The following is a 144,179-nucleotide window of genomic DNA, read 5'->3' on the forward strand; positions in this document are numbered from 1 at the left end:
ACTTTTCAAGCCTTTAAAAGAACATAGTCTCAGATATCAAGACATATGGAAATGAATCACAAATTAAATAAAACATAAATAATATAAAATGTTTCTTATATTTTCAATTATTTTCTTGTGTAATAACCTTCAGCAAGTTCAAAGAGGATGAGGAGGAAGAGGCTGCCTCTCTAGAGCCTTGTGAGTTTAACCTTTAATTTAAATTGAATACTTCCCTGACAGTGGAAACCTTAGCATGTGATGGGATATAAGTCGGGTCTCAGGAGTCACAGGTAAATACACCCTTTGATCCACAAACTCGGCCTCCACACTCTGACTTTGCATTTTGCAATTTCACCGTCAGACCTGTGAGTGTGAGGACTGCTGCCTGCTTCATGTACATGTTTTATGTCATGGAAACACATTCCTCTCATTTGTCATGCATTCAGTACTTTCCGTCCGCTTTGCAGCTCCTCACCTCCCGTTTTGTTAGTTTTAAAGCTTACTGGAGAGGTGGCCATTTTTTAAACTCTTTTGCAACCCGTACTGTTGCTAAATCCCATCACAGTCTGCCTGTTGCCCATGGACAGCCTTACACGTACATCATTAAAGTTAGGAATATTCAACTTTTAGACGGAATTTAAAGAAAATGAAAAAGATTCATGCTATACTGACATATGAATGTAGGGCATTTAACCCGTTAAAGCCCGACCCATGAAAAAATGGTAAGAAAAGTCCAATTTTTTAAATAAAAAAATTCTTTGGCCCTTTGACCGTGTGTTTTCAGTCACTGGCTACCTATGAATGTTAGCGAGGCCGAGTCACTTCCTGTTTTTAAGTCCCATCATTTCTCATTGGCTTTTAACTCAACCTGAGATGTTGGCTTTTATTTTTACCTATAATTTATTTTTTATAATTATTGGCGTTATTAGTTTTTACCTTGTGTTTATTTGCAGTCTTTTACATTTGCTGTTTGCTTTGGTCGACAGTGTTGTTTTTAAAGTGCTTTACAAATAAAATTGGATTGGATATCAGTAATTCCTTCATCTCAAACCATTTATTGAAACAAAAGCTAACACTGGTGAGGATAACGCAGCATAAAATGTCTGTCTCTTTAACTAATGTGTCGTCATGGTCAGAGGGTGTGAACAGTATGATGAAAAGAACTGTTTACATACAAGCTGTCACTAAAGTTTAGAGAAAGTCTAATTAAGTCCACATGTACAGTAAAGGTTATAGTGTATTTTAGGGTCATTCTGACATCATACAACAAGCTAAATATCTCTTTCTAAGCTTGTTAATTTCCCTTTTAAATTGAGAAACATATGTGAGCTAAATGCATTTGGAGGATGAGCAGCAGAGTTGAATCATCTTCTGTGTTAATGCCAAACAGCTTATTCTGCTTTTGATTCTTGTTTTGAGCCATGGTACCCCAAGTGTTGACAATCAGAGGCCAATCACCAGTGAGCATGGACCCCACTACGGCTGCCAGTTGGGGTCAAAGCGAAGAGGATGTGGAGAACGCTATGATGATTGCTGCAACAACAGGGTACCAGCTTCTGGTGGAGGCAGTGTGATAGTGTGGGACAGCATCTCCCTCAGGAAAAACTATACCTGCTCACATAGTGCGTGATTTATCAGGAACTACCTTGAGAATTTATATTTTCTATTATTGTTTATTTGTCAGGGACCATGTACAGTAAAAACATTAGACTCAGACCAGATTAAGAAGAGATGTACTCGCTAGTTCCTATCTGCTGTCCCTGTGGCAAGAAAGAGAAGACATTAAAAATGGTTTCTGTAAAGGCTGACACAGGGACGGCTGGACACAAGCGCAGGTTGCAGGTAAGATGATTTAATGAAGTCAGTCAGCGGATAGGATGCACAAGCAAAAGCAAGACTAGACACTGAATGAGGGTAAACAGAAGATATATATAGGGCTGTGTCCAGGTGAAGACTATTAGTCTGATGAGGGCCTGCAGGTGATCCTGATAATCAAACTACTGGTGCGTTGTGGATAGTGTAGTCCAGTCCTAGTACTCGGGAGATGACGAGCGGGCCGGAGGACGAGGTGCAGCCCTGACAGTTTGGTAGAAAAGATAAAAAGAAATTAAAATAAAAACATAATTTAAAAAAGGATTACAAGCAGATGCATAAAATACATTACAAATGTATGTTTGGCAAAGTGCTACTCAGAGTGTCAAAGTGCATGTCGTCTAGAACAAAGGATGTAGAGCAAAGATGTAAATTACTGGTAGCAAAAATATATAAAAACTCATACTGTCCAAGAAACACATTTGAGAGTGGCGAGGATGGACACGCCTGCCAGCAGTCTCTGCCCCGTTGAACTGTTGTGGGATCAGCTTGGGTGTACTGTTCATGCCAGAGTGACCAGTATCACCATGCTGGTTAATTTCCAACAACTCCTGGTTGAGAAATAGGGTGGCATACCACAACAAAATGCGACCAGCATGAGGAGGAGGTGTTAGGCTGATGTGGCTGTGAATGGTTCGTCCACATGCTACTAAAGTCCCTGTATGTCTTGTTTTTATTGACTTCAATCCAGTAAACAACAAACAAGAGTCAATAGCAGAATAAGCTGTTTCATGGGCATTTACACAACTCTGCCACTCATCCCACAAATGTATTTTCCTCACAAATCTGACACCATTTAAAAGGGAAATAAACAGGTTTTCCAATTATATAAGATTTAAAACCAAGAAGCATTGTTACAACTAATAAATAATCCACCAAACACTAATGTCCTTACTTTTTGTACTAAGTTTATATCAGTGGCATGTACTGCAAACAAGTGGAGATCCTTTGAAAAGTCTGGAAACTTTCAAGACTTTGGCACAAAATTTGGACAAACATTTAGACACGAGAGGAACTTTTTTTTTAATGTTGGTCTGAAATGGGACTAAACTGGCTGAATAAAGTTTCATCTGTGCAGCAGAGATTATAACAGCAAGGGTCTTGTGTTTTAACCTCTGATATATAACATATAACGGATGAACATGCTTCTGCTGTAATGTTATTTTTAACCATGATACAGAGAACTAGAGAAAATGTCTGGAGTATTTTGATACAGGACTCAAACACAGCTTCATCAGCAACTTTACCAACAGAGCCAACAAAGCAAATGTGACACAGAGCCAGAAAGGTAATGGTTTATTACTTACCAATAGCAGCAAACACTCCAGCAGCAGTAAAATCCAAGCTGATCTTTGGTCTTATCTTGTCTGCTTGTACTCTTTTCCCTCATTCCCCTTATTGTCTTGGTTGTCTTTGCTGTATCTGCCACTGTTTTTCTGCTTTTTCCCTCCCTGAAACTTTATTTGTGTGTTGTTATCTAGCTGCTGCTGTGTGACCTGGTGCTGCAAAACAAAACTGTGTCGTACCGGGCTGCAAACCAGTTATTAACTGCGGTATTTCAGACCCTGGATGCTACAGAGAAGCTCACAAAATAGATCCACTTCAAAAAGAATCAGCAGCTCATAGTTTTAAGTTTTAAGTCTTTTTTAGTGTTACTTTAAGATTTAAACTTAATCATATATTACGCTGCAGCTCTTTTTATCACTGACATTATGACTATTTTATACAAGCAATAAAAGAAGCAGTAATCCACTTGACAGCTGGCTTTGGTCTGATGTTAAATAAGCTAACAGGATTTTAAAAAGACAAAAGCTTCTCCTTTTAAATCACTGTGGCCTCTTGTGGCTTATTCTTTAATTTTCTGCTCCTCCAGCTTCTGCTTTCCGCACTCCCTTTTTTTCTGCCCCCATACATTCCCTCTCGCTCTCCTCCTCGGCTTCATGTTTTGATGTAATTGAGGAGGAGGTGATGCGCAGTCCTTCCCCCCACAGCTAAGAGTCCAGCCAGTGAAACCTCTAATCTGTGATGGCAACAGACAGCACTTTGCAGCGCTGCATCACATGCGGTGAAAAGAAGACTGACTTTGTGGAGTCGAGGTAATGACTGTTTGAGCTCCCGACACTCAGATCACATTCATTTTTAGTAAATCAACAAAAGGCAGAAACTGTAAAAATTCATCTCTCATCCAATCCCCAATGCTAATACATCTCTCCTCTTACTGTTGATGTGATGCGGCTGAGCTGGAGATGTGAAGGTTCACCCCTGCATCCGTTATTTCTGTAACAAGTGAATCCCTCCTCAAAGCTCCAGTCAGGGACGCGAACAGGGATCTTCTTTTGGTGCATTAACATTTAAATTAACATTTATGCGGTCACAGGTGTTCATTTATTGGGTGTTTAACAATGGCTTTGGCTCAGCCTATCAGAGCGTAGGACAAGAAGTATCCATTTTATTAGTCATCATTAACATCTCAGAGCGACACAGATGTCACACTCACTGATGTTTCTGGGGAGCACGAGCTGCGTTCGCAATTTTATTTTCAGCTCTCTGAGATCTCATCTCACTTACTCTTTTTTAACAGTTTATAACAAGCGGAGCTGCGAGTTTGACATCACCTCTCCATCTTTTAATGTTGTGGCGGCCTGGACAGGAGTTTAATGAGAGGCCGAGCTGAGCGCCGCCGTCTGTAAAGCTTTAGCTCGGATGTCACAGTTCAGTCACTGTGGATTATGGCTTTAAGAGGGGCTGACTACCAAAATAGCCTCTGTCTGGATTTCTGTATTTGTGTGTGTCTTGTATACATTTTCTATATATAAAAACGGGGTTTGTGTCTGTTTTCATATATATAATTTTAATTATTAAACCTTCTTACCATTATCTGATGATCAGGAAAATATACAGATCACATGTCTACATTTCTTATAGGATGCAGGAATTACAGTTATATTTATAAAGCTAAATTTTTTGTGAAAAGACTTGAAGACTTCTTCATGGATGACTGACCCGTAAATATGTTTTGGAAGGTTTTAACCCCTCAATACCTGAACTTTACATTAAATGCAGGCCATCAGGGAAAAAAAAGAAAATACAAATGAAATAAAATTATTAACAATTATTAAATAACAGTTAATAAAGATTAATAATATAAAGATGGTGGTGGTGGATGTCTTCTACACTTCTGGTGTTACATTTAATATTAAAACAGAACACTTTAACAACACTGTCTAAAAATGAACATAACAGCCTGTAAAGCACATTACTCAAACTTAGAGTAGCAATAACAAGCAATTCATTTCAATTAGTTCAACAATTCTTCAGCTCAACTGAATCATCAAAAGTAAAGTATCACTAACCAAAAGAATTAAGTGGAATTCATATGAAAATGTCCTTTAGATCAACTGAATTCTAAAAATGTTGCCGTAATGGTAATTGTGTGTTTCAGCCCACTCCAATATAATCCTTTTCTTTTTTACAGTTTCAGTGAAACTCACCCAAGAAGTTTTACAAATATCTACAAATGTGTGTTGAATTTTAATCTCAACCATGATTGTTTTATTTTTGTAACCCTAACCAAGGATTTTTTGGTTCTGTCCAATCAGGAAGTGCTAAAATCTTTTAGTAAAGGGGTGTGCTGTTAAATGAATGTAACTCAGAGGTGAAAACAAATAGCCGTTGTGCTTTGGTCTTGAAAACACATCGTGGACCTTGCTCATTTTCTAAGACGTACATGCAGAGAAATGTACATCACATCATGCAGTCACAGACTCTGATGGGTCACAGATTTTGGTGTAACACTGGCACTGTCTCCTAACGGTTAAATAAACGTATCATATTGAGCACTTTTCCCAGCTTAGTTAGTAAATACTAAAAGATGTAAATACATTTGTCCATCATCCCCGTTTAAAAAGAAATGAAAAAAATACATTTTTTTTCCAAACTTTTTGTGTAATCTTTCTCATGCTTATTTCCCTACTGAATGTGTGACTAACTGAAGCCACATTTCCCAAATTCCAGCAACAAAATGAGTAACAAAAATATTGTAAGCTGCCAAAGTTCCTGATAAAAGTTCACGGTAGGAAATTACTTCCAGCAGCTGCCACAACAACAGCTGCAGTATTAGTGGTGGCAACCATTTTCTTTAATTCATGAAAGTTCTACAGAAAAATTGGATGTTTCCACCTTCCTGTGATGCATTTTAATGCTGCATCAGATTAAATGTCTGAAGCAAAGTTTTTCTGTTCATGGTCTTTGTGGTAGGTCTGAAATCCCAAATCCATGACCAAGTAAGATCCCATGCATGAGGCAAGTTAAGTGTCCACCCCTTTACTGACACGTTATAAAGAAACCTAAAATTACACTGCTCCTGATGGGTCGTGGTTGAGCGCCTTGCATGGCAGCTTCCGCCATCAGTGTGTGAATGTGTGTGTGAATGGGTGAATGTGATGTATGATGTAAAGCGCTTTGGGTATCATCCCAGGTACAGTAAAGCGCTATATAAATATGGACCATTTACACATTAACTTTGGACTAGCAGCTAGTTAGCTAACTGTTCTGCTTACCTTCCCATTAATTCTTCGTCCCTGTTAAGTTGAACTTGGCTCATTAATGTCGTTCATTTTAGCTGATTTAAGAGCTATTTAGGCCGGCGGTTGTGCTGACTCTCCCCCCATCATATAAGACCTAATAACTCGCCTCACTTAACTGTGATTGTTACCTAATTTTATTTACTTGATGACTTTGTAATCCTTCATGTTTGGCTGGGTGGTTAAAAGGAGGATTCTTTAACCCTTAAAATTTTGCATTCCTATTCCTATTGCTTATATTGTCAACAGTTTCTCAGGAATGGTAGTGTGGGATAAATTGTGACGGATAGCTTACCCTTTAGGTGATATGCAGACGTTTCACAGACATTTAAATCCCATGGAAGAAGTTTACCTTCCAGCCACAAAATATCTTATTTATTTGGAAACTGTATAGTAAATCCACAATGAGTGATCCATGATAACATGATTATTTCACATTTTCATAATAATAAAAATAAAAGATCACTATCACTAATATGTTGCTATGAGACCTCTGTTGACTAAGTGACAAGCATCTCTGTCGTAGCTTGTTCATCCACTCAGCTTCTGAACCGTAATGACTCCACTTCTGCTGCTGCTGGCCGGTGTGATTGCCACCTGTGCCCACAGCGTTGGCAGCAGCATCAGCAACGGTAGCCAGGAAACGCTTCAGCTATTCATCACAAAACTCTGATTGAAACAAACTCTTTAGTGTAATCTGTGAGATCTTCATTCACGAGACAAAAAGATAAAGAAAGGCAGCGTGAGACAAAATACATATCCAGCAAGACTGAAAAGAAACCGCCCTGGGACCAGATACAGTATGACATGGTATGACCATAAAGTCAATCACTTCTAAGTCGGACAATCCTGCAAACAAGCATAAAAACAACCAACCATAAAATCCTTTTGGCAGAGGTAACAATAGAGGAAACGTTTTGCAGGTTAGGTATAAAAGAATGAATTTTGGCAGATCCAAACTGAACAATGTTTTAAACTTTTCAAAAGCAACGTGAGGGTGAATACTTAAACCATGTCTGGATGGAAAGAATCTCTAATCAAGATAGTGATAGATTCCGATGTCTAGGATGAGGTGCAGCCCATAAGGTCCATTTGCACCTTTTTGACTTTACTATAAAAATCCTTGATATCTACTCAACATTTATTTACTAGCATGATCCTTCATGACAGTTCTTGTGATTTTTAGATGTAGACGACAGAGTTATGCTCATGATAGGAGTATCTGTGCAGCCATCAGGCCTCTTTGAATACTTTTTGAGACGCAGTTAAGGGAACACCTAAGAGATTTAAGTTGTGTTGTCACTACATGTCTTCTGGTACAGAAAAGATGAAGATGGCACAGAACACAAATGAAAAATGTTTGTGTTTTAAAAGCATTTTTAAGGATGAATATAAATATCCCTTTGGAAGGAAACAGCTATAGCTCTAAAACTCTATTAACCCCTTATCAAGCGGGGTCATTTTGGCAAAAACGCCTGTAATATGACCTCTCCAAATTAGAATTGCTGCTGTTATTGAACCCTCTGGATTGTAAATACTGGGCTCTTTGTAAAGGTAACACTCTCTAGTTTCACCCACAGCAATCAGAATCACTGTAAGTATTACTGATAAAAAGTTATACACTTTAGAATACACAGAAAAAAATATTTTTTTTGTCCTCGTGTAACCTGTACCGACAGAATGAGACCAATCTTGATGGGAAATATTGATGTTTGACCTGTAGAGAGCCCTCAAAGGTAAGGAAAGTCAACATTTAAACTTTCTGCTTTTCTGTAAAAAAGGCTTTAGTGTTAGCGCTTTGGTTTTTGCTTGTCAAAATGGTTTATATCATCGAAAAGACAAGACTTTAAGCTTTCATTTGATGTGTATATTGTGGGCATTCATGGCGGAGGGGCTTGCACACATGGCTGCAATGTTGTTGATTAGTAGTCATGTACCGGGACTGGTACGTCTGCATCGTAAGGGGTTAAATCATAGTACAGTATGTAAAAGCAGATCCACACTTCAGCCAGTAGATTCCAGCATAAGAACAGCTGAATCTTGATTGGTTGATCATTGTTTTTTCTGTGTTTACCATAAAAACAATGAAGTCTTTCTTTCCTTCCTTTTTCCACATTTAATCTGCCAATTAGAAATTTTTCAAAGTTCATATCTTGTGTAATATTTGTTAAAACCTGTTAACAGAATTTTGTTTTTTACATTTTTAAATTGCTCAAAGCTGGTTTTTAAGGTTTCTAGATACCACAAAATCCCTGTATTTCACACTTTACCACACAACCTGATGGATGCTGCTCATTTCCTCCACCTGTATTTGCAATTTCATTCTTACGGTCACTACACACAGCTCATGGCCGTCGAGAGTTGGAATGTACCAGAAAATTTTCAGCTTCACCTTACAGCTCAGCTTTCTCTTCACCAAGAGAAGACCAGTCCTGCTTCTGCATCACTGCAGCCTGTCAATCTCCCACTCGGTTCTACCCTTACTAATAAACAGGACCCACAGATCCTTCCAACTCCTCCTCTTGAAGCTGAAACTCATTCTGAGCTTGGAGTGGGCCATCCAGCTTTATCTGATTTAGAACTTTAGATTTTGAAGTGCTTATTTTAATCTTGGCTGCTTCACACTTGATTGAAATTACCCCCATACATGCTGGAGGTCTCTGCTAGATGAGGCTAACAACACTACCCGCAATAAGCAAAGATGCAATCCTGATCCGATTCGCCTGGAAACCTCCAACTTTTCAGCTGTAAATCCTGTCTAAAGGTTATGAAGACAATCTTTTAAATATTTGATTTCCATCTTTCTTTGGTTTAACTGTATGTGTGTTTTTCTCACAAACAAAGCTCTTCTTAAATGCCAAAAAACAGTCGTTTCTAAAAAGAAGACAAAATTCTCCTTAGAATAAATTTCCACAGTGCAAAATGCTCTAGAATATTTAGATTGGTCAAATGCAGAGTCAAATCTCCCAATCAGAATTAAAATGGTAAAAATTATTATTATTATTATTATTATTATTATTATTATTATTATCCAAAACTCTGGGGGCACTTTGCAGACATAATCAATTTAAGCCATTTATTGTGATGCAATCAGTATTCATACAAGCCAATTCATAAATAAATAAAAGCTTAGCTAAGGAATAGGAATCACTATTTAGCAGCATCCATCAGGATTTTTGTAACTGTGGTAAAGTGTGAAATACAAGGATTTTGTGGTATCTAGAAACCCTTAAACAACAGCTTTGAGCAATTTGCAATTTCAAAAACAAAACTCTGTTAACAGGTTTTAAAGAATATTACACAAGATATAAAGTTTGAAAAATAACTAATTAGCACAACAAATGGAAAACAAAAAAGAAAGAAAGAAATACTTCATTGTTTTTCAGGGTAAACACAAAAAAATCAATGATCAACCAATCAAAGTTCAGCTGTTCTTATGCTGGAATCTACTGGCTGAAGTGGATCTGCTTTTAAAGGGGCTCTGTTATGCTCATTTCAGGCTCATTTATTTTAATATGTGAGTCCACAAGGGCAGGAATCAATCCAGCATTTTTCACAAACTCCTTTATTAATTCTACAGTATATTGATCCTCTCAGATCAGCCTCTGCTAGAAACAAGCAGAATGAGACTCTTCTGCCCTGAGCCCCGCCTCTCCCTGATGCGGGCTGCCTCTGATTGGTCAACTGCCGGGAGTATTTGTTGGGACATGCACATTGTTTTTGTCATAGAAACACCGGCAGAACTCATAAACAAACCAAAGTAATATAAATACTCAGTACACAATGTCAACACAATACATACAGCTTTACATGTTCGAGCCCGAATCAGACCACGAAAACGAGAGTGAACGACTCAGCAACCTGCAGCAATGAATGCAGCAGGATGTATCTGTTTGGTATAGTCCGATATAACGTTGACTGTCCTTCACTCACCTTATATATGTGTAGATACCCTTGTTAATTAGTGTACATGTGGCAAATGTACCACAATGCCAGCAGAGGTGAAAAACATCTGCTGCCAAGATATAAGGTGAAGATGCTATTTGCTAACACTTTCATGCATTGTTACACTAGAGTTAGCTGTATTTCTAGACACTCCATGTACATATTGTTTTACGTGGCTAATCAGCTGGGTGTTTTTAGTCTGGCTGTAACGTATTTAGCTTTTCCATCTACAGTGTTGATCACTAACCCTCTGGTCATCATTACATGTGTGTTACCTGCTGGTAGTGATCAGGTAAAGCAAGTGTGGGTTCATTCTTTTAGTTTGATCGTTGCTCACACACTATCAAAACAAAACGGACAACTTATTTGGTTTTACTTGTGGCTCAGGATTGGGAACGCTGTCCTTGATTGTAGGAACGGACCCTTCTTTCAGCTAAAGCCTGGTCGCAAATCCTTTGTTGTACCGATGTCGTGCCAAAAAAAGCACCTCTGCCGTGAAAAGCACCCCCAAACAGCATCTAGCATTACCAAAAGCCTGAACTAACCTGCTGATAAAAAGAAAAAAAATATATATTACACAGAAAAAGTAATGATGCTTAGATGGTCTGTATATGGTCACACAGACATAATAGAACTAACAGGTACCGATTTACTGGGGGGTGCATATCCAGAATATGTACCCCCCAGTAAATCGGTCCCTGTTAGTCTCAGCACTTTGATCTTTTTAGAGTATGCTCAGACCATGATCATCAATAACTGTTGTGAATTTGGGGACTGCAAGTGATTTGGAGTCAGATATAGAAGCCAGGTCTGCCAGAATATGCCCACAAATACAATTGCTGTCTAACCGTTGTTTTAACAAATGCAGCTTTTCCTCACAGCCGCAAAAGCATTTCTTGTGCCACACGTTGACACTGAAAACGTTGCGGTGTCCACCACGGTGGCTTCCATCTTACACTGAGCAGTGAAGGTGGATGTGCCCTTTTTCTCGTGAATGTGCACAATTCAAAGAAGATGACCAATAACTGAGTTAATAAACAAATAAATAAATCAGTAAAACCTATTGCTTTCAGTGCCATGAAAACTGAATGTAGAGACATTGGAACACTCAAACATGCATTTATGTCAATAAACAAAACAAAACAAAAAAAAAAGGAACAAAAAAACTAAAAAAACCAGCACCACTCACTTGTCTGAGTCTTTAACACTATAAAACTATATAATGCTCAGAAAAGTAGAACTAGCATAATAGGGTCCCTTTAAGACTTATGGGGATACCCACCAAACCCTGAAACCCTACCTCACTCGTCTGATTTCCACCAGATAACCACTTGTATAGCATTTGCTGTCATCTTCTTTATTAATTTAAAAGAACATAGGTTTATATTTTAAGACTAAATTTAACTTTATTTATATGACGTGTTAAGAAATGCATGAGCAACCCAAAGTGATCAAGCAAAAATTAATGTGAAAAAACACAAAAATTAACAAAATGATAAAAAAAAAAGGTCAAATTCAAAATAGACGATATAAAGAAGTTGAAATAATATTAAAAAATATAGCCAGTGATAAAAGCAACAAGACAGACATTTCCTTAAGTTCCCGTGTAAATAAACTAGGCAAGCTACCAGTTAGTTGGGGTGGCCAATGAAATAAAAATCATCTTGAACTGAGAATTACAGTTTTTCACACAATGATTAAAAAACTTTTCAAGAGGTAAAGTTGTTTTAAATATTCATATCTGTTTATGCCCATATTGTGTAGCAAACCAGACCACCTAAACTAACTCAACTCATAATAAACAACTCCTGGACAGGTTAGTAAGAACATAGTTATAGTTATGAATTTCTTCCATTAATTTATTCTGAATGTTACAAACTGGACCTCTGAATGACTTTAAGCATTTGTTCACATGTAGCCTATTTAAAGAAATGGCACATGAAATCCATTTTCATGTGTTTGCAAAGTTTTTTAATAGTGGGAAGTTTCAGAACTGAACAGAACATGAAATCAAAGTTCTTTTTTTTCAACCTTTACTTATACAGGTACTCCCACTGAGTCATGCAGCCTCATTTAAAAGCGAGACCTGTTTACCTAACCTAACATTATCATCTGGTGGAGTCAGTAACAAATACAGTTAAGTTTCTTCCAGACACTTCAAATGATTTGTCTTTTTTGTTAGTCTGCAGCTCAATGCTAAATCAGCAGTGATTCACACATTATTGACCCAAATACATCACTTAAAAGAACAAGTATGTTTTAAAGACTTTTTGAAGACAAAGGAACACTTTGTCAGACTGGTTCTTTTGGGAAGGTTTCTCTGCACGAGGCAGCTTTTTCTCTCCTAAAAGTGAAATGTAATAACGGAACATAAATCCCATAGTGATGAAGTTTGTCAGTAACTCCTGCTTGCTTTGTTTTTTTTGAAGCGGACAAAATTTTTTCGCTTCTCAGATATTTTTTTCCTTTTGTAGTAAAAGTAAAAGTGCTATTTGTTTTTTATTTTGACAGATGATTTAGTCCCTGGTTTGTTTCTGTACTACAGAATATTAAAAAGTGGTTCTGACTTATTTTCAACCCACGGAGGAATTTATTTTTTTTATTGGCAACAAAAGCAGATTATCTAAGCAGTCAAAGAAGTCAAGGTTAACTTTCCCATTAGCATTAAACAACCCTTAAATTTCATGCACAAAATTCAAAATATCTTCAGAAATAAATGCAAGTAGACTGATTTTTGAATAATCAGAATATTTACTATACTGCCAAATAAATAAAGAACAGAAATGAAGCCGAGCTTGGTTCGGTATTCGGTGTAGGTCTGTGCCGAAATTATTTCTCCAGATTGCTCCAGGTCAGCCTGCAGCTCTTTTATTATCGCATAAGGTTGCTTTTTTTAATCTTCAAACTTCTGACATTGTGTTTATCATTAGCAGCTTGCCTTAGACACATCTTAGCTGTTTTATGGCTGCTAAACATCTTCAAATTAAATTACTAATAAATGTCACAGCTTTTAGAATTATACTTCCCTCCAAAACATCTGCATTGTAAAATATAATCAGGAAATAAATTTTCCCTTCACTGGTTATTTCAGATCACAGGAGCAGAAATAAGTTATGAAAATTGACCCAGTTAATTAACTTACTTTTACAATATTGAAAAAACTTTCAAGACTTTTAAATTTTCTTTTTGTGCTTAGAATTTAAGGATGCTAATAATTCTGTAGCCTACTTTTACTAAAAAAAAAAAGATGGCTGTAGATGAGCATTCTAAGTTGCTGTTAATACTGTTTCATAGTTCTTTAAAATGCATTTGCACTGATGGCTGCTGCAATATTGATTGGGGGTTTCCATATCGGGACATAATAAATAAAATGGGTAATTTCTTACAGTTCGGTAGATGGAACCTCAGATACACAACACAAGCTAAAATGCAGAAGCATTGTATAAAAAAATAGTCCAACCTTATTGCTTCAATAAGAATTAAGAGCATCAGTAGCAGCCAGGTGCTGCTAATCAGTTTCAGTTGATTAACTGATGTGTGAGAAAATAGTTGCTTAGTCAGCACAGTTTAGGTTTGCATAGTTACAGCTCTTGCATAAGAAAAAATCTTGAAATAACTTTGTGTAAGATGATTACCAAAAATATGAATATTAAACTTTAAAATTAAATTAGTATTTATTTGGATCCTATACTTAGAATAAATATTACTTGCATTACCAAAGCAGCAACAGCGGTACTGAGGAGGTCTTTGCTAACATAGATGCTAACATTAAGATGTCCTATTACAGAGGCTAACCTCTTCAGCTCTGTTTAAAGGTGGTGGTTGAGGTTGGATGTGGTGGATCCTGCATCCTGTATTTTTATGCTGCAGACTAGGGCAGCACTGTTCTGAAAAAAATGTGAATCATGATTTTTATTTATTTATTTATTTATTTTTACTTAGAATTAAGATAACAATTCTCGGACACGATTTTTTTACAAAATGTTTTTTGCACTGAACTTGAACTTGAACAAAACAAAGAAGACGTTTTAATGGTTGTTTAGGCTGCGCAGGGGTGTCAAACTCAATTACACAGTGGGCCAAAACAAAAAAAAACTAGAAGAAGTTGAGAAGTTGGTCCGAACTGTTTGAATATTTATTAAAAACCTTTTTAAAATGAACTTATTGCACACATTGTACCTGGAACTAACAGAGTCTGTTAACAGAGTCTGTTAGTTCTGTTAGAGCCTATAAACAACATTAATCATCAAATAAATAAAAGTTTGTTCAAATCTGTTGCATTTATTTCGTATGGCTCTATATTTTTCCCAGAGTAATTTCAATTGAAAACATTTCATTCATTCATTCTCTGTACAGCTTGGTCCATTATGGGTCGTGGGTTAGCTGGAGCCTATCCCAGCATTAACAGGTGAAAACATTTTCCTTATGCAAATCAGCCAAAAAAAAAAAAAAAAAAGCCTTAGAATCGCTGTGTGTAGAAATGAGATCACGTGCATGTGTGAACCAAGATTGTGATTTTTTTTTTTTTCTTTTAAGGATTGTCCTTCAGCCCTACTGCAGACATTACTGCACTTCTATTTCTCCTTCTATGATGTTTTTATACCCAAAAATTACAACAGTACTGCAGTAACAGGTGCATTCGCCAGGCGACCGTTGTTTATATTAATTGCATGTGCAGATGCATCTGCGTTTATGTGATATTAGTCTTAGATCTCTGGAGGAGATCAGGAAGAAAACATTAGAGATAAGAGATTATTCACGAGTATTAAATCATGGGTCCGTCTTTTGAGAGCGAGTCATGAAGGCCCTGGAAACACAATATAGTGTGACTCGAGTCCAAGTCCCAGACGTGAGTCCCCATCTCTGGTACTCGTCTTTAAAAGCAAGTATATTTTTGACCTAAAGCGCTTCTAAATGGCTGTGCATAAAACCTGTGAGGGAAGTTACTCCCACTTTTTATATCCAGCATATGTTGTCTACCTCCATCATAAGAAGCGGTTCTTATTTTGAAGTCTGCTTGATTACACATTAAAGACTTGCAGTAACAATTTTTCCCCTTCATGTTCTCTTGTGTGGTTGCAGATGTGAACACCAACACCCATGATGAAATCCTCTAGTGGGTTAGATCTCATTTGTGCCCTCCTAATCAGAAAGAAACATCTTAAAGAGCAGCGTCTAGTTCTTCATTATGACTCTTTGGACAAATACTTCTTTACAAATGCAAATTATCTCTCTGTTTTTCATTTGTCTTTGGTTTTATCCCTGAGGTCATCTTCCTAAAAGGAAACCCATCACCTCAACAAAGAAAAAGAAACCCTGACAGCCACACTGTCTGTTTCAGGCACTTCCTCGCTGAGATGGTATCGGTCGATCATGGCCTAATCAAGGCCCTGCTAGTGATTCCTGTCTTTATTTGGACATCAGTTCAATGTCAAATCAATCGCATCCCCAGAATGTCTGAATATAAATCTCTGCTAGACTTTGTGTAACTGTGTTTTCGACTTCTTATGGAGAAGAAAATGAGGGTCGGGGAAGATTGAATACAATTACTTATTGAGCACAAGCGTTTGCTTCCTCTACCCTCTGTTGTATTTTCTGCACACAATTGGTTGTATTTTCCAGGATGGATCAGTGAGGTTGTTTATGCGCACACACACAGTGCAAGTGTTGGGTTTGATTACAGATAATGAATCACTTTACATAGCAAGTGTTGGAAGTGCGTTGGAGAGCTGTTCAATCTGAGGGAATCTCTTGTTTCACCTAAACATGAATAACAACAAAAAAGGGAATACCAGGCAAGAAGTGATGTGCAATCAGTCCTCCATAAATGAGCACAAAAGTGGAAAGACTCCAAACTTCTTTGCTCTTCAGCACTAAAACATCTTCAGCTTTGAAACCGGAGAGCAGCGTTGACAGCGTGGTGAAAAAGGCCCATCAGAGATTCCACTGACTCAGACGACTATATGATATGTGAAGCGTCTCTGGCAGCCATGACCCATTTCTGCACAGAAGCAGGAGTGATCAAAAATATTAGAACAAATGTTATCGCTTTCTGTTGCCTCCCTGTGGGTTTCAGGCTTTCTGAGTCTTGACTTCCTGTAAGAGGAAATGTTGGCCCATCCATTGCAGCCATTACACACTGACCAGCATGTTTGGTGCACTGCACGCAGGCACAGTAATGCCTTGAGGATCCAATCGATCCAGCTCTTCCTCAGAGTTGATGGTGAAATACCACAATGATGTAAAGCTTGCACCTTTCTAGGCATGTTTGCTTGATAAATCATAAGAAATAACTACATTTAGGTGTCTAAATTGAGTCTATTAGTTTTAAATCCTAAAAACTGCAAAAATTAAAAATAAAAATCCCCCCAAAGTGATGAAGAAATGTTTAAAACCAGCAGAAAAATGATTCTAACTAATGCAGAGATGCATAGATTCTCTAAATTATCCAAATAAGTCCTACAAAACAATCACGACGTTTCATGTTCCCTGAAGCTACTCAGCCCTTCACTTCAGCCAAACTAAAACATACATCAGCTTTATCTCTGAGTGTTTTCCCCTCATCATATCTCACCATCACCATTTGCTCTAAATTCTTTGCTCTAATGGAAAAACATAAACAGCTCTGGGATCTTGTTCAAATATTGTTAAACATGTTTGATTTAATGTGTGGAAATGTCTGTGTTTTAGTTTCTCAGCTGCTGTGTCAGGTTACATCATGCAGCACACAGAGCAGCATTAAATACTCAGAGCTACAGTCTGTGATTAAACGGATGAATAATGAGGAAAAATGGTGTTTGTTTCTCTGATGGAAATCTCATTCTGTATTTGCAGGAGCCAGGGTGCATCACATTGTATCTTCAGTACTGTATGCAGACAAGCAGAATTATTTGTTCAGTGACCAGCTTCCAGACGGCATATTTGTAAACTTTCATCTGAACATAGAGCTAATTCGAATAGTAGATGTAGCCTGGAGGCGTTAGCTTGAAGCAGAGATGAGACAGGCTACATAGATCTGATAAGCACATATCTAGCTCCACACCGATATTTTGCTGTCCTTATACCCACAAAATGTTTTATTTATCTCTTTTAATACATGAAACCTTACCAAAAGCACCTGGATACAGAGAAGATGGGAGACCACAGGGGTATCATCTCAAGAGGGACCATCTTGCTTTTGGGTGAAATTGCCTACAGGGCATTCTGGCAGGAAGACTTAGGGAAGTCAGGTTACAGTAGGTAGTAAATAATGCAGCAAATTTTATGCAGTGACCAGGTTGTTGTGGTTAAAAGGATACATCAGGGGATTTGCTGCTGGAATGCATGGCTTCAAATCCTGTTTCCTACAGTTTCCTCCACACTAATCCTTTCTTTCTTTTTCTTCATATTCCATCTTTTTTTTAGTTATATAAAAGTGTAAATAAGCTATAGATGATTGGAAAATCCTGTGAGATACTGATAATAACTGTCATGGCATAGTCCCATGCCTTCTTATAAGTAGGTTGCCAACACCTTCATGCAAACACCTGGTCAGTTGTTTAAACCCAAGTGGAGAGTGTCCAAATGTTTTTATTCAGCAGGTACCACAGCATGGTGGTGATACGCTTCATGCAGCAGAAATGCTCTTTTATAAGACCTGTATATAAGTAATTTGAATGTTTAGTGCCATGATTAGTTTTATTTATAATTTGATGTTCATATATTTGTGTTGCTTATAAATTTTGCATATGTTGGTAAAGCGAATGACAGTTAACAGCTTGTCTTATCACAGTGGCTTTTAAAAAGAAGCCTGAAGTCGCGGTTTAGCAGCTGCTTGGAGAAGCAGCAAATACTAGAACCCCATATCTAGGACCTAGTATTGGTCATGTTGTCCATAAGGATTTTTCAAATATTTTATGATTTAGTTTTCCATTTTTGCTGTTTACACCTGTAACTTCACTTTACTGGATAACACCAGGTACCTTAAATGTTGAATACATGTCACTATGTTTCTGTTATGAGAGTACATCTCTGTAATGATTTCTTAAAAGCATTTTAAAAAGACAATTATTATATATTTTTCTTAATAATAATAGTAAAATTGTTCTTTACACTGATGCCTGCAACATCTCTAGAGGTCATAAAACTGACTTTGGTTTAAATTGTTTACTTATTTTTCTTGTAAAATACTTGTGTGTGTTCATCTTTTTTCTGTTAAAAGGGGCAGGCGTTACATAAGCTTATGCTTCTGCCTATACCTGTTTTGGTTTATTTGGTTTATCCAGTTTATTTTTTATTTGTTATATTTTGTGTTTGCCTCCATTGGAGGAACTAATTAACAAACCAACAAAGAACTAATGCTTTTTTATTATTATTATTATTTAAATAAAGATCTGAGTCTACATCTCCTCCTTCCACCTCTCAGCCAAATCCTATGACCCTCTTTTAACTGTCAAAAATTTAAAAGCTATTGTTTATGTTTGGGATGAAATTAACACAGTAGTTAAAATGTAAAGAAATGTTTAATTTGGAGAGTTACCCAGATGAACTCCCCATAACTGGTCAAGTGACACAGAATCAGAATCTTAACTTTTATTTTATATTAATTGCGTTAGTGCTCTTTCCCAGTTCCCTTGGTGACCTCAGGACCAGTTTTGCCCTTACAAATGCTGCATTTCAATGGCAATCTGAAAAATGGGTTATTTCCTGTAAGCTCCATACTGGAGATTTGAGATAATGGTGGTAAAGTTTTTTTTACATTAATAATATTAATATTTTGTGATTTCACTGCAGGAGCTGCAGCCAACTGTTATTCAAAGAACCACTTTTTTCAGTTTTTCTTGCACCATCTATGTTGCAGCTGTAAGGTGATAAGTTAAAACTATACAACTTTCTGGTGATATAAATACATGCTGATTGGTTGAGCAGATAAGCTCGATACAGCAAGCTGCCATTAAAAGAAAACTTAGAAAAATATTTAATTAAAAAGTTGGTAGTTTAATCATAAGCCCTTAAAGACGGCCTCTTTAAACCTTAGATGTAACACAGGAATGGAACAACACTGAAATCCAAAGCTCATCCATCCATCCATCCATCCATCCATCCATCCATCCATCCCCCCCCAAGCCAGCCGAGAGACATAGCCCCCCCTCCTCCGCATGTCCTGGGCCTCTTTCCAGTGGGACATGCCTGAAATACCTTAGCAGGGAGGCATCCAGGAGGCATTTTAAGCAGATATTCAGGTTTTTTTATCTGGCTTCTCTTGATGCGAAGGATCAGCGACTCTACTTTGAACCCCTCCTGGATGACTGAGCTTCTGACCTTGTCTCTAAGGGAGAGCTCAGCCATCTTGCGGAGGAAACTTATTTTAGCTGCTTGTATCCGTAATCTCATTCTCCATCGCTGTGGACGTGAAACCAATCCACCAGTTATTTTCCTGCTCCATTCTTCCCACACTCGTGAACAAAGACTTTTAGATAATTAAATCCATAATTTATCCACATGGGGATGGAGCACATTTCCAACCTGAAGAGGACACGCCAATCTTTTCTGACTGCTGACCTTCCTTTGGATTTGGATCCTCATCCAACAGGACCATCACCAAAAAGCAGATACCCAGTCCTGAGTCTACCAAATGGGACACCCTCAACACCTTAGCAGCACCGAGAAGTTCTGTTCATTAGAGTTATGAACAGAATCTGTGACAAAGGGCGGCCCTGACTGAGTCCAACCCTCACAGATCTGACCTCCAGCCGGCAATGTGGACCAAATCACCCCCCACAGGACTGACCGAGGACTACGTCAAAATCCCGTGTTGGAAAAATTACATCATACTCTCTCTCTTCTCCATCCATTTTAGAGTTCATGTCTTGGCTGTGCAGCAACTGTGTGATGCTGTCATGTCAATGTGGAGCAAAATCTCAGGAATGATTCCAACACCTTGTTGAATCTATGACACCAACAATTAAAGGTTTAGCATTTAACAAAATCAAAGGTCAATGACAGAAAATGTTTTTTTGTTTTCTTTTATATAATTACTAAAATAATTATAGTTTTATTCTTTTATAATATACATGCAGTGGGTCCACACAGCAAGCAGCTGTCTTATTTGTGCCACCATTTTTACTACGGTGTCTCTTAATAGACAAATAACTCTGTGTGAAGTGAGAACTCTGAGCTTTAAAACTGCTGCACTGGCTTTTTTTGATAGGTCCTAGAGCACCGTTTGGGGAAGTTACACCTTAAAAGACACATAAAAGAAGACATGACAAATGTATACAGTGCTGAAGTAGTTACCTGTATCGCATTCACAGATTAAAGCATGCATGTCTGGAAGAATTTTGACCTCTGATGGCCACCATCCATTCACAACCGTAATTGGCATTTGAAGTAATTTCTATGCTAATATCCCGCTAGATGTCAGTAATTCTTACATATTGTATATTTGAGACAGTTTTTGTGGTTCAAACCAGTATTAGTAGACCCAATAAAGTGGCTGGTGAGTCTATCTACAGGTTTTGGATCAGCATGCTCCCATTCAGATGACAACTTTGGGTTATGTTTAAAAAAAACATTACACCCCGATAACCAAACTGCAAGAACTCAGAATATACCCACAGAGGATAACAGAAGCATAATTGGAGACACAAAAATAGTGGATGAGTTTGGTTAGGGCTGAGGAGAGCCTCATTATAGCAGTCTCTCCCGAAGAGCTCTGGTGTAGACGATTGCATGATTTTGCATCACTGGTGTTGTCAGTGTGATGAAGTTGCCTTCCTAATTTGCAGCTCTGTTGTTTGTAAGTTTTCTCAAGTTACAGTACACTGGGTTCACTCAGAGCAGCACGTTTGAACAGTTTGGTTCTCTTCAAAAAAAAAAAAAAAAAGCTTGGGGTATTAAACTCTGCAAAAGTTTAACTATCCCTCATTTGTTTTTATATTGCCAGGAAAGCAGAAAAGACTTGCAGTGATTTATTAGACCACACGACAAATACAGTCGGCCAAACAAAATACTGGGAATAAAAAAAAACAAAAAACAATTCAGCTGAAAAAAGGATTAAAACAAAATAAATTAGATAAATAAAATTAAATAAGTAAAATAAGATAAATAGGAAGTGGTAAATAAGTAACTAGTAAATAAATTGGTAAAACACAATCACAAAATGATAGTAAAACATTTGATAGAAATAAATGTAAAGAAAATACCAATTATCAATAATAAAGATATTCAGTTAAAAGCTTTGATAAAATAGGTTTCAAGCTTTCTTTTAAAAAGTACCTACACACTCAGCTATAAACATTTTCTCGGTTTCAAGACATTTCCGTCATCTTCTAGATCGTAAAGATGATTCTCCGCCTATATTTAAGTGCTTCTTATACAAACATTAAGATGTATGTTACAATATGACAGTATATGAATTATTAACTCATTTTTCTCTCTGGTGAAACTTGAGGAGAGTAACAGCAGCCACAATGACTCATAAATGGACCTGTTTCTAAAGTGCTTTGTCTCTCTTCTCCCGGTGACGTTCACAATCGGCCATGCTGAGGTTTTCTTAACAAGTTGCTGAGTGAATTTCTGCGGTTTGAAGCAAAGGAAGCAGACAATTACACTCTGCAGCTGATGCACTGATATGTTTATGCACTCATTTACCATAAAGTGACTTCCTGAGCTGAGGCATCCATCAACCTTTCTGAAAGTGTGGATAAAAGTCAAATTAAAAAAAGAAAAAATCAAGCAAACACTTTCTGAAACTAATTTCCAAACCTTCAAGCTTTAATGTTAGTAGGTTGTTTTTTTTTTGTTGGTTTTTAAAGGTCACTGAAGAAAATTGCTGAGAACTGTTGATTCTGTAATGAAGTGCGCTTGAGTCGTCACACTGGCTGCGTTTGCTGCTTCTATGTTTCAAACACACACACACAGATGGAAATATTACTCATATGTAACTAGCAGATGCTCTCTCAGCCGCAGGTGTTGAACATGTTGAATTTTGACGCTATTTTAGTCATTAAACATGATGGTCCCAGCTGTTTGAGTTCCCTCTAGGCACGCGCATACACACACACACACACACACACACACACACAAGGTCAGTCCCTATAAGCATCTGATCAGCCAAGAGAACTCTTCAAGTTTGGCAGCATCCTTTTTTGCCTTTTTTGTCCAGCTGAAAACCGATTGAAATATCTTCTGGCTGAGCTCTGTGCTCTTTTGTCTTTTGCTTCTCTAACTCTGTTATTTCACACGCAGGGGAAATTAAAGGAAAGGTATCGATTCACAGATTTGTTTGCTCATAATAGACTTTTTATGAAAGAAAGACGAAAGAAAAACAAGACAATGATATAAAGTCTACAGATTTATTTTTTATTTTCAGAACAATTTGCCTTTCTTAGACCCTTCATCTATTAGCAGAGATAGCCAGTGCATATGAGTTTCTGAGATTGGATTACACAAAGGGAAAAAAAATCGGGATATTAATTTTATCAGATCTCAAGACATTTCTAGTACAATCCATTTAAACCCAGTACTTAATGAACTGTAAAGAACGTATGTACAACATTGTAACAAGAGGACAAATGAAGTAGGCGTGGGGTTCATTTACTGGCTAAAATAGCATTAGAGTACATGATACAAAAACAGCCTCATTAAACTGAGGGCTTTCTACAAAAATACATCTAATAACAGCTTTTTTTCTTATCTAATGTACACAGTTTTAACACAGTAATAAGTAAGACTTATGTTCATAGAGAACATCAGGTTTCAAACAGGAGGAGAATTTGCCATCACACCAGAGATTCTGCAGTCAGGGATGCAAGCAGATGTTTTGTGATGCTACAGTTCCTAAACTGGTCTGTGGGGAGATGCCCAGCCCTCTGAGATTATCTGAGAGGAGGCAGCGTTTACTTACTGATGACCTCTGAGAGACTCAGCAGAGCTAGTGACAGCTGTAATGATCGAACAGTGTGAGCTTTAGTTTTGCCAGAATATACAGTGTTTCACCCTCAGCAACTTCTGCTGGCTAAAACAAATTAATGCATATTATTATTTGTTCTTGTTTGTCTATCACGGCTGCCAGGCACAAGCATAATGTATAGCTGCTGGATGGGCCCTACTACTGATGCCTCAAAGCAATCATTGCCAGATGTTCGGATTCAGAGGAGCAATAAAAGAAAGCTCTGTGGAAAACAAGGTGAGAATAAATGTGGGAGTAACTCTGCTCTTCTACTAATCTTACTACTGCCATTTCGCTCATTCTGCTCAGGCACAAAGTGTAGATAATCAACATTTAAATGAGAGTGATATCTGAGGGGAAAAAAGGGTGGATACACACTTTTTTACCCATGGGAAGAACACTGAACTTCCAGCATTTGATTGACAGCATGCGACTGCACTTGTGTTGCTTTGTCGCAGAGCACAGAGTGGAAAATTGCTTGGCAACAGAAGGACGGGAGCTGCAATCAATAAATGGCTGTTTTATGATTACCTGACAATCAAATCCTCACATTTTCCTGCATTTCATTGCTGCTCCCAGCCTCTCTGGGATCCTGTGTTAAAGTCAAGTGGTGAGCTGAATCAATTACTCTGCGTTTCAGCCTAAACAGCTGGCCACTAAATGTAAAGTTGTCCATCACATGATATTTCTACTCCTGCTACATCTGAGCGAGATGGCAGAAAATCAACCGTGTAAATGTTGAGTGTAAAGGTCAGACGTTGAGGTCAGTTTATCAATAAAGGCCTCTTTCTAAACTTCACATTTTGCTCAACAGCCATGCAGTGCAGACAGCATCATCAAGCTAGTATGAAAGTACTACAAACAGAACGCAGTAACAAGAATTTCTATACTATGGTAGGTTTTCTGTTAGCTAAGAAATCTAAGATCTTCAGAAATAACACTATTATACTAGTTTGTTTTTTTCACTTCTGAGCAGCCTCTGCCTTTATTTATGCAGGAAAAACTGCATCATTATTAATTTGAAAGGAATTAGGACATAAATATCGTGTAGTCGGGTCAGACTCCTAAAAGGCTGCTATTCAGTGATGTTTGTGTTTCTTTTGCACCAGTATGAATTTTAAATTTCTATTTGGTTTCCAAACGGCCTCACAACATGTGGTAGATCACCTAATAAGCTCACTTAAAACTCAGGGGCCTTATTTATTAGGGTTTTTATTTATTTTTTTATTTTATCTTGATCCTACGTAGTATTTCAACCAACTGGCCTTCATGTTGACTTCTGATATTCTTAGATTTTAATCTTACTTGTTGCGGAGTATAGATAGTCATTGTAATTGTTGAACAGGATCAAATATAGTCTTTAATTTAATTTTCAAATCTGCTTTTCATATGACGTACAGCATTAAGTGAACAATTTACAGTATTGTTTCAACTCTGACCATTTTTATTGACTAATTTAGGATTTTTCTAATTAAGAAGAAAAAAAACTTTTTTTCATTTTTTTCACTTAGGGGATTAATGAAGTATATTTTTTATCTAATTAATTACCTTTTAAATCTACTGCACTTGATTACACATCATGTGTGAAGAAATTATTATAGGAGGTATCTATCAGAGAGGGCTGGAACCAAATTTCAGGAATCAGTTTAATTATTATTTTCTTTAATGCCACCTGAGTGCAGCCACCTGAGCTTCACTCCTACACAGGCTGATCATCTTATTTACAGAGCAGCTGCATGCTCTAAAATAGACTTCTAGTAAACTGGAAAGCCCTTAGCAGCGCTAGGACAGCTTATGATAAAGGTTTTTTTTAAGCACTGTAGCCAGGCAGGCCAAGAGTCCGAGCTCTATTAAGCCATGTATTCTTCTAATTCTCAGGGTTGATGACCTAATGAGTTTCATCATAAATAAAATGGTTTCTCTTAGAATAAAAACTGTATGGGAATCTGTAGAACGTTATTTCTTTTTATTATGCTTCTGTCCCACTAAGATCTCTGAGCTAACAAGCATAATGGCATCATCATGAACTTCATCCCGAGCAGGCTGTTCATGGAGGCTTTTTTGTTGACAAACCCTTGTAAATTGGATGTTACTGAAATTTAACTCTTACTTATAAAAACTAATCATAGTCCAATGCTATATATCCCCTATATTCTTAGAATTTTTGAAAAACAATTTTTCTCAACTATGGGCCCATTTACCCTAAAATAGTCTGTTTTTAGAGTTTCATCCAGGTTTGAGAGCATGTCATAACACAGAAAAAGTAAAAACGACCTATGATCTCCTCATGGCCTCAGATAACAGACAAGTATCTATACTTCTCCTGTTGGGTCTCAATGTTTCATTTGATACGCTCGATCATAGCATTCTGTTACAGAGGCTTCAACATGATATTGAGTATTAAAAGAACCACATTAGGGTTTGTTTAGAGTAGGTCATATATATCTGATAGATCCCAGTTTGTTCATGTAAACAGTGACTCTTCCTTACACACCAGAGTTCCTCAAAGTTTGTCTTTGGGCCAATAGTTTTTCCTACGCTTTTAAATACATTATTTTCTATGCAGATGATGCTCAGCTAAACTTTATTCATGAAGACTAATGAAGCCCTCAGTTTGTCAGATTACAAAGATGTCTCAATTATATTTACGTTTAAGGTACAGTTCCTGGCAAAAATAATGTAGTCATCACTCTTATTTTGTGAAAACTGCAACAGTTTTATTTAAAAGCTGAACATTCTGACTTAGTAAAATATAATTTAATAAAGCTATTATGTAAATATTATGTAATTAATTCATTTTTTTCTTTATATCATGTATAATTTTTAATTTGAATTTTAAAAAAACCCAAATAGTGTTGCACCTGGCTTACTGGCAGAAAACATGACCCCAACAAAACAAATTAATGTGGAAACAGTGAAAAAGATTTTTAAAACTGCTTCAGTAAGGTAATTTAATTCAGTGTGGGGCAAAATATGTTAGTTGTTCCAAATCAGCTGTTACTAAAGTTACTAAGATCATGTGCAAAGAAAATGGGAAGGTTGTAAATGGAAAACATACAGGTGTACCAAGAAAGATGTTACTGCTTCTAATAGGAAGACTGAAACTAACATGTTTATCAATAGAAAATACACAATAAAATAAATTAATAAAATAAGTCTGACGAAAAGGGAGATAACAGAAGTCAATCCAAAAAAGCCATCACACCTGAACAGGAGAAAACAAGGTAACAGAGGGTGAAACGAAGCAGACATGGACTATGCATGATTGGATAAAAGTGAACCATCAATTTTCATTTGGCAAAGATGTCGTGCCACATTTTTTGTTTGATTTAGGGTCCAGTGAAACTTCTCCTCTGACTCCTGAAGAAACACATTTCTCAGGTGGTGTATATGGAACTGCATGTCAGCTAGATGTCAGTCTTTACTTCAGTAAATGCACAGGTGTACCTTCCACTTTAGACACTTTTCTCATTCTTAAATTAAAAGTAGGTTTGGTCATGGTGAAAATGTTTTTATTTTACAGTAAGTCGTCTTGCTACAAAATCAGAACTTTTCTTATCACGAGCAAACAAATTAGAGCTAAAGACTTTTGAAAGGGTTTCATCCTGCAAAGCTGATCCAGTAACTGTGAGTTTCTACTTTCTATACAAGAAAGATGGAACCTGATTGTATGGTTTTTTTTATTTATAAAGAATCCAAGCTGTCAGAAAAACCAGAGGAGGTGCAACAAGCTTTTCCTTTTTCATTATTCCACAATACTTTTTTTTTCTTGATGTGAGTAAAATGCCATTAATTCTTTCTTTTGAAGTGTGCATTACAGAATATCCAGCTGTTAAATAAAATGGTTTTGTTCAGGAATATCACCTTCTTTTGTTCCAGACACCAATTTCAGTAAAATGTAGATTTAGTCTTTGCTGATACTGTGTCATTATTAAAATCAGTGGCATTCATTTACTTTACATCTCAGGTGTACTGCAGTGCAGTAAGAAAAAAAAACAACCTTTTTTCATGCTCTTCCATAAGTTGTGTTTTATTATAAAGATGGTTGATAAATAAATGCAACACAGATTTTGTTTTTTAGAATAACAAACCATAATTTTTTTTATTAATAAAAATGTCCTGAAAAGCTCTACACAGTACTACAAAGAGCAGCATGTTTTTTTCTATTTTCAAACAAAACTATTTTGACAAAAAAAAAAGATAAAAATAAAAAACAGTGTTTATTTGACCATCCTTCTAACACTTAATGTAATGTTGTAGAAAACAAACACACACACACACACACAAACTAAAACAAAAAACTTGAAACAAGCATATAATCTCAGACAGGGACTGTTAAAGTAATGACCATAACGCAGCTTTTTCTTCTGTAATAACCCTGAACGCATCATGCTCTTTTCCTACTTAAACATGCTGTTAGCCTATGTCATTATTACTCAGTTAACCACTGATTTTGTAATGTTTGTAAGTTGGATTTGTTTCATTCATGCAGTGAGAATACTGTTGCGTGTATACTGGATGACTTGTTGATATGTACGTTGAGAAACTTGGTAATGCCCATCTGTATTAATATGCTAATTAGCTATGTGCTAATTATCTTACACTGCTGAAATAAACAGCTCTGAATTGAAGTCTGATTAAACAGATACTGATAACTGAAAATTCTTTAATTGTGACCCCAATCTGATCATTGAAACATCATTTTGTATCATACCTGTGATTTATATTTTTCTTTCACTAAAAATTAATAACTGAAGTAGCACTGCCAATAGTGGAGATTCTTTGTTTGCCAGGGTTGTAAAATAATTTCCAAAACTCACACTATTTTACTTGATTTGTACTAAAGATCAAAGCTTGTTTATAAATGAGGCCCCAGGTTTGGTTTGCTGACATGTCAGATGTATATTTTTCTAGGTGGCTCTGAATAATTACTTTTCACTGTCCTTCCTGATCATCCTGACTGGCTAGCATTCATATTATATCTTCTTATTGCTATCCTAACTGTGTGCTTCACTGATTTAACATGTTTAACTTTGAACCATAGTGGACAATTTTGAGAAACCTTTGCAGTGGATCCAGAAATATCATCTTTTATATCTAATGATTTTACTTCCTTGTTGGACTTTGTTACCAACATCCCCTACAGAGCAATGTGGCTGCAGATGGACCTAGCAGATATTTGGGTATGCTGTGGCAGTAGTGGCTAATTTACCCTCAAGCTTTTAGCTTTCAGCAGAGATGAGGAGCAGCCTACATTTGCATGGTAAGTTCCTTATTTTTTTAACCTCACACAACCAGATTTTACTCAGTTTTAAACTTGTGGTCTTTGCTTCAAACAAGCCAATTAAAGCATGACTTGTCATGATCTGTGAAAGTGTGAAACATTAATGTGTTCAATTAGCTAAGTTTCTTCTTAACATTATTTTTTATTCACCTCTAACTTTCAAATGCTGTAAAGAGGCTTTGCTGCTCAGATTTCTTGTGATATTTGCACATCTGGCTCTGTTGCAGTTGTGTGACCGGATAATCACCAACTGAAGTTGAAGCTCTCAAGGGAAAAATGTAAATTTCTGCAAGACAAACAGCCTCTGTTTATTATCACAGAGTCAAGATATTTGAAAGTGTACAAGGGCGATTTCTTTTCTTTTCTTTTTTTTTCCTTTTAACGTCACACAAATTTCGAACATGGCTTGCAAGCAAATCACTGGTTTAAAATGCAAAACGGAGGCTTTGACTGATTTCTGCCGAGGGAAACGAGCGCAGCTGTGTATCCCCAGCACGATCCCGCTGGCGGCACACCTGAGGCTCATTTAGAGCGGGATTGTGGCTGATGAGGATAATTAGTGCTCATTTATTTATTTTTTTCCTTCTCAAATGTGTGAATTTGTACTTGAGTGTTTGGACGGCGTGCTGAGGTTGCTGTTGGTTCAGCTTAAAGAAGGATCCGTTTCGTTCTCCTTTTTAAATGCTTCCAAAATTGGTATAATTTGCTTGTCATCCTGGCTGTGATATGCAGGCACTGACACATAGTTTTCCTTTGAAAGTGGGAGATTTTACCTTTGTTGAGAACTTATTTTTTAAAGTCTTCAGAACAACACCTGTAAAGGCACAACTGCTGGATGTGGAGGAGGGTACAAAGATGGATGGTGACTCTGTACGGGATGAAATGCTGCTGCTAAGGGATAAGGACCAGGGGTGTCCAGGAATGAGATGGGGGAGGTGTAGAAAGAGGGAGGAAGAGGTAGTGGAGGAGCAGGAGGTGGATTGAGAGCAAGAGGAGAGAGATGAGGGGAGAAAGAAGGAAGGAAGTGAGGGTAGGAGGGGACAGGTAGGTGCGATGGAGGAGGGAGAAGAGAGAGGTTATGTTGGATGATGGTGTGGTGGAGGGAGAAAGAGGAGGAGGAGGTTGAAGAGAGTGGTGGCTGGAGGAGGAGAGGAGCAGGGAGAGGGATACACTGTGGGGGGAGGTGACGAGGAAAGCACTGCCTCTTCTCTGGAAAAAAATGCTCAAATTCCATCTCCTTCCTTCTTTCTCTTTCCCTCTCCTTTTCCTTCCTCCTCACCCACTCCTTCTCCCACTCCTCCTGCTTCTCCTTTATACTTTTCCACTCTAGCTGTTTCTCCACATCCCCATTTGTCTGTTTCTCCATGATCATTCCATCCCCCCGCTCCCTTGAAAGCGCAACATGCTCTCCTTCATTTCTGGTGTCATTAACAGCGTTACCACAGCGATTACAATCAAGATTACTGTTAAAACCATCACACTGACCGGCATCGGTGCCATCACCACTGCTTCTGTCACGCTGTACACCCCTGCAGGTTTTATAATCAATTCCTGAATCAGAGACTGTGTTTTTCTGTTGAATGTGGCACTGTGGGGTGTTTTTACCCTCCACAATATGATCATTTTTGTTACTTCTATCGTTAAAATCAGAAATGTAATTTAACATGTTAATGGCTTTGCAGGTTAAGTCATTATTTTGAGATGTTGTAGATTTAGAGTTGTTTGTGTCCTTGTTTGTACACATAGATTGGTCAGCATTTGGGTCATTAGTAGAGTGTAAATCTACTGGTGTGTCTGTAGACTTCCAGAGAGGTTTATTTCTCTGATCAGTCATGTGCACACAACAATCCTTGTCAAAGTTTGTGTTGCAAGGATTGTCACACAAATCTCTGCAGATGGTAGAATCATTATGCTCATCTTCATTCCACGTTTCGTTGTCTTGACTGCTCTCAGTTTGTTTGTCACAGGTGTGACAGTCGCTGAAATGTTTCACCTTTTCCAAGCTTCCAGAGGGATCAAAGCGGCACCGACTGCAGCCTTCACTGTCGTCACAACAGCAGTCATCATGGAGTTTGTCAGCGGTGTTACAGCTGAATGTTTCCACCCTGTTGTTTGAGATATGGCACACAGGGTGTTTTGTTCTGCAAAAAGAACGACAGTCAGCTGTTGGAGCGTGGCAGTTATCCACACGCGTGTCATCGTGGTTGCTGCTCAGTTCCTGAATGCAACTGGGCTGATCTGTGCTGGGGTCAGAGGTCAAGCCAGCATGATTTCTTTGCATTACGCTGATGGCTCTCCTCGTCCGTCTCCTTCCTCTTCTCCGTCTCTTCCTCGGTGTTGCTGCCTCCAGCAATGCCGCCTTCCTCTTGTTGGCTGTTGCTGCTCTCTGCGGCGTCTTTGAAAGCACATCGCCAGAGAGGGTCTCGTCTGTGCAAGCTGATCTAATTCTCTGCTCTGTTTCTGTCTGTCGTGCAGACCAGTGTGAGGTCTGGCCTATCATAGCGTTGCCGTGTCCTGCAGGTATTGTTTGTTTTTGACTACACGCTGTTTCTCTAAAGAGACCAGGGACTGGGCTAATCTCTGGATCGCACGCTGTTTCCTTGTGAGGTTTAGGACCAAGACAAATTTCTTCCTCGCTTGCTGTGTCTCGACAGGGAAAAGTAACACCGCTAATCGCCAGATTACAAATGTTGTCTTCAGCATTCTGAGCAGCTCTTATCTCAGCCTTCCTCAGATTCCTTTGCTCCTCATCTCCCTTCTCTTCCTCCTTCCCTGCCTGCGTATTTTTGTGTATCTCCCCCATCCCTCTGCCACTCTCAGCAGGGTTGGGTGTAATTGCAGGACAGCATGGCATCTCTATAACAGACTCTGGGACGGGGCTAATCACGGAGTTGAATGCTGCACTCCTGCAGAGGAGCTTTCTGAGCCCCTGGCCCCACCCAGAGGCTGATTGCTGGGATTGATGCTGACTGGCCTCCCTTTTCACCTGCAGACACAGCTGGTTACACCGATTACACCGATTCACAGGAAGATTACTTAATAGTTCTCCCCCCTTCTCATCATTTCTACCTCCCCTCTCTCGCTCTGCCTGATCTCCTCTTATCCTTTTCACCTCTCCCTTCATCCTCTTTTCTCTCCCTCCCACCAGCCGATTTGCAGCAAGATTACTTAATAGCTGTTTTTCTATTCTCTCCTCTTTTGTAGCGCCCTCTCTTTTCAACCTCTCTTCTCTCCCTTCAAACATCTGATTCAAACAAAGAGTACTTATTATCCTCCTTCCCCTTTCTGTTCTTTTTCTCTTCCCTCTCTTTCTTATTCCTTTCCTCAACCCTCCCCTTCTCCTTCTCCTCCTCCGCCTCCCCCCTGTTTTTTGAAGGCCCAGCTTTGGTGCATGGTGGCATCCTGCCGAAACAGGAACAAATTTTGAAGCGCTTTCATCGTGGCAGCCGGAGCGATCCAGAACTGCATCGCTGCCGCTACAACGGTCTGAAACGTCCACAGGATTTCCTGCCTGTCCTCCTTCATCCTCTTCTTCCCTTTCATCTATCCTAACCTCCCTTCCTCCCTCCATATCTTTCTGCCTCTGTTGGCAGTTGGGTTGTTTGATCACAGATGGCTTTATTCTCTCCCTCCCTTCCTCCAGCCCTCCTTTCTTTTCTGCACCGCCTTCCTTGGCCTTATGGGCTCTGAAGTCGTACAGTAAAGGATTGACGCTGAAGGAGATGGAGGGGGAAGTCTTGGTGTAGTTGACCATCTCCGTTGGCCAGAGAAGAACTCTGCTTCCATCTCTGCTCAGGACACGACAGAAAGGCTCTTTGGGACGATTTAGAGAGACGGAAGTTGGTGTTTTACCCCAGTTTGGAGAGGAGATTGATTCTGTGGGCGTTGTTTCACTTGAAGACTCTTTGGGCTCATTTAAAACACTGGAAACAGACTTGACAACGTCATCTATAGCCGGACACTGAAGATCTTTTGCTTCTAGGGACAGGCTAAAGTCTTTCTGATTGTCTACAACATCACAGACTTCAGCCGCACCGCCTCGGTGTTCTGAATCTGTGCTCAAGCTGTCAGAAATCTGTCCTGCCATGACACTGTTTAAATAAAGATGAGATCCAGTCCCACTTTCACCACCACCTCCAGTCCCATTGTCCTTACATAAGGACAGCTGGGCTCCACTCCAACTGATGATCGAGTTCTCGGCTCTAATCACGTTGGAACTACATGAAGAAGTCTGGGCTTCAGTCCCAGAGAGTCCCGCAGGTCCTTTCTCAGCAGATTCAGAGTGCTGGATTGCAGATTTACTTTCCATGTTGTGCTGGTTTCCAGTATCCCAGTGATCTACATGTACTTCATCCATGTCTGCAGATTTTAGCCGCTGAGCAGCGAGTCTCTCTCCCAGGTTTTTGGCTCTTTCTTGTACCGTAATGCCTTCTTGCTTTCTTGACAAGTCGGAGCCATGACCGGCTTGGATGAAGACGGCAGCTGATTGGTGTAGGAGGACACAGCTCCTTTTAGGCAGCGAGAAGGAGACAGGTCGGACTCTGCTGGGGACATAGTGGATATCTGAGACTGTAGACGCCGCTTTACTGCTATTAATGTTGATGTTGTTGGTATTGGTGGTGGTAGAGGGGCTCTTGCAGGAGCTTGCCATTACTGAACCATTAGAGGTGGAGCTAGTTGCAGTTGTCAGGATGTCACTGGGAGTTATGGGGTTACTTAAATAATTATGACCCCAAGTTTTCTCAGGGATGTGGATGCTTTCATTATCAGGATTCTTCATGTGGTTGGCTGTAAGGGGATTGCAGTCCAGATGGGTCCTGTCGAGGATGCAGGACTCAGCCGCAACATTTGCAGTGTTGTTGGCTTCCATTTGGTCGTATGCCCACTGAGTACTGCTCAGGAGTCTTGTTTCCAGTGCAGGGTCCAGGGGAAGACAGGGCTGGATCAGCTGGGTTTGAGACTCTAAATGAAGGCGAGAGCAGAAAAGATTAGTACAGCTGACAGTATTCACATTTACATGCAGAATATAACAGGATTATCTGCCTAACCTGACAGTAAAGAACACAGTGGGAAGAGATGCATGTAGAAGAATAGCATTCATCTGTAAGACTTCCTATACAATAAGCCCCTTATATTTTTATTCAGTTTTGACTCTTTTGTTGCTTTTAATACATGTGAATGTGATTTATGGGTGTAGGATGGACTTAAGAAAAACACAAATGAAAAATAAAAGATGAAAGGTTTCATTTTAACATGTATGCAGTTTTGTTGCCATTTTGGAGCACAAAATTCTGTCAGACGCCCATCTGTCTGTACATCACTTTAATGAATGATTCAGACATTTATTTCCTGAGTTAAGGTTTTAAAATGTCTGAATCTCTCAAAGCGATTTGTAAAGTGCCGTCTTCTCAAACCACATTTGTTAAATATTTGAATTTTTAGAGCGGAAGCCTTAAAAAGTGTTATTACTCCTCCTGTTCTCAACGTGAAAATGCATTTAGTACTCAGACACGGGTGAATTTCAATGGAGTTGTCGAACTTTTCCATCGGTTTGAACTTTTAAATGAGAAAACTTTCGAGAAAGAGGGAGTGACATGTTTTCAGCACACACAGGGTGACAATTGATTGTTTCTTTGAAACCATGAGACCTCTGCTGCCAAATTTCATGTTCTGCTTTCTTAGCTTTTAAAAAATGCATCTGTCTTGCACTCAAATCCACAAGAGATGGACCAAAGTGATCTAATATCAACTTTTGTTTCAGAAAAAAATCAGTGTGAATGACAGATTTAACTGAAAATAACTCAGTCATACCACTCTTTATCCACAGAAAGGCGTACTTTTATAGACATATATTATTTATACTGCATTTCAGTGCCACAGTCCTGCAAAATTCCTGTCACATTGGAGGTTTTAACATTTTAGAGAGCTGTCTGTTCAACCATCAAATTAATTTTGGAGAATCCTGAGTGTTTCTAATATATAGACTACTATTGCTGATGATCATCGATCGGCCACAGAACAGCTCTGACCCGTCAGGTCAGGAACACAGAATGTCCTGTAATGTCTGACACCAGGACTTGGTAGAAGATCCTTTTGATCCTTTTTGATAATAAATAAATAAACCATAATACTGACTTTACACATGTGGACAAAAGAAAAACTGTGCATCTGGTACAGGGTGCCTTGAATCTGTGCAGGTACAACGAAATCTCAAGACTATCAAGGGATTCTAGAGAGAAATGTGCTGGCCAGTGTCAGAAAGCTTGGTCTCAGTCGCAGGTCATGGGTCTTGCAACAGGACAATGACCCAAAACACAGCTAAAAACACCCAAGAATGGCTAAGAGGAAAACACTATTCTAAAGTGGCCTTCTATGATCCCTGACCTAAATCCTATTGAGCATCTTTAGAAGGAGCTGAAACATGCCGTCTGGAAAAGGCTCCCTTCAAACCTGAGACAACTGGAGCAGTTTGCTTATGAGGAGTGGGCCAAAATACCTGCTGAGAGGTGCAGAAGTCTCACTGACAGTTACAGGAATCGTTTGATTGCAGTGGTTGCCTCAAAAGGTTTGCAACAAAATATTAAGTGAAGAGTACCATTATTTTTGTCCAGGCCTGTTTCATTTGTTTATTTTTTTAAATAATTCTTTTAAAGCATGGTTAAAAAGCAACGTCTGACTTTTATTGGTTAAATTTAATAGAATTTTTATTTATTACTACTTTTGTCAGATTTAAGTTATTTCTGTGACCATTGTGGGTTTTTCTTTCGATAACCGAAGGGTACCAACAATTTTGTCCACGTGTGTAGGTGTCACTGATTTCAATGCTTTGTATAAGTGAATAGATGCCGATCAACAATCAAATTTAGCTGTCTTTGAGATATTTAAGTTTCAAGGGTAATAAATAAAAATAAACGTTAAACTATTAGAAAAAAACAAAGAAACTCCAGGATACCGTTCCTCTCAGCTCCTCCTGCGTGGTAAGTCCAGGCCAGTCAGTTTGTGAATGAATGAACCTTTTCCCACAAATTTGCAACAAACCTCTTCTGGCCTCTTTTATTTCTTTTTATCAAACTCCAGGAGGAGTTTCCTAAAACAGATCTGCTGCGTTTAATTCAACAGTCTGTTTATTAAGGAACATCAATGACTTTGTGAATTCCTCATCTGTATTACATATAATATTACATATTATTTCACAATGACACAAACCTGTTTTTATTTATTTATTTATTTTTTGCCAACAAGAATCCAAATGAACCTGAACAGATCACAAATAGTGAGCTTGTGAACAGACACATTGTTTTGGTGCAACAGACTTTCTGTCAATGTCAGAAAAACTAAATATATTGTTTTTCATTATTCTTTTTTTTATGCAAAAATGATCTGATGTAAAAATAAATTGGCCCTAAAATAAATGGAGAAGAAATAACAAGAATCCACTCTACAAAGTTCCCGCTGGTCCTTATTGATGAATTCCATAATTTTAAATGTCATATTGATGATCTGATAAAATAAAAAATGTAAATATGCAGCTTTGTTTTTTGAGTTGCGATATCTTCTTCCACTCTCTGCACTTCACACCTTTGTTTAAAACTTTATTTGACTCTCATTTTTACGTTACTGTAATGTTATCTGGTCTAACACATTTCCACCCTATCTCAAAAAATTCTTCAAAAGAAAGTCATATGTGCCTTATCATGGTCTAACTCTCCCACAAGACCTCTTTCCATCATTACAATCTTCTAAGGCTTGCTGAGTACAATTACCTACAGAATGCTTTTGTAATGTATAAAGTGTTCCATAAATTTAACCCTAACCCTAACCCTTACTCACCGAGAATAAAAACCAAATTACCAGGAAAAAAAAGGGCTAAAATGTACCAGCTTTAGTATTTTGTGCAGATCTGAAATGAGCTTAATGAGAAATTGACAGTGTTGCACACGAACGCGTTCATTGAACACAATCATTTTTCTGTGAACACCTAACAGAACAAAACATATTTCCAAATAAAGAACTTGAACATGAACTTGTTCAGATTATAGCCCTGTTCCTACCAGCAGGTCCAGGTCGATATGGGACGGTTTGGTGTGATTTGGTTTTGGTAAATCCGGATCTCTGTTGCGTTTCTATGGCCAACCATATTTCTCTCTTTGTATGTCTGTGTGAATAAACTAAGAGAAACTAAATCTAGTGTTTTTCTAAGGTCACACATCACACCTTTTTAAATTTATGTTTAACAGTTCAAACTGCAACAAATCATAATATTGTATAAAATGTGCAAGATTATTGTTTATTTTACCGTGTTCCTATGACATTACAGTCATTTAGCTGACTCTTTTATCCACAGCGACTTACAGTGGTTAGGCAGTAGCATTAGGGTCTCACTTAATGACCCAACTGGGGGAATCAAACTCTGGTCCCCCACATGGGAGACGGATGCTCTGCTAACTGAGCTAACCAGCCATGTTTCCATCTTTTAGTTTCTACAAAACTCAGAGATGGTTTGTATTTGGTCAGCCGCTGAAATTTATGCCAAATCACCACATTTATTTATCACAGCAACTTCTGTTTTTGGCTTGAAATGCTGCTGTGAGAAAACTGCTCTCACTGACTCATACAGCATTATTTCATTCAGAGTAAATGTGCCCAGGACAGTACTGCGTAGTACTACTTCCACATGTTCTTTTCTTCCTCAGCGTCTGCAGAGATATTCCAGCAGACCACTCCGTTTAATCTCTCAGAATCAAGAGTGATATCCTCATCACCAAAACCAAACACTCACTCATAAACTATTTAAGCCGCCCAGCACATGCCTTTTAAGTGGATAAGAGCTCTTACTTGTTCCCAGTGAGGCGCTGCTCGGGTGGATTTCATCCCACTTCCGCTCAAAGTCTGGTCGGGATTGATCGGCTGGGTCGACCGCCACGGTGGTGGAACGGAACATGGGACCAGAACCCGGAGCACTGGGGAAAGGCGGGGCGGATGAAAAAGATAAAAAGTTAAAATACCTATAGAGGAAGAAATGAAGGAGAAAGAGGAAGGACAATAAAATGACAAAGAAATTCATGAAAGCAGTTGGAGAAGGGCAAATAGGAGAGAAGAAAAGATGAAGACAAAATGGAGAAAAACACAGAGGATAAAACCTCTAAAAGCCACAAGGAGACACATAAAAGGATGAGTTAAAAGAAAGTCATTACAAGAGAAAATGAGGGTGAATAAGTAAAAATAAGAGGACAAAAGAAATCGAAGTAGAGTTGAGTGGAGGAAACAAATTCAGAGGAAACAAGGAGACGAGTGTTGGGGAGGACAAGAGAAGAGTGGAGCTGAAATCCAGCTGAAAATCAATTTGGACACGCTTCTCCTCTCTCTCACTTTGTGCCGGCAGCCAAACTGCATTGTTGCAAATCTGAAAATGGCAATGACAGCCGGTACTGATAAAAGACTTTGTGTGCAGAGAGTGGATTCAGCCCACAGCGTGGTTGGTCAGAAATTCTTCATAGACATGCTGAAAATCCCCATTAAGTACAAGATACTTTTTACGGGTTGCTGTGCCAACGCTCAGCATCTCCAAGGAGCTAGTTAGTGATCTCAGTTTATTTTTACTCATGAACAATACTGTGAAACAAACATGTCAGTCAATGGATGAAGTGGTTTTAATTATTCACACAACAACAAAATGTAAAATATTAGGAGTAATTTAAAACAGGTTAATAAAAAATTAGACCTAATCTCTCTACAGAACCTTAACTGTTGCACTGATGCTTTTTCCAACACTGAGGTTTGGACAAATTTAAAACTAACATATGAATATCTCCTATAGATTGCTACAATACTCTGAGCTCATGTAGCTTGAGGTGACAGCTACTACTTCACAGAAGTAGATAATTCACCCAGTGTCGATGCTCTCTGCAACATGGACAGCTGTGCAGCCTCCTCTCAGCTCCTTATTACACGAGTTGTAACTGTCAAGTTCCCATGAATCTGACTGACACATTATAACATGTGACCAGTCATGTCCATCTGTCTGTAGATAAAGCTGCTGATCATTTAGTATTGTCTTAATATTTTCCACTGTAGTGTCATACAGCTGTATTATAGCTTGGAATTTATATTGTGGCTCTAATTCCACCATAAGTTCCCTCTATTGATCCACTCTCTGCACTCTATTGTTGCCCCTTGGTATGGGCAACATAGCTTTGCATGTAAATCTTATTGCTGGTTAATCTATATTGTTGGTTATAATTATGAGTCTCTGACGCAGCCTGCTTAACACCCGACATTTATTTGCATAAGTGGAGCCTTTGCGGCCTCTCTTAGATAGCAAGCTAGCAAGGGCGTTTGCCCATTTGATGTCGTTGTAGGGTAGGACAATCCAATATACTTCCAAAGACCACTTCTCAGATTATTTGGTGTCTTGGTTGTCCTCTTATGACAGCTTTGCTCCCTCATTTCTTTTATGTAAGTTGTAAAAAGGTTTGCATGAGGTTCTGATACAGGCTGACAACATACTTGCTTTTAACCTTATGTTTGCATATGCAACCAGCTCAATTGTGAGTGTAATTGTTCACATACTTGCTTGTGTACTTTGTTTATTACCTGACGATTCCACTGAGGGACACTTTTGAGAACTTAGAGCAGACTCAGTGGCTGAATTTATGAACAAAAGAATAAACACAGCAACAATAGCGGAGGCTAATATTTGATTAAAAAACAGTAGCAGCATCATAGATGGTATACTGTATAAGGTCCTTAAAACAAGCATGTTGTGTCTTGTATTTAAAACTTTCCATCATTTTTACTGCTGTCGATCCTCAGGCCTTACTTCCAGTCAAACTGGTGTGGACACTGCCCCTAGTGGTTACAAATGATGCTTCAAACAAACGCAAAATATGTAAAGCAGCCATGATAATCATGTCAAGTATATTTTTTATTTAAGTTGGTTAATGAAATTCAAAGTTTCCACAAATTCAAACTTATTTCTATCTTTATTTTATTTCTACTTCTATTCCACTTTACTTATATTGTATATTTTACTTCTATTTTTTATTCATAGTTTATGCCACGTATGACACTGGACTACTGTAACAAAGCAATTTCCCTTCGGGGATAAATAAAGTTGTCTGTCTGTCTGTCTGTCTGTCTGTCTGTCTAAAAGAAAACACCATTTAGGTTTTACTACCTGATAACATGGACTTCTAACATTTCGCGATCTCTGACTTTGTGATGACGTTGATGTTTGATATCTTATACATCCACAAACGACATCTCGCTGCATGATGGTGAGGATGTTTGACATGGTTGGTGTAACTAGAAATGCTTAAAATAAAGTTTGAAGGGTTGGACAAAAGCTTTAGACTTCACAGAACACACCAAAATTTAAGTCCACTTTTCTCTCACTCCCAAATGATTAGGAACTGGAGTTAAAAATACTGGGTTATGAAGTTTTACAAGCTTAGGAGTTACATATTTTATTATTCATGGGTTGTGGCTCCTTTCAGGTCACATCGAGGCTACAAAAAATAACAGGTTAAGAATCTATTACTACACCACATTGCTAAAAGTATTGACCCCGCCCCCTACAAATCAATGAATTTTGTTTTTCCAGGCAAGGACAATGACATTAAATGGAGTTTGGAGCGGAGAAACTGACTGAGCAGAGGTTCTGAGCCAGGCCTTCTTGTCCAACATCATTGCATGACCTAACAAATGTGAGTTGAAGCTGATATATCTGCAAAAGTTTGGCCAACTCTATAATGAACCCTTACTAAGAATGGGATGTCTTAGACATGGTGGTGTGGTGGTTAGCACCGCAACCTCTCAGCACGAATGTTAATGGTTCGAGCCACGGCTGGGGGAAGGTTCAAACTTTTGGTCCCCCAAAGGCAATTTCATAACCCGGAACTTTTAACTCCAACCCAAAAGCCACCCAAATCCCCCCCTCAGGTTGGGGGAGGTTCGCACAGTTACGTTTCTGTGTGGAGTTTGCATATTCTCCCCGTGTATGCATGGATTCTGTCCAGGTACTCCAGCTTCCTTCCACCATCCGAAGACATGCATGTTAGGTTAATTGGTTACTCTAAATCCTCCCTAGGAGTGAGTGTGTGCGTGACTGGTTGTTTGTCTCTGTGTTGTCCCTGCGATGGACAGGTCACCAGTCCATCGCAGGTTTTTACAAGCCTAAATAGTAGTTATGCAAAATCTTTGAGATTTGAGCTTGAGATCAGTTGAGATATTTGAGATTTTCAAGTATTCGTGTTATATCACTAATCCAATATCAGTGAGCGCAATTCCACAACAAATGTTAAATTTATCATGCAATGATAAAAGATCCCACAGTTAAAGATGGGGTAGGGTATCGGCAGACATGGTGTGGGTAAACAAGCCTCCTGCTCCCAACTGTTGAGGAACTAAAAGCCTTTATCAGGCAAACACAGGAAATCATGTCACATTCAAAACCACAACAGTCGTTCTCCAAAGTTCCCAAACACATAGAAAGATGTTAAAAATAGGAAGTGATGCTACAGAGAGGTAAGTATGCCCCTGTCTTAACTTTTTTTAAATGTGACTTACATCAAATCCAAAATGAGCAGATATTTTTCAAACAATAGCAAAATATAAGTTGTTTTTAATAATAATTAAAAAAAAAAAAAACATTGCATTTACTTTTTATTTACGTGTCACAATGTCCCAAACTTTTTTGAAGAAGTACTTAAAAAACTTTAAAATCTGTGGATGTTTATCGTGCCTTCAGGGACTATTTTCTGGCAGAGATCTACGCTCTCTTGGTGTGGGCGTTATCTGGTTGTGACTTGCAGCTTTGGGCTGAGATAGTTCTTTTACATGGCATCGTTTACATTTACAGAGGCTAATTTCTCTGTGTGGCAGCTTAACAGATTAATCCCCCTCTTCGTAACAAGTTTTCAGGAGGAGCAGCCAAATCCACGTCAAGTGTTCCCGGACATCTCTGTTTGTTTATCATTTGTCTTACTGGATTTGTTTTTCTTTTTAATAGAAACAGCACGTGAGCGCGACACTGCTTGGCAGCCCACTCAACAGTCCCAGATGTCAGAGCTTCCCACCAGCACATAAACACACACGCTTAGATATGTAGATTTTTCCACCAGCATAAATACACAGCGGTAAAGTAGTACTGAAAAACATAAACATAGCAGCGTTTTCCCTCTAAGGGATCTTTATCATTTCTGCAATCTGATGATCACATGTACTGCAGCTTGACAAAAAGGACAGGAAATATTTGGTGATTTAGGTGTTGTTTTAACAGATTTTGACATGTGGGGGGAAAAACATAGATTAAATGGATGAATGAATGATGAGGCAACAGAGCTCTCAATGCTGGGATGTGAACAGCTCTTTTCATAAAAAATAGGACATGCCACTTCTCGTTTTGGTCTTTTTGAATGACTGCTTTTTTTAGGCTGTTTTGGGTATTTATGTGGCTCAAGTTGTATCTTGAGGATGTTTTAAATCTTTTAAACGAAAAATCTCTCGCTTTTTGTTAAGAGTAAATCACATTGGTGTGAACTAGTATGAAGCGGTGGAGCTAGAAGGCTGGTGCTGTCCACCTCTGGTGTCTGGTTGGACACCCCAGGTGCCACCTCAGTTGATTGACAGGTCACGATAGGAGGTTTGAAAGTGTTTCCAGACTAATGTGGATCACCAGCATCACTATACACTAGTCTGAAGTAAATTTTTAAGTAGTTTCCCAATTATGTGTGGATGTGTCAGTGTCTGTATATCAGGAAGTGGAACGTTAACTTGATGCTCTGGTTGCTATAGCATGCATGTTGAGCACAGTTCTGTGCATCTCCACATTTACAGCTTAGCTGATTTTTAAGTAGTTTTTTAAAGTGAAATGACCTAGAAGTGTTTTGGTGTAGTTTCTCAGTCGTCCAGGTCATGGTTATCCCAGGAGATTGAAGGCAATGTCTAACAATAACAAGAAAAAGAAGTGCAAATGTCTTTTTACTCGAGCTCCTAGGACCCAGAAGTTTCTAATAAGCAGACAAAAAGCAGATGACCTGCTCATATCCAGTAATTGCTAGAGGAGGAGTTCAATGTTTCTTTTATTATCTTCTATAGCATAGGAAACACAGGCTCATCTTTGCTGAAACAAAAACAGAGCATGGTTTCTGCAGCATTCGCTCAGTTCTTTTCATGCAGTCATGACTGGTTATTACATACGAGGACAGAGGGGGTGAGTGGAAACAGCCTGTCAGAGCAATATCTTTCACTTTGTTTTTTTTTTTTTTGTATTACCAGCAATGATTATGATGTATTATCTTTTTTCTTTCCATTTGAATATCTTTTGTCTAATTATTTTTTCTTCATTAACTGCAGTGTCATTTCTAACAATGGAAATGTGGTTGCATTCTTGTTGCAGTGTGACTGTCTTTTACTAAGTCTGTTTGCATTTCTCCATCTTTTAGTGGGTGGAAGTCTCCAGGAACCTCACAATTTGATTTGATTGCATTCAGTGGGATGACTGACAGGAAAAGCGTGGCAGTGTACTTGCAGTAAATAACATTCAGCCATATTTTCCGCACTAACAGACTGTCCAGGTGCTTTTCTAAGTTCTATATTCATTCATTCATTCTCTTGACCGTTTATTCCATTACGGGTCGCGGGTGAGCTGGAGCCTATCCCAGCATTTTAACAGTTGAGAGGCAGGGTACACCATGGACAGGTCACCAGTCTGTTGCAGGGCCAACACAGATAGACAAACAACTATTCACACACACTCTCTCTCCTAGGGAGAATTTAGAATAACCAATTAACCTATCATGCATGTCTTTGGACGGTGGGAGGAAGCCATGCAAGCTCTACACAGAAAGTCCACCACCCCCCAGGTTCGAACCTCCCCCCAGCCGAGGCTCGAACCGGCGACCTTCTTGCTGTGAGGCTGCGGTGCTAACCACCACACCACCTAATTTCTATATTTTGTGTAAAATCAACATCACCCTATTAATTAACATTTAGAAAAGCATTTTTTGACCTTTCTGAATCAATTCAGAATTTTCTATGTCCGTATCTTGGTGCATCTAAGATTTGATTATTTCACCCACCTCTACTTTCTTAACTAACAAGGATGGTATTTTTCATTACTCTCAAATCCCAAATTTACGATATATATATAGAAAACGAGGAAAGAAGGCAAACATCTGCTGCTTTCGTCAGGAGCTTTAACAGGTTGTTTAGGTAGAAAACTGTAAAAACAAACACCAGTGTGCTGTTGGTGTGATATACAATACGATTTGAGGAGAAAACCTGATTATTTAACAAACCACAAACTTTATACATAAAACAAAGCTAAACAAAAGCAGAAGAACTGGAATAATCACTCTGCCAGGAGGATTTTAAAGGCAAGAAACAACTAAAGCCTCATTTATGCTCCCTTTATGTGTGTCATTTATTGCACCGAAAAATAGCAAAAGTATAAATATGTAAATAGTTTGTTGTTTGTTTGTTTCAATGCCAATATTTTCTCCTAAAAGCCAAGACTTGAGAGAATGATATGCAGATGAGAACATGCTTGGTCTGTGTTGATCTGTTACTGTCAGTAATAAATTCTGTTTAGTTTTTTTGGTTGGCCTTTATGTTGCTATATGTGTTGATAAATTAATTTTATAATGTTTTAGCCACATTATCTGAAAACCGAGGCTGTCCTGAAAAGGTAATGTCTGTATGTTAACCGGGATTAAAAGGGTTGACGGTCTATAAACATTTTACATTAAAAAAAAATAAAAATAAGTGGATCAAAATTAACAAAAAAATGTCTCTGAGTTTTAATGGTTAATGGCAAAAGCTTTGGTAATAAAGAAATACTAATAATAAAGTAACTTTTTTTAACATGACTTTTTTTGTGAGCTATCTATTTACAGGGTTTACCTGAAATTTCCAGGTGGGAGAGTGAAAAACTTACCTTGGTGCTCTGATTTTGACCCTAAAGGCCCCCTGAATCAGTGGCCATCTGGTTTGTTATTAATACAGATAATAATGTCTGAATTCCGTTTATCTGTCTCAGTTTCAGGCTCCTGTGTTTGAGCGTGTAACTCTGGCATGGTTTTACTAGGACCTGAATGGCATAAAACCATCATTAATGACACTAATCCTGCTCATCTCCTGCTGGGACATGTCAAAATGTCTTCAGTAGAGGGGGGGGACTCCAGCTGTTTTAATTGATTTGCAAACACTTGCTTATGCCTAAATACGCCCCTATCACATACAAAACAGTGTCAGCATGGACGGAGGGATGATGGAAGCTAATCTAACTCTCACCTGCTTTTTTTTAACTTCACCTCCTCCTGGTTTTAAAACCAAACATTGACTGTGAACATTTAGTCTCCTAACCTTTTCTGTCTGCTGCTTCATGCTGAGCAGGCTGCGTTTTAAGGGCTTATCAGATGTTTTTAACAGTTCCCTGCTGATGCTGATGCTGCTGCTGAAAATGGCTTTGAGTGAAAAAGAGAAAATGCAGCCAAATGATAAATTTTGCAGGCCTTATATTTGAATTAATGTACTAAAAGTGGTTAGAGCTACACAGTCGGGTAACAAGCGTCTAAATGTATTATCACAAGATTAAACACATGAATTTGCAAAGTAAAAGATCAGTAAATAAGTTTTTAAAAAGCTAGATTTGCAAGTTGTGTAAAATATTTTCAAAACTAATAGCTAGTGTCCGTGGTTGTGCACAAGGGTTAAGGCATAAAAACAGAAGTGATGGATGTTACCCACCATTGTCCTGTCCTCCTCTCGTCATGCTGACGGACTCTCCTCAGCACTCTCTCTTCTTTCTTCTCCTCCCTGCGCCTCCTCTGCCTCCTGCAGGCCAGCGCTCTGTAAAACTCCCTCTGCTTCAGTTCCTTTAGGCGCTGGAGGACAAGCAGAACTATTACTGTTAACGATAAAATAAATATTATTGGTATCATTTTAAGAAGATGCAGGTCATGTGAGTGAAACCCTAAACTGGTTTGTATGATTAGCTGGCTTGTGTGTGTGTGGGGGGGGTTGAAGGGTAGTTTACTGTAACTGTTTGTTCTGCAGTTCTTTATCTGCCCTGTGTCTATGAAAGTTGTGTGTCTGTGTTTATATGTACTTATAAGTCAGTAGTTTCAGCTTTAGTACAGTCCAGAGCAGCTTAATTCACTTACTGAGCTCTGGCTGCAACCCGGAGATTCTGTGTGTCACAAATAATATTAGCAAACCAGTTTGTTTACATCACAGATGGATGGATAACCAAGACAAACAGACAGCAAAATGGACGAATGGACAATCTACTAAAATAGACAGGCGGATATAATGCAGACAAGCTGGAAGTTAGATACAGTGAAGATAGTTAAGAACTTGCCACTGGATGAAGCCTCTGTATTTCACAGAGGGTGTGTGTACGCTTAGAGTGGGCAAAATGACAGACAGTCTCATTTAGGGATGAGCATTTTAAGCAAAATGCTATTTGAAATTGAGACTAGTTTGTTCTTTGAACACTAACGTCTGGCAGGTGTTGGGTGTTGGCTTAGCCACGATGCTGTTATGTTCCATTTAGTCTCCAGTTTTCAGTAATAGTGGAGAGCTCATTCACTGCGCTGACATGGCTTTAGTCAGCTGAGCAGCTCTGTGCATTTTCCAGATGAATGCGTAATGATGTGATGGTTACATACAACTCCACCGTAAGTGATGGTGACAGATTAACCACTGGCTGCTTTTTTGTGGATACCTTCTGTTAGATGCTTTGCTCCCAAATGTCTATTGGCGTATCAATACTGTAGAATTGTTTTGTTAGCATTTTTAGCAGCTAATGTTAAGTACCTATTTTTAACTAAAGTTTGTGTTAGTAAAGAAAGGTTTGTACAAATTAGAAATTAGAATTTCCAACTCTTACCTGGAAACAAAATGAAGAAAGTTGATTTTAATTATTTCCAGGCCAAGATATGAAACATTAAGCACACTTCTGTTAAAGAATTAACTAATTCCTTAAGTAAACTACTGATGAGAATTTACCTTTAACAGTAAAGCAAAACTAACCTGAAACCTTTATATTTTCAGAACAAGCAGCCCCAAGCATGTTTTGCATTTATTCTTATTTTAATGTTTTTGTCTTCTCTTTTCTTATTTAATATTGACACAAAAAGAGTTTATTTTTTGTTCTTTTCTATGTCCCATTTAAATTAATCTAGAGTTAAATCAAAACCATGGGTGAAATTGATCTGTGCAGGTATTACATGCAAGAAAACATTGACTGAATGACCTTCCTGAGAAGTCTTTAAATGTCAGGTAACTGTTGAAACATGGCCACTGTGTGAAATCAATTGACTACATGAGTCCGACCTTCTGATCTCATTAATACTTGAAAGTTGAATGCTTTTAGTCTTAAACCTACAGTTTCATCTGCAATATGTAGCAGCAAAGTCACATCAATTACATCTAAATAAAGTCTCTATTTGAAAAATTTCTGGTTATTGTGCCACACGATGGACCAAAGTGCTGCACGACAGGTAAAACAGGACAGAAATAAAACACATGAATAAAACAAATTACCCTACAACAATAAACCGTTAAAACACTGAAAACGACAAGAAATTAAAATCATGACAGGATTATCCACATATTAATTAATATGAAACTATCCAGTGCAAAGGCTGGCAGACAGACAGACAGGCTTTTTTCTTTCCAGTATTTTTTAATAAAAAGAAAACTGGATTCATGAATTTGATGCATTTGGCCCCTAAACCTGTGTTCTGTAACAGTCCTTAATCCAAGGCTGCATTTCTAAAGCTTGCTTTTGTGAAATCAGCATTATTGGTGATGCTGAACAATCCACCTTAAACACTCATACAGCTTCAAGCACATTGGATTGTGCATTTTTTGTGCAGCACATTGATTTTTAAAGAACAATGGCTTTGGGGTTAAAGCACCACAGACAGAGTAGAGAAGCGTCTATACAAAAGATCATTATTCCTGCTCAGGTCACGGAAAACGCGTCATGCAAATCCAGGGACTACAAAGCTTTCACAAAATATCAATTTATCTTCCTACTTCTGACAAACCACACTATATTAATTATATCTTTGATAGGAAATTATCTCGTCTCCTCAGGATAAACGGTGTATCTTCGTTATTTTTATTTTTTATCCTAATCTGAGTCATTGCAGCCTTTACAGCATCCTAAATGGTACTTTTCTTCTTACTACTTAATCTGAAAAGATGGGACCATGAGTGACCGTGAAGTAAAAGACGGGCAGCTAAACTGAGTGTGTGCAGGAGAATATTACTGCTGGAAAATCCATTTGCTGCAAATGTTGTAGTCTCGAACAATATTCCCTAAATGCTCCTTGTCCTCAAGAAAAACCTAATAACTCTGTCTCACAGCCAACTGTGAAAAATATTATAGCTCTTTCATGGTTTGCAAGTGAACAAATGATAATTACAGTAAATACATTTCTCCTAGCACCTATAATTTTGCAAACATCTGAACAGCTGCAGGATCTCAGTCACACTCCCCCAAATCTTACCATGCAACAATAAGAAAAGTCTCCACACTTTTAGACTCATCATTAAAATGGATTCAATGAATCTTTTAATGATCAGTCAACACAAATGTCCTCAATAAAACCACAAAAACGGCTTCTGTGTTCAGTTATTGAAAACAACATTTTAATATACTGTTTGGTTCAGTGTACAGACTAATTTTGGGGACTCTTAAAATAGACTTTTGCCTAACTTAGTTTAAAGCACATGCATTAGGCACACACCTGTCTGTGGACCTTTTCACATGTGTGTACATAACAGAGGAGAAACCAAGCCATGAGGCTGAGAAAAAGCTGTGAAACAGGATTAAGTCACACAAACATTGGCGCTTGTCGGACTCTCATTTCAACAGCTTTGTCACTTCTTTCTTTTTCACTTTCACTTGTATTTCATCAGATTATAATCAGAATGAAACTTTCACAATAATAATGAGGCTGTAAGTCACTGATGCACACTTAGCAATTCCTGCTTGAACAAAATGACCTATAAGGTTGTTTCAGGTAAATGGTTCAATACCAATTCCTAAAATGTCAGGACCCTGTGTAAAATGTAAATCAAAATAGAATATATTAGATAGACAGATCCAGACTAAACATGGAGAAGCAGCATTTAGCTGTTATGCTGCAAACAAGTGGAACAAACTGCCAGTGGAGATTAAACTTTCACCAAATGTAGACATTTTTAAATCCAAGATAAAAAACATTTCTTTTCTCATGCGCCTATGCATGAAATCTGCATGTTAACTTTTTTAATTTATCTTGCTTTTGATAATTTTAATGTAATTTATTTTTTTATTGTTATTATGTGCTGATGCCTTTTACTATTTCTAAATATCTGTAATGCCTTTGTTTTATTTAAAGCACTTTGAATTGTCCTGTACATGAAATGTGCTGTACAAATAAACTGCCTTGCCTTGCCTAGATACTTTTGTTGATCCCAGAGCTGGGAAATTAAGGGTTACATCAGCACACATTGGTGCAAAAGACTCAGGTGGCACACACAGCACTAACAGTAGCTAGCATGAGCTAATATTTTCCATGAAATGGTAAAATGTCTGGATTTGTAAGATTTACAAATAACTGCTTTCCATTTTTATTTACATTTTACACATTGTCTTAACATTTTGTTGAGGTGCCACAGCCAGAGTTTAGACTTGAAGCCATTGGAGCTCTATGGAGAAAAGTGTTGTGTTGTGATACTTCCAGTCAAACCTGGTTTAAATTAATCTCCGCTGCCAACTAAAGTACAGTATCTGCTTGAAGGGTCAAAAAATGACCTCCTATACAATCTATTTACTGGCAAATGTCAGAAAAAGTTTTAAATCACTTTTTCTTTTTTTTCTTTTTTTACGGAGGTTATGGCACATATTGTATATCAGAATAAGTTATAACTTCAAACACTACTTATTCATTAGGGATGGTGATTTAAAAAATAAAGAAAAAGCCACAAAAGCAAAATATGTTACAGACAGCTCACCCCCCAGTTATATTTTTATATATAAATACCACTTATTAAAACTGGATAGAAAGAATCAAGCTTTTATTGCAAAGCTTTGGGAGCAAGGAAGCTTTAATTACACTTTATTTAAAAATTTTTATGTTCATTATTATTTCTCCCTGGAAACAGTGAAGCTCATTCGTTTTTTGTTTTTTTTTTTTCATTTCAATTTTCAGACCACATTTTTTCCTTTCCTCTCATAAATGATAGTCTTTTTTTCTTTTGCTTAAGGAAATGACAATGGAAATATTGAAGCTTTTTGTCTTTAAATGAAGAGATTTTAAATAAGTAACAGAACTTCCTTTGGGAGGGATGGCATGAGGGCAAGAGATGAAGCCAAATCATCATTAGTGATCTCTGGATTAGTGGGGGACAGATTCAAGTATTGTCAACTGAGAAAACAGGTTAAAAGACTGAATAGATCAATGAAAAAAGAATATTACATGCAAAGAATAAATGCTGTAAAGCAGGATGGTAAAGAGCTCTGGAAAACCCCTAATGAAATAATGGGGAGAAGGACAACTGGAGGGGCTTCTTTTGTGGAATCAGAAATCACGTTTCTGACCAAACCGTCTGATTTAGCACATTATTTTAATTATTTTTTTTTATAAATAAGGTCAATGCACTGAGGCAGAATATGGACAATACTGATTCTGATGACCTAGAACTCGTAAAAAATAATGTGATGAGTTGCACTTTTTATTTTAATAGTGTAGATGAGCGAGTAATAAGAACACTGTTGAAGTCTCTGCCTGAACACAGCTCAGTGGGTACTGATATGCTGGACAGTAAAGTACTCCATTTATGATCCGATATGTCTTATTATAAATGCATGCTAAATGAAAGGTGTTTATCCCAAGATCTGGAAAGAGGGTAAAAATGATTTTCTTACCTAAAGATGTCAGACTGTCACTCACTGGGAAGGACAGCAAACCTATCACTATTCCCCCAGTTCTCAGTAAACTGATGGAGAGAATAGTATATGCAAAGATACGGGAATATCTTGACTGTAACGGGTTGAACGCAGGTTTTCAACACGCTTATGAACATAATCATTCAACTTCTTCAGCCCTTACAATAATGACAGGTAACTGGCTTCAGGAAAAGATGATAACTCAAAGATGACTGGTGCAGTATTACCTGATTTTAGTGCAGCATTCGATGGCATAGATCAAGAACTGTTTATGGGTAAACTAGAATGCTATGGGTTTAGTCCAATACCGTTCTATTTATGAAAAGTTATCTTACAAATAGAACACAACGGGTTTATTACAGTGGCAGCTGGTCTCACTCTAAGGTATTGGACTGCGGGGTCCCGCAAGGAAGCTGCCTGGGTCCACTTTTATACGCCATCTTCACAAATGATTTACCAACAGTTTTGTGTAAAGTAACTGAACAAATGTATGCTGATGATTCAGCATTGTACAGCAGTGGCTTGGGTGGGATAGCGGGTCGTCCAATGACTGAAAGGTCAGCGGTTTGATTCCCACTGCCCCAGTCATGTGTCATCGTGTCCTTGGGCAAGACACTTCACCTTCCTTGCCTCCAGTGTTGGCATCGCTGGTGAATGAATGTGGATGAATGTTCATTGATGGTCTTAGAGGCCGTAGGTGTGGATTGGCAGTAATGTTTCCGTCTGTCTGCCCCAGGGCAGCTGTGGCTGCACATGTAGCTTACCATCACCAGGTATGAGTGAGGAGTGAATGAATAATGGATACAGTGTAAAGTGTTTTGAGTGCCTTGAAAAAGTGCTATATAAATCTAATCCATTATTATAATTTATTGTATTATGCTGCAAAAAGTTAGTGAATTGGAAAATGCTTCACCAGCTGAGTCAGATATGGTTTTTGACCTGATAGAACGAAATAAGCTGGTACTGAACATCTCGAAAACCAAATCAGTTATCTTGGGATTAAGTCATCTACACTAAAGACGAGTTTAAACTTGTCTGGGGAACCTACTGAACAGGTAGATAAAGTAAAATTACTGGGCACAATAACTGATAGTCAGCTGTCGTGGGCAGAACACACTGATACCACAGTGAAGAAGGGAATGTCTTTCTTATGTCCCTTCACACATTGTGGGACAGATGGCTAAATCTTTCATTTTATGTTACCTGGATTACTGTGCACCAGTATGGTCCTCTGCATCTAAACGTCAATTAAAGAAATTACAAACTGTCCAGAACAGATCTGCTAGGTTAGTTTTACTTTGTCCCTTAAGAACAAACACTTTTGTTATGCACCGTCGACGCTCATGGATAACCGTCGAGAACAGGCTGGTTTTTAGTACAGCTAAATTTTTAGGAACATTGTCTTTTCTTCTCAACCTGTTTTTTTTATATAACCAAATTGCCAGATGATGGCCATGTCATGTTGCTATACCCAAATACCTTAAAGAGAACAGTTATTTTTTGTGCCATCAGTCATTGGAATACTTGCTGACTGAACATACGTAAATTAAATAGCAAAGTATCTTTAAAGTACCATCTGACAGTGAACTATTTACATTTGTGAGTAGGGAAATGGACGCACCCACTGTATGAATGTAATACAGAATGTAATACTAATGAATGTAATAACTTTCTGAATAATTTCTGATGTTTACAACGATGTCTGCGATGTTTCACTGCTTTTAGATTAACATTGTCAACTGAATCACAATTTTTATTGTGTGGTATGTTTTATGTTTTGTCTTGTATGTTTGTATGGTCCCCAGGAAGATTGCTCATCCCACTTTACAGACTGCTAATGGGGATCCTTTGAACAATAAACAACAACAATAAATCTTTAATCAACTATAAAGGCCTTGTCCACATGTAGTAGGGTATCCCATAAAGCACTTTTCTACGATTTGGTCTGTCGTCCACACAAAAACGCAAATTTACGGCATTAAAAATGATTCTTTCAAAAACATCGGACCAAAGTAAATAGTGGTGAATACTCCGGAGTCCGCATGGGGACATTAATAACTGAGATTTTTGGTTTCAAAACGTCACTGCCTGCGACACAAAATACTCTGTCACACGTGCGACTTGTGTTTACACTCAAACATGCTGGATGCCCTCAAAACTGTGTTGTCGTTATCGACTGTCCAGACGTTTTTTCGTCTGCTTGTTTTTACAAGCTAAGGTACCGCTCCGTGTAGAAGACCACAGGCGAAGAACAGCATTAAGCACGGGTATTTTCTGCCACGTAGTTATTCCACGTCCGAGGCATATTCCCTGTCAAAGGCGCCATTTTTCATGTTTCATGGAAATGACGCCAATAGACAGGAGGTTAATCTGATTGGATAGAGATAGGATCTGGGGATGCACCACTGCCTAAAGGTTTGGCATGCCTTTGAATGTGCTTTACAACGCACTTATGCGGTTAGGTGTGGATGGACTTTTTCTTTCTTTCTTTTTTTCTAAAAACAAAGTTATGTGGAGGGGGGAGGGCATTTGGTTTTACAAAAACCAGACTACATAATGGCCTAATAAAAGGATCTGAAAACTCTTCAGATAGGATGTAGGTTTATATATATATATATATATATATATATGTGTGTACTGTATTTGCAAAATAATTCTTTTTATTTGTTTTGCATTGTCATTGTGCAGTATTTTGTGCAGATTGTTGAAAAAAATCAAATCGTTTTGAGTTAAATCTGAAATCAGAAAAAAATAAAACTTGAAATTGTTTAAGAAAAACTTTAAAAATATAAAGAATAAAAAACATCTTTTGATAAATGATTCAAGACAAAAGTTTTAATTGAACACTTTTTCAAACCTTCTGAAAGAAATAAAAAGTGTCTCTAAACGGCCGCATTTGTCACAGTGTCTTTGTGTAGCACTAAGAAACGCCACAGTCCAGCACTGCTTTGTCAATATGTCCACCCTGAAGTAAAAAAACAACAAATACCATCCTAAAGGAGCTCTCACTTCTGCTGCGTGTCATAAAATCAATCAGCACAAGTGCTACAGTGGTCATGATGGATTCTGTTATGTGTTGGTGGGATTTTGTTGACCACAGTAAGAGCTGTGTCAGAAACCAGAGTTGAGTGCTCCTCATGGCGCCGGGACGCAATAAATCCTCGACCTTGGTCAGGAGGGTTTAAGGTGTTGTGTGGCTGGATAAAGCAAACCTCCGCGAGCCTTGTTAAAGTAGACTGACTCACCTGTTTGTGGTGGTGGTCGTAGGAGTTGATGTGGTTTTCGTACTGCTGGTGTCTCACATACTGCTTATCACACAGCTCGCAGTAATACCTGGAGTCCCCTTCCTCCTGCAGAGAGATGGATGGAAAGAAGAAAAGAAGTGAAGCTGTCAATATGAGAATGGGATTTTATTTGGTATCTGCTATTTATCATTACGTCTGTTTAAAAACTGAAATTAATTTCTCTAATGAGTTTTAGGAAATATGTGCAGGTTCTTTTTAGAGGCTTTAATATTATTTTATTTGTGGCACCATTTCAATTTATTTATTTAAAAATAGTGACTAGCCATATTAATATAAATTTTTATTTAAATATGTAATTATTTATAGCCAAAGACGAATTTCTGTCTTTAGTCCATTGGTGGGTAGATGGACTTAAAACAGTAAAATATAATGAAATAATACACAGACAACATATAATAACATAATATAGGTACATAACATGGAAGAAGCACACATTTACATCAAAAGGTTGCAAATTTAAAAGGCATCTAGTTAAGTGTGTCTAAAGTTCTCTAATAATAAACAAGCATCAGTGTTATATTTACAGGTACTTGAATGTGACTGGTGTTTTCAATGTATACTAAGTACAAATATTTATATTATCAGCACTCATTGTTCAGCATTGTTTATATTTTTGCATATGAAATGTAGGATCAACATGTGAAATTTATGTTTTATTTTACAGGATCTGGACTGGTTTTTTATCCCATTCATGCATGATTTTTCTTTTTTTTTTTTTACACACAGTACAATATGTTTTTTTTACATGGATTGATTTATTTATTAATCATATTTGACATTTATTTTTATATTCTACAAAAATATCTATAAAATAATTTCAGCATATTTTGTAAAACATTCTATAAAAATGTAGCTGTTATTTTCCTTTCCTTTTTATCACTATGGTAAACTTAGTAATTAAGATTTATGTACATATAACATATATTTATCTATTCTACAGTGAGTGGCAGTGTATTAGATGACTCACTGTTGTCCACTGAAGTGCTAATATACCATCCACCCATACACAGCTTTTAAATAGGCATCCTTGTAGTGGACACAATGCATGAAATGGATAAAGACTTTTGCATTGTTAAAAACGAAGATCAAAATAAACAGAAAAAACAATCCCTGACTTATTTACAATTTTTTTGAAAAATAATTGGTTACAGGAAAAGATCAGGAATTAAATAATAAAGAAAGATGGGAATAAATGTGCAGCATTTCTGTGCAGAACTATGTTTCAGCTCAGTAAAGGACCTGATGGCCTCGTTGCCATTTCTGCTGGTCAAGATGCTTTTGGAAGTAGAACCAAAACAATGACGCTGTTTTTTATGATCTCATGACATCTGGTGTATTTCCAAACAAACCACAATCTTTTTTTAATCCCCATCAAATACTTTGATTACTAAACCTAACTAAGAAATTTAGTTTCATTTTATCCAAGAAGGTAAGATGAACGTTACACATGCAGCCATTAAAGACCTTCGTCTGCCTTTCTTAAAGTTACATAGCATACTTTTTATATTATATACCATCCTCCTAGACACCTTTCTCCATTACAGGATCTCCTGTTATGATGTGCATGTCTCAACAGCAGCTATGAAGAAAATCCAGTCCTAATTGATCCCACCTTCCCTAGAAAATCTGTGCTGTGAAAACATCTCAGGTAGGTGCTGCCACCGGCTGTTTCATATTTTCACCTTTTCTGCTGCAGCCAGCTAATGTAGACTTGTTCCATTTTTTTGCGAGTAAACTCTCAAAGATGACACTAAAGCATTTACTGTCACTCTCTCCAATATTGGTTTGATAGTTTAGAAGCCAAAGACCACGTTGTGTGTTCAAAAAGACAACACAGTCTTCGATTAAACAAAAGTTTTTTACATTAGGGGAATGAAAACTGAGGAATCTATTACCCTTCATATAAAACTGGGAAATAATTTTTTTTTATCTCCGGGCTGTGTTTGTTCTACATTGGTAAGTTAAAAGGCAGCTTTCACCTGGTGTTGAAGATATAAATATATCTGAAAACCAATCTGTGACAAGACTTAGTTGTTGGGAGCTTTCTGTGGTCTAAATCAGTGGTTCTTAAACTGGGGGTCCTGACCCTCATGGAGGTCCCAAGATATTTTTAGGGGGTTGCCAGATAATTAAAAAAAAAGCCTATATTTATCAAATAAATTAGGGATTTTAATTAGAGCTGTCAAAATTAACATGTTAATGCAAAGAGATTAATATGTGGAGTTAGCAAATTAATTTTTAACGCATTAATGCATAAATAAAAGTTACAAATGGCAAAAGTACTTCGTACCATTTTTAAAAACATGAATGTGGTATTATCTCTGCAAGGGAAGCTGCATTTGGGCATTTAGGTTCTTTGTTACAGCAGTGAACTGGGGGGTCACGAACACCAACGTGTTAGCTTGGGGGTCGTGGCTCAAAAAGCAATCATGACCGGTCTTGACCACATTACATATGATCTGCAAAAGAATAGATGGATAAGATTTCATCTGAAATCTCCAAATATCACCTGCTTTCAAACAGTGACTAGCACACAAAACCAGAAGTCTTAGTCCACTTATTGTTGATCCAGATATCCACTGAAAGATGGCAGTCGATGCGTCCCAGACTAAATAAATAATCACACAGGCATTAAAGGTAATATAGCATGATGTATGACTTATGAAATAAATACCGAAAAGCACCTTTCATATCTTGTTTGCATAATTGTAAATCATGACTGTATCTCAGTTTGTCATAATGCAAAATGAAAACTAAACTGCGCAGGTGGGAGCGTTGAATTATATCCAGACCCTGTATGTGCAGAGAAATGTATTTATAGGGATCTATATTCATCTTACTCAAGTTTTTAATTTGTTGCCTGTCATACAGAGTGTGTGTCCTCGTGTGTGTGTGCTTGGAGTTTATGAAGTGGAGTGATGCTGTCTTTTGCTTCCGATGGCTAATGGGCCCTTCAATCACGGCCATTGTGTATCGCACACAGAGATATATAAAAACGCACAAACACACAGATATCTGCAAACCCACATTGCTTTTAATGTCGCAGCATGTCCTAAGCCCACACAGACACATATTTCTTTTTAACAAACACCCATTTTCTTGTTAATGAAAGATTGATTTATCTTTAAAAAGAGGGGAAATTTAACCTTTGACATTCAGCAGAGGTCTGTGTTTAGTTTGGTCTCTGAAAACTGCAGTGAAGATGCTTCCTGAGTTCTTGTGTCAGGAGAGGACAGAGTGATCCCAGCTGAAAATGTGATGGAGGACATATGGAGACAACCAGAAAGACAGAGACAAAAGACAACCTCGTTTAATCTCTCCCGTCCCAGAGCGGCCGCCATCCTAGGCCATTACGTCAGGGATCTCCTCCTTCAGTCTGCATTAGCTCCTCAGGCAAGTGATTACTACAGCTACCATAATTTCATTAAGTGACAAATTTATGTTGCATTATTCTATTACAGAACGAAACATTACATTTGCATTATTTAATCAGAGACGGCATTGGCTTGCATTATGTCATTAAAGATGTAGTTGGGTTGCATTAGCCTGCTGAAGATGGCTTTGGATGTCCATTAAACATGGCCTGCTGGATGGCTGAGCAGTAAACTCAGATTAAAACACATTACACTTCAGGAGCTTTTTCTACTCTGCAGCAAAACAAACAGGACCTTGTTGCTATGTGAAAATACCATTTTATATATTTTTTTTCTATCCAGCTGAGGAAGAGATTTAAGGAAGAGTTTGGGAAATTGCCTGAACCATTGTGCAAATGAATTTTTCAAGACCCGGAGGACCGACTCTGATGCCCAGCTGCGAGGAGAAAAACTGACCTCCCAGAGCCAGACTGCATGTTGCCAGCTGAGTTTTTACCACAAGGGTTTAGTGTAAAAAACAGCCTCCGTACAGCAGCTCAGCCCGTGTTAAACTGCAGATTTATGTGCCTCCACTAACACTTCAACTTTGCAGCTTAAACTGCAGATGTGATTCTTTACAACCACAAACCCAGGCATCATTAAAGGCAACTAATGACATTTTTGTGTGTGTTCTGGAACTTGAAAGTCATTCAGCACAAAATGAACTACATTCCTCACACCGATATAATGATTAGTCAAAGCATTTTAAAATGTGTCATTTTTGACTAATATCTTTGTTTTTTTATGATATTTTTGGTAGAGCGATGCACGGTGGTGTGTAGGTTAGCACCACGGCCTCACAGCGAGAAGGTCTCCAGGTTTGAGGCTTGGCCGGGGTGGGGGTTCGAACAGCGGCCTTTCTATGTGGAGTTTGCATGTTCTTTCCGTGTATACGTGGGTTCTCTTCGGGTACTCTGGCTTCCTCCCACCGTCCAAAGACCTGCATGTTTGGTTAACTGGTCACTAAATTCTCCCTAGGAGTGAGTCAGAGTGTGAATGGTTGCGATGGACTGGCAACCTGTCCAGGTGTCCCCTGCCTCTCACCTGCTAAATGCTGGGGTAGGCTACAGCTTTCCTGTGACCCTTCATTGGAAGAAGCAGTAAAGATAATGGATAGCTGGATGGATTTTTTTAAGAAACATTTATAGAACATTATAGAACAAGTTAACAACCGTTTAATATTTTTAAGTAATATTTTTAGAAAATATGTGTCCTTTCTTTGGAAATGTTGCCTCCCACTGTGAAGACCTGATGGTCAACAAGTGGTTCTGTGGGCAGATATGAACCTCAGAGACTAAACTTTACAAACCCCGAGAGCTCAAGAGTCAGAGCTTCAGTGACCAAAGACAGACGTTGATATTTAGTCCCAAAATCTCACTGTGGTTATCACTGCAAACCACAAGACGAAATCCTAATACAGCATCACATCATTTGGAATATACTGAAAATCTCCTTGTATAAATTGTTTTGTATCTATTAATGGTCTGTTGAAAATGAGAAGATCTATGAGGAAATCTCAAATATAGGAGTCACCGTATAGCTCTTTACTTTTATAGAAAGTGGCTGCACACACACAACCCCTGGTAAAAAATGTTTCCTGTCAATCAACCAGCAGCTGCAGCACCTTCAGCTACACAAGAACATTTTCTTTTTGGTTTCTTTTTTTTTTTTTTTTTTTTTTTTTTTGTGCAGGTATTTGTTTGAGAAAAGTAAATTAACAGTGATTCACTGTTTTTTTTTATCTAATTTATCTGAAAGACAAAAAGATAACATTTTATCATCATAAGACCAAAAAGGCTGGAAAATAAAATTGTTTTATGCTATATTTGTGTTTTCAATTATTTAGTTCTAACAAATAAAAGCTAAATAAACATCCAACAAAGTGTGGTGAATCCATGCTTTTTATCAGGGGTTGAACCAGTTAAATCCAAATAACTAAGCACTTGTACAGATTTAAAAAAATACTGCATACATTGTTTTTTAAAAGCTTTATTCTTCAAAGAAATAAAATACCATCTGCTAGATGTTAAGAATGTTATTTCATAGAAAACTATTATATATTTATTCCATGATTACACAAACAGCCCTTTAGCCATCGTTTGAAAATGTTAGCAAAGCCAAAACTGAGCAACAAATGAAAAACAATATTAAATACGTTAAAATTGTGCGAAGATTGTTTTCTTTAACAATATTACCACACTACAAACTGAGTAAACATATGGGTAAACATATATGCAATATCCCTGTTATATTGTGATGATGATATGAGTTCAAATGCCTAAACAAATATTTTAATAAATGGTGCCAGTAGCAGGTTTAGTAAGTAGGGCTGCATCCCACTTCTGCACCTGTGCTTGTTGCCAGTTGTTGAGCATGAACTTTCCTCTGACTGGAATGAAGCCCTCATTAATGCATCTGTGCTTGTCTTGTTTTAAGCCTAAATATATTATTGATATTAATGTGGCACATGCTTAGATTGCAATAACAATACATTTTCAATATATTGTGCAGGTACAAACAGATCAGAAACAGAAGCCATAAAGCCCCCCCCCACCCCCCCCCTCTCTTGTTTATTACTTCTAATCAAACTTGATTCTGCAGCCTGGTTCTCCTCGTCCACGTTATAGCCATCATTAATGGCGTACATCTACCACACATTAGAGCTGCAGATTTTGGTTTTTACATCTTGATTGCCACTATCCAATTAGACATAGTTTTTTTTTTTCTTTTGACTGCAGCTTTATATTTGAACTCGGTACTGAAAGAAAAATGTGATAAAAATGGAGGGAAAAAAAGCATCAAATAATCTAAATTTTAGTCTTGCTCAGCTCAATATCTCAAAATGTATTACTTTTGCTGAAACAAAGCTGGCGGCTGTAACTAATTTGATTTTCGGTGTCTTGTAACGGGCTTGATAAGTCTGAAATGTGGAGTGAAGCTCCTCTGCAGCCTTTTCCAAGCCTCACATGGTCCCTGAGCTGCTTCTGTAAATGACTTTCTTACTGACAGACCTCTCTTTGTCTGACTCCCTCCGGGTTTTGTTCTTTCTCCAAGCTTGTACTTTCTTAACACTAATGACGAACCGCAGCTGGTATGAAGACAGACATTTTTATCAAGCTGGAGGGAGGAAAAGGAGCAAATGGACATGGCCTTTATGTTGATCATTTGGTGCTGCTGGTGGTGTGACAAACTCATCACGGCGTTGCCCTAAAATTAAAGGACAAGGTCACAACCTCTCTCTGAAGCTTTGTGTGAAATACAACATGGAAACTGAATTGTGAGATATCTTGTGTGTATTAAGAAAATGGTGATTATGAAGGCTGTGCAGTGTGTGTTGCTCCTACTGAGAATGCCCTTTTTAAATGTAGCTGCAGATTGATGAGATGTGAGAGAAGAAGCATTCAGTGGAAAAATCTGCCTCTAAAAAAGCATGTGTCAAGAAAAAATGATGCCACTGCCCTGGTGAGCCCCGTCGAGGGTGCTGTATTAGCCTTTTGGGTAATAAAAATTTACTTTCATTGCGATTTAACTGCTTTATTTGCAGATAAAACAGTGCAGCTTTTATCTGCACAAAAATGGCACAATTTTCACTGACAATCAATTTTTTATAGCATATATGGAACTAACGACTAGAGTTTTTAACTTCTTAGTCATTTTATCACACACATTCTAATTTTCTCTTTGATAGTGTTTTTAATTAGTTTTATTGTATGTTTTTATCATAAAATCTTTCAAGAAGCAATTTGAAAAAAAAAATCTTCTGGAATGATAAAAGGTAGAATTAAAAAGAAAGTACAGCAAAAGGAAATTACACAAACACAAATGCATAAATGTTTTGTGTGTATCTGTGTGTGTGTGTGTGTGTGTGTGTTATAGCTTGAACTTCCTCCATATACAGTAATAAAAATAAGTGCATTCTTATAATAAAATAGTCAAACATTTTGCCAAAAGGACCACTCAAATGTAATAAAAGACACTATTATATTATATTATATTATATTATATTATATTATATTATATTATATTATATTATATTATATTATATTATATGTCCTTCTAAAGGAAAATAGGGACCTTATTAATTTATTATGAGGACATCCAGGCTTCCAAAAGCAGCGATATTATATTCTGCTTAGTTTTTAACACTACAAAAAGAAAAAGAAAGTTTCATTTCCTTTAATTCCCTCCATGAGACTTGAACTGATGAGTCCTTTGCAAGGTCTGTTGGCTGAGCAAATATTGTACATTTACTGGAAATTGGATATGGGTGAAGAACAGAATGACCCGTCCTCCTCTCTCTAGACTTATCTGGAAACTGAAGTGGACAGCCCTTGAATATGACATTTCATTTGTTGGTTGCAGGAAAGCAAGTTGATTACAATGAAAGAGCATATAGTGAAGACAACCCCTGCATGTGCACGTGCAAACTGGCACTGATGTCGCTTTCTTTAAGAAGGATACACTTCCAAGTAGGCTGATTGTATGATTTTAAATACCAAGGGACCTAAGTAAACAGATGTGCGCATATAATTTATTTAAAGAAAAGGATAGAAAACATGCAATTCATCAATAATATACCCACTATGACGTGCTGATGCGGCAGGGTAATCCAGAGTTCTCCTAATGACCAAACACAGACAGAATCTTTTTCATTATTTCAGGAAGATGACCCATCACAGATGCTACATGCTTCATCTTTCCTCTGACATATGTTCAGGCTCTTCTAATAGTTCAGACGTTTAATCACTTTTTCCTCTGACATGTTGGATATTAAAAATCAGGTATTGTTTTGAACAACTACATCAAAGTAATCAAGATCAAAAGAGCAACAAAAAGTGCTTTATCTTTATTTCCACCCTGTTTTTTTCATTATTATTTAGTAATCTATGAGGAAAATAATGCTGTGTTTATCACAATAGGGGAGATATTTTACCTCCTCCACCTACTGATGTGATCTTGTGTCAGGAGAGCGACTCGGAAATGTTTGGCTGCTTGTCAGGGCGCTGCCTCTGGAGAGTGCGCTCCTGCTCACTCAGCTGCTGGAGTTGTTGCATTGCGTTTAGCCAAAACAACTTCCTGCTTTGTACAGGCATACTGGGGCCGTTTGGGATAACTTCACATTTTAAGACATGTTGTCAGAGTCATGCTGGTGTAGCCAGTTTGTACTCTGATGGGAGCAAAATAAAGCTGAAGCTCAGGCTGCTGCTACTGTATAGCATAGTGGGAAAAAAAACCCACATATTTAAGTTCTTATGGTTTTGGGTATCTAAACGTATTTTAGAAATCCTCTCATCCTTACCAGGATTTTAAATGAGTTAAATAAAACCTCAAAGGAATAACACAACACACAAATTCAACATCTTGTGTAGTAGCTATGCCTTTCTGTGTGATGCAACATTTCAATCAGCTTGAGGTTTGGACTTTGACTGGACTGTGTCAACACCTTGATTCTTTTTCTTGTTTTTTTTAGCCGTTCTGTCATAGATCTACTACTGTGTTTGGGATGATTGTGCATTTCAGTTTCAGCCAAGGTTTAGCTTCATCATCACATTTGACTTGATAATGTCTTAAGCAATTTTGTAAACCTAAGTTGTGCTTCCATGTTCCTTTTAGAGAAAAGAGGCATTTGATCAGCAGCACGTTTGCTGCTTACCTTTTGATTTCTGTAGTAGCTGTAGCATATACTTGCTTTTAGATCTGCATTTGCAGGATTTTAATGACTGCCTCTTGTATTTTGTGTTTGTTTGAAGCATCATTTCTGCACATCCTCAGAAATCAACGCTACAGGTTAACAAGCTGCAATATACAAGTAACCACTGGGGGCAGTGTCTGATTTGACTGGAAGTAATGTCTGAGGAGAAACAGCCACAAAAATGAGTTTTGATTCGGTGTGCTTGTTTAAGAGGCCTTGCAATCGCTTTCTCTGCTCCAATTGCACAATTAAACATATACTACGCTTCTTTATTGTTACCATGTTTATTGTCTTGTTTGCGCTCTACAAAGCAACTCTTTCTGGTCTGAGTTGTCTAATACGCCCCCTAGTGGAATCCTCTGGTAACAGTAGCACTAGCAAGTACACTAGCAAGTATGTGTACAATCATGCTGTTTCCATACGCTAACATAATCTTAAAAATCAGGTATATGCTCGGCCTAAGAGTGAACTGATTGTTTTCGAATTGCTTCTGCATTTTGGTTTCATCTTCCTTAAATGCAACAGTCTATTAAGTTATAGGTTGTTCATCTGAGGTTTTATTCATCTAATTTCAAGGACTGTTCATCTTTATTTTTTTCTTTTCTTTTTGCTTTGTCCTAATCACTAAAATTTAAAATTAAAAGTAGTTTTCAAGTGACTTTATAATGTCTAGGAAGCATTGTGGTTTCAGCCATTACAGCAAGGTTTTCACTGGTCTTTTTCATGTTAGCTTCTGTTGGAGTGTTGCAGACCAGTGGATTAACATTTACTTAAGGGCAAACTTTTTAAATCTTTGTGGATATAACTGCAAGACCTTTTTATTAGCAATAAATAAATATCTTAACTATTTCTGTAAGCTGACAGCACCTCTGAAGATTAGTATGATTTACTGGAGGAGAAAACTGGGTCAAACTGTGTTTTTGATGTGAGGGTTACATTAACATTTTTTTTCTGAAATGCTTAGATGTCTTTTGACTTGCAGATCAACGAAACCATGAGCATGAGTGCATGTTTGTGCATGGCCAGGAGTGTAAGAAGATATTAGTTGTTGTGCTTCTGCTGTGTGTACCTGGGGATACCCTGGTAAATTCTAACCACAGCAGAGCTCAGTGAATGAACATTAGCACTTAAAGATCATTAGTTAGTTTGTTTTCATTTCTACAACTGCTTCTCTGATGGTACTCATCCTGAGGACACAGTGTTGGTGCTCTGATGTCTGAATTTTGGTGTTTTGTTGCTATAAATTGTCAAAATTATGTCCAGATTATTAAGCATGCATAGGTGGTAATTAACTGATCTTGAAGGCAGCACAGATGTGGCACGTACATAATTAGTATGATTACATGACAACAAAGCTAGACACTCTTTCTAAACTTGCACAGCTGGTGGCTAAAAATACTGTTCTTGCACTTTTAATGACAAGTAATGACATCTTTTGATGAGGCAGAAATTGTCTTTAAATCAGCTAAAGTTTAGCATCGGTGGTGCAAAACGAGATCACGCTAATTCAGCAAAAAAGGCAGGTTTAGAGTCCAGAGCAGATCGATGTAATGAGGGCATGTTTGGGACTTTGTAGTACATTAAATGTACGACTTCTTCACAACCATTCTTGAAAGATGTGGGTCTGAGTGTAAAGGCGTGAGATCAGACATATGGCAGTGCTTCAGCATATTGTCTGTAACATGGAAGTTTATGGCTATTTTACATGATGTCTAAAAAGGACGTAACATGTAGAACAGCTTCATACTGCAAACCTAAACGTATAGTCCTGTCTACTTTTCACTACAGCACATCCAACAAACAACTTAGATAATGTAGATGACTTTAGAGTTGAGCTGTGATCTGTAGGCTATCCATCACTTTTATCCTCTTTTACAACCATCATCACTTCTGCCAAAACTGCTTTTTACAATAACAAGATCAGCACCTTCATAGACAGTTGGAAATTATATTCTGCTTTCAAAACATTACTTAGTCAGGCCACAAACCTCACTGATGACTTTGCTTCTGACTTTATGGGAAAGATGGTGAACAATCAGAAGTCTTTTCACTGGTTCACTCAAGGACAATCACACTTCTTTGGTTGAAGGTGCTTTAACCTTCCAAGCCAACTCTTTGTGCCCATTTTCACTCATAATTTCAGCTTTATTGTTTTCAAAATAGTTTTCATTATTTTTATTCAAACATACTAAACAGAAGACATCTCCTTTACCTGCTCAGGCACAATAGATCAACTTTTATTTCCCTCTCATGGCAAAATATTTTCCAGTCCCCACATCTTACCATTGTACCAGCATTTCACATTAAATAAATACTTTTTATAACCATTTTTTTACCTTTATTTTTCCAGGTAAGATGTTTGAGAACCAATTCTCATTTGCAAACATGACCTAGCATAGGGGCCCCAAAAAACTACAGAAAGACATAGATACATGTGAAGACATACCAAACACAGTAAAACCACAGATCCTCTTAAAAACAAGCATATAAATCAGTTAACATAAAATTGGAAAGAGTAAGAAGTATTAAGGATGTATTAACAGGAAAGAGGAGGGAAGAAATGGCTGTGTGTGTGCATGCATATGTGTGTTACAGTTTGAACTTGAAAGTAGTAAGAGATGTCAAAGTTGTGAGTTTGAGGGTATTTTGTAAATTGTTTCAGTCGTTTGCTGCTGAAAAACGAAAGGATTTACGACCAAAAATAGTGGTTTCAGGCCCAGGATGCTCTTATAGACATATAAGATGCTCTTATATAGTGATAGAGCCACCAAGTATGAAGGAAGGACCAAACCACCAATTTGTAAAGATAACAGTGGTGAGTGTTGAAGGTCTTAGTCGGTGGCAGTGAATAGCTCATGGATAAAGATGGTCTAGTTTATTGAGAGCTGTGTTTGTAGATGATGTCACTGTAGTCCAGGCTTCACCAGCTTTTAGCATGTTCCTGACTTCATTCAGAGGAGTGGTTAACACCTCTGCTCAAAAAGGATACTCTAAAACCATGTTTAATGGTGCATTCACACCAGGATAGTCCTGGGGACTTGGTTTGATTGGGCAGGGAATGCAGGGAAATGTTGCACCTTCCTTCGGTTTGGTTCGCTTGCATGTTGGACTTTGCTTAAGTGGACCAATCCGTTCAGACATCATGCAAATTCAATAACTGCTCATTTGGTGACGGTATTTCCCCAACCAACCAATGACCAAGAAAAAAAAGCAGAAGAAGGAAGAAAACCTGGCTCATCGATTGATCAGAACCAATAATGTAAATATTTCCCCTTCAGCTGGTTCATTTGCCACAAGTAGACAATGGAGCAACACCAGATTTATCCAGTCTTGAGGTTTCTGTTTTTATCTTGGTGTTCAAACCTAATACGGTTTCATAAGAAGCTTCCCAGTATGAGTAGCAGGAGCAGCATCAAGCTATCCAGCACGTTGCTGTACGTCACTTCCTCTGAATGGTCTGTTTGCTTTCACAGAGACTTCCGGTTTTCCAGCGTTTGCTTCTTTGGTTCACACCGGTGTGTAAATGATCATTCACACTACTCCAGACTAACTGTACCATCTACTGAAGTAAGCCAGGGTTTGTTTCAAGTGGACCAAACCGTTCCAATGTGAATGCACCATAAGCCAAGAGTTAAAAAGTCAAGTTTTGAAACAAAACAGTTAAATTCTAGTTCAGGTCGCTAATGCTTCTCCATAAGACTATCAAAGCTTAGTTTGTAAGGCTTATTCTCCTTTGGAGCCACTGTGTTCCTCTCAGGAACAATTTCTAGTAGTTCTATCCCTGCACAGAGAGTCTTAATCCAAACTTTCCATTTGTGTTTCTGTAAAGGTGGACGGAGCTACTGAATGCTGTTAGAGGAGGAGTGGGCCTCACCTCTTAGAGAAAACCTTAGTTTCTGTCTTTAGACAAGAAGTGCTCAATGTTTAAGGCTTGAACATTATTCCTCGTTTGAAGTTGTTTCAACTTTGCCAAGAGGTTGAAGCTGAAGTCAGCTGGGAAACTGTTTCTCACCAATGTTTGGGTTTGTTGGCTGTCCTCTGGTTCACTCCTGTGCTTTGTCCCTGTTGTGTCTGTTTAATTACAAGTTAATCTAATCATCTTAATGGGACATTACATTGTTTAGATCTTTGCCGGAGCTCTGTCAGGAACCAGGTAATCTCTGCAACATCAACAGCTCTGACATAATCTTTGGGAGCCATTAATGGGAAACAACAAGCATTCATTTAGTCATTAAGTAGCACTATTTCCTAAATTATAACTTTGCTAATTTAATTACAGACATGTGGTCTAAGATACTGTAAAACAACTGTAAATAATCTGGAGGTCCAATGACTCACTAACCAGTTTAGTTTGACCTAAACAACTACATCTTTGATCTGATTGATTTTAGCAGAGATGATGTTTGTAAGTAATCTCATTATAGCTGTCTTCATCTCTTCAACCCAAAACAAAAACTGTTCAACAGAAGTGATGGTAAAACTGAGATATGCAGCAGTTACCACTTCGTTATGAAAATGGTTTAACGCCATCACCTTTTTGAGATATCGGAAGTCCGCTTGCATGTTAACCCGTTGGTACCAGATGTCCTGTGTGCACGGCACAATTTTATTATTTTACTTTGTCTCCTTTCCAATTACCTACACGTGACTACAATCATAACTATAGATGCACTAAACACTTATTTCAGACCAGTCACAAATTCAAAAGTATATGCAATTTACCTTTGAAGCCTTACTGTACTACAGTAGCAGACGGTACTAAAAAAAAACGGTCCTTTAACATCAGCAAGGGTCCAGTAAATGTAATCCAGTAACAGAGTTGACCCACAACAAGTCTTTAATCCATAAAAACATGTCATCCCAACCATCACTGCTGCCTGTAATAAATTTCCAGCAGCCATATAAACAAAGAAAAGCTAAGATGATCATCACTAATACCAAATTCAGCAGATGATACATTCAAATGACCAGCAGCATAAAAAATAAACATAAGCAAATAACAACATCTGCATGTGAATTTCTGAACTAGAAGTATGGTCTTTATAATGCAGCTCTACACAAATAATCAAAAATCGTCCAACAAAGAAGGAAATCTCAGAAGAATGTTGTGGTGCTTTTTGATGGACAGGAGCTGCTTTGGCCACCTTATGATGGGGCTGCTTGACTTGTTGCACCACAGATTGCTTATTATAATAAAACATAGAACTGCAAGTAACAGGTATGAAAAAATTTTTACTAAAACATGATCAAGAATTTTACTAACAGTAAAACTGATAAAAGGAACAAAGAATCAAATGAAGATGTGAGTTTATCTTCATGATATTCCTTTAATCCAATGTGAGCTCACTTCTTTTCTGAGACTTGCTCTGGAAAATTTTTATGTCTAGTTTGGAGTTTCTTAAGATGTTCATGGATGCTAACGTTGGATTTTTTTTTTGTTTTAGGTATTGGTGTAAATAAATTCTTACAGGACTGTGACCTGGATCCAAAAAGTCTCTGCTCATCTTCTTTCTCAATAATGTTGCTTTCGTATGTCTGTATGCAAAAACAATACTGGCATGTAGCTCATTTTATCAGACATTTACTCATGCCATCCTCAAAACAACACTTATTTTTCATCATGACGACTCATCAGTCGTGTTTGACTTAAACTTAAACTGAAACTGTTTGTTCCAGTGGAAACCACTAATCCAATGCACTCTAAATATTATAATTCTATTTTCATTTAATCCTTGGCTGCTTTTGTCTTCTAACTTAAGTATTCCTTACAAATGTTTTTGAAAAGACCTACATTTGATGCACAAACATGCTATTATCGTTGGTAGTGAATCTTTAATTAGCAGCATAACTTACTAAGGCATTACTCAGTGCTCGTTATGTTAGCTGGATATGCAAAATGGAGAAATTATTCTACAGAACGACTTTACAGTTCAACATCTTTGATGAGGACAAAGTTTCCCAAAGTAAATGAACTAAAGCTGCATGCTTCAGTGAGCATTTGCTGCCACAATCAAAACCAGATGATGTTCTTTGCTGGGAACTCAGGAAATTATGAGAAAACCGTTGGACCCATAAGATAAAAAGTTGCTTTATACTTTATCACTTTGTTCCATGTTGTTTCTTTAGCTTTTTCTTTTTTTAAGTTTCCAGACAAAAATGCTCATACTGACTATTTTTTAAAGTCCTGCTATTTGTAATATCTCTGCATAGACCTTAGTAGAGATCAAGGAAAGCTCCTGTTTCTGGGTAATAAAGGGTATATGCATGTTTTCAGCTTTGTGCTTGAATTTGATGAGTTTTGCTTGTGATATGTCTGGCAGAGACCATCATGAAACATCCTCTCTGCTTGGCCCATCAGCTGTGCAGCAACCAGTGAATTCACATTTTATCCTAGCAGCCAATTTCGATTCCTTGTGAGCGAAATAGTTTTTTGGATCCCAGAAGCTGGATTGAATGCAGGTGGACTACCTTCCAGAGCCGCCAGTAGAACTGCCAGACCTGATGCCAAAGGCAAAATGTACATGTGCATGTGCACAGTCTGCCACACACATACACACACTGAAACTCTCTTTGTGTCTTGATGCCGAATATTTCATGGCTCATTTGTCTGAGTGTCTGAACAACAGAAAGCGAGAGAGACTGAAAGATAAAAACTAATGATAGAGACATGAAGAAGGATGAATAATAGAAAGAAAAGATGAGAGGGAGAGCGAATAATAAAGAGAAGATGAGACAGTAGAGGGAAAATGGGTGTTGAAGTAATGATGCAGGAATAACAACCTCCTTATTGTCTCAGTGTCTCTGTCTACTAGCTTTGTCTTGTTCTTTTTCTGTCTCCTCTCTCTGGTTCTCTGTCTTTGGCGGTCGCTCATCTTTCAAGTCATTTCATCATCACTACGAAGCAGAGACAAGGCCGAGTCAAAATTCACTCAGACATTTTTTTTCACTTCAACCAAGACTGCAGAGGACTTCTTTGTGGTTCACATCAAGGGATAGATTACAGAGCAGGCCTCCTGAAGATGATCACCAAAAGTAACCCAAAACAGTCACAGTGATGCAAAACAACAAGAGGAACACAAAAGGAAGTATGGCCACTACAAAGAGAAGCAACATGTCTGCAGAAAGGCACAAAACATCACAACCAAGAAGTTTATGAGGCAAAAGAAGCAAAACTGGCATCAGAAATACAAAAGTGGCAACAAAAAGACACACAACTGACATAAAAGATGCACTGGGCCAAAAGAGACTAGGTGTCAACCAAAAGACAAAGCAACTTCAAAGATATGCAAAATTTCATCAAAGTGACTGGAGTGAAACAAAATAAAAGAGACTCAAGGTGAGTCCAAAGTTATGTGAAGTGGACAAAGATGTGCAAAAAAAAAAAAAACCACTACAAAGTCACAAGCTGGCCATGTACACACAAAAAAGCACAACAAAAAGTTTGAAAATGACAAAAATACAAGAAACAATCAAATGTGATGGTTATATACATATAGAAGGAAAATAAGATATAAATTCTCCCTAGGCATGAGTGCATGTGTGAATGTTTGTTTGTCCTTATGAATAATTAACGTGAAAGCTGTGATTAATTGTGATTAATTAATCACAATTAATCACCATAAGATTATATAGCACATTTCATATACAAGACAATTCAAAGTGATTAACATAAAACAATAAAAGCATTACAGATGGTGCAAAGAAAGCATTATAAAGTAGTAAAAGGCAGAAATAAATAGAAAAACATTTCAATAAAATCATAAAAAGAACATCAATTAAAATGATTAAAAGCAAAATAAGTTAAAAGTTACCATGCAGACTTCATGCATAGGCACAAGAAGAAAAACTTCCCATTAACACAGACGAGGCACAAAAAGACAGGCAACGCAGGCAACAACATAAAATGATACCAAAAAGTCTCAGTGAGATGCAGAATATCCAAAAGGATTCACAAAATGACCACGAAGACACAACCCTGCTGGCAAAGGGGCACAAATGACCAGAGAGGGACATTAAACTAACGCAGATACGAGTAAAATGTTCACAAGATGCAAAACAGCTAAAAAAAAAAAAAAAAAAGGAGACTAAATTATTACAAAGACTCTAAAAAGGTCTTAAAATAACTGAAAAAGACACAATGTGCAAAACCAACACTAAGAGATTCTAAATATCCCAATAGAATTGCTAAAATGACTGCAAAGGTAAAAAAGCCGCTGGTAACTGATGGCCATAGAGGGACATTAGATTATTGCATAGAGAAGTAAAATGACCCCAAGAACCAAACTAGAGACTAAACAAAACTGTAACATAAAATAAGTCTCAAAAACAGTGAAAATGCACAAACCCAGCTGGTAAGGAGGCACAGAAGACCGGGTGGAACATAAAACTAAAGCAGATACATGTAAAATGATCACAAGATGTAAGATAGTTACAAATAAATGCAAAACAAATAAAAAGAGAGAGAAATGATTGCAAAGACTAAAAAACAGCAAAGGTACAAAAGCTGCTGGTAATGGGCCCAGATGGCCATAGAGGGGCATTAAATTGTTGCACAGAGAAGAGAAGTAACACAAAATCCAAAACTGTGACAAAATTGACTATAAGCAAATTCTTAAAATGACTGCAAAGAAATGTCAAACTGCTAAAAGAAAACCATAAAACTGCATCAAAAAAACACAAATATTTACTAAATCAATGGCTTGCAAATATGACAAAATGCCATTACCGAAATGGTTCTTAAATGATGCAAAGTAAATTGAAAAAAACTCAATTTAAAACTCAAAATGACAACAAGTAGAAGCAGCTTTTTGTGTCTCCTTTGGTTTAGACGTCTTAACCCACTGTTGGAGAAACTGGCCTTTTTCTTCCATTTCCCAGTTCACATGTGATCTCCTCCATTGAGGCTCAGCAACATGACTTCCTGCAGCATGCAGCTCATTTCCAGGTAGATCCCAGACCGGATTCATCTCTTTATTTACAACTTCTATTTAATAAAGATTTCTAGTTTTATCACAGAAGACAGGCCTATATAGGTATGCCTCCCTCTCTCCTACAACACCTTCTCCCTTCAGACATCATCTTCTTACGGCTAATTTAAAATGACTGAATTTGTGTTTCAAGCATCGACTTGTCATCTCAGGGGAGGTCCTTAGGCTGCGCGTTACTTTACTCTAACTTTAATGTTAGTCTTAATTAACACCCCACAGGCATCACCAGTCTCTCTTTATTAGAACATTTTTATTGAAGCAGAGACCAAATGTATGAATTTTCTAATTCTGTATTTTATAATTCTCTTCTATAAAGTTTGAATTATTAAATTAAAAAGGGGAACACAAAAGATGAAGAATATCTGGTGTTACAGCAAAGTTCAGTGGAAGGGAAATGAGTTGCGTGTCTGAAGAGCTAGTTCCTTTGATAGGGATGTAACATCCCTGAATCATGACTCCTTTTTTTTCTCCGACCCTCCCTCCGTTCCTCCTCCTTGTTCTCCGCCTCCTCCTCCTCCTCCTCTTCCTTGCCTCTACTCCCCTCATTACATGCTGCTTTAATTAGCCTGTCTGATATGGCAACTGGACTTCAGAGAGACAGCAAGAGAGGAAGATAGAGAGATAGAGACAGGGATGGAGGAAGGAATAAGTAACGAGGGTTTTTGAAGTCGACAGCGTACTTTGTGGGTTAATTACAAAGACTTTCTCCCCCAATTCTTCCTTATGATATAAGAAACTGAATCAAAACTGTCAATAACAAGTTAATGGACAAGTTTATTGATACGCTGAGAAACAAACTGATCATTTCTCGCCTTTTAATATTACCAATTTGTATTGTAATATACGTCAATAGAGAACCTGATCAGTCACATTTACAATGAGGGTTAACGTGCTTCTGTAAAATGAGCAACATGGCTAAACGTGTGGGTAGTGACCCCCCCGAAAAAAGTGTCAAAATCCCCTGCAATATTCACTTGTTGGTATTTACACTTGCTTTTAGACTCACCTGCAGCCAGGTGTGTCAGTCACAGATGTATGACTGGAACCTGATTGACAATAGAGCAGTGCTTCCAACCTATTTTCCTTCAGGAGCCCCTTCATGCCATGGATCCCCTGCCCCACCTTGTGCTGAAACCATGCTTAGTTTTATGCTTTCAAAAGTGAGATTCTCACTATAAATACTGTATTCTGGCTGAATTCTGTCCTTCAATGAAGCCAAAGTTAAATTAACATATATAGCCTTACTTTTTTTCTTAAAATTGGGACAATGTGTGGACATTAATCACAGTGGCTCTAATGTTCAAAGCCTCAGGGACCCCTGTGCTCTTTGAGGGACCCCTTTGAGGGGTCCTGGGCCCCAGGTTGGGAACCACTGTAACAGAGAGACATATTAGAATGAGATTCTGTAGCCAGTGGCAACCTATATCTCCACAATCTGGGACCCATCTCTATTCTTAAGGATGACAGCGCTCTCCCTCACAGAGCCAGGATCAACAGAACCTCCAAAATGTAGGAGAAAGAGGCTGGAATGACCTGCTGTGAGTCCAGTAGGTGCCAGAACAACCAAGCTGAGGTCTTTTGGGGTGTTTTTGTTACCTGTGATGAGGTTTGAGAGGTAGACTTTTTCTTGCCTGTTTTACTGAATTATTGTAGATTTTGAATTGTTCTCTTAAAATTTCATAATGGACTGTTAATTTTGTTTTTCTCCATGTTCTCTCTGCTCTCCTGTAGCTTCTGATTAACTCTTTAATTTCCTGGCTTTGACAACGGTGTTCTGGATTTTGTTCCTGATTGTTTTGTTTTAAGTGGAGCTGCTGAGTTAGAGCTGCTGAGTCAGTGGCTGATTTTAGTTTGTTAAAATGGTCAACAATAAAATCACATGATGCGGGTAAAATCTGAGCAGGAGTTTGGTTTAAAATCTCAATAAAATTTGCAACCACCTCAGAAGTAATATATCATTTCCTCACACTTCTCTCTCAAAATAAGTATTTACATTATAACACTGGTTGACCTTCAGCAACTCCTGGTTGAGGAATGGGATGCCATCTTACAGCAGTGTGAACAACATGAGGAGGAGGTGCCAAGATGGGCTCCCTGACTGTAAAATGAATAAAATGTAAAAATAGTCAGTTTGTATTGTTTTTACCTTATAGCTGTGGGAGAGTACAATCACCCGGTCCAGCCAGCAACTCAAAACAAGAGTGAATATTGACAGTAGAATTTTTCAGTGGATTTTAGCTGTGTTGTTCATTCAGTAGAGGCACCATCCAGTCATACCTCATTCTAAATATGATTTCCAGCCATGTACAATACAACACCAATTGGTATTACAAATTTCTTTTCTTTTTATTCTTCTTTTTAATAATATTTCTAAATATAAGTATTTACATTAGAACTTTTCTCCATATTGCCATCTTAATATATTATTTAAGGTACTAGATTGAGAACTTGTGTATCTACAGATTAATAAAGTATGAGTAAACTTAATTGATTAAAAAGTAAAAGAAAGCACAGATAAAAACTTTATAGCAATTAAATATATATATTTTTTTTTACATTTTCTCTATAAACTTCACATTTTGGTTTAAACTGTTGTTTACACCAAACAACAAATCTGAGTCCAAACTAGTTACATGTTAATCATGTTACAGGTTATAGACATGTAAATATTCCACACACATCTGGGCTATAAATGGGTTACACTTAGTCCTAAAATAGAAGTTTAGGCTTTGCCAAATACATTGATTCATCATCCACATTTAGCTGATGCTTCACCAGGACTGATATAAACTAGGATGTTCACTTTCTGAGAGCTTCTTTCCACCTTCTGAGCTCTAAACAATATGTCAGATAAGACTACCAGAGCAGATTCTTACATCACTGATGGCTGCTTATAAAAATTAGTTGTTGCATGAAGCAGAGATTATTCTGCTGGTGGCTTTGGTCAGAAAATATTTCTTTCAGCCTTTAGAAGCATATTGTTTCAACTCCGTTGTGTATGTGTTGCTCCTCAGTGTGCTCCCACACACACCGGATAGCAGCCAGATTGCAAAGCTGCATTCAGTGCCAGCTACATTTTTTAATGGTGAGTTCTCAAATGAACTTTTATCACACGATAGAGGATGTTTATTTATCTACAGTAACAACACAAGTAATATCAGTCATGTTTTTAAGTTATTATTACAAAAGTTTAGGTCCTTTGTCCTCCTGCTGTCAGTTTCTTGCATAAAGAATCACAAGAAAAAACGATTCACCACCAAAACTAGTTCCGCAGTGATGGCGGGATAAGTATTGTAGTTCTTTTTTTGGACTTTTCTAATCACCAGCCTTGTCTTTTTAATGTTCCATGTTGTATTTTTAGATTTTTTTTTATGATTTCCAGCTTTTTTTTTACAGTATGTTCTCTATATTGTGTTTGTTAGGAGTAGGACCAAAGTACATGATTCCCCACTAGTTTCATTAACATAATTACTACCAACAAATCTCAGATTAAAATAATGCCTAGTTGTAAACTTAATTTAAATATTGTGTGAGAATTGGATGTTTCCAATTCAGTTAAGTTCAATTCATCTTTATTTGTGTAGCATCAATTCATGATAAAGTCATCTTGAGGCACTTTTAAAGATGCACTGTGTAACTTTCCGACCTTAACTCCACGTTCCTGACTGGTTTGATGACACAGTGACATTAAGTATAGATATAGTGCACCAGTTACGTAGTGCTTCTTTTAAAGCTGTAGTCCAATTCAAACTGCAATACAATTCATTATAATCCAGTTAAAAGTAATCCACTATATATGCCACAATTTCCAATACTTGTGTATATAAAGCTAATTCAGAATCGCCAAGAAAACCAGTATATATCTTTAATTATATCATACATTTTACTAGTAGGCTTCTGGAGAGCTATGCAGTAATTTATATTTGCTCCAGTTCAGGTAATGGAAAAATGTCGAGTGAGCATTGTCTGTATAGAGGGGGTAGAAAAGTAAGCTTTAGATTTGCAAGAGTAGTGTTGCATATTATTCAGCCTGTTCTGAAAAACATCTCAATTTAGACTTTTTTTCAGAAGAATTTAGACCAAATCAAGTTAATGTTCTGTGTTTGAAAAAATGAAGCTGATTGATTGCAGCATGGTCCTTCCTCCGTGTTTTAATGGGTTGATACAGATGAAACTGAAGCTACTACATCATATATTTAATGATCACATAAAATGTTCTTATACAATTTGCATCAATACCTGTGACTTTTACAAAGGTTCTGTCAGTAAAAGTGTCATGAGTTTGATTTTAAGTGTCAGATTTACATGAATTTGCATGGAATTAGCGGGTGACACCAAGTCTCACTAAATCTGCGACGGCGAGATGAAAATGAGGCGGGCATATTGACATTAATATTGCATCACTTTCAAGAGTGTTTGCCGTGTTGTTTCACGAACACGACCCAATTCTAGCCAAACAGTCTAATCCTATGAATAAACATGGTTCAAATTAGACGACACACACACTAACCGCCACACACACACATACTCTGCATTGTCCAGAGTGGTTAGAGAGAAGCCCTCATCACCATGGCTTCAGCATTGGACTCATCTCACACAGTCATGGCCGTATTTCATATTATAGACTGTAGACTTTATTACTCATGCTGGATTAAAGAAAGAGGCAATTGTGTTGTGTTTTAATGGAGAGGCTGAGCATCACCTTTCCATCTCTAAATAAATGAGAAGTGAGGCTGCTGTAAAATGAGCCGGTGGGCTGCTGCATGCCCTCCACCTCCACTCTACAATCAATATTAAAGGCTTTCATGCAGGCGACTGCAGAAATATGAAGCAGAGAACAAAATTTGATTTAAGATGTAGATTAAAATGCATTTGAGTGGCGGCTTTGATAAGATTTATTGTCAGGATTGTCTTGAGACAATGTTTCAAGTGCAGTGAATGAGAACCGTAGCAAGCTGCAGAAACACAAGTGCATGTGCTGTTCACTTGTGAGTAAATGTGATTGTGTAGAGTGTGTGTGTGTGTGTGTGTGAGAGAGAGAGAGAGAGAGGTATTTGCAGCCAGAGGGCCAGATGGAGACAAATGGATGATCTTTCTAGACAACAGCTCTCCAATTAACACATAGACACACTCACAAATCACACTCACATAAGCTGCATTTACGCACTCATGTAAAGTCCTGTTGCAGTCCTGTATGTGAGATACAGTGTGTCTGGTGGGGTCTGATGCTGCCTGAGTTTTGCCACATTTTTTTTTAACTTTGGGTTTGACAGCACATGAAATTAAAGAGCTAGGCTGGTGCAGAGCTTCATTCTGCATTAAGTGCTAATGTGCAAACCTTTTGCACGACTGACTTTCCCAGAAAAGCAAAATTAAGTGCATGCACAGGAAGTCCATGAAAATTAGCCTCCATCTTCGAAGGAAGTTAAATCTGATTTGACTACATGTCAGATTGTAATGATGTTGTCATCGATCCGTTGAGACCAATCACAGAAGAACCAAAGGGTAGTGATTATCTGGTGAAGATGAACAGGTTGGAAGCAGGAGAAATATTCAAAAGCGGTGAGTGCTTAAAGGGGTTAACCACAACCGCTTGAGCTTTCTAGGGTTGGTTAGCGCTTGATTGGGTTTGGTTGTCATGGTTACAGTAACAAATGGTTTATGGAGCTGTCTTTAAAATATTAGTAATATCGGTTTGAAATTATCAATAGCATTCATTAGGTATGCACCAACTGACTGTCCAATTATCAGAATCAGTTGATTTTAAGCTTGACTGGCTCTGAACGGTAAACAGGCGATTTCATCATTGCCCCCCCCCCCCCCTTGACATAGCTCTGGAAATCAGTTTTTCTCCAGCCAGTAAACAGACCATTTTCTTTCCATCAGTGAAGACACCATTTATGCAAGCGATTTTTTAAGAAATTGCTCTGGGTTTACATTTCTAAATAGTGGCTTGCTTTTTATCTCTGTATCTGGTTAATTGGTTTTCATCTTCAAAAGTACAGTTATAAAACTTTATTTGAAGTTTTAAAAGAAGTTGCTGAAGTCTGTTGCAGTTATAGCGACATTATTTCCTTTTTTAATGAAGTTAAATGTAGTTGTGAGAACAAAGTGGAAATCACACTTGTCCATCTCTGGTGTTTTGGGCGTTGATCGACCTCCATCGTCCTCAGAAAATTCAGCTGCTTGTTTGCAGGTTGAAGCTTTGAAATTGGTTGGATTTTATAGAATGATTATTTATAACTTGTTAATCTTGTCACAGTAGTACTTTCATTTTCTTAAAATTCATTTTAAAATTTTAATCCTTTAACCCTGCATCTATCATATTTGATACATACAGTTTCTGAGATCTATTGCAACACATTAAGGTAAAAACTTTGCTTTAAAACCCTGTTGTACAATCTGATGCTTGTTTTCTGCCCCCTGGTGGATACTTTTTGCACTACAATGATTCGGTAAAAGTACATATGCAAACTTTTTTGTTTAATTTATGTATTTATTTTTTTTTTACATTTTGTTAAAGAGCCCAAAAAAAAGACTTAAAATAAAAAAAATAGATTTTCTTCCATTATATCTTGGGTCAGTTTAGGAAACTGATCATGTTGAAAAGGTTTCTAGCATTCAGGTTCTCTGCTATTTAGATGTTTGTGAGGACTTTTTTTTTCATCACATCTAACTTTTTGTTTTCTTTTTGGACACAGCTGTGCAGTTCTGCAAACAAACACACCTAAGGAAAAAACTGCCAGGACGAATTGATTAAAACTCAATGAGAGGTGGGCAAATAGTTGAGCTCTAGTCTTGTTGGATTGCTAAGTTTGCTTATATTATATCTTTTGCTGCCTATGCTAAACCTGAAGCTTCATAACCACATGTTTGTATTATATATTAAATATTGATCCTTCATCTGTTCAGTCTTCAGGGAATTTAATTCAATCAACACTGAAATTCACACACAAAATACTCTGATATATCAAACTAGCTTCATTTACTGTACAGTATAGTAAAAATGATTCACAGGAGATGGAGCTGACATGCACACACATTCAACACCTTAATGCTCCACCATATGGAGCTGAGACATCAGCGCTGTCCTGCAGCACATCTCTGTCTTCCTGCAGTAATCTGAGGAACAGATCGTTGATGAACTGCCCAACATGTCCGGAATCTGCCGTGCCGTTATGGATTTCTCAGAATCTGCAGCATGGCTGAGAATAACGATTTTGGATCGTGGCTTCAGGCGTGGGGTCCGAACGGGTTAGTGCTGCTTGTAGTTACACGGCCCTGCCTTTAACCTCCAGCTAGCCTCACCTCCTCCTCCAGCTCACCTCTCCACCGTTTCCCATGTGACTGTTTCCATCTCCTTCGGCTGGCTGAGCAGACGTCCGCCTCAAGTGCCTGAGCAAAGATGCCGTGACCAGGAGGAGGCTTAGTTTCACTTACTACCCCTGCCCTTTTCCCGCACATTTAATAAAGTGACTTTTTGTTGAACCTGAACTTTCCCTTGCTGCGTTTACCTCCGGGGAGGCTGTAACGCAAACACACTCATGTACACGTGGGCACAAGCAGTGCACACACATGAACACACATATTCTTGGGGCAGATACACCAATCAGCCTACGACTCTGTATCACACTCACACATCCATGGGCTTAGTTAGGATTAGACCACACACAAACGCTCACTCTGCAGATATACACTCACATCCAAACAAACAGATGCTCACTTCATGCACACATCCACCCTGCCTTCATACTCATCTTGCACACACACACACACACACACACACACACACACACACACACACACACACACACACACACACACACACACACACACACACACATAGTGTTTCTCATTACCATGCATAGTGGTAGTGGTTGCATTGATTTCCACTCTGTCTTAAACTTAGCCCACACAGAACGAGTGTATGTGTGTGTGTTCGTGTGTGTGTGGTCAGCTTGGCAGAGCTTCTCCAGGCTGAGTGAAGATTATGGCTCAGAGATTTTTCACTTCTCCTCTTTTTTTTTTCTTTTTTTTGCCTCCCTCCCTCCCTGTTCTTTCACTCTTCCTCTCTATTATCCACACACACACTCTTCCTCCCTCTCCCTTTCTCCCCTTCTGTCTCTTTATTGCTGTTCACTCCATCAATCTCTGTCTTTCCTCTTGGAGAGAAAAAAAAAAGTGCCGTTAAGGAATTTGTAAGAGGCAACATGAGGGAATAGAAGGAGGAGATAGAAATGAAACGATAGAAGGAGATGGAGATGAATAGATATAGAGGCCAGGGAGGAGCATTAAGTAGAAAACAGATAAGAAGGCAGATGGAGGAAGACAGCGCAGGGAAAGACAGGTAAATAGCAGACAGGATGGAGGAAAAAAGGGATAGACAGAGATTTTAGCTAAGGTTGGAAGTTATTTTGCAAATCGGTAAGGTGTGACAAAATCCAATGGAGAGGATTGATGGATGAAAAGAAAAAAACTAAACGCGCTGGTCTCATTTTGTTGTGCCTCTTTCAATTTCCAACGTCCAGCTTTTTGAACGTCACATATTACAGCAGGATGCCCAAGTCACTCTCCCCCACTTAGAGAGGATGTTCAGCTGAGATCTCTAAGGCATTATAGCTGTATTATGGGACGTCTTAACCGTTGGCATTGCTCCATTCTAATTAACTACCTTGCAGCATATATCTGGCTCCTCAGACATTTAGTTAATGGTTTGCAGCAAGACATGAGCAATCCAATACTGCAATTAGAAAGGTTTACTAACTTCCTAGCATGAGATACCTGCAACATAATTACTTAAAGCTTAAAACCACAAAAGCGAGACCCCTTTTTTTTCTCTCCCATATTTAGGTAATGAATTTCAGAGTGGAATCAGTGCAGTTAATCCAATAAATCACTGTCAGCTAAGCCGACTCAGGACGTGTGATTTACGCTCTTGTGTAGTGAGTGATGAATATATTACCGATGGTGTAGAGAATTTCTTTTTCTTTTACAATCACGCTGGAATAAATAACAGAAGAGCTACACAGCACAGAAAGAAGAAGACAACAACCAAGCTGATATTTGTAATATTAAGTTGTGGGAATGAGATCCCACTGTCAATAATCATCCGCTTCTACAGACTTTTAGCCTTATTTACCTTCTTGTTTTGGTGCTACAGCTGATTAGCTTTTTAATTCTGTTAATTGTTGTCATTAATAATATTTTTAAACAGCTGTTTTATCCCGATATGTGCTGAGAGAAAGACAATCAAATGTTGACCTTCTCAGGCAGCTGTAATCTCAAAAGATCACACTCAGAAAACTGTTCATCTTTCCAGGCTCTATCCTTCTGTGGTCAAAATACAAACCAGTGTTCTGGGCTGGCAGCTACTGGAAGATTTTAGTTAGTGATAATAAGTCAACAAACCAGCTTTTACTCACTAATTATCTCCACTTTGACCATATAACTAGATAACATGCCTTTATTGTCACTGCAAGTCAACATAAAACATAATTTGCTGTTGATCTTTGAAAAAAAAGATTTACCCAAAGTATGCTAAAATCAACAATAAAATACAAATTCAGATAAAATGCTAATTTATTACAGATCAAATGCGATGAACACGACTGAAATGGTTCATGTGCATCATATGCATGTGCATTATTCGTAATAATGACAACAGTCTGACAGCAACATTACTATACCACTGGCACAGTGTGCAACTGGTGCAAATACATGAGTCACTCATCACAACTAAAGTGTCATAAGACAGTTAAAAATGTCAATTTCTAAGCAAATAACCTCTAATTCAACATGAACATCCTCACACAGGTTAAATGGCAACGAATCGGATTACATACAATCTGCAACCACATAATGAAGCATCACAGTCCAACTGATGGTCAGATTTCTGGTCCACACAACCCTGAAAAAAATCAGATTTGAGTCTCTTCAGCCTTCTCAACATTATCTCAAAACAATCCAATAAATCAAGTAAATAAGCTCAATTTTATTTTTTACAAAATAATTTTTAAATAATCTGAATGAAAATGCTTAATGCAGTTTTCTCTCACAGTAGTACAATGATGAGGTTAAACTGTTGTGGTATTAACCATTAATTAACCCGTTAGGTGCCGGACTTCTTATAGTTTTTAAGGCACACTGTGAATGAGGAAAAAAAAATGTGGATTATAAACCAGAGTTTATGATTGCAGTAAAAGTACTCATCTAATTTCATATTGTTGTATCGGAGGTCGGCAGCCGTATTAGATTCCATAACTTTCACTATGAACCATGACTTCATCCAGCTATGGAAAGTGATAACTGGTTTAAGCTCTCTTTCTGGAGAAATGGCCTGGTGCTCGTCACATATTTGCAACTTTGGTGCTCAGATGGTTAAGTTAACTGGTGGCAGTTTAGGCTCTGTAGCATCTTTCAGATCTTCCACAATCTGATACTTGTCTTCTGTCGTCTGATACACAGAAGCAAAAAAAAAAAGAAAAAAAAACACATAATATTTTGTAAATATCACATGGTAATAAATGCTAGAAATCCCCCCAAAAAATGTTCATTTTTTTGTCACATTTTGTTAAAAGCCAAATAAAGACCTCATATTAAAAAAAATTTGACTTAACATTTTTTCATGAGTCGGGCCTTAAAGGGTTAACAATGAATGTTTTCTGCAGATTTATGGGATGACTGTGTGGGCAGTGGTGGTGTTATAGGCCAATCCCTTTCCCAAACACTTAGCTGAAGCCTGATGAAACGTGAACATTTTGTAACTAAAGAGCCTGACGTCTCAAGAGCTGGTAGACACCAAAAGAAAGCTAAATGTTACTTTGGGGAAATTTTTTATCAAATTAATGCTAATATTCTTGCTGTGTTTGCTTAATGTGAAAACTAGTATTTGTTGGCAAACATGTTAGCTGTTAGAAGAAATGCTGCGACAAAGGAGCCAGAAGTTTGTCAAAGCCATATTGAAATGCACTAAATGAGATTTTAATAAAATCTTATCCAGACCAACAAAAATAAAACACTTAAATCTTGCACCTCAAGAAGCTAGAGTTGATACATCTGTGTAGCTCAGTATGATATTCATCAGTTTTAAAATGCCAGGTCTTGGCTTCAGTTCATGTGTGGCTGCAAAATAAAAATCAGAATATACCCCTGGGCTTCTGAAAAACACATGGCAGCCAATCTGAGAGGAACAATGCTTTTCTTTGTTACAGAAATGTTGACATTTGGGAAAAATGTGTTTTCTACTGACATTATGTTTTGTCCTCAAAACACAGATATAATGGAGGCCATCAGGACAGATATTTCTCAGGTTTAGAGTTTCAGGCCAACAGTGGGGCTTGTACAATATATTGAAATTTGATTTTGATTGTAGCTCCAAATGATTACAAAAACAATTATATCAACAAAAAACGATTACTATTAAAATAAATTTGCAATATTATGCACTATTTTGTCACATGTTCCAAATGACACGAGCACTTCTGCTGCTTCCAAATGCAAATCTGGGCAAATACTGGAAGTAGACCCTCCTCCGTTGCTGCGGACACTGTTGCCAACTTGGCGAGTATTCAGGCCCCTCTGGCGATGAGCAAGTAGTCTAGCAACTTCTTTTGGTGTTATTGGAGACTTTTAAGAGACTGATGTAAAAGCATGAAGTGTCAACTATCCCGCTATATATATATATATATATATATATATATATATATATATATATATATATATATATAAAGTTAGACATTTTTTATTAAAAAGTTTTTTAAGGCCTCTGTTTAAAAGAATTCATACTCATAATGAAATCAGTTCATCATGGCACCTGCAAGGTCTTTTTGAATACTTCAAAGTATGGGGAAGAGATTTGTTTACATGTGCAAATATCAGCATATGTGTTACTGATGAAGAATAAATGAAGATGGCACATTGCACAAATTAAAAACTTTCAGTATTAATCACTGTAAAATCTCAGTACAATATGTGAACATTATCTCTGCACAGGCCAACTCTGATAAAATGAAGAACAGAACAACATTAGAGAAGTTTTAGTTCAGACAGTTCAGGTAAGGTCCCCAAAAATGTCCACTTAGACACAGTTTGGCTCAATTTATTCACCTGTTCTCAACAACCCCCAGTTGAAAACCTCAGATTTTAAAAGGTTCATCTACTGTATCTTGGCAAAGATATGGCAGATGTTACAGGTGGCGCAAATCTTGGCTTTTTTGTACAAATGGCTCAGTTCAGCTATGTAGGTAGGTCAAAAGAGGGCTTTGACATTGATTGTATCAAGTGTCACCGGAGGACACACTCTCATTGAAGTAACAGTAGTTGCATGAGGCCAGATGTGGCCCAGATTGGGGCCAAACACTCTTGTGATGGAGCTCGGATGCACTATTTATTCATGACCTTTGATTACAACACTGAGAATTAAATTGTTGGTGGATTTTCTTGCCCCCCAAAAAACTGTCTAAAGCTCAAATATTTGCTTTTAAATTCATTCGTCAACATGCTTTTTAACACAAATATACATTTAAAGTGATAATTTGCAGTCGGTTATTAAAGGGTGTTTTATGATTCATACAAATTATAGACTTAAAACAGCCAATGACGTTCATACTGTTGTCATTAGAGTAACAGTACTGAATAGATGGAAATGTTTGCTTTGGTCAAAGATTACAGAGCATGACTTTCACCTAAATCACAAATTCTTCATAAGAGGTGTTAATTAGTGAGCTTTAGAGGTGATGGTAGGGGAATTTCTTAACTGCGGAGAGAGCTAAGCTAGATTAATTGATTATGACCTGCTGCTGCTTGTGAGCCGTCAAGGATGAAGAAATAATGATTTTAGCTGCAACTACACCCCATGTCATTAATTGTGACAGACGATGAGAAATGAGATGACAAAGAGAAAAGGTTGTAAATTTGCGAGGGTGGATGATTACTATGTGCTCATTCACTGTTAATGAGTAACTGCAAAGACTGAGACAAGTGCAGCAAATCACTGCTTGAATTGTCATGTAGCTACACAGATCTCTGTACAGTTTATGTCTGGGTTTTGATTTCTGAAAAGGAAGTTCCTTGTTTTGTTTGGTGTACTGCTGCTGGTGAAATTGGTGTGTTTGTGGAACTAAAACCAGAACAGTAAGGTTTCGCAGCAGCCCAGATGTGGCTGTGATCAACATGCAGACTCTCGCTGAGTCTTTGATGAAGAAACCAGGATCATGTTTTCTCCAACTGAGGACTAATGAATTTCCTAATGAGCGCATATTCTCATTATAAAAGGCTACTGAAGATCATTATGTCATAATGAGAAAGATTTCCCATTAAAGCAAAGTGTTGCTTCAACTAAGAGTGACGGTTCTGTACTGCAGTCGTCTTCGGGGTTAGGTATAGGACCACATCTGGCTTCAGAAATATTTGAGATGTTTTTTTACAGTACTCTGCAAAAGTTTTGAGCCAACTCACATTTTCATTTTGCTTCCAAACAGCCAGATTTTCTTTAAAGTGGTCTTGAGCGATGGTTTTTCAGGCTTTTTGAAGGTCTTCAAAGTTTCTTTTATTATTGGCTGCATTTCCAATTATTTTTCATCAAGTTCTTGTACCTTACCGTCTTCAAAGTTATTTTCCCTATTAAATTATTTATATATTTGTTTCTCTATTGATCATTTAATTATTTAAGGATAAAAAAAGATACCAAACTCAAGAGCTGAAACAGAGCTATCTTTAAAAGATTTGAGGAAACTGGATAAGTGGGCGACAAAGTGGCAGCCCAAAAACAGTATCTACAGCAGATGAACAGGATCTAGAAGTCATCTCCTTTAAGAATCCAGCAAAGACCTGAAACAGGACCTGAAAGATGGATCTGGACCTTAAGCTGATTCCTCTACTGTTGGTTGAAGCCTCATCAGAAATGGTCTCCATGGAAGGGTGGCTGGCAAGAAGCCATTTTTAAAGAAGGGAAACGGGGAGAAAAGGCTGAGGTTTGATGGAGTGAAGAATCCTCCCCTGAACCTGGACCTCAACATTACTAAAGCAATGTGGCACCATCTTGATGGAGAGCAGAAGAAAATTCAGCCAACATCCAAAGAAGAGCTTTAAAAAGCCCTTTAAGAATCCCAGAGAGCTATTCTTGGAGACTACTTAAAGAAAGGACTTGAAAGCTTGGCTAAGAGGGTTCAGACTGTCATGAAGAATAAAACTGCTGAGATTCAACATTGGCTTTCAAACACATCAAAACTGTTCAAACCATTTTTGTCATATGTGTTATAAAGAAATGAGGCATGGCTGAAGACTTTTGTATGGTGTTACTCAGCAAATAATTATTTGTAATATAAAAGGCTTTTTAAAAAGTCTCTCATTTTACAGTATGTGTATGTTATATTATGAGCTTCTGGAAACTGGTCACACACATGTATGTTGGTGTGTGTTATTCTTTAGACTATGCGCATGCAAACTCTTAATCATATATCATACAACCTGCATTAACAGAACTAGTTACACCAAACCAGGAATCAAACATCCAACCAAACAACTAGGCCTCATCTAACATTTGGCTTTAATTTAATTTGTTTCGCAATATCTCCATCCATATCGCCTCTCCATGCTACCAGGTGAGAGGCGAGGTACGACCTGTAAAGGTTGCCAGTCCGTCACAGTGCCAACACACAAATGCAAACCATTCACACTCACACCAACTCCTGGGGAGAATTCAGAAACGGCAATTAACCTAACACGTGTTTTTGGACAGAATGTGTAAACTCCACACGGAATGGAGTCAGGAAGTGAATTGTGGGAGTTTTTGTAGTAATAGGATCAGACTTAACAGTTTTAATTAAGCTACAAAAAAGTGTGTGACTACTCTGTAAGATCAGCTCATTCTGGAAAAGTAGAAGCTGTGATGGGCCGATGCAGGTCATACAGTACCTGTTTGTTGATTTCATCTTTCATCACTTATATTATTACAATTTGATACAGAACTTTAAACTACTATTTCATCCCAACACATCTTGATTTGTATGTGCAGCAAAGAAACTCCTGAAGCTATTTGAGCTCATTTGAAATGCTTTTATTGCCTCTCTGTTGGTAAGAAAGACCACTTTTTATAGTCTGTTCGAGTCCAGTGAGTGTTTTCATTCAAAAATTATAATCCTCAGAAGCTGCCCAATCAGGGTGTGACATTTATCCGTATCGTTCGCCTCATCGCAAAATTGCCAAGTCATACTTTGGCCAAATTGTAACATCTGCCTATTTCTGCCCCTACTGTTGATTCACTGTGCATCATTTTCAAAGTCCTTAGAATATGACTTTAGCTATTATGCTATGAGGCTAACTAAATGAGGGCATCTATTGGTTTAATATTGAACATATCAATGTGACAGCAAAGAAAATCCCAAAAAAATTCTCCCGTGTGAAGATGTGAATGCAAGCTGAAGTGGTCCGGGGGGAAAGTTTAGATTTTCCTACCATTAACATAAAGTTATTCTCATGAAGACAGGAATAAAACCAGTTAATATTAGTCCAGCTTAACTTTTGCCTTCACCAACTCTACAAAGTCCATCTTTTGCATTATTTTGTTAAGTTTGACAAGTCAGAGTCACAATGTGGTATTTTTCATGGCATTTATTATCTATAACATCTGCGTTACCCTTTAACATATAAGGTAAGCTTTAATTGCTTCTTGCTGCAGGTTTTGTAGAGTTCTAACCTTCAGCACAAACTGCTTTTTTCTTCAGTTTATACACTTCAATCTGCATGTGTGCCCTCCCGAGGAAATTATGTAGTCTGCGTATGGAGTTGAATGACAAATGCAAAGTGCAACCTTGCTGTGTTCTACCTCGATCCTTCTTGTCTCCCGTCCACACTTGCCATAACTAATTTTCCCACTCTCCTAATCCCTATACATCTCTTTTTATTCTCCTGCTCTCCATCACTCATTTCTTCCGCCTCTACATCTTCCTCCGTCGTCTCACTTTCCCCCTCATCCCTCTCTTTCCTCTCCCTCTTCTCCCATCTTCTCATTCGTCTCCCGCCTCACCGCTTCCATCTCCACTCCCATTTCTCTGCCGTCTTCATATCTATCTCTCTCTCTGTCAGGGGTATGGGAGGCAGAGTATCATTTAGAGAAGATAGCCTGTGCAGACATGCTGATGCACACACACACACACGTTAGTTCAGCTATCCATTGTCTCTCTCTGCTTCTCTGTTTGGTGGGCAGCTCCTAAACTAGATATTATAAAGTGCAACTGGTGCTCTGTTTGGGGAGAGCTTAAAAGAGAGAGTAATGGAAAGAGAAGAGTAGGAGGTACACAAAGTGAGACTGAGGAGGAGGGAAGAAGAGGGGGGGATGGATTGAGAGAAAGATGAGGCGGGGAGAGATGGAAACAGGAATGAAACACAGGAAAAAGCGAGGCAGGGGGAAAAGCAATCCTGTTGGCGCTGATAGATTTCTGGGAGAACAATGTTATCTCTGTCTGCCTCTCCACACACACACTCAAAGTTACACTAATGCACACACAAACACACAGATGCACATCTTGTAAGAGACAGAGCTAACAAATCTTTGTGGAGAAGTGCGTGTATCCGCAGCCTTTACTTTACAACCAAGAACCACCCTAAATGTGGCGCGGCAGACTTACAAAGAAGCCCAAACCAGACGAAAATAGAAACAAAGTCAAACTCATCGTTGCATACAAAGCTACGTATGCGTGTGTGCGTGTAGTGGCTGTGGTTTTTAGATGTTGGTTTATTTACATTTCACAGTGCGTGGAGGTAATAGGTAAACCGATGGTTGCTAGAAATAGTGATAGAAGAGACAGATGATTTTCACGCTCTGGTGAAAGAGTGATGGAGATGACAGGAAATGTAAAGGTGTCTAACTAGTAGATGACCATTTAAAGTATGTTTAAAAACAAATTTTGATCTCCTTCACAAACTGTTCCTGCAACTTTTCTGCCTTGGATCTGAAATTTAAGTATATAGAAAAGATTTAACACTCATTGAAAGAAAAGAAACCTGTTTGTCTTTGTCTCTCTGGAAGGAAAAAATATTGCAAGAGTCCTTCAGCAGTCAGTGTGTGAGGAGAGGTGGAAGAAGTACACCTTTTGTTTTTCTGGGTTTTAATTTTCCCACTGATACCCAGTGCTGGCTTCTTTCCATCTCTTAAACTGTGTTTACATAAAAAAGTTGCATGTTTAAAAGAGTTTTTCATGATTAGACCCTTTACTGCTGCCAGAGAAGCATTTTTTACCCTCAGTGCTCTGAGGGTACAACATAAAACATCATCCTCCCAGGAAACAAGCCTCTGAGCTAAGACACTATGAACAGAAGTCACTAGAGTTGGATTCTATCCTACAGGCTGTGCTGGAGTACAGTTTCTTAAAAGCAGGATTTTCTGAGATGATTAGACTAGTTAATTATTTTTGACTGGATTGTGGATGTCAGTCCCACATGGTGACACTGAGAGTGAACAATCATGTGTCTAACAGATATAAAATCAATCAGTCTCTTTTTTTTTCTTCTTCTTTTGCTTGTGTTTGCTTTCATTTTCGGAGCCTCCATGTAAACCTCTGCCCTGGACTATTTTTTAAATCCCACTCCAGTCCACTCCTGCAAGAGTTCTGACCATTACCAGCTTCTCCTGCAGACCCATTGTTATAGACCAACTAAAATAACTTTACATGCAGTTTTCTTAGTTGACCAATGTATAACAGAAGAATAAATTAAAGATATTCAACAAAAATCTCTGTTTTGAATTACAATGTTCATGTAAACTGAGGCCAAAAACTATAAGATGTCTAAATAACCAGAGTTTTAAAAAAAAGAAGCAAATCTATTAAACAAATGTGCCAATATCACATTAAATTTGAACCATAACTAGAGCGAATATGTCTGATTTTCCTTCCTTTTCTTTAGTTTCATAATTCCTGGCTTTTTTTTCTTACTAACCTCAGTTCTACTCTCCATCACCTAGGAAAATCTGGACCTGATGTTTATTCTTCTGCCCAATACAACCTTAAATCCACCTGTGAGGGTTTCGTGTTGTACGTGAGATATTATGCTTGATTTAATGTGTTTTTTTCTTTAAAGAAAAAGTGCAGCACACTCAAAAAAGTCAACCGAGGCACTTATTTGGTTTGCAAAATAGAAATTTGTTAATTTAACGTGTACATATTATGTTTATACTTTCAAATTATTATTTTTTGTTGGTTTTACATAATACAATAAAAAGATTAATTAACTAGATTAGCCTTCTTCAGTCCAGTAAATGAAGCATATTTACCTCAAATCAGCAACTTTGGTGTAGTGATGGGATGTACTGTGCCTTAGGCACATGTGTGGAGTGATTCAGGGTGGTGTTTAGCTCCATGAGGCTACAGCTCCTCCACACAGCTGGCCCAGGGTCAAACCTTAGCCTCGGGCCCTTTTCTGCTTATCATTGTTTGCTCTCGCTGACTTTCCTGGTGAAATAAAGGCCACACAAGCTTTTTTTTTTTATTTATTTATTTATTTTTAAAGTGTGTCAAGTAATCCTGGAAGTATATCTGCGATGCGTGTATCAATGCTTGTATGATTTCAGAAACAAGTGGAGTTATATGATGCAAGACTGGATGCTGACTAAGCACTTTAAAACCTGATGTTTGCAGTTTTTTTCATCAGTGTAAAAAGAGATTAAGTGAAATTTACTTTGTGCTTTAAACAAGTATTAACAAAATATTTTTTCTGCTTTTTGTGACTCAACCAGAGAAGAACCCTCCAGAACCACTTTTCTGTGAAACACAGAAAGAGTCAGACTGACCTCTTTACTACTTGTTTGTCTCTGCAAGGAGATTAATGAGGTGACTGTAAACCGCCCAGCGATCACGGAGGCTGTGATTCGCCACATCTGGGTTAAAGTGGGCGACATTTCGCTGGGAGAAGTTGATTTTTCCATATGCTAAGTTTGGTTTCTGCAGGGGGCTTTTAAATGACAGTTTAGCAAAATGCTGCAGGTCCATGCTGCACATTTCACTACTTGGAACAAAGAATGGCAAAACAAAGTCTGAGAGAAATAAAGCGACAGGCTGAGACGGAGCTGAGAGAAAAGAAGCTTCAGGTTGCATCTCTGCTGCGAGGCAGCGAACCAGACGGCAGGAAATGGAGATGCTTTTCCACAACGCAACACACAACCAATCATGTGGCATTTTACACTTATCGCAGACAGTCACAAAGTGGCGGCTGGTGTGTGAAACATTTGACGAGTTCAGCCTGCGAGTGTGTACACACTTGGAGATACAAAGCCGATGTGTTGATTTTTGATTTTTTTTTTTTTTTTAATAAACGTGCCCTTTTGTCTGTGCGAAGCTGTCAAAATTAGATTAGTTTTCCACAGCAAGGGTGGCCTTTACACATACGCAGCCACACTCTGACACACACGCAGACAGCCGGACGCAAGTTCACACACACAACGAAGGCAAAGGACAGACAGACGCACACACACACACATTCAGGGATAGACTTCAGCTTCCATGTGTGAGGCCAATTCATTTTGCCACAAGTGGTCCCAGATTGGATCTGGTCAGACTCCCATTACGTCCCACCTTGGTTGACCTTAAACTGCCCCACCCCCCCTACACACACACTACTACACACAAGCAAATGCCCTCTCAAAACAATATTACACACACAGGTAGCCTCTCTAAGACTCAGGTCAGGTCACCGGTGCAGACTCCCCCTCCCTCCCACACAGACAGACACAGTTATTGATTGTAACGTTATCTAGATGGGATCATTTCTATTGATTCAGAAAGAGGGGTCACTCTGATCAATGCTATCTGCTCGTCTGCTGTGTCATTAGAGCAGAGTCTGAGTGCCAAACTATCTGACTATCTCTCTGGAAAGGCCACCGAGCAGCAGAAGGAATTACATGTTTGATCTCGGGTATCAACAGCAGCCGACACTGCCGACGTGCCCTGTAGCAAGGGCATCTCTGTGGCATCTATGTTTACGCTGTTCTCTCCACTCAGAGGGCTTGTACTGGGCATTAGCTAACAGACAGTAAACAGAGATAAGAAGGTTAAGAGTTCAATTGGTTTTCCCCTTTATGGTCTGAAAATGTCAATATGTGTCTTTCAAATATTTCTGATTTCATTCCTGCTCCTGGCCAGGTGTTGTTTGGAAAAACCAGGCTCACCGTGACCTCAATCTTCAGAGGCCCATCGTCTGGCTCATTTATTGTACTTAGAGCAGAGACGTGTTCATTTGGGAGACGAGCAAAAACAACTTATTCTCATCCTCGTCTAGCCGTATATTGACTCGGCTTCCTGATGTTACTTTTCAATACAAAAGGTAGTTTTAGCTTAATTTTTTCCAACATGAATGATCCAGATCTGGATTTTGTTTGAAAATGACCAACAAAGATCAAATTTGAACACGAAAAGAATGATACAGAATTAAATCAGAAGTAGTCCAAATAGGAAATTAGGGCTGTAACAATGCATTGAGCTAATAGAAATGTTTTCTTTAATTTTATTAGTTTTTTTTTGGCCCTTTAATGCCATGCATATCATTTTTGATACATAGTTTGAGACATACTAAGAGAACAAGCACTGATTTCAATCAGGGTTGGTACAGTCAGGTGAGTTTACCGCTTGAGTTTCTGTCTTTGTTTTGGGTTATTGTTTATATTGCTAGTGTGGGGCTCTGTCGTTAGCACCTTCTCTCTACAACCAGTTGAGGCCGTGACGCGGGTCACACCCACTGTGTACTGCTCAGGGCAAAGCAGATAGAGGCGGTTTCAGCCAGTTGCAATCAAGCAAAGTAGGATCAGCTGTTTCAGCTCCAGGTACTTCACCACACATGGTGCGCTGAATCGTCAGCGAGGCGTCAGCCATTGTGTCGGCCCATGTAGGGTTAAGACCATAAAGGGTAAAGACCTGCGAGTCTACCTGCGCGAGTCCACCGAGCAAGGGCACGAGCTTAAACCTCCTCACTACTAAATCAACGCACAATGTGCTTCAAACCCCATCTCTGTCAGATACGGGTACAGACCAAGACTTGCCACCCATAGACACCTCAATCCGCAAAACCTGTCCTTTCCAATGCCATGCACGTCTGCCGCATCCTCTGTTACCTTTGGCTTCTGGAACTCTCAGTCCACCATGAACAAAACAGAATTTATCAGTTCATTGATAAATCTCTTAGACATTCAGGTCCTAGCCCTGACTGAAACCTGGATCCGTCCAGAAAACACAGCATGCCAGCTGCCCTTTCTGTCAATGCAGGATTTACCCAAACACCTCGCTCTGCTGGACGAGGGGGTGAAACAGGCATTCTTATTTCTAAAAAGTGGAACTTTACCTCTCTCCATCCTATGGCTAACTGCTCATCACTTGAGTATCACACAGTAAAGGTCTCCTCACCCATCACTGCATACATTCTGGTCATTTACGGCCCTAAGGGTGGCAGTATCCGCAAATCTCCCAACACACGACATCTGTTAATGGTGTTTAACTCTCTTCTATCTCCACCACCTGCTCAGCCTCCCACTGTGCTGACTGCAGAAATGTTTGCTTCGTACTTCACTGAAAAGGTCGCCACCATCGGTAACTAGTTCCCTGAGCCTGACCAACTCAGCCTTACCAAACCAGCTACCGGTGCCTCACTCTGCTCCTTCCGCTCTCTAAATGAGGACAAAGTCTCTAAACTTCTAGTCAACTCAAAACCCACGACCTGTCCTCTTGATCCTGTTCCCTCTGACATCCTGCAGAGCATTTTACCTTCAATCAAAACTCACTGCTTCCACTCATGTATAAACTACTGAAGCGTGCCGTCTTCAGTCAGGTCTCACAGTTCCTCCAAGACAACAACCGGTTTGATCCATATTAATCTGGCTATAGGCAAGGCCACTCTACTGAAACTGCTCTCCTGTCAGTTACTGATTCCCTACGGCTTGCCAGATTCGCTGGTCAGTCCTCAGTCCTTATACTGCTGGACCTGTCCACTGCCTTTGACATGGTCAACCATCATATACTGTTCTCCACACTCTCGGAGCTTGGCATCTCAGGATCTGTCCTCTCGTGGTTTATGTCTTACCTCACAGGAAAATCCTTCAAAGTATCTTGCAAAGGGGGAATGTCCAGATCACATGGGCTGACAACAGGGGTGCCTCAGGGCTCGGTACTTGGCCATCTTCTCTTTTCACTATACACTCCTCACTTGGTGCAGTCATTAACCCTCATGGTTTCTCCTACCACTGCTATGCAGATGACACTCAGCTTTTCCTTTCTTTCCCACCTGACGACACAACCGTCTCAATGTGAATATCAGCATGCCTTGCTGATATCTCCGCATGGTTGAAGGATCGCCACCTTTAGCTGAATCTGTCCAAAACTGAGCTTATTGTCTTTCCAGCCAATTCTTCCTTACTGCCACAGATTAAGTGTGCAGCTTGACACACTTGTGCCTATGTCTTCTACCAGGAATCTTGGTGTCATGGTAGACAACCAGCTGACCTTTAAGGACCATGCTGCCTCGGTTGCTTGCCGATTTGCTCTATGCAACATCAGGAGGATCAGACCGTACCTGACTGAACACACGGCCCAGCTCCTGGTTCAGGCTCTGGTCATTTCACACATTGACTACTGCAACTCCTTACTGGCTGGCCTGCCTGCATGCTCAGTTAAACCTCTGCAGATGATCCAGAATGCAGCAGCACGTTTGGTTTTCAACCAGCCCAAAAGAGCTCATGTCACTCCACTGCTAATCGCTCTTCACTGGCTTCCTGTTGCAGCACGCATCAAATTCAAAGCTCTGCTTCTGGCTTACAAAACAATAACCCAAACGGCTGCTGTCTACCTCCACTCCTTAATCCAGACCTACACTCCCTCTCGACAGTTACACTCTGCCAGTGAAAAACGCCTAGTGCTCCCACCACAACGTGGCGCAAAATCAGTAGCTAGACTCTTCTCCTCTGTTGTTCCCCGGTAGTGGACGATCTACCAAACTCCGTCCGATCTGCAGAGTCATATCCACTTTTAAAAGAAAGCTAAAGACTTGTTTAAGGAGCTTATCCACACTTAGCTTAACTCTTCTACTCAACAGAATGAGTTAGAAAGATTTTCCAGCTCTTTGGCTTAACCAAGTACTGAATAAGCTGTGTGCCCTTCTGCCCAAGATGATATTGTGTGATGAAATCGTGCACTTATGCTGAAGTTGATATTGTTTGATGAAATCGTGATGTTGTATTTAAACAAAATGACTTACAAAAAACTTAAAAAAAAAATTATATATATATATGCACTGCCTCTAGCTCTACATGGCAGCACCTGGGTCCAACTGGACTCAAAGCAGTCTGACTATCACTTAATCATGACATCCCATCTTGTTTGATTTCTTGCTTGTGTTGTTCTTACTCTCAAATGTAAGTCGCTTTGGATAAAAGCGTCTGCTAAATGACTGTAGAACAGAACATATATATATGTATATAAATATATATTTATATACATATATATAATGAAATTTGTAAAGGACAATTTACAGTAATGTTAAACATATTTTAGTATTTTAAAAGACAGATACTTTTTTACAAGATGTTGCTTGATAAAAATGTGATTTTTAAGAGATGTGTGTACTTGACATTTAAACAAAATACAAATTGTATGTTTAATTTTCTGCTAGTTTCCTGCAACGACCGTTCAGACTCTCTTATTGGGTTAGAGTTTGGATTCAGGTTTTGCTGTTATATTAACAGCATATCTGCCGGAGCCCTTAAAGCTACAGATGTGAGTGCATAAGCGTCCCTTGGGCTTGTATGACCAGATGTGTCCATTTTGCCATCATTTTTTGCACCACTGCTTTTTAAACTTCATTAGATGAACATACTGGCAGAAAAACGTGCATATCTGAACTGATTGATGCACAAAGTCAGTCATTAAAATGTCCAAGTAAAAAGCAGTTTCTGTATGCTTTAGGTGTACAGGTGTGTTTACTTCATAAGTTAATCACTATTCATTAAGAGGGTTTCAGTGGCTTAATCATAAATAACTGCAGTGTTTTTGGCTTGATTTTCTGTACATATGAACTTTTTTGTATTTGTGTCGAGACCCAATGTCAGTCTTTGACCTCCAGGTGTCTTTAGTCCGAATCCTTCCCTGAGTATTGACAAAAAATGTTTTAAGATTTATCTCATCTTCCTGTGTCTGTGAGGACACGAGGTTCACACAATGACAGGAGTGAATAGTCGCACACTATCTTTCTCTATCACGTACACACTCGCTGCAGAGTCGCCTCTAGTCAAGCGTGTCTTATTGGCCTTCTGTTTGACTTCCTATTCAGCTCAGAGTGTGTGTGTCTGTATGTGACAGAGTGAGAGATCCAGATGGAGATGGGTTTATAATCACAGGACAGTTGTTGTTTTTATTATTATTTTATCGCGGTTTTTACTGCTCACTAAACTGAAAATGAGGAGCGGAGACAAGAGAGGAAGAGAGAGCTGACTGAAGGAGGAAAGGATCAGACAGTAAGATTACAAAGCTCTTATTAAAAAGAGAAGAGGAAGGAGGGAGAGATGACATGAGCACCTAGTACAGTGGGAATAGATGAAAATGGAGAAGAAAATGAAAAGGAGAGGAGGACACAATGCAGGTAAAGGAAAAGAGAATAGAGGAGCAGTAAATAAGGACAGAGGAGGAGGGAAAATAATGCAGATGAGTTGAACGCAAGGTTGCAAATACCTCGCTGAAAGGGGGATGAGAGGAAAATGCACAGAGGGAGGTAAATGAAAAGACAAAAAGATGAGTGGAGGATGAGTGATTTCACTGATGCAAGAGAGGAGAGGGAACCAAGTGAAGACAGGACAGAGGAAAGAAAGAAGCAAAATAAAGGAGGAAGTGTAGATGAGTAGGATACAGATGTCATACTGAGATCAGAGGAGGAGAGGAGCACATTAAATGGTGTCAGGACTCCTTCTAGAGAGATGAAATGATGACATAAATACAAAAAAGTTGTAAAAGTCAAGTTGAAGCCAGAAGAGGAAAAAATGAGGAGAGGAGGAATAGAAAACAGAGAGGGGGGATGAGACCAGCAAGAAGTGAAGGAAAAGAAACGCTTCAAATGTTTTACTGAAGAGAAAAAAAGGGTAATACATGGTGGAAAAAGGAGGAGAGAGAAGCTAAAAATGGTGGAAGGCAGGAGGAGAAGAAGTGAGCAAGAGGGAAAAGGAGGAGATGAGTGGTAGAAACAATGAGGAAGAAGGCAGAGAGGAGAAAAGCCAAGGAAAAAGGGATGAGAAGTGAGAGGAAGGCAAAAATGTAAGATAGGAAGATGTAATGTGCATGAGGAGAACAAAAGCATCAGTTGTCATGACTAATAATGACCAGAGATTTTATGTCACCACATCTGCGCAGGTATGGACGAGCTAACACTCGACTATGAGCGCTTGATGAGATGCAACCTGGATTTCATTTCGCCTCTTATCCAGTAATCTTCTTCAGCTCTAAACTGGCTGAGTTCACTGCTCGTGTGTGGTTTCTCAGACCTGAAGAGTTGTCGACCTCATGTGTCTCACTGGCTTGTTTTTTAATACTATTTTTAATTCCCATTCAGAAAATGTGAAGAAGAAAAGGGGGAATAGAAAATTGGAATAATTGTGCTAAAACAAATTGTTTACTTGAGGTTTTTTTCCCCCAGTTTTGAAGAAAACCTGATGCATTTCTGGGGGAATAGAAACAAGTTTGAGAACAGGTGTCTGACCTGGAAAGATTAAAGTTCTGAGCTGGAAAATAATAAACTCAGTAAGTGACTGGTGTCTAACCAGGTATGATGATGAGTGATTAAAATTAATCCTGAAGAAACAGTTTCTCCATTTTCCTCTTGTTTATTTCCTCTACAGCTGTTGTTTTTTCCGTCCCAGTCTCTTAGTGTTTTGTGTAGTTTTGGCTCAGCTTATGCAGTATCAAACATGTATCAGCGGTGTACTTTTGCCAGCAGTGGAAAACACACTCTCACATACAAAAAGCAAGCAGTAATGGACTGGGTAATGGAAAAACATAATAAATTAAAAAGAGGATAAGTTGACGACATAATTGCTAATATGTTTTCTTTACAAATAAATGGAAGGAAATTAATGGTGGTGAGGAGATAAAACGAGAGGAGGGAGGGAAGAGGAAAAACAGCTTGGTAACTTGTCATAGCAACCAAACTTTGCCTCTCATCATTTCAGCGTTTTTTTTATTTTACTTTCTCTCCCCCCTCATCCTCTCTTCCATCTCCATGTCCCTCCCACCACATTTACAAGGTTCATCCAAGTCGCGTTAACGCCTACTCACCTCCAACATACTACCTCAGTTTCCATGGTAATTGAGTAGCGACCGTGCTACATAAATATTTATTTAAATATTCAGCATCCCACAACTCATTAAGAACATCTTCGGATGAAAAATTAATCTCTCAGGGTGTTTGCTTCTCTTAAAGGGCCAGCTGGATGTATTGGAAGACTGTTTCAATTTTTTTTAATCTTTGAGACTGTTTATGATTAGAAATCTGGGATGTTTCAAGTTGGTGATGAAGATGATCCACTGAGATTTGATGAGTAAAACATTTCAAGCTTCTTTACCTAATTAGGTTATAATTAAACTGTGTTTCTGAGAAGTGTTTGAAACAAATAGAAAACTAGAAAGGTGGAAGCAGTCAACACAAGTAGAGCCATTGTTTGAGCAACACCTGGGACCCTCCCTGTTTTCAGACTCTTAAATAGATTTCTGCTGCTGCATAAATGCACATATTTAAAATTGCACTGGCTATTTTATGAGATTTCAACAACATATTCAGGAAATCGCTGTCAAAGCTTAATAGGAGTCGGCCACATGCAGTTCCAGCTGCAGCATGAGGATTTTGTAGGGATAAGATTAAATCCACAAAGATTTGGTGGAGCTTAAATTTGTGGATTTTGCAGAACATGTTTTTTCCAAAGTTATAGTATCGTGGAACGGCCTGGCTTGCAAGCTTACAGATGTCTATTAAAACTTCTAAAATAAATTAAATGAAGCAAATTGTGTTGGATCATCTGCCTGCATAAAATCCTAATAAAAAGAGATGTGGGTGTCATTTAATAGTATTTCTGTTATAGAATGTGCTTGTTTCTCTGGTTTTCTACTCTGTGTGAAACATTGTCACCTAGTTAAAGTGTGAAGAAAAAACTTTGGGTCCTAAAGAGCTGCAAGCTCATCAGTGGGGTTTAAATGTAGAAAACATTACACATATTTGATTAAAAGCACTTTCCTGCTTAAAGCTTCCACAGTTTTGGTAACAAGGGTGAGAATCTAAGTCTGCCACGTGGAAGTGTTTTATTTTTAACCCAGATTCTTGTTCTGCAGCTATGCAACTGTCACATTGTGGCTTTTTATATTTAAAAACAAACTTTGACTAACAAGTGCAGAATAATACATTTATACACATTTTACTCCATGATTTAATGACTTTTTAAAAGTCTAACCCTTAATGTAAAATTTATTGAATGAAACGTTCACATATTTACGTTTGTTCATATCCCAAATTTCAATGTTTCCTTGGTGTCCACAGATTGTATGTGGACACCATGTTTTTAGTTGTCCGCACCATGATACTAAAGTCTGTGTAACTAACATGTTGCACTGCCTTTTGCTGGTGTCAGCTCAAAATATTTCATTTCAAATTATTTAGGAAATTTTGCATAGTTTTAAGCAGCTTACCGTGTAATTTTTTAATGAATAAGTTCTGATCCTGGCTCAAACAGCAGCAGATAAAACCTCCACATGAGGCCATTTGTTTAACCTGCCACAGTCCCCTGGTCAACACTGACATTTACATCAGAGAAAGTCATTTGCAGTCAACAGCAGTGAGTTCTGTTTAAAGCACCTTCACCTGAACAATCTTCATCTTTCATTTTAAAATCTTCTCTATAAAAGACTACATTCAAAACTAGTTGTAAATGAACTTTTACACATTAAAGGAAAATTATGACATCAAGATTTATACAGTGACTTATGCATTTAATATCTAACAAGATTCTACATGAGATAAAAGTATATATAATTCTGCTAAGATATATTGACTACAGATTTATTTATTTATTTATTTATTTATTTATTTAGCTGCAGCGTAAAGTTGGGACTGTCATAATCGTGAAATCTTTGTCATACAGATAACGGAAAATTGTGATTTAAACCACATTTTCTTCACTTTATGCCACTATTGTAAAGATAAGTCTTCTTTTTACGCAAATCTGGCAATCACCTTCTCTTTTTGTTTAACTTTGTTGTCATATGTCAAACGTTGCTCTCACACTGATGAAACATTAGTGCATTTAAATATATACGGGGTTGCAAACATTTAAACTTGACTGTAAACTAGCAAAGAAAATAAGACATTTGTTTGCTGCAGCCGTTGTCTTATGGGTAAATTAAAACATACATAAAATGATCTTGGTTATCCAAAGTAAATGGTTTCTGCACCTTCATACAACTGCAAGAATAGCATCAATGCAACCAGACTCAGAGATATGATGTTTTATATTGTATTGAATAATAATAAAAATAATAGTACATTTTATTTTTAGACACTTTTCAGGACACTCAAGATCACCTTACAAAAAGCAGATGAAAAAATACAGAGAAACAAGTAAAAACCTAATTATTTATAATAAAATATAGTAAAAATTAAAGATGTAGTGCACGGTTGATGTTGTTTGGAAAAACAATACTTTAAGCTTAGTATTTACTCCCCAAAATCATCTTAAACACACAAATATCAAAAGAAGAAAAGGAAAACAAAACAATCGGTTTTGTCTCTAAATAAACTGTTGTAGTGGGTCTTAAAGCTTTTAAAAAGAAATTATGCTAATTACCTTCAAAGTAACTTGATGGCCAAGACTATGGTTCAGATGTATATATATCTATATATATCTATATATATATATATATATATAGATATATATATATACAGTCATGGACAAAATTGTTGGTACCCTTCTGTTAATGAAAGAAAATATCACAATGGTCACAGAAATAACTTGAATCTCACAAAAGTAATAATAAATAAAAATTCTATGAAATTTAACCAATGAAAGTCAGACATTGCTTTTCAACCATGTTTCAACAGAATTATTTAAAAAAATAAACTCATGAAACAGGCCTGGACAAAAATGATGGTACCCCTACAAAAGACTGAAAATAATGTGACCAAAGGGACGTGTTAATCCAAGGTGTGTCCACTAATTAGCATTACAGGTGTCTACGATCTTGTAACCAGTCAATGGGCCTATATATAAGCTACAGGTAGTCACTGTGCTGTTTGGTGACATGGTGTGTACCACACTCAATATGGACCAGAGGAAGCAAAGGAAAGAGTTGTCTCAGGAGATTAGAAAGAAAATTATAGATAAGCATGTTAAAGGTAAAGGCTATAAGACCATCTCCAAGCAGCTTGATGTTCCTGTGACTACAGTTGCACATATTATTCAGAAATTTAAGATCCATGGGACTGTAGCCAACCTCCCTGGACGTGGCCGCAGGAGGAAAACTGATGACAAATCAAACAGACGGATAATACGAACGGTAACAAAAGAGCCCAGAAAAACTTTTAAAGAGAATAAAGGTCAACTTCAAGCTCAAGGAACATCAGTGTCAGATCGCACCATCCGTCGTCGTTTGAGCCAAAGTGGACTTAATGGGAGACGACCAAGGAGGACACCATTGTTGAAAACAAATCATAAAAAAGCCAAACTACATGTTGACAAGCCACAAAGCTTCTGGGAGAATGTCCTATGGACAGATGAGACAAAAATGGAACTTTTTGCCAAGGCTCATCAGCTCTATGTTTACAGATAGAAAAATGAAGCATATGAAGAAAAGAACACCGTCCCTACTTTGAAACATGGAGGAGGCTCTGTTATGTTCTGGGGCTGCTTTGCTGCATCTGGCACAGGGTGTCTTGAATCTGTGCAGGTACAATGAAATCTCAAGACTATCAAGAGATTGTAGAGAGAAATGTGCTGGCCAGTGTCAGAAAGCTTGGTCTCAGTCGCAGGTTATGGGTCTTGCAACAGGACAATGACCCAAAACACAGCTAAAATCACCCAAGAATGGCTAAGAACGAAACATTGGACTATTCTAAAGTGGCCTTCTATGAGCCCTGACCTAAATCGTATTGAGCATCTTTGGGAGGAGCTGAAACATGCCGTCTGGAAAAGGCTCCTTCAAACCTGAGACAACTGGAGCAGTTTGCTTATGAGGAGTGGACCAAAATACCTGCTGAGAGGTGCAGAAGTCTCACTGACAGTTACAGGAATTGTTTGATTGCAGTGATTGCCTCAAAAGGTTGTGCAACAAAATATTAAGTTAAGGGTACCATCATTTTTGTCCAGGCCTGTTTCATGAGTTTATTTTTTTAAATAATTCTGTTGAAACATGGTTGAAAAGCAGTGCCTGATTTTCATTGGTTACATTTCATAGAATTTTTATTTATTATTACTTTTGTGAGATTCAAGTTATTTCTGTGACCATTGTGATATTTTCTTTCATTAACCGAAGGGTGCCAACAATTTTGTCCATGACTGTATATATATATATATACAACCTTGTACAGACTGTGGAGTTTATTGGCTTTCTGTAGATATTTTCTGGATACACAGCATCTGATCTGGGGTCAGAAAGTTTGTGGCCTTGTTTAATATTACAGAAACAAACCCACAATAAACTGAAACATGTTTAACCACATGTACTCAAAAACTTGATCTGTCCTTAATCTGCACCTTTTTTTTAAAATATTGTCTAAATTTTGCAGCAGATTTAAGTCTGAATACAAACTCCAGTGAAACTGATGTCGCACACAAGACTTCATTTGCTTGAAAATGCTGCAGCTGAACAGCCTGTAATAAAAGTTCTGTGCAAAACTCTTGAGCCCTTGTTTATTCAAATATTAACCAAAAACTGGGGAATGAGTCCAACGATTTATTGAAACGTGTAAACATACAGGATTTAAGGATAAAAACAAGTTTGTACAATTCTGATGAGCTTGAAAGTCAATATTTACTTTGACCACCTTCAACACAGCCTGAACCCTTTTTTAAGTAGTTTTGTAATTTAGGTAGTTTTGAGAAATAGTTCTCCAGTCTTATCAAAAAACTTTCCCAAGCTTTTTTTTGGATGTTGGCTACCTTTTGTTCATTCTCTGTCAAGATGGTCCCACACTGCTTCAGTAATGTGAAGGGCAGAGTTCTGGGGAGGATTCATCACTCCACTGGATTTTCAGTCCAGCTCTTGAGTCACACCTCAGCTCTCAGCTTTCTCCCTGTTTCCCTTCCTTCCTTGGAGACCATTTCTGATGAGGCTTCAACTGAAGGTCCAGATGCATCTCTCAGGTCCTGTGCCAGATCTTTTCCTATTTTTAAGGAAAGTCCCGTAGATGTTTTTTAGACCTCACTCTCTATCTTTTAGAAGATAAAGAACATATTGAGGATTAAAGGACTGATGACTCAGCAGAATTTAGAAAAACTTGTCTATGCATTTATCTTTCATAGACTGGACTAATGCAATGCTGTCTTTACAATTTTCCCTAATAAGTCCATCAGACAGCTGCACTTAGTCCAGAATGCTGCTGCTCGAGTCCTCCCTAAGACCAAGAAAGTGGATCATATAACTCCAGTCCTCAGATCTTTACACTAGCTTCCTGTCTGGCAAAGGACTGACTTCAAAATCCTGCTGGTAATTTACGAAGACCTAAATGGTTTAGGACCAAAATACATTCAGGATCTTCTGGTTCATTATGAACCAACCAGACCCCATTAGAGTCAGGTCTACCTTCTGTTCCCAGGGTCAGAACTAAACGTGGAGAGCTTTTATGCTCCTCACATGTGGAACAAACTCCCAGAAAACTTTTATCAAAACTATTAATTATTTCTTGCATTTTATTTTATTTTATTTTTGGCTTTTTCTGCCTTTATTTACAGTCTTTTATTTCTCTGTTTTTAATGCACGTTTTAATGCTTCTTCTGCATCCTGCTGTTATGCTTTTGATGTTTTATGTAAAGCACTGATTGGCTTGTACATTTTGTCCAGTTTCCTTAAATATATATATATATATACATATATATATATTGGATACCTGTCGATCAAAAGGACACACCCCTAATTATGCCGAATTTCAAGATTAAGTTGGTCTTTTTAACATCTATGGGGATTTGCTTGTTTTGGAGCCAGCCCCTAGCAGATGAGGGGTGAACTGCAATTTTTTGCACTTCCGCACAGGCTTCACATTCCACCGCCGGAGATTGCTGCTTGGTCACGACACAACATTATAATTTCTTTTTTTTCTTAAATTCAGTCTTTAATTCTTATTTCTAACTTAAAAAAATAAAAAAAATGCAATGAACAGATCTTTGAACTTGTTTGAAATTGAAATGGTGAACTCTGAACATGACTATTTTATTTCAACCCATGGGAACTAAACTTGGAATTAGCTCATGGGAAGCATAAACTTTCACAACACTGCCTACACCCCACTACCAGGTGAGGTTATGGTTGGCTTTGGAAATGCAACAGAGATCAGGGTTCACCAGACCAAACTGCCCCGAGTCAGACCTGGTAGTGAAAACGTGGGGCTTTAGTTATGCTACAAAACACCCACCAAGTGAAGTAGATCTTTTCAACAAAAAAACAAAAACAACTTCCTGCAAGATATTTTTGTTTAGTGTGACTCAGCTTTGAAACTTCATCACATCTTTCATACACAAAATTGAAAAATAGCAACTTGGCAACTTGTTAGTTGATCCACAGAATCAGACACACACATACACACACACACACACACACACACACACACACACACGTTGCAATGTCATGCAAACCCACTCATGCATATAGGGAAAAAATACTCACATGCTTGCGCTCTATCTATCCCATTGGAGCAGATGGCTCCACAGTCATAGCTGATGTTTCACACATCAATGAAGCACACCATGTACTCACAACTACTGAATACACAGACTCTCTCTTTTTCTCAAGCCGTGCAAGTCACAACAACATGCTTGGCACACATGCACACCCATGTAAACCTAGATGAACTCACCGTTATGCTTACAACATGCAGTGGCACACATTTGTGCTTGAACAGTCACAAAACACACGCACTCACAGTGTTCTCATCGGCGCTAATTTATGGAGTGAGAAGTCGCTTTGTTGGCGAGTTAGCTCAAACCCCATAATACACACACACACACACAGGTTTAAAGTATTAGCAGCTGAAAGGCAGCAGGTTATAGCGTAAAATTGTCAGGGGTGTTGTTAGGCCTGATGTCAAATAACCGACATCACCAGATGAGAATACTGCACCATAACCTGACAGCTCAAGGACATTATTGCTTTTATAAGACGCTCAGCAGCACCTGTGGTTTTAATTGAAAACACTCAACAATGAAAACAGACCTTCGATAAAACAAATAAACTGAAGAACTGTTTACACATTTAACTGCTGGAGTTGGAGGGTTTTTAAGAAGCTCGGAGACACTGGAACAAAGCATTGCTTTGTATTATTAGCACTCAGAAAAAATTAAAAGCTGAGGCAGAGTTGATGTCACCTTTCTTTTTTGTGCCAGGTAGTGTGCAGAAATTTAGATTTTTGGGGTTTGGGTGCTTTTTGGGGTAAATGGCAGCTCTTTCACTGTAGTTGCTGTACATCCTGGGTATGGTGACGCCATTCCCCGGCTTGTCTTGCCCTGTGGGGGATTCCGGACAACAGTGCCTCCAGCTGGTTGGCTCCATCTCTGGGATGGTTTCCTACATCTAACAAATGGGTTTTCTTCCCTCCAGTCCTACATCCTTATACCTCCCACAACCCCAGGTCTTCCACACATGTAGGGTTTTAGGGAGAGTGCATTTCATATGGGATATTACAGCTGGGGTCTAAGTGACCCTGTTCACTGCTCCTTTTGACACCTAGTCACTGCTACCCTTTTGACTAGCAGGGGTATTTTTGGGGTTGGATGGGTGGGTATTCAAGAGGTTAATGGTTGTGCCCTGGTCCCTGAGGTGCCTGACTTAGGCATCGGGATGGGTGTTGACCCATGTTGGATGGCCGTCCAGGGGGAGCTGGTCCTCTTAGTCATTGGGCATGGCCTCTGCCTTGCAGGGGTTGGTCGGTCTCGGGATCCTGGGGCCCTGAGCCCTGTTCTCTGTCCACCTCTGGGGCATGTGCCTCATTGACATGGGGTGCTCTAGCCGGGGTCTTCGTCTGCCGCCTTCTGAACAGATGTGTGGTCGTCTCTGTGGCGGGCTGGCTAGGAGTTGATCTTTGCAGTGTCCTGGTTGCATTCACATGATCATTGATTACTAGACAGATATTTTGCCCCTAAATTTACTAACCTACATGCTGATACAGTCCCTGATTCAGTACAGTCACTCCTGTGGGTTTGATCAACTACAACTACAGTTATGTTTATATTTTTTCTTTGTGTTGCTGATATGTTTTTTTTTTCTCTATTTTTTTCTGTTTACTCTCCTTTCTTTTGCTCCCACCCATCTTGTCAAGTCCAGCATTAATTTGTAAATTCAGCAATAGACAAATTTAAAAATAAAGAATAGTACTTAATTATCAAGAGGGGCCTCTTATCCATGAAGCTCCTCTTGGCATAGCAGCATTTGTTTGGCAAAAAACAGCAGCCAGACCATCGTTCTGCTTGCTGTGATGCTGGACAGGACAAGTTAAAAAAAAAAAAAAAAGAAATTTGGCGTTATTTAACTGACTGAAATCAATGTTTCTATAGCAACTAAACTCTGGCCTTAGTGATATTGGGAAAGGTGTGAAAAATTCCCTGACAGCTGGTGGGCTTGTATGAATTAATGTCTCTGTGAACTGTCTGAACTACAAAAACACAAATTAAACCTAAACACACACATAAAGAAGGACATGACACTGGAGTCTAAATGTGCCTCCTGGATAATTTTAAATGCTGTTCAACCCAATGTGGATCTGAGATGAGCCATGTTGACAGCATGAATAGTAACACTGAGGGACACAGGCATCATTCCAATGTCTCTGGCACATATATGCAATTAAAATAAAAAAAAAGTGATTGGGGGTGTTAGAAGGATTTGTTTTCCTCTAAGGAGGACAGACGTGTGATATCAGCACGCAGTGTGAGATGTGTTTGCACTGAGCGGCTTACCTGTCACACAACAAGGTGTCAGATTTATCAGGAAATGAGAAATAAAGCCAAAATGAGGTTTATTATGACTATTGTGTTTAACAGGAAAAGATGATATAGCATGGCTTTGAATGAGACTTGACAGTTACTGATGTGTCCTGCGTTAAAGATGTATGTTATCAGAAAACTTTCCACAAAGCTTTTACTGCAATAGACGGGAATTCAGAGGCAAACTAACCCCTTATTGATTTATTTGTCCAGGGTAATTACCAACTCTGTGAGGCAGGCCTTTTCTTTCAGGACTGCATCTATGGTAACCCATTGGTGCAGAAATAACCACAACTTTGGAGTTGATCTGTTGTGCACACATTTTTCAGGAATGCTATTGCACAAAGCAGCTTAAACACACTGTTGATAGTTTAGCCTGGTCTCAAGAAAAAGTTTTATAAATAAACCATGCATTATGTATAAAATTTAATAATGAACTCATTGTAGAATATTGCACACTTTTATATTAAATGTAAATAGTTTGCAAACTATTTTAAATGATTAAACTGCTTTTCAACAGCAGTATTCTCTGTATGCAGCAGAAGTTAAACTATTTCCTGTTAAGTTTTTAACTAAAACACTAATGGAATAAAATCACATATATATAAAACTAAGAAAGACTAGGATTTATTTCGTAAAAGGTAACAACCTAGCAGTATGAATTTCAAAGCTGAGTGAATTTGTTTTCCTGCTGGAACAGACAAAATCAGGATTCTAGATGATGCAGGAGGTGATGTTTCAGCACAAAATTAAAGGTAATTAATTCAAATTTGTTATATAACTATTAGTATTCAGTTAATCTACAATTCAACATTTTCTCTTAAAATTCCTGTCCATATAAGCAGCAGGAGAAAAAGTGACATCTGGTCAGTAATGAGGTGATAACATGTTTAGCTTGTACAAACGTTGTTTGAACGTTTGAACATTTTCACATACATCTGCACTCAAAGTGAAAGCTCAAAACCTAAGGTTTAAAAATGTTTGCACATTGCAGTATTTGTTACTGTTAAAGACAGATGTTTGTTGAGAACAAGCATAAAAGTCAGTTTTTTTCAAGACTTTTTAAAACATGTATGTGTATATATATATATATATATATATATATATATATATATATATATATATATATATATATATATATATATATATATGTAAGGGATAATGCCGTCCGAGGTGCACATTATCCAGGGTCATAAATTAATGGACTTCGCGTTGGACGGTTCACGCCTCCACATCGTCCATTAATTTATGATAATGGCCACCTCGGCGAGCATTATCCCTTACATATATGTATGTATATATATATATATATGTGTGTGTGTGTGTGTGTATTACATAATAATTACATAATATACATATATGGTGTTTTATTAAATAAAACCCTGTAAAGAGGAAGAGATTTTGGCCTTTACACTTTCCATAGTAACCTTTGGCTGGCACAAGGTTAGTATGTCGTAAACAAGGTTTCAGCAAGCGCTTCGTTCCCCGTGTGGACAGACCAGAGCTCAACTCCAAGCAACTATATAGAAATGTAAGAAAAACATGAGAACAGCACTGCCTACCTTAGAGCTTCTAATAATTGCTCCCATTTCAAGCAAGGTGCCATAATCAACATGCTCTCGAGTAATCTTGTGCTCTTATATGATATTTTTTGGTGGCCTTGCTCTTGAAATTATATTTTTTTGGTCAGTTGCTGCAGTAGAGGGTAACAGTGGTCTTGAGCTGACAGCTGATTAATGGATATAGACTCATCTTTTCAGCCTTGGGAGCAACATTTTCCTCTGGGATCCTCAACAATGTCTTTTCTCTGAGTCATTATGTTTTGAGAATCACACTCAGAACTTATTATGAACTCATTAACTGAAAACCTGATCTTTTTGAACTACTTATACAAAAGTTTTACATATCAGATGATTTTTATTAATACATGACCAATAATTTTGTAATTTTTTATTGGATTTCATTCCCTTTATCTACTTAACGGACTTGTGTGGAGTTCTGCTGATTTTTTAAAAGATCATAGTGCATGTAAAAAAATTGCAAATGTTTTCCTGCAGCCAGTTTCTTTTTGCGCAGCATGCTGCTCTAAAATAGCCAGAGCCTTCTGTATGTTTTATATGTATTTATGCAAAAAATGGAGATCACTTAGCAAAAACAAACTTGGCCTAGTTATGCAAACGGTTGCAGTGAGCAAGCTGGATAAACCCATCCATAGCTGCCTTGACTGCTGTAACATCCACCAGACTTCTTTATTTGGTTGCTTCCTATTGCTGTTAATTTCAAACTTCAAGTCCCAGTATTACCTGATATCCTCTGAGTCCTCTTTATTGTAATGCTACACTCAGAAAACAATAAAACAAAGCTATGTAAAAGCTTTTCTGTCCAATATCTTAGCTGTTCCTAGGACTGCGCTCTTCTGGATGGAGATGTTTGATGTTTCTCCAGGAGTCTGTAGGAGCCACTTCTCCAGTGTGGGGGTCACGGCCCCCAGTGCTCTGATTACCACTGGTACTATTGTTGCCTTCACCTTCCAGGTTTTCTCCAGCTCTTCCTTGAGTCCTTGGTATTTCTCCAGTTTCTCATGTTCCTTCTTCCTGATATTTCCATCGTTGGGGATGGCTACATCTACCACTTCTTAGCTCTCTCATTTTCCACCACCTTGGGAGGTGTTTCCCATTGTGACCTAGAGATATCATCAAAGTCCTAAGCTTGACGACGAGATAGATATTGATTGCTCCATTTTTGTTATAGATATATATATATATATATATGTAGGCTTGTTTAATATGGGAGTGAACTTGAGTTGTTCAAGTTATAAGGAAACTCACTCATCCTACAGATTTCCACACCATTTTGACTTCATACTCTTTTGCCTGTTCCTAAATGTCTCTCTCACGCAATCCTTTTTAGCTGGCGTGAACATATCTCTCATTTTCTGCGCACAGAGCATGTTATTTGAATTTTTAAGACCTGATCGTTTCATGCAATTTCATCAGACCTGCCCGTGCTAAGGAACTAGGGTTTAAAATTAGCTCTGGTATATGAGGCTCCAAGTTGACTGGTTATAGTCATGTGTGCTTGTTTGCCAATTAAAAACTCTTGATATAGCTTTCTATTCCTGGTTTAAGTGACGAACAGAGTTGAATGTGTGCATCTGAAATGCCACAGTTTGTCTTTGTGTGGGTAATGACAGATCATTTTATTTCTGGCTCTGAGTTAGAGGAGTAATCTTTACCTTATGTTTTCTGAGTTTTCCATTAAAGTTCAACTCTAACTTGTTGAAGGTACAACAACAGCTCCATTACTTTGTCATTTATTTAATGAAGCCCAGTAATTAATGTGTTAGAAGTGAGTTTCCTTTGACAGTATCTAATGAAAAATGTTTCAACTTTTAACTTTATTAGAACTGAGTTGGAAGAAAGAGGAAGATTAGAAAAAAGAAGAATGAGTCATTTTCAACAAGATTCCTGCAAAGAAAAAGAAGGAATACAAAAACCAAACATCAGTTCGTGTGACAAAGACCTCTCTCGGCTGCAGCAATTAGCCTCAAGTTTGTTGAGAGCAAAAGGAGGAATCCCTGTGACAGTGTTATATGAACTCCACAGAGGGAGGAGGTTGGGGTGGATGGATGGTTCTGCAATACTAATCAGCAGCAACAGCCTGCTTTCACCAGCCAGCCAAACCGATGTTCTGATTACCAGTGAAGTTTTCTGACCATAACAGTTTTACCCAGCGTCATCTTCACGATGAGGCAACAAGGCTCAAACACCCTTCAAAGACCAGCTGCTTCCTGAGAGTCGGCTTATTATAGCAACATGTCATCCCTGGATTTGTGGGGAGTCTTATGTCTCCTTCTCTTCCCACCATTGTACCATGAGCCAAGAAAACTAAAGAAACTTGTTAATCAATAATAACTGCATTGGAATCAGTTAACGTCCTTTATGGTTTTCAACACTGCAAAGTAACCAAAGTATTTTCAACTCAAGCACACAGCAACGTCCCCTCCTTTAAACAGCAATCGATGCTTACAGAGACGGTATCAACATTGTTTATGTACCTCAGCTAAACCAAATCTCAAGATGGAGCCAGATCGGAAAAGTTGTTGTTAATGTTTTTGTTTAGTTTTCATTTGATTTAGTTCAAAACAAGTGTGACATCATTTATTTATTTAACACAACGGGTCATTGATTTGTTGTCCTGGTAACATTTTACAGCTCTGTAATGAGATGGTTATAGTGGAGTAATGGGTTTATTACAGAGATGTTATGATTATCAAGGCTTGAAGTTTTCCGGTGCCGTGCCGGATCTCCGGTGAGTGGATTTTTTTTTTGTAGCTTGAAACAAAGAAAAAGGGAGACAGTTTAATAAATTGATGTGTGCTAATGTTGACTGTGATCACGTTGACTTCATCTACCAATGGTGAGAGAGGAACGCAGTTAAACACATTACTAACCAATCAGAAGTTAAGTGGGGCTTGGAAAACATGGTTGAGAGATCCAGCTGCTGCCTGGACTGATGCTAGACCGCACATACGAGAAGCAGAGACGACAAATAGCTATAAACACAGACTACGGTACATCAGTTTGGTTGGTGGGATGGAGGCTAAGTACGTGAAGCTGGTTTCTATTGTTTATTTACACCATGTATTTTTCTGTGTATATTTGTAAGAGGTGGTCCCACTGCTTTTTGAGTGGCTTTGACCACATTAGACCAGGTCCTGCTGAAAAACTACAAGACTTCATGTTTAAATCTGGACTAAAAGATTCTGCAGAATATGTGGATTCATTAATGCACAGTTTCTTATTTATGACACCTGTGTTTTATTTATGAAAATGCATACAAGGTTTGTTTTATCTGTGGACTGTTTGTGTAGACCACCTCAGCTTGGGATGGGTTTTGCTTTACCACTGGATGGTGTAATTATCATGTCAGGAATTAGCTGGGATGTAATAATGGGATCATTTAGGTAAAGACAGTCCAAAATTAAAACTAACAGGGTAATCAGGTCGAAAGCAAATTGTAATGAAATTAAGTAAAAATTTTTTTTTTTTTTAAAAAGTAAAAATACATTTTATTATTAAACTCTGAAGGGAAATTATACCGTTTGTAATATTTCTAAAGCTAATTTGATCATGAAAATCAGAAATTATTTGGTGATCATAGAGCAATATTTTTGTTCAATTTTTGTGACCCACTTAAAAAAAAGATGGTTAAATGACAGGATTGTCATCTGGTTTTTATAAAACGGTTATATATTAGACTATAACAGCGAGATATTTACTTATATGGGTGTTTACCTGTACATCATCCAGGCAACAAATCAGAATTGTCTAAAGAAACTCTCCTAATAGTTTATCAGAGCAACATTTTTAAATCACACTAATAATGTGATGACACAAATGTGATAATAATCCAGTAATAGTTTAATGCTAGATAGTATTTTTGTAAGCTACATCTAGTTTACCTTAAAAACTATACTGGTTAAAAAATAATGAATACCATATTGCAGTAATTAAATTAACCCTTTATGGTTTCATGTAAATGATGTTTATCACTGTTATTGGAACCAGTCATCACATAGAAACCAACACATCTTGGATGCTAGCGTTTTGCTGTAGTTCAGCATCCCTGAACCAAACAGATCTCTTTGCCAACACGTCACAAATCCCAAACTTTAGCTGAGTTAAGCAGGATTGTGCTAGCTTGTACTTTAAACCAAACAATGGTCTTACTCAAACCCTCACCAAGTTGTTTTGTTGCTTCAACAAACAGCGAGTAACATGAAGTTGAGACAGAAAAAGGGAAGTTGTGGACAACAGGACTTAACCTGGGTGTCCACAAGAAGAAGTTTTGCATTGTCCTCCACGTTTATACCTCCTAATATTGCTGCTGCTCATCTAAGAGGTTAAGAGACCGTAAAATTATCTGCATCCACGCGTCTAAGTGTTATTCTGCCAACTGTGCCGTTGTAATTCTGTGTTTAAGAAAAATGTTTGTGGGAGAGAAACGGCTCATGTACTGAGTAAAGATATGATCCAGGATTTCCAGGAGAACATTCCAGCTATGATTATGAAAAGATGCCAGGCTTAAAACCACTCCTGTTGTCTTGATTCTGAAGCAGCTGCAGCTTTTTAACACACAACACGATTACATGAGATCTGGTGACCTTTTCCACATTTGGGATTTGAAATTAGTCCTTTACTTCTGTAGCCTACTAACTAAAAAAACATCCACTATTTTACAACTAAATACATTGACTTTTTATTCTAATATGGCATAAAATAGGGCAGCTCGGGGTGTTGCAGCTGCGCGCTCTAAGTTATCCGCAGGCTCGCTCAGAAGTGTTGCTGATTTGCTGTAAAGCAGTCTCACCTAAAGACTTATAGCTCTATTTTTTCACTGTGACGTGTCACTGCAATTTATGATTTATGATAGCCAGTGAGGAAAATTTACACTTTATCATCACAACATTCTTATTTATTTAATTTATAGCAGCTGCTTGTGCTAAACCATAAAACCAGCCATGATTTAAAGACTTTTAACTTTTTTATTCAGCTTAATTCAAAATAGAAGATTATAACAATAAGTTAGTCAGATTTTAGGCAGGAGGTTGTTTATATCTAATGAGCTTGGTGTAGCACTGCCCTAATACAACCCTCCTCATGTCTCATCTGAAGCATCTCTTTGAAGCCTGCTGGAACTTTTGGTGCATTTTTTAAAAGGACCTGCTGTAATTATCTTTGCCTGCAACATTCAGCACCAACGAAGTGCAAGGTTAAGTTAGATAATAAGAAAAAAAAAGTGAAGTACATGACTCATCCGGTCAGTTCAAGCCATCCCACACAGCCTCATTGCTCCACGGTTAACTAGTTTTCTCAATGACAAATCAAACGCAGGTTTTATTATATAGTTTTCTTTCAGCTTATGATTTAAATTAGCTGATGAGGAGGCGTGTGATTAAAAATGTGCAGAAAACTGTGTGAAGTTCCGGTAAGTGCTCGTCAAACTAAAGAAGAATGTGTGTGTGGAGAAAAAACAGCTTTCTGACTTTTACAGATCTTTTAAAAGGCAAACAAAACCCAAGCTGGCAAACATGATAAAGTATGGACATGGAGCCAGAGAAGCTCTTAGTGCAGTAGAGACAGGGGACCCCCACCAGCCTCACCATTCCCATCTGCATCCTCCTGCCTTTCAATTAACCTAATGGAAGTGGCAATTAATTAACTCCACTCAAACAATGATTAAAGACCTGACAATCAAGTGAGTAGGATGGGTGTAAGTAATGGTAATTTAGAGGTAATGATTTCCTGGCAGGAGAATAAAAAAGAAAGAAAAAAACACTAATAGATACACACATGGGCTCTGGATTAGGATGGATTTATATCACATGCAGGTAGATTTGAATCTGAAATAAATCCCAAAGGGTTCAAAGAGCGAACTCTGAAAATAGCCTGATTTGACTTCTGTAGTCTTGATTCCACAATTTTCATATCTTATCGCAGCAAATAAAGGAAACATCAGTTCTTACCGTGTTTTTTTGGCCGTTTGTTCCTATTGGTCCTCTGAACACCCCCTTGATGCTCCTCAGCTGTCCGTCATGGAGGTGGGTGGAACTGATCACAATGTAGTAGCACGCCATTGGATAGAGTTGTCTTTCATGTAGTTAAATATCTACCTATATATCTCTTTTTCTGTCTGGACTTTAAGGAAAAAGTCTTGAAAACTGCCGTCTCTCCTCCTTCTACTTCTTCGGTTGCACCTCTCCTCCTCAGTTTTATAAAGAAGAGGGATTAAAAAAAAAAAAAAGAAAGAAAAGAAAAAGGAGGAGCACAGTTTCCCCACCACCTCTGATTTATTCTCTCTTTTCTCCAAGTTTTTGGAAGTTACTCCCTGCTCATCTCCCTTTAAGCTTCTGTCTTTTAAATATTTCACTATCCGCTCTTCCTTTCTTCCCACTCTTTCCCTCCTGTCTTTCTCCAAATTTTTTATTCTTCTCCTTTATGAAATTTGCCAGATGCCCCTGTCTCCCCTTAAATATTTCTCTTTAAGTCGTTTTCTCTCCAGATGTTGTGCAGCCATCTCTCATTCATCAATCTTTCCCTGTCATCGCCTCCCCTCTCTGTCTCTTTTCTTGCTGAGTCTAAATTTCTTCCTGAAATCTCAGCCGCTCATTGATCAGTCTTGCAGCTCCTCCAACTATCTCCCATCCGCTTCCTTCTTCTCCTCACTCCCCAGCCTCACTGGTCCCTTTTGTTTTTCCCTCCCTCCTTGTCTCTGTCTCTCTAAGTGGTGGGGAGGGATACTTTTTTCCCCCTCCTCTTACTATCTCCCGTCTCTCCCTCTTCGTCTCTTTTTGCTGCCTCCTTGTTAGTGAGCAGTAGAAGTACTCAGTCTTTCCTCCCTGTCAGAGAAGGCGTGCAGCTTCCTCTCAGATGCTCCTCTCCTTTCCTCTGCTGCGCTGCATGTGTGCGCTCGCCTCCCTCCCTCTATCTCCCTCTCTCTGCTGATCTCTTGCTCTGTGGCCAGCAGAGTGGTTTGCTCCTCAGTTACCCGCGGTTACCATCTGCCCTTTTAACACATGGAGTGCTGACGCTTGCTCTCTCTCCTCCCTCCCTCTCATCCCTCCCTCCCTGCCTCTCCTCTTCTGTCTTTCTTCTCTCTTTAATCATCTCCTTTTCTCTTTCTCTCAAGCCAAAGGAGAAAAGCTCCACCTACTGGTAAGCAGGAGGCATACAGAGAAGAGAGACGGAGGAGAAAAGGTGAGTAGAGTCAAACAGCAGGAGGATTTCTCTAATTCCAACCATTTTGCCTTCATATTAACCTCAAATTGACATCCAAAAAATGTTGCATTATCAAAACTAAACCTTGGAGCCTTGGGTTATTTGTTGTCTTGCTAAAGGGGATATATCTGTGTGGATTAAATCCAGGATTTTCCAGGCATCCTGGGGTGTTTAACTAGGAAGAAAATAACACATACGGTAACAAACAGACAAATAGGTGATAATGAAATCTCTTGATATGACAAAAAAAAAAGCTTCCCTGCTGTGTCTTCTCATGTTGCCTTCATCTTGGGAGGGAAAAAAAAGCACTAAAACATCACACAGACCACATCCAACTCCCTGCTTCCATATATGATTTATGCCTGCCCACAAGGATGCATTGCAGAAAGGAGAATCACTCTGTACATTTTCAAAAAGAGAAAACAGATGATGGAGGGAAAAAAAAAGGTTTATAAAGCAATGTTATCATAAAGTAAAGATGTAATTGGTCAGTTTATAGTATCCATCATGGTTCTAGCTATGATATGGGTGCTTTTTTAGTATGTTAAAGGAGCACTATCTAACTTTTTGATCTTAAAATATGTGTTTCTAACTCAGTTTGATGTCATTTTTACTTCATGGCACCACGTCACACACCAGCTACTGTATCTCAACACATTGGCCATTTTGAATGCACATCAATGACTCCTCAGAGACTCAAGAGAACATTATTGGATGAAAAGAGGCAAAGAAAGAGAGAATGTGACAGAGCAAGAGAAAAGACAGGAGTCAAAATAGGATAGACTTTTGCTGGCTGGAGAGATCTCAGAGTAGAGACAGGGTGCAAGATGGATGCCGAATTAGCCATCACAAGGTGAGAATATCTACCAAAGCTTCATTTATGTTCAAATCTATGTATCAAAGTTAGAATAATGACATCCAAACAGTTTGGAAATGTCTCATAACCCTTCTTAGACTGATGGGAAGCAACATTTATAGGGCTGGGTGATAAATTGATTTTAACAAATAATTTGAATTTTCCATTTATGACCGTTTGTTTATATGAATATTGGGATTTTTCCACCTTTAATATTCACTACCAATGCTCTCCTTAGGCTTCCGTAGTTAATATCACTGTGAAACTAACACACAAAACAAAACATGGCAGCTAGCCCACAGGCACTGTTTAATGAGTTGTTTAGAACTGGTTTGTTCTTGCAACCTCAGACTTGGAACAATTAACACATTGATGAATTTGTAGTTTCTACCAAAGATGGCAGCAGAACAGATTTTTGTCAACACCTCGTACAGAGACATTCTGCTGAGTGGGAGGAACGGCTGAGGTCAAGTTGAAGCCGAACCTTGCAGATCCACAGTCAACTGAGCCAACGTTCAATTCAAAAATGGCTCCATTAAAAAGATCTCAGATGTGGTCATGCTGAATTTCACTAACAACGCCGTGTTAGTGTATTCACAAGGTTCTTTTTATATAGAAAAGGCACATTTACATCCTAAAAAGTCAAAAACAGTGCTGCATGTTTTTCACCAACAATATTTTCCTAATACGGACTTGTACAGTAATGCATTTTTATTTAATTTATTTTTGTCTATTCTATAAAATATATATTACATAACTTGTTATCATTTTTTTTACAATATTAATATTCTAGAACAACTATACAAAAAAGATAAATAATCATTTATTGTACAGTGAGTGGTAGTGTATTGGAAAAATCACTGATTTATAAATATATCCTCACCCATGCATGTACTAGAAATCTGCTTTAAAATATATATATAGGAAACTTTTGAGGCACTTTTACTAATTTATGTTTTTAAGGTATTCTGGAGTTACACAGTGTCAGTGACACATGTCCTCAGTAATGATAAATCAGCTCCCTGATAGCTGGGACATCGTTTGTAGCTACTGATTTTTCACAGTTTAAGGCAAACTTTTATTTTCGTGTTTACATTAATAGGGTTTGTCTTTTTATTGTACAACATAGATCAAAGCCAGTGTTTACTTTCACTTTAAATATAAATAAACTCCCTGAGGTAATGACCAAAAATAAAAGCAAAACTTATTTTAGATAATCTCTGACATTTTTAGTGTGTTTTTCAGAAAGAAAAAAGAAAAAAATGATTGATAATGGAAATCGGATTTGGTGTGAAAAAGATTTAAATTTTTAGCCAATTCGCTCAGAACTAAATGTTAGGTTAGATAATTGTTAGTAAATTCTTCCTCCTCGACACTGTGTGAACACGCCTGAAGCAAAAAAACAGCCATTTTTATTTTTTTTATTGTTTCTGCATTTCGATTTAGTTTCTGTTAAGTAAGTAATAAATAATGGAGTAATATTTTGTTTATTCATGATACTGGAGCTTATTGTCACCATCACACCAGACTCTGCGCCGGACACGCCTGCAACCACTAATCACCGCCGTTCATCATCTCCGGAGTACTAAGGACTCACACCTGCAGCCAATCCCTAGCCAGACCTTATAAACCCCAGGACACCAGTCAGTATCTGTCGGACCTCGTTCAAGTGACGTGAACTCTTCCTCCTTCCCTTCCCCGGTCCCGACTGACCCTGACGATCCAGTGGACAAGATCAGTGTGTATTTTCCTAAGATACCTTCTCCAGCCAAAGACACCTGTTCGTAATAAATCTGTCAACTCTGTTCTGTCTCGGAGAGGTCCTACATAACAGAAGGTCCGACCGCAACCGAGAACAACACCAGGATGGAGCCTCTTCCCGCACGTTATGCCGGAGATCCCCAGTATTGCAGTGGCTTCCTCCTTCAGTGTTCTTTACACATCGAAATGAATCCTACCAGGTACCCTACTGAGCGCGCTAAGGTGGCTTATATCATATCCTTGCTTTCAGGACCGGCTCTCCAGTGGGCGGATGCAATGTGGCAACAGGAGGGCGTGGTCACGCAATCCTATCAACAGTTCACACGTCACTTCAAGGAAGTGTTCGGGGTTCCCCCCGGGGACTCAACCATACAGGAAAAACTCTCCCAGCTGAAACAAGGAGGTACACCTATCACAGAACATGTCATTCGTTTCAGAACCTTAGCAGCAGCCAGCGGCTGGAACGAAGCAGCGTTGCTTACCCGCTTCCGGATGAGTTTGGATACAGATCTACAATTACAACTCGTCACGTTTGATGACACCCTCAGGCTCGAAAAGTTCGTCCAGCTCACCACCCGGGTAGCGCATAGACGGGCAGGCTGCCTGCAGGACCCACAAGCCGCGGTGGCGGCTGCCGAGACAGAGGGAACAGAGCCAATGCAGGTGGACACGGTCAGGCTGACTCCGACAGAGCGTCGGCGGCGACTCATCAATGGACTCTGCCTGTACTGCGGACAAGAGGGCCACCGACGGGAAACCTGTCCCGTTCGACTACCGAGATCCAGGGTGAGTTTGGCCTGCCGAGCCTCTATCACATCCAAATCTCGCACCATTCCTGTCATTCTCACCTCTCCTTTGGGATCCCTAACAGTTACGGCGCTCATTGACTCCGGTTCCGAAGGCAACTTCATATCTGGATCGGTGAAGAACAGATTGCAAGTCCAGTGCCACAACTGCGCCACACAATATCACATCCAATCCATAACGGGGAAAAGAATCACACCCCTCAACAGTCAGCTCCAAACTTCACCCCTGAAGTTGCAAGTAGGGGGATTACACCACGAAAAGGTTTCCTTCCTGGTCATACACGACGCCACAGTAGATGTGATACTGGGACAACCATGGCTGGAAAAGCATGATCCGACTATATCCTGGAAAACCGGAGACATTCTGCGTTGGGGCTCCACCTGCTACCCCTCGTGCTTTCCGACCCTACCACATCCCGATCCCGATAAAGTCCTCTGGCTTAGGTCCACTTCTATTGAAAGTCCAGATATCAGCTCTGCCGACACATATCCCCCGGAATATGTATCCTTCAAAGACGTTTTTTGTCCCGCCAGAGCCGCACTATTACCACCGCATAGACCGTCTGACTGCGCCATAGACCTCGTACCAGGTGGAAAACTCCCTATGGGCAGGATTTACCCTTTATCCATCCCAGAAACGACGGCAATGGAACAGTATATCACCGAAGCCCTGAAACAGGGCTATATCAGAAAATCTACGTCTCCTGCAGCATCCAGTTTCTTCTTTATCGACAAGAAAGATGGGGGATTAAGACCATGTATCGATTACCGAGCCCTTAATCAGATCACACGCAAGTACAAGTATCCACTTCCACTGGTTCCGGCTGCTCTAGAGAAACTCAGAGGGGCTACCCTCTTCTCAAAGTTAGACCTCCGAAGCGCCTATAACCTCATCAGAATACGAGAAGGGGATGAATGGAAAACAGCTTTTGTGACCCCAACCGGACATTATGAGTATCTAGTCATGCCCTACGGTTTAGTTAACGCCCCATCAGTCTTCCAGAGCTTCATGAATGAGATCTTCCATGATATGATTAACCAATTTATACTTGTCTATCTGGATGACATTTTGATCTTCTCTGCAGATCTCCAGACCCATGTAAACCATGTGAGACAAGTGCTCAAACGCCTTCGCACCCACAGCCTGTTCCTGAAAGCTGAGAAGTGTGTTTTCCATCAGACAGAAGTGGAATTCTTGGGATACCTGGTAGGACCCCAGGGTGTGACAATGAACCATAAAAAAGTACAAGCCATCCTGGAGTGGCCCAAACCCACTACCATAAAGGCCCTCCAAAGTTTCCTGGGTTTTGCAAACTTCTACAGACGTTTCATTGAGAACTTCAGCGCCATCACCGCTCCACTCACCGCCATGTTGAAGAACAAACCCCGCCAGTTACATTGGACGCCTGCGGCGGAGACGGCCTGGCTACAGCTACGCCAAGCGTTCAGTGGTGCACCCGTCCTACGCCACCCGGATCCCTCGCAACCTTTCGTGGTGGAGGTGGATGCATCCTCAGCGGGGGTCGGCGCAGTCCTGTCACAGCGTATGGGAAGTTCGTCACAGCTTCACCCCTGTGCGTTCTTCTCTCGGCGATTGAGTCCAGCTGAGCAAAACTACGACATCGGAAATCGGGAGCTCCTGGCCATCAAGATGGCACTGGAGGAGTGGAGACACTGGCTGGAGGGAGCCACGCATCCGTTCGTGGTCCTCACAGATCATAAGAACCTGTCTTACATCCGGGAAGCCCGCCGTCTAAACCCCAGACAAGCCAGGTGGGCTCTCTTTTTCACACGTTTTGACTTCACCATCAAATATCTTCCAGGGTCTAAGAACTGTCGAGCTGACGCCCTGTCCAGGCTCTACGAGAAAGAGGGGGTGCCGGAGGAGCCTCCACCTATACTGCCAGCACGGATGACGGTCGGGGCGGTTCAGTGGGCGCTAGATGAACAGATTCTGGAAGCACTGGAAAGGACACCTGCACCGTCTGACACCCCGACAGGTCGTATTTATGTTCCCACAGAATATCGTCAGCAATTGGTGGAATCTGCGCATACCTCACCGGGGACTGGACATCCGGGAATCCAGGCCACACAGGCTCTGTTACAACCCCGCTACTGGTGGCCCGGCATGAACTCCCACATACGTCAATTCGTATCTGCCTGTGCCCCTTGTGCGCAGACTAAAAGCACGAGACAGCTGCCTGCGGGGAAATTGCTTCCGCTGCCTATACCGCAAAGACCCTGGTCTCATTTAGGTGTGGACTACATGACCGACCTTCCTGCCTCTCAAGGTAACACCTGTGTACTCGTAGTGGTGGACAGATTCTCCAAAGCATGTAAACTTATCCCCTTTCCTAGCATCCCGACCGCGGCGACCACTGCCAGGGCGCTGTTTGAACATGTGTTCAGGAATTTTGGACTACCAGAGGACATTGTCTCCGATCGGGGTCCCCAATTCATCTCACGTTTCTGGCATGCTTTTTTCGGTTTGTTAGGGGTCTCGGTCAGCCTTTCCTCTGGATATCATCCTCAGACTAACGGCCAGGCCGAGAGGAAGATCCAAGAGGTGGGCCGGTTCCTGCGGACGTACTGCCACTCGAATCCCACTACGTGGAGCGAGTTGTTGCCCTGGGCTGAATACGCCCAGAATTCCCTCCGACAGGCTGCCACAGGTCTCACCCCGTTTGAGTGCGTTCTGGGTCGACAACCTCCTTTCTTCTCTTGGGATGGAGCTTCATCGGAGGTTCCTGCGGTGGATGAATGGTTCAGGCGCAGTGAGCGGGTTTGGGCCCAGGCGCATCGTCATCTGCAGCGGGCCATCAGACGCAGTGTTCCCCTGGCGGATCGACGGCGGTCCGTGGCTCCTGCGTATGCCGTGGGGGACCTGGTGTGGTTGTCCACTCGGGACATACGTAACCGTGGATCCTGCCGGAAGTTAAGTGCTCGATTCATTGGCCCTTTTCCTATAGCTGCCCGTATCAACCCGGTTGCCGTCCGCTTGGATCTGCCGGGTTCCTATAAGATCCATCCTGTTTTTCACGTGTCTTTACTGAAACCTTACCATCCTCCTGTTGATCTGTCTCCTTCAGGGTCTGGTGTGCCGTCCGTCCCTCCTCCGCCGCCTCCCCCTCCGCTGGCCACGGCGGATGGCTCTGTTTATGCCGTCCGGGAGGTGGTGGACTCGCGGCGCCGCCGTGGGCGGTTGGAGTACCTCATTGACTGGGAGGGGTATGGTCCGGAGGAGCGGTCCTGGGTGCCCCGGGCAGATGTGCTGGATCCCTTCCTCCTCCGGGCTTTTCACGCCGCTCATCCCCTCCGGCCGCGTCCGCGTCCCCGTGGTCGTCCTGTTTCCCGGTTTCCTCGTCGCCCTTTGGGGGCTCCTGGCGGGGGGGGTACTGTCACCATCACACCAGACTCTGCGCCGGACACGCCTGCAACCACTAATCACCGCCGTTCATCATCTCCGGAGTACTAAGGACTCACACCTGCAGCCAATCCCTAGCCAGACCTTATAAACCCCAGGACACCAGTCAGTATCTGTCGGACCTCGTTCAAGTGACGTGAACTCTTCCTCCTTCCCTTCCCCGGTCCCGACTGACCCTGACGATCCAGTGGACAAGATCAGTGTGTATTTTCCTAAGATACCTTCTCCAGCCAAAGACACCTGTTCGTAATAAATCTGTCAACTCTGTTCTGTCTCGGAGAGGTCCTACATAACACTTATAAGCGGCAGCTACTAATTGAGGGGCGGCATTTGGACCCTGGACAGGTCTCCAGGACATTGGAGTGTGTTGCTCATCTCCGGTTTTACTAATCTTGATACTAGTGATGGGTTTCAAACACAAATACTATTAGGAAAAAAAATACTATTAGAGGTTTTTTAACATTTTTATAATACCAGATCCTAACTTATCCAAACCCTGGCAGGTGTTTGTTGCTGGCTAACACCGTGTTGCTGTTACTTTTCCATTTAGTATCCAGTGTTAATTAGCCATGCAGCTCTATGCCGCTCTGCCATGGCTTTGAACTGGTAAAAAAGCTCTGTGTATTTTCCAGTTGACTTTGCAATAACAATGTTTACATTCAACTCTACGGTAAGACAGCTGTTCAACATTTACTGAGTGCTCAGCTCACCTTCAGTATCATCAAGCAGTTTTTTTTTTACTGTTGTGTAAATAGTTTCCCTTGATGGGAACTCAGGCTCAACTATTCCCACCAAACTTTAAAAACCTTCAACAAAACTGATAGATAGCACTTTAGTAATCATTTTCTAGATAAGCTCCACAGTTTGCTCCAACATTCACAGCTGACTTCAAACTTCGTCTGGTGACACAGCTAGCCTGCTGATTTGTGGACAGACCTTCTGCTGGATGCTTCACTGTCAGAAGCTGCGTTTCCATTACCACAAGAAATGTGCAAAACCTAAATATTGCAACAAAAAACTGGTAATAGAAATAACTAAATTAAAATAAAACATTCAAATATTGCTAAAACGTTTTTACACCCTCGTGAAATGATTTTTCATACGTGTCGATGTAGAAGTTTATCACAAAAGTGTAATAGAAACACTTTTTTGCATGTACAGGTCCCTGAATGTGACGTAGGGTGGTGGAAAGCATCTCAGTAAATTGATGCCACTTCATAGTGGTAGTAGTGCCTTACATCAGCGCTGTATTAAACAAGACAGTCTGAGATAAAAGTCACTACTAAAAGTTGTTACTCTTGTCCACGATGGGGTGGGGTTGTGCATGCAGCGGTGTCCATGTCTATATTTACCACGTTTCTCACCACCTAGATCAGCTATTAACTAAAACTATCCGTTCAGCCTCGCCTCATCAGAAATGCACAAGTGATAATTTCCCGCTCCACACTGATTCACGTTAACCACGCCCACCTCAAATATCCAAACAATCACACAATACTCCTTGAAGCCCCACGAGAAGAGAAGAAAATTCTGCCCAGTTGACATGTCGAGAGCAAAATGACGTCGTTTTGTTCTCGCGGCCTCGAGATCAAGAAAAACGTTCTCGCTTCTGGTGGAGTTTGTAACAGCCTTTAGAAGAAATAAGGATAAGCAGTCTCCATGGCTTTGAACAAGTTTTTTGTTCAAAAGTATTCCAGACAGTATGGTTTTAAATCAGAAGTTAAAATAGATCTTTCCCTTGTTTATAATAAATTATCTAGCTGTATTATTATGAATATTTCAGTTAAATTTAGCTCAGATCCACAGAAATTCCTGATTCTATGTGTTTTGAAAGACTCTTTTATTCATTTATGCAGGAGAAAGTCCAAAGAATGAAACAAATTCCTCCATTAAAAAAAGAAGAGAATAGGATTGTGGCTCATTATAATCTTAGGCTGCTAATATTCAATACATTACAAACTACATTAAAGCCCCAGATAGCTAATTTTTTTTATTTAATCATCCCTTTTAGCTCATTCAACATTAGATTTCTCTTTTTCTCATCAATCTAACCATGAATCATTTACCGTGGCTCATTTTTGTCTTAAAAATGTTGATTCTGAACCTTTTGTATCCGTCAAAACAGTGATAATTTTATTTCATTACTAGATTAAACTTTTATTTCTTGCATATTTAACCAAGAAAGACCTAGGGTGTACAGTATGTTAATGATGGGTTTCTGAGCTCTGAGGACTTTATTTAAAAATTCTTAACTTCCCTTATTTTAATATTTCCACAGGGAAAACCAACTCATGAGAGCAGTGCAGATGAATTATGGTGTTATGCCTTATGTAGAAATAATTAAAGAACCTCATGTGTTTAGTGCACTGCAGTAGAAATGTTGGCTTGTTGACACGTTTAAGGTTCAGACGGATGAGAAAACAAGCTGCTTGACAAAAACTTGAATGAATAAATGAGGATGGAAGTGAAACAAGTTCCCTGTTTTTAACAGCAAAACTGAAAAATGAATCATTCATATGATCATTTTAGATGCCTGTTTGGTTAGGCTGAGGGTGAGACTGAGATCCAAGTTGAATGAAATCAAAACATTGAATTTTGTTAGAAAACATGGCAAAGCAAACGGAAAAAAGCGAAACCCTGAGTTTCGTCCTGGATGAAGCCATCTGCTGATTTAGCCAGCGACAGTCTGCAGCAGGTTACTGATATGCAGCTGCTGCGGGATGAGATGTGAGTACTTGTGAGTCTGATCCAACAACTCAAACTGGCAACCCACTGGATGAGTGAATGTTTGAATCCCTAAATTTAAAATCTGATGGCAGAGAGATGACAAGTGTTTGTAACTTCATTGTCTTGTTTCCTCCGTTATGCTGCTGCTGCAGTATGAAAGCAGACAACAGCAGCATTTCCTGAAGAGAGGCTCTGAAAACATAACCATAACCCAAAGGAAACTGAATGTAACTGAGCCAAATATGATGAATTAGAGGAGTTTCAAGTCTAAACATAAGCATATATAGACGAAGATGCATAACATCCGCCAGCTTAGGCTGCTTGTTCAGGATGTCATGACTCAGGACTCACCCAGATTAAATGAGCAGTCACCTTTTCATTTCCCATCTCCGATCTAACGTCTCTTGTTCATCAAACCAACATGAAGACCCAGCAGTGATGGAAGGGGCCCCTGCTGGGTCTCTTTATTGCCAGTGCCTGGATCCTAAAAGAAATGGTACTTGAACACATCACAAAGACCACCGCTAACATACTGTATACACCTGCACAGAACAGTGGACAGAAAATTTAGTTTTAGTCAAAGTCTTATGATTAAATTGTTGTTCAGGTTTAGTCATAATCTGAATCATCTTTTAATCTAGTTTTAGTCAAATAAATTAAATAAATCTACAGTTGATTTAGTTGTTTACAATATAAAATGTAATTTTAACAATCTGTTTAAAATAAAACCATGACATTCTAAAACCATTATTTATACCTGGATAAAATTACACGTATTAGTCCACCATGCATATCATATTTGATACTACATGCCATGCCTGACACCTGTTGCATAACTTTATGATAAAAACTTAGCTCTAAACCCTGCAGTGATTCTCGTTTTTTGCCCTGTGGTGGACACCTTCTCCACAACAAAAGTTCTGACATGTCACACAGTGATATGTATAATTGTAGCCAAACTACTTTTGTTTATTTAGTTTTTACAATTTGTTAAACGGCCAAATAACGACCTCAAGTACTTGACAATGGAGGCAGAGAGAGGGTAGAGTCCTGGTCATCTTCTTCATAGTCTTCAACATTCTCTGTAAAAATGCACTTGTATACAGACAGGAGCAGTCTTTTGTTATATATTAATATTTTGTCTGTATTTTAGGATCATATTTTGCAAGGGAAACTCACTCCAGATGTTAATTCAACATGATGAATCTCTGGAAAAGAATTTGACGAAGTCCGCCGCAGTGTCAGTATCCAAAAATATAAGCGAAACCAGCGTTTACGGATGCTTCAGATGTCCACAGATACCAGTGCTACCTAATCCCTGACCAGATCACTACATGCAGACCTCATCACACATTAAGTAGTCAGATGCTTAGTCATGCATTTTAAATAATTATCATGTCACTTGTTTGCCTTCAGATAACAAAGCCCTCCAACACCGCTCCCTCCTGACACTCTACCCACAAATGACCACAAGTGCGAGTCAAAGCTGTTAAATCTGTAAACTGCAGCAGGACATGAAGCGTCTGAGGAGCGTTAAAACATTTTATTTTGTATTTTAGGGAGCTAGGACAGGAGCAAAAGTTTGTAATGTGTATCTCTATATTTGTAAGTTTAACACAAAGTACAGGTACAAATCAAATCTAGAATAGAATAGAAAGCCTTTATTGTCATTATACTGTGGTTATGTGATTACAATTGATTAAATGAATACAATAAAAAGGATAAAACACAATTTGTAAAACGTTACTAAAAAGGGCACCAGGTGAAATATTGTAATATGCAGTTATTGCATATTACCCTTTGGTTTTTAACAGTTATCTACAGGTATGCATTAATTCTGTAAGTCAGAATAAACAGGTCCATTTTACCAGAAAGCATTTTGGTGACCAAAGCCATCGCAGCTGTCCCAGCCTCCTAAAAGCAAGTTGTTTCTTGGATAAATGAAAAGTTTTAAAGTTTCTATTATTAGCTCATTTCAATAAGGGTTCCATAATGTTTTATTTTTCCATAAACTGACTTATCTTTGAGGACAGTTTTGCCAGCCTTGGTCAGCCCTCTCCTTGATTGGTTTGGGATTAGAGAAATCTGATTGGTTCATAAGAAGGTGTGTAAAATGTGGGAGAAATGTTTTGTACTTGTAAAATTTATTTGTAATTTCAGACTTACACAATTAACTCTTAGATTTGATTCATACTTGTACTTGTTGTTTTACTTAGAAAACTGGAGATACAAGTTATAAAACTTATGTCCCTATCTTCGCTCCATAGCATTGATGGTTACGTACAAAACTGCTGCTACTTAAAGACCCATTTTCAACTAATACCTATAAATCTTCTCTAACTCCGTATAACTCCTCTGTCTGCTTGATTGTATGTTAAATATTATTGCATTAATGTTTGATTTATTTATTCAGAAACTTTCTGATACTGGTGAAGACTTATTTACATATAGTGAGTGATGATGGCTTCTGTGAATTACTACAGAAAGACCTTCCAGACATGAGGAAACAGAGTTTAGCATTGAAGTAAATCAGAAAAAACACCAAAGTCTGCAAAGAACTACTTCAACATGATGGCCTCTGGGTAAAAGCTTAAAGAAAAACAAGTCAGTTTTACTTAAATTAAAGTACCTTCAACTCTAGGAGTCTGTAAAGGTCCTGATTATTGCAGCTGCTGCAACTCCTGTAATTACTTTAGAGCTTAGCCAGGTTAGAGAGGAAGAAAGTGGGTGTCAGATGGTGATAAAAAACTCTGGTTTAAAAGAAAACAATTCAACTTCAATGTCAGTTCACAACAAAACATAATCTGGAGGCATTTTGAACAAGCCCCTGGCTAAAAGGGAGAAAATTTAAGCTGTCCATTGTTCTTTTAGACAAACACTATAATAAATATGTACCATGTTTTCCAATTTATTACACGTAAAATGTGAACCAAACGTAAACAGCAGCATAATTATTTTTTACAAAGCTACAAATCAGAAGACAAAAGACACTGATAAACCTATTAAACCTAAAAAAGCTCAATTATACCATTTTATCTATAGAATTTACGAGAATAAACAAAGACCTCTATGTGATTTGAAGCTCTGAAACAAGCGCCAAATAGCTGCTGTATTTCCAATTGTGTAAAATATCCAAATATAGAAAATATGTCCAGCAGAAAATAAATTATATAACATGGGGAGCCACTTTAGATTTGGTTTAGAGCTGAGTGTGTGTGTTTTTCTGCAGACCTTTCATGTGAATGTGCCTCCTGGTGAATGCACATTCTCTGCTGGACCTCATTAAGTAAAAGTGCACCAAACGATCTTTTGCAAAAATGACACCCTGCAGCGCTTCGCTGCACAAGCTCCACTGCAAACAAATCCCAAACTTTCTGTTAAAGTGCATCATTAACTGTAGAGTTATAACACCAGAATGTGTCGTTTTCACTGTCGAACGTTGTACATGCGGCATAAAAAGCACACTTATTATATTGGTTGTTTCTAGTCCCACATCTTAGATCCTCATGTAAAACACAGCCTGAATGTGAAACTAAAACCCAGAGCTGAGACTTTTTAAGTTGTCTTTCCCGGTTAGTTTTAATTCAGCAGGAAACTAATCAAATCCTCTCTTGTGTTTCTCTCTGAATCACTTGGAATTACCTCATTTGCATTGTGTTTGAGGATTTTCCTCAATAGGAAATTGTCAGGAGCCCCAGAGGCTCTGTCTGGTTTACTGGCCAAATACTTTTGTTGAGCTTTGAGGAAATAAAAGAATACAGTAAGAAGCTTATCTGATGAATTTCCTTCGACGTTTTGGTGCACTGGATTCAGTACTGCTGTAAGCCGAAAACCTTCCCATCAGCTCCACCATAAATCTAAAAGTTTTTCTTCTCCGTTTAGTTCTTCTTCTTCTTCTTTGTGTATCTGTTTCTGTGTTTGTACTTTTATTTGTATAATAACCATGCACATTTAAATTTTCCTCATGCATCCCTTTGTATTTAATGTGTACATATTTATTGTTTCTTTCCCAATGTAGTGACAAAATAATAGAGGTTGCTGCTGGATTTAATGTTGGGAATGAGCAAATGTAGAATAATGATGCTTTGTTCATTTAATTATATTTAAAATACTAATGCACATTAAATGAAAGTAAAGTTGTGCAAATGTGGAGCTATTCATTTGTGCTAAGTGCACATTTAGGTTCAAAAGGTAAAATATAAATAAAGATAAAGGCGTTTTTGGAGGAGCAGATATATTTCATGTGGAAGGTTGAATGACAGTGGATGCATCTTTGTCTTTCCTTTTAAAAGTTTTGTCTCTGTTGTCTACTCACACACTTCAGATCCAATGAGGAGGTGAGTTAGAGCAGGCTGAGTGCTGGCACAGCAAAGCTTTCCTTCATATACTACATACTATTGGCCCAAATGGATCAAATTGTAATAAATACAGGGACGTAAAGAATCATTTTGTTTGGGTTTGTGAAGCAGAAGCTCCCCTTGTAGTGAAGATTTTTAAGCCAGAGCACATCACATAATGAGCTCAGAACATTTAGCAACCGGATAGAATTTTGGCTAGCGTGAAACCAGGAATCCATCAGCTCAAACACAAAGTATTTACTAGTCAAGTGCCATCTTTACAACTTCTCTTTGTTCAGTTTAGTCAATAACAACAGCTGTTCCTTAATCTTAACCTTCTGAGCCCTGTGACTACTTTTTAGCCCTCTGCTCTAAAATTGCACACCCATAATAAAATGATCAGATTTCTGCAACTACAAGGTATATTTAAATATTTTTAGAGAGGGTAAAGTAAGATTTGTTGAGATGATTAAATATCAGTTGTTAATGTGTTACAGGTGAAGAATAAAGGTTTGCCTTAAAAAAAAAAAACACTTTCAGGATTGACATGATAATCTCTTTGGAATGATGCAGCTGTAGATCTAAACTTCTATCAGATCATTTTAATATATGAATATTATCTCTGCAAATACCAACTCTGATAAAGTGAAGCAGAACAAAATGAAAGAGGTTTTAGTGCAGACAGCTCAGCTGAGGCCCCCAAATGGCCATTTTGACTCAACCTATTCTCAGCGACCCCCCAACTGGGTGACCTCACATTTTAAAAGCTTAGATACAAGCTTGGTGTAACAAGCTTATTTCCACAAATGTTTCATGTTTCTGTAAGTTATCTGTTGTGTTTGTACCTCAGTTTAAACTCATCATATGATCACATTATGAAGTAAACGTTTGATTATGATCATTTTTGAATGATGTTTATCTTTCATACTGATCAATATAAAGGGTAAACTTTATATATTATATTTCCTATAAAGTTTCAGAGGTTTAAGAAGTCTTTCAGAAAACCCTCTGGCTTTAGGAGGTTGTTTTTAAAGTATGCTTTTTATGACAAAGAATTGGTCTGAATGAGTTAATAACAGCCTGTATAACAAGCCCAGTGCTTCTTTTAATACATTTTCCAAGTTTAAAGCTGCATTTTAACCCGAAGAGCCTTTTCTGTGTAAGCATGGCTTTTTGGGGAGTTATTTTTCCTTAACATCCTCCATTTCCACCACAAAAATCATTGAACTAAATGATTCAGTGTTTTACCCCCTAAGACACAACAAATTGTTGATTTTTACCCAGAACCTTTGTGCTGGTTCTTATCAGGCTTTTCTGTTTCAGGATCTCACTTTTAACGAGGACTGGGCATTTCAAGTAAAAATACTCTTCGAAATCTTTGAGAATTATTCAAGTATTATTCATGTTCTTCACCTTCAGCAAAACTGATGGGGATAAATTCTCTTTTCACTGAAACCTGCATATTTAAATTTTTAAAAAGTCTTAAACTGGGATTATAACTGCTGTTTTAGTTTTCCTCAGACGTTAATGCTGTGTAAACAGGAGATGCAGTATTGAGGTTAACAGCTGAAGCGAATTGCAACAAAGAGCAAACATTGAATTTGAAGGCCTAAATGCAAACAGAGCTGCAGCCAAATACTAAATGTCTTTATCGTTTCTGTTGTCTTTGTTTAAATCCTGTAAAAATCTGTATATTTTGTATGGTCTGGGTTTGCTGCTGTACCTCATGGAGGAATCCTCCCAGTACAGGATTCATGGGGTCTTAGCTTGTGTGGCCTGAGGTTAGTTTTAAAGCCTCCATGTGAGAAGTTTCAGTTTCTTTAAAGAAAAAAAAAGTAAATGTACCCATTTTTGCAGCTCTGCGTTCAGTGAAAATTATTACATGCACACAGATGTTATGTTTTAATCTATGCTGATTTGAGCTGAAGCTGATAAATACTCACAAAGAGAAAATTGGTACCCTATAGCATTTTTACCTGTCCAGCAAAGAACAGCACATTTTAGTTCACAGCATGGGAAACATTAGTCTATGGATTAAATACAGTAGTTATACAACTTTAAGGTATTGACCGCTTTACTCATTAGAAAAGACGTATCAGCTCATGTCTCCTCCATAAAGCTCCCAGTGACGGTTGTGCTGGGCACGGTTCCCTGGGCATCCTCTCCACTGGTTGCACCGGGGCATCAAAAGTCTCCGTTAGCCAAAGCAATATAGCGCAAAACTGCACAGGACAGAATTATGTTGCAGACTTTCTCTGGAGAGTACAGTTGCATCCCCCGCTGGTCCACCTGCCCTTCAGCATCCCAAAGCAGCGCTCCACCATGCACGTGTGTGCGCAATGATAAACCTGTGCTCCTGCTCTGTGGCAGGGTTTGCCAGCGGGGTGATGAGATGCTCCAAGAGTGAATATAGGTATGAGTTTGTTTGCAAACACAGATTTCTGTTTGTATTTATCATTATTTCAAATTGTAGTGTATAAAGATTTGAGCATTAAATTTGAGCTATTCTAATTGTCATGTGTGGGCTTGGGCTGTTTATCATATTTATTTTCCCAAATCATTTTAAGTACGTTGGTGTGCATGCCAAGCATATGAGTAAGCTATTTTATTTTATTCTTTTTTTTTTTTTTTTTTTTTTAACAAATGGGTTAACTCTGAATACTGAATATGTGGCTGCTCAAGCTTAGATGCCATTTTGAGGTTTAATAATTGTTTTCATTGTCTGCTGTGCTGCAGCGTTAATCCACACTGACACAAACTTGCGTTCATGATCTCAGACCTGTCATGAGATTTGATCGTATCCTACGCTCATATCCAAATTGATAAACGGCAAATCTTGCGAGGAAATGGTTGTGCGCTCACATATCCGTCATACGTTCTTTTGAAAAATGAGGGCCAATGACTTTTTCTTTGTGGTTGGCATGCAGCAGTTTGATGCATAACTGCCACCTACTGGTAAGAAATATGGACCAGAATGTCAGAGGTGACGACTGAGTGGTCAATTGTCTGATAAATCAAATGGGTCGTCTTGTGGCCAGCCTTTAAATGTACGGTTCAAAACTATCAGACTCTACAGGATAAAGTATTTTTTAGTAGATTCAGTTCACCACTGTGACCATGCACCTACATGCCCAAAATATTTTTTTACCAAGATATTGCCAAATCTTTAATATGACATGAGTAATAATTTCATTGTTTGTGTGTTAAATGAAAAAGCTTTAATTTCAAAGATTAATCAGCATCAATGCCTTAATTTTTACAGCCCTATTTTAATGTCTTTAAATATTTTTGATTGTGTCAGTTCTTGGTAGATTTTTGATTGATGTTTGGGAAACACAAACTCACCTTTGTCACCTCTGCAGCTCATCAATGAAACCAGCTGCTGTGCAGCATCGGGAGAAATTATTCCACACCTCTCTCTGTATTCTGAGGCCTGTGCTGACTGAGATGGCGGTTGGACCCCGTGGGACCGTGCAGATGGGACAGCTTGTGCCATACTCAGGGCCGTCACATCCAGACGGTAAAATGTCACAAAAATGTCAGGGGAGGCCCAGTTGGCTTCAGAGCAGATACTCCTCGGTGATACACCATTGAACAGCAGCGAAAAGGCCAAACTACCCTACACTAAAGCGCTGTCACACACAGATTATTGGCACTGCTGCCATTAGTCAGAGACCAGTTCAATATTTTATTTGCTTTCTTTTCATCTGAAGACTATAAAAAGCAGAGCTGTGTATTTATTCGACAGTAGTGTTCACTTACTGGAAACAACAAAGCCAAAGGCCCTTAATATCTAGTCATTAACAGTGACAGAAGCATGCTTTTTGCAATCAGTTCGCCACTTTAAAGGGGTGTTAAATAATCTATGACCTTTATAGGACCAGTAGGAATTGCAACCAGTTTGGCAGAACTTATCTCCTCCTGCAAGTCTCTGGCACAGAACCAACTTCCACCCCTCCTCCTCTGAGCAACGACAGCCTACAACTGACACAAGCTACAAAGCCACCATGTCTGAAAAGGGATGAATTAGCTCTCTAATGGGACTAAAAATCCAGCACAAGTGTCTGTTTTGACGAGGTGACACATCAAGATCCAAAACACTGGAACAATAACAAGAGTGCTCATGTAGCCTGCCCTTGTTTAGCTGCTAACAACAAACCATGCTCACACACAGGACTGCCAAAACCTTCCTATTAATTATTGAAAAGTTTCTGAATTAAAAAGAAGGAAAAAGTTTTATTTTTGTTTTTTTATCAACAAGATTTAATAACTACACATTTAAGTGTCACTTTAAGTTTAAATTAAGAAAAATGATTTAACATTTTATTTTTGTTTCCCAGGACAATGCTGGAGCTCTATCACCACTAACAATTAATTTGACTTTATTTCAGGAGTTTTCCAGTTCCTCAGATCATTTCACCAAAGAACAACAGTACTTTCCATCAACACGCTCAAAAGTTAGTCTTAAAACTGTTGTGTACTTCATTGTGAATAATACTGAGGACGCTGGCTATAATCAGGATGCATCATCCATCTGCATTCTTGCAGCTCTAAGAGGCTGCTTATATTTGTAGCAGTGAGTTATATGAGCTAAATAAGCATGCTAATGTTCTCAAATTAGCTATGCTAGCACACATTTTAGCTGAAGTCCATTTAGAACTAGGGTTTCTGCTTCATCAATCATTTAAAATCCATTACCATACTTTGCCTTTTTTTTCACTGTGCCCCCTGCCCAACAAAGACATCCATCTTGCATCCTCTCGTCTCTAAGATCTCTCCAGCCAGTGAAAAATCTGCCTGATGTTGACTCTTGTCTTAATTCTTGCTTTGTCATGTTCCTTACCTCACTGCCTTTGATAATTCCCTTTGAAAATTTCCTCTTTCCCTGGTTCATGTTCAAAAGAGTCAATCAGAAAGTTATGTAGTGTTGCTTTCAACTCAGAAATATCTCCTATTGGTACTAAGATAAAAATCATCCAAACTCTTTAAAACTCTGTGTTTCTGACTCATTTTGAGGGGACACTGAAATCCATTTTGCACTCTCCTGCAGCCATCGTGTCCCAGGACTGGGACTCTTTTAGCTCCAGACTGGGGCACCATGTTACAGCTACGTTATTCTGTTACAGCACCACATCACACGCCAGCAACTGGATATCAACACATTGGTTGTTTTCTACATGTTTTGACAGCGTTTTTACGTACATGTGTAAGTACGTGCAGATGTGCTTGTGATTCTATAAGAAAAACAGATAATTAAACAACACATTACTTATTGATGACAGTAGGTGCACAGAATATCATGCTAGCTTGTGTCAGAGGAAGCTGAGGTTGTTCCCACTGGTTTCCATAATGAAGACTCTGTGATCTGCAGGATCCTTTTAGCTTTATTATAATGTGTGTTTGTGTTCAAGCATTTTTTTCCTGTTGATACACAAGCAGCTGCAGATTGGAAACACTCGGTACAAGTTTAATCCTTTATAAATAATATGACGTTGACATCATAATTCATTGAATTTTGGGTGATTGGGTTTGTTCTGTGAGCAGCATGGTTTTTAATGTGCAGGAGTCCTGCATACCAACTTAAATGTATTATGTCCACATGTTTTTCCTTCCTATGTTCCCCCATAAAGTCACATCCACACTGCAATACCTGGGTAAACCTCAGATGTGCTCTGAAGTGCAAGTGAATGCAACATGTAATATATTTATGTTGTTTTACATCAACACTATCTTGATCTTAATCATAGAGCAGCATCTGTACAACATCATCTCACCAACCGCCTATGTGGGTGATATTCACAATAACACGTTGTGGCACCTTTTTTCTTCAGTACAGTCGGCAACTAACCAAATTTTTTATGCAAACTTACAAAATTCTGTTAGCAAGATTAACGCCAGCAAAGTGTCTGCCGTTGCCATGTAAACAAAGAAGTGAACAGTGCATCGAAATGCAAACCACAGATGGCTCTGCACAATCTGATGCTGCAAGCCTACACATAAACTTCAATACTGGAACTTTACACTGGTAGATCTTTTCATAAAGTTTATTTTCAATGACTGAAAACCATTTGCATTGCATCCATTACATACATCCACTGCCCTGAACTGCATCATTATTGACAGATTAACATGTTCCAGATTGACCAGAGTTACTTTTACAAGCATTTCAATTAGTTCAGTTTTGTAACGTGATTTGAAAGAAAGTAAAAAGGCATAAACATAAATAATTTCTCATCTTGCAGAGCTTTATGTTGGTGCACCTCTGCTGATAAAAACACACTGAAGTGGTTCATCTCTGACGTTCTGACAGCAGACCATCAGCTGTTCTCTGCACGTACAGCTGCGTGGTTGCACATGAGACATGGTGCTCAGATTTATATTTGAAGGATGTGAAGCATTTTACAATATTGTGACCACAGCAGCGCTCAAAACAAACCTTACAGGCATCGTACTGATTAGTTTCTCTGATAATCTACTAATTGATTTTTTCATTATTGACAAGGGTCCCAGCAGTTCAGTTCAGTAAAACCTTTTGCCCCCTGAATTATTTTTAATCTCCTCCTACATAAATAATGTGAAGCTGACATCACGCTGCTGTGAATTCATTGTAACACCTTTAACCTATATTTGCAATCAGTCATTTCTTACAGGAATTTTTCCAAGAAAAATGAAAACGGCAAAAGTTATTCCAATTTACAAAAGCGGTGACAGACACCTATTTACCAACTATAGGCCTATTTCCATTCTGTCCCAGTTTTCAAAAATCTTGGAAAAATTGTTTTTAACCAGGCTTGACAACTTTATCGAAAAATACTGCCCGTTAGTTGACAATCAGTTCGGGTTTCGCTCAAAAAGATCAACTATGATGGCAGTCATGGCTCTTGTGGATGATATTACAACTGCTATTGATAATAGAGAATACACGATTGGTGTTTTTATTGATTTAAGCAAGGCCTTTGACACAATAGATCATACACTTCTTTTAAAAAAGATTCAAAGATTCGGTGTTAGGGGTCTTGCTTACAAGTGGCTGGAGAGTTACCTCAGCGGCAGAAACCAGTTTGTGCATATTAGAAATGTTAACTCTAAAAAAGAATCCATTACTCATGGAGTCCCACAAGGTTCCATACTAGGACCAAAACTATTTATTATGTATATAAATGACCTGTGTGACATCTTGAAAAATGTAAATTGTATATTATACGCTGATGATACAAGTCTTTATTGCTCTGGCAAGGACCTGGAAAAGCTAATGGACTTAATGGAAAAAGAACTAACGGTCTTGAAGAGGTGGTTTGATTGCAACAAACTTTCTATGAATTTAGCTAAAACTAAATATATTATTTTTGGTAATAGAAAAATAGACCAGAGGATAAATATCAAAATAAACAATAAAGTAATTGAACGTGTGCAAACAAATAAGTTTTTAGGAATTATGATAGATGAAAAACTCAGTTGGAAGCCACATATCAATATCATTAAATCTAAATTGGCAAAAAATATAGGCATAATAGGGAAAATGAGATCAATATTAGGACATAAGTCGCTTTGTTTATTGTATAACTCTCTCGTTCTTCCATATCTGAGCTATGGTGTGGAAATATGGGGAAATAATTACAAGGTAAATGTTGACCCCATTTTCTTGCTTCAAAAGAAGGTTATAAGAATCTTGAATTATGCAGATTTTTATGCACCAACTGCTTCACTGTTTGTTAATTTAAGCTTCCTAAAATTTTATGATATTGTTGATTTCAATACGCTGGTATTTATGTACAAGGTATATAATTGTAATCTCCCACCATGTATTCAGAAGAAGTTTGAACATCGAGAGAGTCAATATAGCCTCAGGGGAATTGGGTACTTTAAAAAAAAAAAGGCCAGAACCAATAAAAAAAGTAGTAGTCTCTCTGTCAGGGGGGTCACATTATGGAATGACCTGGACAGTAAGTTAAAAGAAAGTAAAACTCTGTCGGCATTTAAAAAGCAGATAAAAATTGACATCCTTAGGAAATATGCTCGGGTATGAATAGAGCATAGGAAGGGCTTTGACCCAAATGATGTGGGGCATCCTTGTAATTCTCTACTGTATTTTGTATTTTTGTTATTTCTTTTTTTTTCCCCTCTTGTGTTTCTAATGTGTTCGCTTTTCTCCCCCTCTTTCTTGTATTTTTCTTTATATTTTTTTCTTTTTTTCTTAATTATAATACTTACTAGTTTAATTTAATGCAGAAACTTTGTGATGGTTATATTGTACAGGGTTAGGCAAAATAAGTTTATCTTCAGCCTAAACCCTTTCGGTCTTAAATGCAATGTAAGAGACAACATAAGTAATTTGATTGAAACTGTTATTATTATTTTAATTTGATGGACCGAAATAAACGTGCATTCATTCATTCATTCATTCATTCATTCATTCATTCATTCATTCATTCATTCATTCATTCAATTGTAGGTAATTTTATATTTCCCCATAGATTGTTGCATAATTCCCAACGAGCTGCCAGCTGTGCCCACCATTTCTTCATTTAATCCCTCATACAAGTCCATTTTTGCATGTGAATAGTTCATGAGGTTGAGCTTTGGACTCAAACCAAACTTGAGACTTGATGAACTTCCATGTTGTTTCCACGACTACACCAGTCACATGCTCTGTAAAGAAGTGCATGGTCATGTATGCTTTAAATGAGCTTGTTTAATATAAAACAAGCCTCAAACAAGCATCAAAGATGAGCAGGTTTTCTGTGAATAATTCATCTTGTGATGCTGCTTTTTCTGTAAACCAGGGGAGTGAGAAAACATCTCTGTGGTAACTCTGCTGCCTGCATACAGTCGCCTCATGTCAATATGTGGTCGTGCAGTGCATCTCCAGGAGGGATTGTGTTCAAATTGTCTTAAGAATATGGACAGACATGTCCTGGACCATCTTTGAATGTGTCCAGAGAGATCTAGTCAGAATGTATTTACTGCTGTCCACTTGTGATGAGATCACCCAGAATGTGAACTGCTCCCCAATTTTTTTATCATGTTCCTCAATTATTTATCGCTCAATTTATATTATCGTTCCCTTTCTTCACCAGATGTGATCATTTTGGCAGACTTTTAGGCAGCTTCTGTAACCAAGAATTGGACTGCCAAGGTCTCTGCTTTTGGCCACCAACAAGTTCACAGTTCAGCTAACTGTGATTTTCCCCCAGGTAGCAAGGATAGGGTTCATCAATCCCCCCTGGCCTGGCTCCAGGAGGGTGTCCCAATTTCCCTATATTAGTCATTCTGATGCCATTGTTGTATTAGAACGTGTTACTGTGTCAGAACATCCTAATGAAGGCTGAATTTATAGTCATCCACATAGGTATGACACACAACGTAAATGACCCCATCAAAGTATGTTATCATTAGTATTTTTTCAGATGCCTCAACAGCATAAATTATAGATCTTTTCATTTATTATGATAAAATAATTAAAACAAATAATTATATATCATCTCTATAAAATAAAAATTAAAGTTATTCATTTATTTATTATATTATTGATTAAAAAAATCATATTATAATATCTAAAATTTTATCTTTCTTAGTTACATCATGGTCGGTTTTGTGGGTTTGCAAAGGGGATCCCCAGCCAGAGGCTGATGTCTTTTAGAGGGCCCTAAAATGGAAAAAATTGGAGACCCCCTGGTGTAAAACCTCGATACTTAAAGTATTGATCCCAAATAAGTCCAAATATAAATTTCATATTTTACAGAAAACAGAAAAAAAAGACAACACAAGTAAACACAAAATGAATCCTACTGAGATGCTGTGGCATGACCCTAAAAAGGCGGTTCATGTGCAAACCCCCCAATGTGGCTTGGACATGCCAAAATTCCTCCCCAGCGCCATAAAAGACTTATTGCAAGTTATTGCAAATGCTTGACTGCAGTTGTTGCTGCTAAGGGTGGCCCAACCAGTTATTAGGTTTAGGGGGCAATCACTTTTTCCCACAGGACCATGAAGGTTTAGATTTTGTCTTCCTTGATAATAAAAATAGTTATTTAAAAACTGCCTTGTCTTACTTGTATTGTCTTTGACTAATATTTAAATTTGTTTGATCTGAAATATTTAAGTATGACAAACATGCAAAAAAAAAAAAGAAAAAAAGAAAGCAATCAGAAAGGGGGCAAACTCTCTTTCCCACATATAGAGGAAACGAGGTACACCTGTTTTTAAAGATGGAGCTGAGGGTAAAATGGAATTATGGTTGTGTCCTCAACCTCACATAGATATTATGGTTTCTTGCACCTCCACTATGGTAAGGTGGCAATTTAAGGGGAGGAGGCACAGAGAAAGACACAGGAAACCCTTCAGAAACTGCGTCTCTCGGCTGGCCTGGGAACCCTTGTGATTCCCTGGGATACGCTGGAAGAAGTGGCAAGGGAAAGGAAAGTTTGGGCTTCCCTGCATGAACTGCTGTCCATGTTACCCAGCTGGATGGATGGATGGGAAACTTTCAAGACAAACTAAACAAAAACAGTGGCAGGACAGGCAAATATAACTGAACAATGTTCCTCACAACAGTTTGACGTTTTTTCTCGTTCTCTGTTGTCCATTTCACAAAACAAGACTACTGCATTAGAAGAATTCATCCTCTGAACACAGTCCATCCGTCTGGTAGCTGTTCCAACAGTTTAGTCCAGACTGCAGCTGTTAAATGACAGTTTAAGATGAGAACAATGATGAATGTAGGCGCTCATGACACTTGCATCTAAAACTCTGTTTTAGATGCAAATGGATTTTTATCAGTCAGTTGTCTGTAGCAGTAAATGTCTGAACTATTGTAATCCATTAGAACATTGCAGATGTAAGCCAGTGAATTCATTTTCTTATTTTCTACATGACGCATTGTAAGCTTTGAATGATGTAAATATTCACTGCAGACATCTCCCTTTTAATGTAAAACTCTGGACATTAATCAGCACCAGTACTCATCAGTAAATGTTTCCAGCTGGGCGACCGAAAACACATCTTTCTTCGTTTGAAGCGGTGAATATTTAAATACAAGACCTTTGCAATCAAATCGTCAGGAGCTCGTCCCAGCTGTATTTGTTATACAGCCAACTGTAATCTCCCTCATTATCTAACAAGTTAATTACAAGCTAATTATTTCAAGAGAGCTGCTGTTACAGCGTCAGCTTTGTATAGTTGTGAAATTGAAAGAGACAAGGCAGAACCCATTTAAACCGATGCTGTTGAAGTTGAGAAAAACATCGAGGAAGGCTGAAGCTTCTTTAAGAAGAAGCTTTACCCTGCAAATGAAATAAGTATCTCTGAAATGAGTTTTCAGCAGTTTTTCATCTACAAACAGATCTAGAGTGTAACATTAAGATGGATAGTAATGCAATCGGTATATTTTATAATGTAAAACTCCAAAAAATACTAATATTCTTTAAATTTACAGACATTTTTAATGATATTACAGATTGTCTTTTTCATGTTCTACTTAAGCTTGAACTCAGAAATGACAGCTTTGGAGTTTAAAGCTAAAACAATAGTCTACCATTCTGTACCAACATGTTATTACAGCAGCTCAGGACAAACAAACAAACTGGCTGTTGTTGGTTTTCGTGTTTTTATACCACTTTCAATTCAATACCACAAAAGTTTTTTTTTTCTACTTTTTTCCTTAACCATATCCCCTTTGTTCATGCTGAGCTCATTTTACATATGCACCTTAAAAATACAAGAAATAACAAAGTCCTCTTTGGGATTTTAAAGCTTTATTTTTTAAAGCTTTTCTCACTTTTGTGTCTTTTTATTATTCCTGGTGACCGTTCTCATTATAGCTACTGCATCCGTCTGCTGTTTGTGTTCTTACAAATATTACTTATTTTCTCTTGGAAAAAAAGGAATCTAATATCACTGAGGCTGTTGGTGTAAACATCCTAAACCCCTCCCCACTCAACAATCAGTGGGTGACTGAATAACAGACACTGGGACAGACAGTTTTTTTTTTTATTTTTTAAACATATGCTCATAGATTACTACATTTAAAAACTATTGAGTCAGAAAACACAACCATATGGAGTGAAATTCGTGTCATTATAATTACATTTTAGTACATTTAACCATCTGTATGCACAAGAGGCTTTTTTAACACAAACTTAATCACATCTATGAGGTTGAGGATAAAAGCCTGTAAGTGTGCATGTATAAAAATTCTTTGTGGATTTAAACACACGTTTGCAAGTTCCAAAGTTAGTAACAAATAGTTTTACACATCTGTAACCATTATGAAACTATTTTCACTCCATACGGTCAGACCACAGACTAATGGCTTAACAACATATAATCCATAAGTAGAAAAAAATGGAAGTTTTACTGCTTTTTCTGAAAGTATGTCTGTGCATTCTCCACAGTCCACAGCTCTTTGTCTGATATTTATTCCCTATACTAATTAATGTCGCACACAGTGAATTTCTCCACATGTCCTGAAGTGTGGATTTTTTCTCTATCTGTTGTGCCACATTTTAATCTCAGAAACTCACAGAATACACAGAGGACCTCGGGACCTAAACAAGCTTGTTTGCAGCTAGTTTAGTTTATACACAGTAGTAGATAAAGACGAAGTAGTGCCTTGCATGTTCAAATCCCAAAGCAGAGTTGAAAACAGCTGATGACAGATGCCATGGCTGTTTTCATCACCACTTGCCAGAGCATTTCAGAGTTTGGGTGTTGTAGTCCTCTGAGGCCATTTGTAGTCCCTTAAGCCTTGTAGTTCTGTAATTGTTGATAGAAGCCAGGGTTTGGGCGGATCGATGGTCTTGCCAGCTTCACTTGGCTGTATGCATCATCAAACGAAAGCCCCTCCCCCAACATCAGGTAGCCAATCACAATGGACGCAGAGCGTGACACACCAGCGTTGCAGTGGACCAGCACCACACCTTCCTACAGCAAGAAAGATTAAATACGAGGCAGGAAAACAGTAAATTGGAATTACAAGTCAAACAAAATAAACACTAGATGTACTTCGGTGTCCTCTATTTCTAATTAGTGAATTAATTAAATGTTTCCTTAAGTAAATAAAATCAAAAATTTACTACAAAATTTCCACTGTTTCCATGGAGATGGTTTGTCTCACTCACCGTTACTGTCACAAAAAATAAGCACACAGACTACCACTCTGGTCAGAGGAGAAAAAAAGATAATACATTCCCAGGAACAGAATAATAAAAACAAGACACACTGAGAGAATTTGATCAGGATGTTGCGACCAGGTGAAACTTTTTTAATATTATATAAATATATTTACTACAGTATAATTGGAAATGTAACTTTCTGACCTTTACAACTACGAGTTCCTGACTCATTTAATGGCGCAGTAACATTTATCATGTACATTTCTGGAGCTGTTGCTGCCCAGCAGCATCCCAAGGCTGAGAAACCGCACTTCATGATGATTTATTCTCAGAACATGACGTTGCAGCTGAGTTTTACTTCACGCACCGCACCACACACTAAACACACCTGCCATTTTGAACGTGTGCCACGGCTGATTCAGCAAAGAAACGCAATAGGACGTTATCAGAGTAAGAGAGGGAAAGAAAGAGAGAAAGGGACAGAGCAAGAGATGAGACAAAAGTCGAGATAAAACTGTCCTTTACTGGCTGGAGAGAATTCACAGTACAGGTAGGATGCAAGATGGATGCAGTCAGCTGTCGATAAGGGGCACGTCTGAGAAAATCTGCAAGTTCTGTAGCGTGTCTTTAAATGTTGATTCTTTCTGTTAATGTTTTCCAGCTGTTTGAACTGCAGTCATGTAACGTCAAATACACCAACACTTTAGCAAAGCTGGCCACGGTAAAGAAGTGTGCTGCATTTTCATATGAGAAAAGCAAACAAGAGATTAAAGTACTAGTTGATTAGTACTGGCGGAATATCTGGAGAACATACTACGAGCCGACAGAAGTGGAAGGCTGAGGCTTTGTTGCAAACTCCCTGTGAAAGACCTGCACCTTCTAGGCATCTGAGGAGCTGCAAAGAGGATTGGCATCAAATCTACCCTGAGGCTACAGCAGGAAGTCTCTAGGTGGATCTGGATTAAAAGGTTCAACTCATGGGCCAGTGCTGCTGGGACACGAGTCAGGGCCTGATCAACCCTGGCTGGGTCTGATGGTGAAAGATCTGAAACACCTAATGACCTCAGGATGATGTTTCCCAGTACACCTGTGGATGTATCTGCAAACCAAATCATAAATATTGTTTATACAGGAACGTCATCACAGTGGGGACGAAGTGATGTTGATTTATGGAAACTAAATTGCCACCAACTGTTTCAGAAGATATTTGGGGCAATAACTGCTAATTCATTACAGGAGCCCAAT

At 38.5% G+C, this 144,179-nt stretch overlaps 2 protein-coding genes across 4 annotated transcripts in view; both read right to left on the reverse strand.

Annotated features, from left to right (window-relative positions):
- Window positions 1-27,470: 27,470 nt before the first annotated feature.
- On the reverse strand, window positions 27,471-115,557 carry LOC121655922. Its single transcript, XM_042010849.1, has 5 exons — window positions 114,660-115,557; window positions 53,792-53,896; window positions 45,347-45,483; window positions 37,433-37,557; window positions 27,471-33,559 (listed from the first exon to the last, which is right to left on the reverse strand). Exons 1-5 carry the CDS (start codon window positions 114,768-114,770, stop codon window positions 29,400-29,402), a joined length of 4,638 nt encoding a protein of 1,545 aa, XP_041866783.1. The 5' UTR covers window positions 114,771-115,557; the 3' UTR covers window positions 27,471-29,399.
- A 26,235-nt stretch (window positions 115,558-141,792) lies between these two features.
- LOC121655473 (dual specificity protein phosphatase 19-like) overlaps window positions 141,793-144,179 on the reverse strand; it is a 20,633-nt gene continuing 18,246 nt past the window's right edge. For all 3 annotated transcript variants that reach the window (XM_042010154.1, XM_042010153.1, XM_042010155.1), the window contains exon 5: window positions 141,793-142,743. In XM_042010154.1, coding sequence (XP_041866088.1) covers window positions 142,561-142,743 — 183 coding nt within the window. In that variant the 3' untranslated portion in view covers window positions 141,793-142,560. The remainder of the gene's footprint in view (window positions 142,744-144,179) is intronic.

This window comes from Melanotaenia boesemani, chromosome 16, assembly GCF_017639745.1.
Source record: "Melanotaenia boesemani isolate fMelBoe1 chromosome 16, fMelBoe1.pri, whole genome shotgun sequence".
In the NCBI taxonomy this organism is placed as follows: Eukaryota; Metazoa; Chordata; class Actinopteri; order Atheriniformes; family Melanotaeniidae; genus Melanotaenia; species Melanotaenia boesemani.

Coding starts and splice junctions, on each gene's coding strand:
- LOC121655922 (XM_042010849.1), bottom strand. CDS start 114,770: ATGGCGTGCTACTACATTGTGATCAGTTCCACCCACCTCCATGACGGA. Junction 53,897..114,659: donor CAAACGGCCAAAAAAACACG/GTAAGAACTGAT, acceptor ATCTCTCTGCAG/GAGGAAGGGGACTCCAGGTA. Junction 33,560..37,432: donor CAGCGCCTCACTGGGAACAA/GTAAGAGCTCTT, acceptor GCCTTCATTTAG/AGTCTCAAACCCAGCTGATC.